At 36.8% G+C, this 144,179-nt stretch overlaps 1 protein-coding gene across 8 annotated transcripts; it reads right to left on the bottom strand.

Moving 5' to 3' along the window:
* Positions 1–51,540: 51,540 nt before the first annotated feature.
* MRTFB (myocardin related transcription factor B) lies at positions 51,541–140,026 on the bottom strand. Of its 8 annotated transcripts, XM_084296248.1 has the most exons (19): positions 139,946–140,026; positions 137,561–137,605; positions 131,690–131,832; positions 121,471–121,590; positions 116,493–116,710; positions 86,323–86,388; positions 82,858–82,913; positions 82,198–82,273; positions 80,984–81,145; positions 80,262–80,446; positions 72,449–72,589; positions 70,647–70,894; positions 68,873–69,026; positions 65,676–66,701; positions 64,081–64,236; positions 61,080–61,238; positions 60,650–60,787; positions 59,495–59,555; positions 51,541–56,938 (listed from the first exon to the last, which is right to left on the bottom strand). In XM_084296248.1, exons 5-19 carry the CDS (start codon positions 116,644–116,646, stop codon positions 56,400–56,402), a joined length of 3,321 nt encoding a protein of 1,106 aa, XP_084152374.1. In that variant the 5' UTR covers positions 116,647–116,710; positions 121,471–121,590; positions 131,690–131,832; positions 137,561–137,605; positions 139,946–140,026; the 3' UTR covers positions 51,541–56,399. The 8 variants fall into 8 exon arrangements, with proteins under 8 accessions (XP_084152374.1, XP_084152373.1, XP_084152375.1 ...); XM_084296247.1 differs by lacking the exon at positions 121,471–121,590; XM_084296249.1 differs by lacking the exon at positions 121,471–121,590 and having other exon boundaries at positions 116,493–116,660.
* Positions 140,027–144,179: the final 4,153 nt, after the last annotated feature.

The following is a 144,179-nucleotide window of genomic DNA, read 5'->3' as shown; positions in this document are numbered from 1 at the left end:
TGATTTTTTTCAGAACACATGGTGCTTTTGACCTTATATATACCTGACAATGCATCTTCCACTGATAATGAAGAACAAAAAGAGGAAAAAAAAAAGTTCTTTAAGATGAAAGGGTAGAGTTTTCCTTTTAAAAAGGTTAAAAGTATAATAATAATCAAATAGCAGACTTGCTGAGGCAAACACATTGAAATCGTTCAGAAAAATAACTGCATAACATCATGTGAGAAAGTTAGAACCAAAAAAGGGCAAATTTCATAGGCCAAATACTTTCTATTCATTCCCAAAGAATTTATTGGGAGAAAGAAATAAACCCTTCATCCTTGAAAGCTCACAGAATAGAAATATGTTGTCCCAGACAGAAAAGGTAAAAAAACAAAACAAAACAAAAGAAAACAAAAAACAAACAAATAAACAACAACAAAAAAATGGTCTTAATCAGGAATGCTTAGAAATACTGGAATGCTGATAAATGCTGACCTACTGCTCAAAAAAGCAGAGCTGAGAGTTACCTCCCTCTTTGTTGTTCCTGTCTTATGCACTGTCTTATGATGGCCAGTTTCCATTACTGTACCTTCCCTCCAGCTGTTAGCAATTTTCACATCATGTATTTCAATCCACTTCGCTTATTAGAAATTTTACTTGTACATGTGCACTATGCATAGAAATTAGTATATTATCAAATTAACATATAAAAGTCCTTGAAACTGATATTTCTGGGAATGTGATTAAACTCACGCTGCATTAGTGATAGCATTCTACTTTTATCTAACAGAATAAAGGAGCTACTCTTGCTGAGACGAAAACAGAACAACAACAAAAAAAAGCGTTGAAAATTTATGAAAGCAGCAAGACTATATCAATAGGAGATAAGCTGTGTTACATGAAAGATGAAAAGGAACTACTTTAAATAACTATAGTTGGACAAAACTGATGCCTATATGTGTCATTACAGTTATTGTTCTCAATCAGCCTGGGCTATTTTCAGAAGGTGGTACATCTTAAATTAGTATTGTCACACAGGAGTGTCATTTCCAGAAATAGTACATAGAGCTTCGGAGGCATGTTGATACTTAAAAACAAATTTGCTGTCTTTCTGGTATATTGATTTTGGTCAGCTTTATTAATCATGACATTATTTCAGATAATTTTAGCTTTGTTATTTAAAACCAAACAACAGTATTCCTGAAGCTAGAAAATACTAGAACAGAAGTGCCATTCATATACGATCCCACTTTGACTCTGAAAATCATTCTTCAGGATTATGTAAGAGTTTAAGGTACCCAGACAGAACCAGAGTAAAAATGTGTCTGCAGTGATGAGCAGTGTCATTTGCATAGGTCACAGTACTAATATGGAAAGTAAAGTGAGATCTCTAAGCTTCTAGGCACAAGCCTGGCACTGTGACAATAAGATATTACTGTTGTCAATAATTTTGGTTCCATTTATTTACGTGAATGTGTGTATTTTAAATCACAATTATACTGTGGTATTCATATATCTTAAGTACCTCCTCTGTATACTCCTAATGAAGATTTTGTATTAAAGACACAAAACTCATGAAGACCATAAGTGTAACCTATTCAGCAATTTTGTTGCAAGACCAGATGCATCCTTCATTTGACTGTTGACTTTCATAACTTACATAAAACTTATAAAAAGAGATGATTTTCTATTTAATATTTTATATATTCTATGAAGGCAGAATCCTCTTTGAAAAGCCCATGTGAAACATTGAAACATGCATATGGGGGAGCAACCAAAAAAAGAACCTACTTTTTTTTTTTTTTTTCATTGTCCAGAACGAATTCCACGTATTTGTTTCTGTAATTCGCTCTAAAAATATAATCGAATGAGCCTGTAGATTTACTTAGTAAATTGTCATCTAAATCCATTGAGCAAAGAAGTGTTTACTGTAACAGTCCAGAAATCTTTATAAATGTAATAGTTAATCCCTATAATTCAAGTCCAAAAAAATGGTGTGCCAGTATTACTTTCTCATAATTAATGCATATTAATCTTTCAGAGCATTTGTCACATTTAACAGGAGATCTAGGGAACAGAACATAGTTTTCTGTCTGAATCTTTTGGAAGGATAAGGGATTTGTAGATAGGGCATAAGAAACACCAAAAGGTTGGGACATCTTTTTTATGCAGACACGAGGACTCCCCCCACACACAAAGGTAACCAAGATCTTTACTAATGAATAGGTTTTGAAAACTTATGTTTTGGATTATTTCAATTGCCATCACTTTAGAGGCTGATTACCAAAATGAGACAAAAATGCATGGAGGATAAATAGAGGAACATTCAGCGTTTTATTTTTTGGCATTATTAGTACATTTTAGATGGCATGCACTGCAAAACTCAGAGCAAAGCATTGAAATTTGGCTCAAATTATATGTTATATTTCTTCCAACAGAGATAAATTAAAATAAATCCTGTGTGAGCTAGTTTGATTTCAGCATTTCACAATGAATGTGGTTAAGTACTCAGTTGAACTAACCTATACACAATGTGTTAAATCTTTTCTTACAAACTAATGCTTTTGAGTTAAGTATATAAAAAGTGCTTCTTACTGCTGCATTCCAAACAGCATATGTGAAAAAAAAAGAGAAAAAAGAGAAAAAAAAAAAAGAGAAAAAAAAAACCTTCAGTCTCAGTAGTTTGTTAATCAAAGTTAAAAAAAAAAGTCCAAAACTCCGTGAGACAAGCAATGAATTTTAACCCAAAAAGACTAATAATGCAATCAGCAGTATGTAACGTGGCTTATAGAAAGAAGATTTAAAATGTCTCCAGCACAATAAAAAAAGTTTGGCATTGCCTTCCGTCTCAAAGACAATTTCACCTGTTGCAAAATTTGTCTGAAGTCCAGATATTTTTGGTTTATCAGAACATGCCTTGAAATCAAATGGTCAAAGCTTTGCATCATTTTTTTTAAGCTGCATGCAGCTGTAAAGTTTTTTTTTTATATCCTTTGAAATAGATAAGTTCTTGTAAACCATGTTACAGCATTATTGCAGTGGATGTCAGATGAACTGCGTGTGTATTCTTTATTTTAAACTCTTTTAAAGATTAGTGAAATGAACAGCAGATTTTAAATAGTAATGCCATTAATGCTGTACTTTTTATTAAAATGGAGATTTTAAAATGGTCATTAGTAATGGGACAATAAGAAATTGGATATCATGGGTATACTCAAACACAAAGGAGATAATGGAAAACAAAGCTGCTACAGAAATTACTAATGATGAAGGTGTAGAGGATACTCAAGTAGCTAAAGATTACTAGTTAAAGATCAGGAAGAAAAATGTAAAGACAAATCTATTTTAAAAGGACTTGATAAAATTAGATCTGTTTTACCATAGCAAGCACAGGTGAATTTTCCTGTAACTGAACTGCAAATATTAATAATATTTATTTTATTCAGGAATGCAACTCGCTCTTTTTTTTTATTTTTTTTTTTTTATTCCTAGGTGTAAGAAGTAACTTGAAGAAAAAAAAATTAGGCAATGCCAATTGTGGAATAAACAACTAAAAATCATCTGCAGTCCACCAGACTGCAGTAGGTGGTGAGCAACAGGATAGTTTTGTGAAGAACAAAGTATGATAAGCAAGTCTGATTTCCTTCTACGCCAGGGTAGCAGCTCTTGTAAATGAGGGAGAGGCAGTAGGAGTTGTATATCTTAATTTTTAATAAGGCTTTTGAAAATGTCTCAAATGGCATTCTCACCAACTATGTAGGGAAATACAAACTAGGTCATGCATTGACAACATTAAGTGCTGTGTGCTAGATTTAATTTCCCCCTCCAAATTAGGTGATTAAAAACTCAGTACAAGCTGAGAAATGCTACAACTCAGACAAGATGCTTCCTATTAGCCACATGTTAACTGTGAAAAATTGGGATTTTCATATATATCCCTACTGTGCCGTGCCTCCTATTGTCAGGGCAGGCACAAGAAAGGAACAATAAAAAGGCGTGATAAATACAGGATGAGAAGGCTGTATCTAAATCTTGTACTCTTTTACTCTTTTTTTTTTTTTTTTTTTTCTTTTTTCTCCTTAACATCTAGAATTGGAAGTTCGAATAAAATTGTTAAAGTCTTACAAGATAGAGAAGATCTCCTAGCACACTGAAAGGCAGGACTAGAAATTGGAATATTCTTTACAAATTCAATAAATAGTCTGAAAAAGATAAGATACAATTTAGGATGGAAGACACAAACCTAAATGTTGAAGTATAAATAGTCAACCACTCAGATACAAGCATGCAGAATTATGGAAAAAAGACAAGGGTTATATAGATAATGGTCCAAATGTTATAAGAGTTTGGAGGTGGACTATGTCATGCTTTATGAAAAAAAAGCAAAATGGGAGCTTTCCCATAGTTTTCCCATTCTTTTCAGCCTTTCAAAACTGCTAATATCATTTGAAATTGGCACCAGCACACTAGTTGTCTTAAAAAAAAAAAAAGGGGGGGCTAGGTTTCATTACACCTGAAAATCAAGCCTTCTGGGAAGCACATTTTTGAAAACTTACATGCTTTTACAGAATGTTGTTTCCACCTCTTACTATGGAGTATTTGAGTGCTGAATTTAGGTTGTGGCTAGGCACACAGCAACTGTGCTGTTCAAACAAGGTTGGAGAGTCCCTGTTTTCCCCTCCTGCTGTTCATCCCCACCCTCATGCACCCTTTTGCTGTGTTGTGCTGGCATAGCTGCCTGTGGGCTAGTGTGGTGCTGAGTCAGGAGCTCAGCCACCTGAAAAGGAGCACAGCAAAATCCAGCTACACAAAAATTAAAGCCCTAGAACAGAAGGTAGGAAAGACTGGGTGGAGATCTTGGGGAACACCTAAGGCACACCACCATCAAAGAGATTTATAGAAGCATTATCTCAGGGAGCCATGTGTTCACAGAATCACAGAATCACAGAATTTTCTAGGTTGGAAGAGACCTCAAGGTCATCGAGTCCAACCTCTGACCTAACGCTAACAGCCCTCCACTAAACCATATCCCTAAGCTCTACATCTAAACGTCTTTTGAAGACTTCCAGGGATGGTGACTCCACCACTTCCCTGGGCAGCCTGTTCCAGTGCCTCACAACCCTTTCAGTGAAGAAGTTTTTCCTAACATCTAACCTAAAACTCCCCTGGCTCAACTTAAGCCCATTCCCCCTCGTCCTGTCACCAGGCACGTGGGAGAACAGGCCAACCCCCACCTCGCTACAGCCTCCCTTGAGGTACCTAAAAAGAGCGATAAGGTCACCCCTGAGCCTCCTCTTCTCCAGGCTGAACAAGCCCAGCTCCCTCAGCCGCTCCTCGTAGGACTTGTTCTCCAGGCCCCTCACCAGCTTTGTTGCCCTTCTCTGGACCCGCTCGAGCACCTCCATGTCCTTCTTGTAGCGAGGGGCCCAAAACTGAACACAGTACTCAAGGTGCGGCCTCACCAGAGCTGAGTACAGGGGGACGATCACCTCCCTAGCCCTGCTGGTCACACCGTTCCTGATACAAGCCAGGATGCCGTTGGCCTTCTTGGCCACCTGAGCACACTGCTGGCTCATATTCAGCCGACTATCCACCATCACTCCCAGGTCCTTCTCTGCCTGGCAGCTCTCCAACCATTCCTCTCCCAGCCTGTAGCTCTGCTTGGGGTTATTGCGCCCCAGGTGCAGGACCCGGCACTTGGCCTTGTTGAACTTCATGCAGTTGACCTCAGCCCATCGGTGCAGCCTATCCAGATCCTCCTGCAGAGCTTTCCTACCCTCAAGCAGATCGACACACGCACCTAACTTGGTGTCATCTGCGAACTTACTGAGGGTGCACTCGATGCCCTCGTCCAGATCATCGATGAAGATATTAAAGAGGACCGGCCCCAGCACCGAGCCCTGGGGGACGCCACTAGTGACTGGCCTCCAACTGGACTTGGCTCCATTCACCACGACTCTTTGGGCCCGGCTATCCAGCCAGTTTCTAACCCAACGAAGCGTGCGCCAGTCCAAGCCAAGAGCAGCCAGTTTCTTGAGGAGAATGCTGTGGGAGACGGTGTCAAAAGCCTTGCTGAAGTCAAGGTAGACCACATCCACAGCCTTTCCCTCATCCACCCAGCGTGTCACTCTGTCGTAGAAGGAGATCAGGTTCGTCAGGCATGACCTGCCTTTCATAAAGCCATGCTGACTGGGCCTGATCGCCTGCTTCCCCTGCAAGTGCTGGGAAGTGCTACACAAAGTGTAGTTTCACAACATTTACTCCTCCGGGCATTCGTCTTGGGAGTTGTTCCAATAAATCTTTGGTAGTAACAAAGGTCAGAATGGGTTATAAAAAAGCAGTTGGTTAGTTAATGAGACATAATGCTATGGATAACTTATTTGCTACTTAGCAAGTGGAACTGCTCAGTGATAAAAATCTGAAGAGTTGCATTTGGAGTTAAGACTGACAGCTTGAGAAATAACAGGTGAGCAGGAATGAATCAGCACCAACAGCTAACTGTTCATTCTCTGCTAAACAAACTGTCAAGAAAGCAAAGCTTGGCTCAGAAGTACAAGAATTAATCAGCTGGTGTCAGGAAGAGAAGCAATGATCATTAATTTGCCACCTGGGCGTATTCACATCCATTGATACCAGTCACTCGCTCATCAGCAACAGAAAACAGGACAACACCAAGCCAGGAAAACAAAAGTGGCCTGGCTCAGCTTCTGAATTTGTTTTGGAGGTAGATTAGTAGCAGAGTTTCTGTGTGGTGAATGACTGATCTGATACTTGTCAACTAAACAAGCCAAAACAGAAGAAAACCAAAGCAACTCACCACCTCCAGATGAAGTGGAGTGTGGGTGCCAGGTATGGGCAGATATTTACTGTCAGCAGTAAACCCACACATTCTGACAGCTGCTGCTGCTCTATATGGGAAGGGATGAAAGAGGAAGATGTTGGAAACAGCACAAGTAAAGTCTCCTAGAGTCTTCAACTCCAAGACTTGTTAATGTGCAAAGATTAAAAAAATCTCTATGAAAGATTGAATAGTACTTCCTCATTCTTTTGCTAAAATGTGCAGCTTCATTTAGTGATTCACAGACCACATCGCGTCCCACATAACTTTAGGTACTGGCATGTAAATTTGGGGTGTAGTCATCTTGAGATCTCATATTATCATCAGAAAGTTATGTTCGGAGTAAATAACTTTTCAGAGTTCAGCCTTCTCAAAGGCTGAGGTGCTCTCTGGAAGTAGCTGTTTTCCTAGCTTGGAGCCACTCCATGGCTGGAGGTCACACTCTCTGCCGCAGATGCTGTTGACATTTACAGAATACTTCTGGCACAAAAAGGTTTCTCAGCTTAGCCCCGAATAAATGCAACAGCATTATTTCCGCTCAAGTTCCTCTCTGTCCCCAAGGTACAGCCAAAAAGAAGGGTGAAGGGATTGAATGCAAAATGCATTATGAGCTGACTATTCTCAGCTATCAGACAAACTTCTGGCTAATACAAGAATTAAAACTTGTATTTGGTTAGGTCACTATCACAGAGCCCCTTAGTCAGTGAGATTTCTTTGTGCTATGACTGGGAGTGTGGTGCTCAACAGACTGTGTTTTCCTTAATGGGCCTGAAGTGAGGATTGCTTATAAACAGCACGAACACAAGTTTGTTTGTACCAGCTAGTGCATGTGAGAGAGGCTGACTTGATCTCACGGGGGCTATCTCTGTTATTTTTTTGTGTTTTGTCTACCAAACCTGCACACACTCTCCCCAGTTGGCCTCCTCAGCGCCTCCTTGCTAATGGTCAGTCTTCAGTCCCTGGGGTGATAGTCAGCAACAATTAACGCTACTCTTCCTCTGAAGCTATCTTTATTTTCCAGATCTCTCTCTCTGACATCATGTGTCCATGTCTAAAATTAATTTAGCATTGCACTCTTAATTACATAGCGTACTTTTTGAATAGGTAAATAACTTCGATTTTCCTGAGAAGTAAAACTGGAAATAGTGGAGTTTGAGTGATATCATATTCTGGGATCTGTTTGCTGCCCCCCAGCCAGCTTCTTTGAAGAAATAGTCCAAGTGGATAATTTTATCAAATTACAGCAAAATGGTTAGAGAATGAACTTATCTTCAAGCAGGCATTTTACTGCTGTTTTTAGACCTCTTTGTACCAAATAAAATATCTGGCTTCTAAATTATAGGTAATACAATTAGTATTGAAGAAATTAATGACTAAACCAAAAAATGATTAATATTTTAGCATTTAGATACAGTAAAAAACAAAATCTGCCTCAACTACACAAATAGCAATTGCACTGAAAATGCTGTTTGTTAGGGAAGTTTTTACTCTTTGCATCTTTAATAAGAAAGTTCACTAACATGGCTTAAAGTCTATAGCAACATGGTTTAAACAGCATAGCTCAAGTCAGACACTGTAAAATGTCTGGTGATGGAAACCACCTTTTGAAATGTAAAATGAAGTGCTCAGATTTTTAAATGCACCGTTTAATTTTTATGAAACTTTCTGGATATTACTGATGTGTATGGAAGTTGTGTGCATTAACTTTGGAAAAATTTCCATGTAAACAATATGTAGATGAAATCCCATTTGCAGACGAAATGTGGAAGTCTGGAATCATTAATAAACAGTGCACTCATCATACCATTGCATATACAGATTATTAAAAGGCACCTGTTTTTTTTTGTTTGTTTGTTTTGTTTTTTTTTTTTAAGTGTTTGCACTTGGCTGAAAGCAAAGCAAAATGCAAAACAAGAGTGCTAATGACATCTCAATAATGTGCTAAAGAGAAGGTTTCTTGGTGTTTGGCTCAATATAATGCTACAAAACCCATGCTACATGATGCAGCAGTGAAGAAAAAAAAATACAATTTTTAGTTTGTATTCCTTCATTCTCTGGATATTTGTGCTGCAGCTGGGCAGTGGAGGCAACCAGCTGGCTGGGGCTCCCAGTGCTGATGAGCCCCATAACTTGCTACAGAAGAGCGAGGGCAGTTGGTGAATATGGTGTAGATTGAATTTGGTGGGCTCTGAGCTCACCAGGATGAGTTGAATGGAGATCAGAGAGACTGTAAAACTTGACAGTGATGTTTCTACTTTGATTGGTTTGATAGGAAGGAATTTTGGATGGGTGCAGAAGGGAACTATTGAGAGTAAAAGGGAAGCTTAGGTGTCCTCCATGGGGATTCCAAATTCCCTCTGCTAAAAATTGGAAACTGTCTTGGAAACAAGGGCTCTCTTGCACTTTAAGGAGGTGATCCAGACTTTTCATGATATCCTAAGGACTATTAGGCCTCAAGTCTGAGAGGGCCACTGTCTGCCTAGCACAGCCAGCCACAACAAAATGAGTTAAAGAAGTAAAGCCACTGCTTCATTAACCTATGAAATGCAAAAATTGTGGGGAATGGAGAAAAGCAATCTTAAGTAAAATAAAGCTTTACAAGAAAATGCCAAAGGACTATAGTAGAAGTGAATTAAATAGTCAGCCCATCCTAAATCTTGGTGACTGAGGGTTGAACAAGATAAAACGTGGGAGGAGAAATACAGAGCTGATGTTTTATTGGTGTACAACTAATGCAAATATCTTGACTAGCATGGGTAATTGTAATAACAAATTAAAAATCCTAGCAAGAAAATATTACAAAACACTAGAATTAAGGGATTGTTTTAAATTTTGTTAAAGAAAACAACCAGAGTCAGCAAGAGTGCAGTCTGATATTATAGTATAAGGTATTTAAAAACAACCATTAAGACTTTTTGCATTAGTCATTTCAGGGATGCAAATAGCAAATTATAGCCCTGTGCTTCCCACCCACAGTCTGTAGGCAACAAGATTTCTCTTTCCAATTGTGTGGTTTTTGTTTGTTTGTTTTTCTTTAAAGGATGCATGTACATGATTAAACCAAGCTTGCCCTTCTATCTACTTTTCTGAGCAAAACCATCTGTTTATTGGTGTATTATAAGAATGAAGGTCCCTCCCCCTTCACAGAAGATGGCACAATTCAGAAAGAGTTGTTTCAGAACATACTCAGTTTAATTACAGGATCAATGAACACAGCAATATTTTCTTGGCAAAAGGTAGAAAAGCTGGCAGTTTCTCTGGAGCAGTTTCTTGGCATTACATCTCTGCATTAGAAGCTTGGATTATATTTCTTATTTTGTTTTTCTGTTCCCCTGGTTCATTTCCTCTATCATTTTTTTTTTCCTAATGGTACATAAAAATAACATGCTGCATTCTTTGTTATGAAGAAAGAAGGAATTAACTCAGTTGCTTTTTGAATTTGTAAAGTGGTGGATTTGCTAAGAATTCTGTGTATAGGCATATATTATCCAATAATAAATAAGGTTGGTGAATGAACAACAGCTCAGAAGGAGAGGAAACAATTTAAAGGGGTAAGTGTTAAGTATTAAACTTCCATAATCACCACTGATGAACTTATATATTACAATGTATTATTGGCATAAGAAAAAAATGAGTTAGCTATACAATGTAATGCTACAAGGATATCAGGCAAGACAAAAACCTTAGAGTAAAGAGACACAGAACACCTGCTACTGGTACTTGAGACTGATCCTGGTGTTTCTTTGCTGTTGCCTTTGCCCAATCCATAAAGTTCTTTTCTATAGATCACTGCATATACTAAGCTGAATTTATTATTGGCAAACAGATATGTTAAGAGCATTATTTTTCAGAGGAGGATTATTCCCCTTCACTTGTTCCTCTAAGAGACTAAACAAAGTGACCAAACAACAGAAATGACTGCTGAATGAAGAGAAAGATCATATAAGCCATGATATGTATCTTCACTTAACACAAGAGTGTAAGTTTCAAAATTTTACAATTCAGATTTCTAGTCTTTTATAATATAATGAAGAATGAATTCATAATCTGCACTGGATTCATGATGGAGCTATCTGAGCAAGAATGAGTCATAAAGAATAAAATGAGTAATAAAAATGGATAGAATTTTTATGAAAATGATTTTTATACCTGAATAGCAGTCAAAATTGCTTCACTTTTGCTCTCTTCTTATCTTTGTTTTTAGTGCTATATGAAAAGGGCTTTATCAGTAACTTGCTTTTCATAAATAAAAGGTATTTTCACTCAGGTACACTATTATTTTTATGTTCATACAGCCATATGGAAGCTGTAGTAGTTTCTTTCCTTCATCTTTTCCACTTGCTTATGCCATTGTGCAAGAGTAACTGGATATGGCTCCCATTACAAATTCACATTAGGTACATTACTGTGTCTGGAAACATCTTCTCATTCTACAGTTCTAGTATAGGATTGGAAGGAGTGTCCAAATGAGACAAGTCTTTCTAAGCCTTTTCCCTTAGGATGTAATTTTGCCTCACTGATGAAGTTAAAGATTGAAAGTCCCATTTCAAGCTCTGCGAATCAGAACCTAGGGTCACTTTAATGGGTTAAGATATTATGCTGTGTCTTGTGAATGCAAAATTATAGATTTTATTTTATTTTTTAATATGATTTTATTGTGGTTTATCCCAGCCAGCAGCTAAACACCACACAGCCATTCGCTCACCCTCCCCCCCTCCCTCTCTGGGATGGGGGAGAGAAACGGGAAAGTGAAGCCTGTGAGTTGAGATAAAGACAGTTTATTAAGACAGGAAAATAATAATAATAATAATAACAATAATGATGATAATAGTACTAAGAATAATGATGTGTACGAAACAAGTGATGCACAATGCAATTGCTCACCACCTGCTGACTGATGCCCAGCCTAACCCCAAGCAGCCAATCACAGCCCCCCCCCCAGCTAGCCACCCCTCTATATTGTTTAGCATGATGCCAGATGGTATGGAATACCCCTTTGGCCACTTTGGGTCACCTGTCCTGGGTCTGTCCCCTCCCAGCTCTTGCTGTACCCCCTGCCTGCCCGCTGGCAGGACAGAGCAAGAAGCTGAAAAGTCCTTGGCTTGGTGTAAGCACTGCTCTGCAACAATTAAAACATCAGCATGTTATCAGCACTCTTCTCATCCTAATCGAAAACATAGCACCCTACCAGCTGCTAGGAGGAAAATTAACTTTGTCCTAACTGAAACCAGGACAGAATTGTAAAACAGGCTTTCTCCACACCTGTACACTTCTTTAAAAATAGGGCAAAGTATTTTGAGAGTTAATTGGACAAAAAGAGTTAACAGCTGGGTAGAATAGCTTCTGGAAAACTTTAACCTCTAAATAGCTATCACAGCAATAGCCTAAATTTTTTGTTTAAATTTTGCATGACATTATAAGTTGTCTGTAAAACTTTATGATATTTTTCACCAAAAGTGTTGCTTAGCTATGTCTAGCTCTTATTTAAATGCCTTAAACTTTTCTGTAATGAATCAAATAACATTTGACTAAGCTAAGTAAGCCTACTGCTGTATGAAATCTTTCTCTTTTTCTTTTTTTTTAAAGAGATGGATGACACAGATCTCCACCCATCCATACCAGATCTGCGTAACTTTTGTAAAACAAGAGGGTTTTCATTCGAAAATATTTCATTTCACATTGATTTTTTTTTCTGCCCACACCCATGTTTCATAGTGGTATTCAAATGAAACTAGCTCCTACAAACTTCAGTGAGCGGCCTTCCGCAGAATATGTTGTTGCTGTGAAGAATGCATTCTTTGGGAAAAGTACTACTGTGATCTAACATCTTTTTAAAACAGCAAAAAACAGGAAAACTATGTTGGTACTGATTTTAAGGCAAATATTAAATTGTTTTCTGGCTTTCTTTAACATTCTTAACTGCTTGGAATGCAAATGTTTTTAGGAGTTAGCTATTGCTACAAATATTAGAAATTAGTTGTTGTGTACACTAGTCTAAATACAATGGTGTTCGCTCACTGAAAACAGGTTTCTATTACATCCAGCCTGCAAAAGTAGAAAAAAATTGTAAATATCTCAATATAGGATCTAAATTTGTTTTCAAAGGATTTTTGTACTTCTCAGAAGCATGTTACGTCACTGTTTTTAGGTCTTTTTGGGAACTATTTCTTTGGAGCAGTCAGGAAAGCATTTTGTATTTAATCTGGACATTTTCAGTAATATTCTTCAAAAATTTGCCCGCTTTGGAAATAATATTAAAAATCTCTTGGATTTGCTCTGTTTGTTTTGCTTCTTCTCTTCCTCCTGGCTGCATTCTTATACTATGATTTGCAGAACCATAAATACAAGAGTAACCACTAGTCATTTTAACTCACTTCTGATGATAAATTTAAGAGTAACTACATGTCATTTTGACTCACTTCTGATTTCTTTGCAGGGCTTTCTGCTTTTATTTTCAGGATTAATCACTGCTATTATATAAATATTTGTTGCCTTCAGAAAAGTTTCCAAGGGATTTTGACTATGGGTGCGTCCATCTTTATTTAGATGTGCTAATCCTGGTAAAAGTTACAAAAATGTCATTTGTAGCTAAACTGAATAGGTTCAGATTTGTTCTACTTTTACTAAATTTAACATCTAAATTTGGTGCATGAATATGAAACCTTTTCTTAATAGCCCAGGATCTTCATGTTTCCAGATGTAAGTGCTTATTGGTGTTCAGGCTCATATCAGCAATTTTTTGTATTCTTAATCTAGAGTGAATATTCTGTTTCCACCTTCACATCTTAAGAAATAATTCTTTTATTTATTTGTTTATTTATTTCTTCACAGAACATTTAATTACATGGCATTTGCTATGACGTCTCAATGGTGTATGATCTGCAGGGACTGTAAATCCTTTGCAGAGTAGAGGCTTACTACTCAGTCTGGCTACATCAAATTTTTCTGATATTAAATGTGAGAAAAAAGCTTTTTCTGAACTGGAGTTATGTGGGCATTTATAGCTTATTTTTGAGCCATCCAGTGTAGAAAGTAACTGATTTTGTTTCCAGTATTTCACATGGATATTTTTCACTCTGATTTGTCTTTTTCATCCTCTTTTCTTATTTTTTTTTCCAGTAAATGAGCTGTATTATTGTCATTTACAGCATCAACCCACATAAGAGTGAGAAAGAGAGAAAATAAAGGAACAGTAAGAATAAACAGTTTATATTCTTAATAATTCTTAATCAGCTACTGCTTTTGATACTTTAAACATGGTGATAATTAATGTGGAAAGCTCTGGAAGCCTTAGTAAGCTAGCTTGATCATCTGAAGAATGCCAGTACTTATTAGGGAAAGTTCATGATTCATACTCAAGAATTAAGCCAAGAGAATCTTGTGACCTAAGCAGCCTGGGTCTCCAGTGGTAAAAATGTGATTTTCTTATCTTCACAAAAATAATAATTGAGACAGAGAGCAGGGATGGAAGCAGACAGTATACATTTGATTTAAGAGCCAGCAATACTCAGACAGTGTAAGGGGAATTGCTGTTTTGGCAAATTGTGAATGTCATGATAGAAATGTAAACTGCAGTATAGGAAATATTCCAGAGAGATGAATCAGAGAATATCTGAGAAACAGCAAAAAGGAGAACTGTAATGTGAAATGATAGGTCTTTCATCTTCAGTGTCTGAGCTATTATGAGGAGATTTCCAGTCAGTCACTTGATATTCAGGAAATCGCTTTTTGCTGGGTATTAATCACTTAAAAATGAACACATGAACATGTATTACAGTATGTTAGGTAGTCACTGCAAGACTGGGTGCAAGATTTGGAGTGATGACATGAAATCTAATCCATTTCTAATAATAACCATTGACTTGACAGAGTCAGTCACCTTCAGCATTTCAGTCTCTCCTGTTCTACAACTTAGATAATAATTTAGCTTTTCATTTATTTGTTTAGGATGTTGCATAAAAAGCCTTTGAAATATGAGCAATAAAGGATACAATGCACAGGAGCACTGCAAACTAACTCCCTGACTAACAAAGTCACATTAACACATACTTATCCTTCTGCAGAGCTCACTGATATAAACAACCCTGCTTATATTTAGATATACGTTCACGTGCCTTGCCACCTCTATCCTTCTCTCTTTATCCTTATTTTAGGATATCTTCTTGTATTTAACAGGTTAATAAGAAAAATGAACAAAACTCTACCTATCATCATTTTTTGATGGGAACCTACATTCACAAGCATAAGAAAAATAAAGCATTATTGGTTCAGTGTGACTTCAGTCTTATATTGCCTTCATTGACTTTGAAGAAAGATGAGCGTTAGCAAGCAAAAATGTAATTGTTGTATAAATCTGATGATCCTGTTGATTTCTTTAAAAACTGCAGTCCAATTCCTTAGCATTCACAATGCAAAAATACCTGGCATGTACTGTGAGAAATTTCAGTGGCAAATTTGGTAGGAACTGCACAGGTGGGTAACAGCCAACTCCTTTATGGGCAGTCTTTTGTACTGGCTTATGTATTGCAAAAATCAGTTATGAGGGGATGGTGCTGTAAGGGACAGTAGTCATTTTAATAACATACTAACAGTGGTTTGATTAGAGTTCTGTTGAGGAAATGGTGCATTTAAAGTTTCTTGAGAGAAGTTGATCTGTAGGGAAAAATTACCATCATTACACTCCTGTGCTCAGTTGCAACATCTCAAATTCATGTTTATTCATACCCGCCTTTGCAATGCTGTTGAGTTGCAGTGGGAATAAAACAAATTATACAATGAAGGTGTATACACTGCTGAAGTGCATAAAGCAAATTCCATCACTGCTGCTAGAAACTGCTTGAATGACAGAGTAATTTATAATCTTTCATAAAACATATTGATGCATTTAAATTTTAATTCTCTTTTGTGTTGTTTGGAGAAAAAGTAGACAGATTGCATTAAGAAAGTCAATTTCTATACAAAAATACTTCAAACTGTTTCAGAATTGCAGTCTAAATCTTTCAGCATTTTTCTTAAATCTCATCAGTGCATCAGCCTTTGGCAAGAAGTGGAAGCAGACCTTCAGATACACGTCCTTGCCTTTCCTCTTGCCCCCTTAGTGAAAGAATGATGGAAAAATGCTTTGTCAGGACAGCAATAGGTTTCTGCAATACAAATCTGAAGTTATAAGATTACTGTTTTAAGTGGAAACAGCATATAGCAGTCTTTGCCCAGCAGAGCTGTTCTTTAGTTGGTTTTACAAATATTGCTACCTTTATAAGCAGGCATTTATAAGCATTTCTTCCATAAGAAATTCTCATTTCTTGTCCTTATAACCACACACACTCACACACACAAAAGTGTGAGTGAGTGTGTAGAATAACAAAAGATTTATTGCTCTTCTGCGTTTGCAATGAATACTTTTATTCATTATTTTTACATTTTCACACGGAAGACTTCTAAAAGCAGAAAGGACGATTAGATCCCAAACTACTACTGGATGTCATGATGATATCATGATGACTAAACTGCATAGCTCCCATTTGTATCTTGGACATATCCAGAGTTTTGTTATCGGATTTGCCAAGTATTAACTACTACATTTTACAAATGGAAAAAAAATCTTTTATATATAAACATAAAAGGCCTATTATCGTACTACCTCTATACAGCCTTCTATATCCTATGATAGGATATTGTAAAAACGAGAACCCAAAACCCAAACCTGTAAAATGTTTTTAGCTAAATGTTGCCTGGAATATAACAATTTAAATTACAAGTTTAACATGAGTGTTCCTGTTGTTAAACTTGTTCTTCTTTCTATGTTCTTTCTATGTCCTTCTTTCTATGTGATCATATGTCAATGATCACTTCATGTATAAATTGAAACTTGGTAGATCTTGGAATCTTGTTCTTTAATGTACATTAAAAAGTACATTTTTTAAAATTTCAAATTAAAAATTTTAATGTGTGTTCTCCAACTGAACTTGTAATTATGACTACCCTGATTCTCATTCTCAATTAATATTTATCATTGACAGCTTCCCATCTATAGCTGCCTAATGTTGTTGCTTTCGGTCCACCTTTTGTTAGTTGCTATTGTGATATATAGGAAAAGACACTTAAAATGTTACACTAAAAAGCATTCATTATTTGCAATTTCACTTTTGCTACTTTTACTTCATTCTTATACCAGGTTAAAGTTAGTTTTCTCATGTGCTTGACATAGAAGCATGATTGAGAATATGAAGAGCTTAACAATGTGCAAGCAGGCAGCGGGTTGCTCCCTTGTCCAGCCCTACCAGTGTTTGCGGGCTGGCTTGCAGAACTAGTCATGGCATTCATTTAGCACGGAAGAAAAAAGATTACTGAGGTACTACAGACTATGCAGTATTTTCAGGTGGGGACCAGCATGTGCCAGTTTGGTAACCATTTTTTTCTTTATGCCATATATGGTAAAAGATTTGAGCCCATACACCAGAATCTATTCAGTCACCTACTCTTTGAGAGTGCCTAATGCTTTCTGTTTGCTTTGGAAAAGTCTATGATGTGTTAGTGCAGTTAAATTGTGGTGAGAGACACATAAAGAAAATGCATCTCTGCTGATTCCTAACACTTTCTTACTGTTTTCTGGAGGAAATGAGTGTTTTACCTACCTATGCTATAAAATGTAAAGAAATAGCTGAAGTTAAGAACAGCAAGGAAATTTCACTGGGTATACAGGAAAAATGTGTAAATATGATAGACTGTAAGAGCGACAGTTGTAAGAAAACAAAAAGCATTTTTAGGTTCAATCTTAGATCTGTTAATTGATGGAAATACTCTTATATTTGTAGCCTGTATTCATATTTTGGTCCATTGCTGATTTCTTCATGCTAGGAATAATACCATTGTATTAAATGTGAGGAAAACAGGGGTTCTTTTAGGAAAAAAGGCAATTGTCTTCATGTTGTCAGTTATATCCTTGGTATTATTAGCTAAAGAAGACTTATTTATTAACATTTGTTCCTGAAATTAAGAGAGGACATGCCGCAGAGACAAGTGGGCCCTATAACATTTGTGAAGTTTAAGTGTTCTTTCAAAAATCTATACAGTTTTTATTATAAAAAAAAAATTGATACACATTTCTTTTTCTTATCAAAGTTATACCCAATGTGGATATGTAAAACTCACATACATAATACTGACATTTGTATGGACATAAATTATTTCAATTTTCAATATAGCTTAGCCTCATTCTAGAATATTTTATACATAAAAAAGCAATAAGGGAAACTAGGATTATGACAAAAATTAGATATTTTAATCCCAAAACATTGTGAAACACTAGCAAAATATATTTATTTTCTGCTGAGCAAAAAGAAACCTCAGCCTTGCGAGGTACTGTATTCAGATGGTGTCTGATTCCTGTATCGAATCCCATCAATTTCATTGTGTTCACTGCAGTTTACAAGTCTGCTTGCAGAATATGAAGCATGGTCTTGAAGCAGAGGGAAGGATAATACATTCATATACTGTAAATGAAAACTACTTCTACAATGTTATACAAATGTAGGACTCAGATTTTGGAAAGCAATCCAAAGCCATCTCTGTACTTATGGTGAGATTTTGACTCTGTAGTGAACACCACCCATGGATATGGAAACCAACGAACATAGATTTACAAATTAGGAATAGAGCTAGATAAGATTAAGCTATTTTAAATACTAGATGTACAGTACAAAGCAATAATATTATTCACAGAATTCTATTATCTGAAATGGGAAAACAGTTTAGTGGGTTTTATTTGAAATAAATAAAATATTTTGGCTGTGACCTGGATCATCTGCATGCAAAAATTCTCACAGCTAAAGACTGACTGGAGGACAAACTTTGGAAGATTGACAAGAACTTACTCTATAAAAATGCAGTAAAGTTTACAACTTTTGTATATAACTTCAAGGAGAAATTAAGTTTATCAGTGGTGAAGTTCCTCCAGTAAGGAAAACTGGTTTTCTTTCCAAAAGAAAGAAGGCATAATATAATATTTAAGAATATTTACTTACCTACAGGTACTTAAATATGTACATGTAGGTAAGTAAATAAATAAGAACATTAATATGTTCTTTTAGCATTCAGGTTCAATACTTAATATCTAAAGGTGCAAGATTCAGCATACATTACTGTAATATACCCATATGTGTTTTCAGTTATCTACATACTGTCAATACAAACCATATTTTCCAATAATATTTCTGTCTTTTAATTTTGCACACCTCACTCTTAGAAATGTATTTTCAAATATATTGACAATTCACAACTTGTTACTGACATTAGCTGCAACTGGAAACTACCAAAGCACAAGAAAATGGCTCATCTTATACTCCAGAGTAAAAGAGAGTAAAGATCTCAGAGCGAATGGGGACAAGAGGTTTTGGGAAAGTTGCTTTGTGCTTTTACAAACAATATTTTTCAAAAACATTTGTAAGAACATATGAGATCTATTGGCATAACACACTAGAAGTTATATTTTAGAATAGTTATCTTATGTCACTTTATTCCCAGCCCCCTTTTTGCTGCTATCCCAAACTCAAAATTATAAGGGATTTCTTCATAATAGGAAATAGACTGCAGAACATAGTTTTATAAATATCTATAATACAGAGATTATTTTAAAAACACTGTTGTATTTTGGTGAGTTTCTACCTTGCGGTGTTTACTTTGGCAATATTTAAAATCTTCATGTAACTGAATCTTGGTCTTTATCAACTTTTTAGGAATGTGCTGTATGCATGGACACTGTAAATTCCACCAGTGCCCTTAAATTCCTCAAAAAGAGTGGTGTTCCACAGTGCTCTGCAGGTAGCGAGCTGCTAGCCTGTATCTGAGAGTAACAGTTTGCAAAATCTTTGTCTCAATATAAATTGGGCTATTCTGTCAGCACAGAAGTAGTTTATTTGAAAATTTCATTGGAGTGTATTTTAAGTAAGAGATACATTTGTTTGATTTTTATTTATTTTGTTTTGTTTTCCAACTATAGGTCATTCTTTAGATATTAACCTAATCCAGGTTTACATAGCTGTGACATAATGCTGAACTGAATTTTTAAGATCATTTTTTCAGCTTGGAGCAAACTGCACTGCTAGCTAAATCAAGCCCTCCCACAAGCAGAACAGAGAACAGAAACACAACTAACACATCCATAGCTACTTCACTAAGAGCTAACGCAGATACAACAATACTTAAAATCCTGGGGTTGTTTAGAAGACTATCATTTCCAGAGTACGAATATTTTTTGTGGTGAAATAAATGCAAACCATCTCTCCAGAAAAGTGTTGCCATGTCAATTTTCTTTAAAAAGTAAGAGAGATTGCTGCAGTATTTATGATTGTATTAGTATTTATTTAGACATGATTGATGGTGTCCATGCTGTGTTTTTTTTATTATCTCTCCTATGGTATTTATGACATAGGAGGATTAATAGTACTAGCCAAATCTAATGCAGAGAGGCACTATGCAGGCATCTCCTATATATTTTAACTGGACCATTGTTCTTCAGGACAGATCCTGCTGGCCTAATGACAGATTCTGCCTAGATTAAAATATACAATGTTGCAAAGCAGGTCAAAAGTCTAATGCCAAGTGGAGTAAAAATCTCATTTGGCAGTCATCTCCACATTCTTCAGGCAGAAGCTTTAGTGAATGCAGATGTTAGCTACCTGTCCATATTTTGTCTCCTGCTGTTGGTGGGGATAGAAAAGACCCTGCTCCATCAGTAAGTGTGCTGCAGTCCATGTGGACCTTCAACACAAAAAAAGAAACTTCTCCAGTAAATTCTTCAGATTTCATACCATATTTTTTCCAAAAAACATATGAAGTGTTGATAGAATTGTGTAAGTATTTAATTTTATGAATAATTGGTTATTGTATTTTAATCAAGTTGGTGAAGGTTTGGCAGATAACTTCAGTATTAAAAGACCCTTTTTAAATGCCAAACAGTAGTAAACTGTAACTTAGTAGTTTTCTGCCACTAGCTTTAGTGATTAATTTAGATTAGTGTTTAAAGTGGCTAGACTCAAAGTGTGTTTTTTACATTATTCTCTCTATAGCAGTCGCTAAGGACATACCTTATGCTACAGAGGAAAATCCACACTTGGGGTTGGGAGTAAGAGTTATATTTTTAATAGGCATGTATGAAGAGCGTACATATTCAGTGAAAATATTTACTTGTATGACTGAAACATTGAGTATGTTGTTGTGCATAATGTGAAATAATGACTATAAGTATTACCCTAGAATGCAAGCTTTAAGGAGAAATTATAGTTGTCCTAGATGGTTTCTTGACTAAGCTGGCCATTTCATCATGTGCCGCAGCTCAAAGCAAGTACCTGGGATGTGTCCCCAGAATGTCTCCAGATACTTCTGTACTGTCAGAGTATCTCTTTATTCAGTCCTAAGGACTGGAATAGTGTAAAAATAATTTTCCAGTTATCTAGCAACATCTTTTATAAGGCAAGTTCCCCACGTTGCCTTAACACACTCATTTTTGTATAATGTTCCCACTGCCAACCCAGCCACTGACCTGTGCAAGGGGCTGTACTATAATTTCCCCTGTTGCAGAATACATGCTGATTAGGCAACTCCTGATGCAGCAAAGGAACTTATTTGAGATGATGAATTAAATGTGCAGCTTAAGGTCAATTCATTATGCTCTCTGTGCCTAAAACAACAAGAGTATTCCTAAAGAATGACTATGAAGGACTTACGAGTTTTATCTGGAAGATCATCATTTTTGTTTATTAAAGAATGTGTTAATCTAACAAAGCCTAAATGTTTCAGAGAGAACCTCCTCTGGGACAGCCAGCACCATTTTTATTTATAGTCTCCAATGTTTAATCACTAGCACTTAGAGTGGGGACCTTGCTTGTTCCTCGCATTTGCATTACCTCTAGAATTTGGGACTTTTGCCTTATGAGTACAGCAAAATCTTTTAGTTTTGGTAAAAAAATGTTGTATTAAAAGGTTAGCATGGATCCTTCTGAACCTCCCGAAGGTTAGCATCCTTCGTTTCTGCACTGGTTTCTCACACCTTGTAGTTATTAATACTCCAGTTTCCATATGAATCTTGGACCAAATCTCTGGAGTTTCATATTATTTCCTGTCATTAGCACTAGCTTTTCACTGTGTTGAAGTGAAACCATAAATCAGCTCAGGCATACTAAATATGTTAAAGGGAATGTGGTCTGCATTTCCAGTTGATTTAAAAGCAAAATCTATGAAGATGCTTTTCCGTAGAATGAGATTTCTTTTTGGGTATTTCACATCCTTCTATGTGGCACTCACCATTTATATAAGTGGTTTTAAGGTAAAATACAGAAATGGAGACTTAGAAGAATGGTTCAGGTCACACAGCTGGGATACTACATGTTTCAGTGATGTTCAGATCCAGCATTTTGCTATGTATCATTAAAAAAAAATCATCTCCTATAAATGTAGTTGTTTGAAGACATGCTAAACTTATTGTTGTTCGCATCAAATTTGAGATTTCAGAAGGGATCTGTACCTCGTGGAGATGTCAAGTGACAAAGACCTGTTGCTGCATTCTTTGATTTTCAGTAGAGCTTCTCTTAATAAGGAAGTTCAATAATTTGATTCTAAACTTATACTCCAAGACTTACTCCACCATAATGTTTCATGCACACTCTTTCACTCTAGAAAGTTATATCAGTATAACTATAATGACATAAAAATACCACTACCAGTAATATTCTTTAAGTAGAAAATTTAAGTAGAAAATTACTAAGCAAATCTGTGGTTCATCATTTGCAACTGTATTTTTTATGTTGGTTCTTTATGTACCAAATGTCTAGTTGCTTTATTTTTTCTTACATCATACTAGACTATTGTTTAGTACAATTAAGAATGCGCTTATATATTGAAATATTTTGTTTTATAAATGCATGTTTTTTTCTGTATTCATGCTTAATTTGATATTTTCATTCAGAGTATCTGTAGGTTGCACAAATACTTTTGGGCTGTTCATAAAGTGGTGCCATAAATAGAATAGGCAGCCACAATCAGACAGTATTAGAGTAGTCCTTTCAGTATTTTTTCTGATCTTTAATTAAGAATAATATGGAATGTAGCCACATTAAGGAGAATTATCATGTCCTTACTTTGGGCATCTAAAACTTAGGCACCATGATGGACAATATCACGTAGGATTACCATGTTATCAGGGAAGATAAGTGTATAGTTGCTGAAGAGCTATACATCCTTTCATATAGTAAGCAGTTCAGTTAGGCAGGACTTGAAAAGAAAGTGCTGAGTTCTGAAAGACTCTACCCTGAATCTGAATTTATTCTATAAATCCAAACTGCCATCTTTAGGGAGATTATAATGTTAAGTCATACTATGGCCATGAAAAGATAGATTTTATAGGAAGGGGGATTTCCCTTGTAACTACTAAAACCATTGGCAGATATAGATATAATAGGTCTTAACTCCTTAAATAATCACTTATTGCAGTGGGACAGCACCAGCTACAATCCGTTACCTGTATACTGAACTGTTTGTTCATTATTTTAATCACTTATTAATTTATACTGTGGGTAAGAACAATCAACATGGTTGTCAACATGTGCAAGTCAAGTAGAAATGGGTATTCCAGCTTTGGAGTATAGATGAGGTACACTTGTATTATCAAAAATTGTTTAATAAGGATTTGCTAAATTTTTAAAATTTGTTCCTTCAATAAGGCTTAAATTAGTTGCGCTCTCTAGAACTTCTTTTCAGTAGTTTGTGTAGTTTCTACTTTTCTGTAGAGAACATATCATTCAGTTCTGTAGTACTGTTCTCCACAGAGCAAGGCTGTATTATTTCAATTCCATTCATCTTTACATTCCATTTGCTGCTTTACTAGGATTAACAAAGCATTCCAAGTATTTTAACAGGAAAGTAACACATTCACAAAAATTCTCATTAAAATCTTTATCTTCAAGTTACAAAAGACTGCTCTTTTTAATGATAAAAACTGCATACTGAACCAGCACATAGTCCATTAGAGAATGATTCTGGTATTACTTTTTTAGCATTGATTTGGGAAGATCTCTCTCTTTGCTGCCATGTTCCTGTATCTTAGACCCTTATTACTACAGTAATAAATACTGAGTTCTAATTCCAGGATGTAATACATGGCTATCAAAGCATGAATTAATAACACAGATGTCTTTTATTACTAAAATAAGGTCCATATGGAAAAATTCAGCTTTAAGTCTAGAGGACCAAATTGTCTTTGGGTTTGTACAAAGAGTGTAAAGCTACAAGCACAACTAAATAGCACCTTTCCAACAAAACTTTATTACCTTGCAAGATTTATTGTCTATCCCCTTAATTTTGTGAAATTTTTGGAGATTTCTTAATTCATACTCAAATTTTGTTAAAACTTCAGAAGAGAATTCTAACTATATAATTACTATCAGTGCTAGAACGCATTATACAAAGAGCAGACTAGGTACATTATATGGTCAAGCGGAGATGAACACCAGAGCTCATTTGGATGAACTGGCAGTGCAGTACTCCCGGTGCACCACTTCTGAGTGTTACTTCAGAACAAGTTCTGAACTTCTAACACATGCCAAGAGAGATCCAGATAAACAGACCTGCCTGTAAGGCATTCTGAAACAAGCTGCTTCAGAACTGGGGCACATTCATGAGATGGGTCATCCCAGAGAAATACTGCTGGCCCTCTCTTTTAAGTGAAGGGTCAGTGAGGTGCCTCAGTAGATCACTTCTGCAGTAATCTGTGAATGGAAGAAGTAATTTCTCAAAGGTAGTATGACATGTTCCACATGTCCCAGATCTTTATTTTGAGCTGCTCTCATTTCTGAAGCAAAGCTCTCGTCAAGTTAGCTGTGCAGTCAGGCCTATGATGTTGCAGTTTCTAAAACACTTCAAAGTATCATTGTATGGACAAGATACAAATATGGCTGATTACTGTGGGAGATATACACGAACTGTAAATGAACAGACAAGAGTGGTTTCCTGAAAAACTGTATGTCATTCTAGCCAATTAGTCACTGTTTTTTCTTCTTCCTCAAGTTTCTGTGGTCACCTTTAACAATGGAAGGTGCTTGACCTGGTAGTTATTATAAAATACTAAATCAGATGATGAAATGAAAATAAGACAACAGCAGGTTGTCTTAAACGCATTAAAATCATTATTTATAACCTTTCAGAATTATATCAAATATTAAAGGGAGGGAAATAAATGTTTGTATTGATTTACTTTAGCTGTGTTTTATTATTATTATTATTATTATTATTATTATTATTATTATCCTGAATATTTAGTTAATCACTCTTAATAATAAATCTACATTATTGTGTAAAAAGACTTGGGTATAATTGCACAATATAGATTTGATGAGACCAAGGAACCTGCTTGTAATACGCCTCAAATATTTTAAAAGACTGAACTATGTTTTAAAATAAATGATAATAACTACAAACCATGTCAGCATTGGGAACAGTGTATGTAAATTCTTAGGTAAGGAAAAACTCTTAACAAACATTCACTAACTGCATTATCTTCTGAGAAAGTCATCTTAGTTTTAAATAAATCTTGTGTTCAAACATCATATATTTGGCTAAATCTAAATATCTCTTAGTTAAAAGCTGTAAAATACTTTCTAGCTACATTCCTGCAGCCTTGTATTTCAACATAAAGCTAACGTGCAGATACAAGTCTGTATGCCCATTCCTTTTTACTATTTCTGGAAAAGGTTCAAACAGATTTAGATTTATCAGATATACCAGATTTATTAGATATACCAGATATTCCAGAATTGGCTTGTTTGATACATTTCTTTGGAAGAGACATTTGCTTCTAAATTGTGCTAAGGTATTTTCCAGGGTCCCAGACAATCTGAGCCAAAACTTCAATGGATATAAACTGGCACAATATCACTTGACTCAATGCCTATGTATACCAGCCAATGTCTGATTCTAATTTTTTACTCTAGACTTGATGTAACAGAATGCAGTATAACAGCATGAGTAACAGGTTCCCCATTAAGATCTCATTTCATTACTCTAAAATTTAACAACACATTTAAGATCATTCAGGTCAAATTTTGTGTCTGAAACAGTCTTCCTCATGAAAGAAGATAGTTGGTTTGGGAGATCTAACCTAACCTAATAGAACCTGATGACAAAAAATAAAATTAAAATCTCCTTTAGGCAGGATAATGAGTCTAAAGTGCTGTATCAGTAGTCTTTTATGATGTATGAACTTTATTTTACCCTGAAAATTAAATCCATCATACCCAATATAAGACAACCATTATTAAACCATATTCACTTCCATTTAAAAGAAGAAACAAATACTAACTTAGAATAGATGAATTATAAGCTCCTCACAGATATTTGTACTTTGCACAAACTAAGGAAATACATTCTTAGACCTCAGAAGAACAATGCCATCTGTGGCTGTGCCTGCCACATGTGATTTGTCTTATGAAATATATGCTGCAAAGATGCTGGTGCTAAGGTGAAAGGCAATCTAGCCTTTCAGCAGTGCATGGCTCCTGTAGGCAGAGAGTCAGCTAACGTGGTGCCTTCCTCCTTGCTTCAGTACTCTGTCTTTATTTATACACAGGCCTACATGAGTTCTGTTGCTCCAGAGCTAAAAACTCTGAGGAATGGTGACCCATTCACATCCTCCTTCCTTTGTGCTGCAGTCAAGACACAGGATTTTCAAGATATGGGCTATCTACTGATTATCACAATATAGAATGTCAGAAAACAGATTATCTGCTTATTTGCACAATACAGAAGTCTGCTGCCATGAAATTACAGGCACTCTGGAGGAATCGCATTGCAGCACAAGAATCTGTTGACCTCACAGAAGACTTAAACTGAAATGTACATCTTATTACCCTCTTGCTAGATTGATCGCGTTCTGAATCTGAGCTATGCTTAGCACCAGTTGCTTACTTGTAGAGTATTCTCCTATATCACGAGACATCTAATTTCAGTGTGTTGTCTTCTGAAGGCCATATCCTGTACCTGAATTTACAAGTGTAGATCTCTATACGAGAGGAAAATCCCAACTTGCTAGGGTTTACTATAGAGACACCACAGGAATTGCTGTAAAAGTTCAGTGTCTGGTCTGTCTAAATTCTAATACTCTAAATTTGTGAATCAGAAAAAAAAACATCAATGACAGAAAAAGCGATAAAAGAAATTAACTTAATAAATAACTAATTGGAATTTACTAATATATTAAGTTACAGAACATATTAATTAATTGAAAATATTTAGCATGCCAACAGCAATACTTCTGTTCTATTAGCCTAGAGTACTCTAGTTTAAAAAATAATTACCTCTAGTAGACTAATATTAATATGGTGAATAAATATGCCACCAAGAAAATTATTTATGTTTTTAAGAAAGCCAAGCATCTGCACACAAACAATTTCTGCCCTACAGCAGGATGTTATTCTGTGTTTGAGAACACAGAGTGAAAAAAGCCTTTGCTCTTTCTCTTTGGAGACAGACAGGAGCATGTTTATTTTTACCAAATAGCCATACATACATGCTGCTATCTTTTGGGAGCATTCAGTTGCTGGAAGAGTAAGACTTTTATTCCTTACAATAAACATCTTGCATGTGCCTCCCATGTGTGTGCAGTAAATAAAGGAGGAAGGAAGTCCTGAAAGACTTCCTATGTATTTGCTTGTGAGCTCCCAGTGGAAAACCAAGGCAAAGGACACAATTCTCATAGAAATGGGCAAAGGTATCCACATTCCACAGTGCCAAGCAACCATGAAATCCAGAAGAAATTCCTGGTCTTCATTCTTGCCCTACTTCAGGCATCTGGGAGTCATTGAAGTCTTGTAAATAATATTAGAGCTCTGGTTACTGATTATCTTGCTAAGGTATATATTTCTTCTATCCATCCTGATTTTCTTTTCACTTTGTCCCATATTGTGAGACAGGATATTAAAACAAGTTCTTCATATTTCTTTGACAGAGTGTAACAACATTTTCCAGGCAAAACACGTCACAATTTTCTCCAGAGTATTGTTATTTCTCTACAGCCATAAAAGCTGGCATACCATAAATGCCAATGGTGCTTAAAAGCCTGTCTTGGTGGAAAAAGGACTGTAGAAATAGTATGGATACTTTTGCAAGGAAAAAACAAACAAACAAACAAAAACTTTTCTAGAATAACCGTTCAATAAAATATGCCAAAATTTAATTAGGGTGTAGGATAAAAGTCTATCCTGCAACATGGGAAGAAACCTTGTTTTCTTTATGCTTTTATTATTTGTAATTAATGTACTCACCTCGAATTTTTACCAGTAGCCCCGATAATGCTTCATTATGTGTTATCCCTCTGTTTCTCCCTGTTTATATCATGCCATGTACCATTACAAAAAGGTAAATAATAGTGGTATTTGGGATATGTATGGGTTTCTAATAATATTTACTTTGGCAAATTTTAGTTCAAATACAGATTTAGTGGCAATATCAAGTCAATCCCAACCTGTTTAAGGCAGGTATGCCTGTATCACAGAAACAATCAGGAAGGAACTGAAGGTGTTCTGCATGGAGGTGTGCAGCAGAACCCATCACAGCACCTATTTTGTACCATATCTAAATACATGGTGTCTAATTTACAGTAACTACAAAAGGCAAAAATGTGGAAACTGGACCCCAATATCCACAGTTAAAGTGAAAAGATAAGCAGGAAATGCTTATTTTTAATCTAATGAAGTCACTAGTCAAATTCTGTTTATCACACCTTTTGCTTAGCGTAGTTGCTTATGCTCATCAATGTAGAACTTGAACTCCTATATCTGTACCAGCTGAAAGCACGTAACCATGATGTAATGGAGGAGGGTGTACAAAGGAGGCAGATACATTGAGGAATTCAGCATAAACAGAAAAAAAAAAAAATATATATATATATATATATATATATATATATATATATATATATATATATCTACAGCAGTGAAAGCTCCAGTTACTAAGAATAGAAAATGTTTTCTTCAGCAGGACAATTTGGGCATTGACCAATTATTTTTCATTTTTTAGCTGCAGAAAACTTTTCAACATGTTCAAGTGTACTAATAAATTCATGATACAACTCCTGATACTGCTTATCAACTTGTCTTGCATGGCAGTTTTTCTTAACTTGCAAAAAAAAAAAAAAAAGTTTATCTTTTTGCTACACTCAAAGCAAGCGGCAGAACTGGAAGTTCCTGTGAGAAGCAGCTGGCAAGAGGCCTGCAGTCAAGAAGGACTTTGGTTTGCAGTATTTTATTTTTCATTCCTATGCCTTTTTTCTACACTCTGATGCTAAAGATTGGTAATGAGTAGCTACAGCACGAAGTACCAAAATAAAACAAAACAAAATAAAATAAAAATACAGGATCTAAAAATTATTATTTATTCTTCCCAGTTTTTGTAACACCTTAGTACCAAACACATAGATTAGGACTAGGAGATGCAGAATCACAGATTGGAAACCAAGTGCCTGTTCCCCCAAATATGTTCCATCTTACTGTTCTAACACTGCTGTATTCTGAGGTGTTAGTGTGAGATAATGAAGGTTTTTTAAAAGTTTTGTAGATAGAACAGGAAAGTACATTTTTCAAGTTCTCTGTGGTGCAGATAAAAGGTGAGAATATGTCCTTGGGATGTGTTTAAACGTGAATGCTATCTAATATTGTGCTGCACTGGAAATGTTAACTTTTAAAATAAGATAAAAATGCTGATAGAGGTATTTTTACATACTCAGCAGAATTTGGCATTCAATATACTGCTCTGCTCATGTTACCACCTAGTGAAATCAATTACAACTACAACTAAAAAGTTTGTCATGAAGGATCAGGGTTGTGGGCTGTTTTTCAATCCCATATAAACAGTGATAAAGGAAATTTTCTTGCATTTAGGTGAGGTGAAGCTCTCTCTAGAGCAGCTCTCCATTTCTTGCTAGCTTGCAGGTCACAGCCAAGAAAAAGCCAACAAAGCCAGACCCTTCAAAAAGCAGTGATGGAAGAGCATGAGCCTCCACTGTGCACATTCCCCAGCTCCTTTCCCTACCTGCCAGGCAAACCACAGTGCTGCGCAGCCCCTGTGAAGGCAGGCTTCTGGCTACCAGCCCTCCACGCTAGATGCACACCTGCATCCGGGATGTGATGCGCTCAGTGTCCTGCTTTACAAGAAAATCAAGAGGCTTGAACTGGCTAATTGGTGTAATTTTTCCATTCACATACCACACTGAGATGTTAGCATGAGGTGCATTATCAGGAAATTGCAGCTGTGGTGCAGTCTTTACTTTCTGGCAGGAGTGTCTTGAAACAGTTACCTTTTTTTTTTTTTTTTTTTTTTTTTTTTTTTTTTTTTTTTTTTGACTTCCTAGAACTTTCTGTTTATTAACTGGATAGCATGCAAAGGAGGAGATAGGAATAAAGCTGGTACAGGAAGATACTATGTTTAAGGCTAGAACTGACTTGTGTTGGCCCACTATTCCAGATTAAACTGCATTCTGAAATGAGTTTGTGGCTGTAACTGTTCCCTCTGATCAGTGAAGCGCATGCAACTGCAGCTCGCCTTGCTTAGGTGCCTTGTGGTGCTGCCTGGGAGTGGCTCAAGGACAAATCAGAGCACAGACCTGGACCCAGGACCTCCTGAATTTTGAACATTCATGTCCTAGTGCTCAGGCTGGAAACAAAACTCCATGATTTCCATTCTGATATGTTTTAAGTAGGGTTTTATTTTCCTTTTTGATTTTAGATGTATCCAGAGTTTTACAATAATATTATAAGATTCTAGTAAAAATTAGAGTGATTTTTATCAGATAAGATGATTTCATGCAAATTATCAAGATATTAACTATTTGCATATGAATCTAGATTATATCACAGAGTCTATGTTTTATTCAAGCTACAATTTAAAAATCTTCTGGACACATTCAATTCTCCTTAATGCCAACTCCATGGCAATGGATAATTTTGTTATGGATTAGTTCAGAACTCCAAAAAAGACTAGCACAGATTCCTTGGCTTTATATATGAATATCTTAGTGCTTCCTCTGCTACAAAATTAACCTGCTGCGATCTAGTTAGATATGCATGCTGTGCTCATCATTGAGGTATCTGGAAGCCTCAGACAGTAGTCATAGCAAGGCTGCAGATTTCTCTTTCAAAGGAATATACAAAATCCAATTTGTCATTGGAAAGGTAAAGAAATTTTTTAAGTAGCTTTTTAAACAAACAAAGAACCAAACAAAACACAGTAACCATTTTGGCAAAAAATTCTAGTAGATTATTTATCAGGTAATAGCACCTGTCAAGTCCAACTACTGGATAAATTAATCATCTCCAGGTACTTCAGTTTCCATTTTAATTGCTTAAGTGTAAAATAGGTCATATTATATTGATGAAAACATGATTATGAAATGTGTGATTTCTTTTAATGACCTTTATTAACTTAACTTTATTAACTTAACTTAATGATTGCTTGTATTTCTGCACTATATACATGCATCTTCCTCCAGCTATAATTAAGATTGTCAGCACTGTACTCCATAACTTACATCTGCACTTGTTTATAACACAACCATAAAAATCCACTTCAGTGAGAATGCTGGCACTGGTGGTGTAAATCTGGGACTAAAAATGTTTATATGCATTTAAAACTTAAGGAAAATGAAAACAAACCCATTTACACATTTAATCAGACATCGATGGTAAAAAAATAACAAAGTTAGAAACATTTTAGCGTGATTGAGAAATGTGGTAGTGATCATTTATTAATGGAGTGTATTTTTGCAAGCATTTCTGCTCCCATAGTTAACCACTTAAAGGAAAGATAAATTGCAGACTCACATTGAATCTAGTCGGCTACCCTAACCCTTACTTCTGGCCGCATTCTCATCCCCTGCTTGGAAAACTAGCTGGATCTTTCTATAGGCTTACTTACAGCGTCTGTGCAGTATTTTATCTCTTGCACTTGACTTGCTGCTCCATTTGCTGTAGTTCTTAGCTTTCCTACATCTTTCTCCAACACGGTGTGAAACTACGTGAAATATCTGAGCTTTTCTGAGCAGCTGTTTTGTGACACAGGTACAGCCCTGCTTCCTGTGTTAAAACTCTGCTTTGATTACCTGTGAAGCCACATGCCCTTCAGGTAGCAGTACAGGGTGCTGCACTTGTATCCTATCCCCTCAGTACTTGCTGAAGCAGAACTGATACTATCATAATTCAGTAAGAAACCAGACCTAATGAATCCAAAGTCCAATAACATAGTAAATAAATATTTTGAAAATGGATGAGCTCAGTGCTGTATTCTGAATACCAAAGAATCGGTACACATAGCATTTGATGTATGTTCAAAACCTGAGATAATAATGGGCTGCTTCAATAAATAAATGAGATGATTGCTTTACTTCATTTAGGTTCTCCATTTAATAATGGCATGTCTTTTTCTGCTTTTTTTGTTTATCTCATGAGGCTGTTGGTAATCACAAAAACTATATATATAATTAAAAACTAAAACGCTGGTAATGCTCTTGCATTCTGTGAAATAAAGTATTCTTGTATTACTCACTTCTTGGCACATAACAAACATTTAATATCTTTTCCACTGTGGAAGTTCTAGCTGAAAAATATTACCTACTTAATACTGTCCTAGCTTTCAGAGCAACACTAAGAAGCTGTTGGTTCATGTTAAATGACTCTTGGTCCTATAACTCAAAGAAATCAAAATCCCTAAGAAGAGTCTAATAGAAATGTTAGTTTTGCTCATATTTGAAAAACAAACAACCAGTAAAACTATCATTTACAGAATATTTCATATCAAAACCTATCCCTAGCATATTCAGTGACAAAGTGCTGTTAGCTGCAGTAGACGTTTCTGCAGATGAGTTTTGCAGTCCTTCCTCTGGGGCTGTATCAGACCCTGAGCTTTTTGTAACATGCTATTTCAAAACAAAATAAGTTAAATACATAAAATAAATAAAATAATATGAAACAATATTTGAATTTGACATTTTAAGAATATATCACAAAACATGTGCTTGGTTAATTATTTTCTAATGATTATTATCCAGTGATTAAAAACATTTTCAAAATGGCAATTGTATGTCAGAGGATTCCTATTAGATATAAAAGGGGCTGCAATATAGTGTTACCAATTTTTATTCCCTTCATTTAATTTATCCTCAGGATTTCTAGATCTAAAGAAGTTTTGTATGACAGCACTGTTATATAACACATTTTACATATGTACAGAGCAAATTTCAGGGAGAAATCTTATTTTTGCTATGGCCTAAAGTCTTTGTACATAAATAGGTGTGCATGTAAGAATCAGCTGTTCAGGTCTACGGGCTATATCTCCAAGAGATTTTACGAAAGATGGCTTATGTTAAAAATAAACAAAAAAAAAACAAACAAACATTTTCTGATATTCTTGAAAGATTACAGGTAGTAAAAGAATGTAATGTAGCACATTACAAAATACAAAAACAGATCAGTTTTAATGCTCAAAACTTTCACAGTGTTCTTTACATAGTATTGTCACAAGCATAGACCCCAAAAGACCTTAAAAATGTAATTAAAATTCCAGTCTGTTCACATTAACAGTGTCTTCTATATAAAGGTGATAAAATTTATAGCTCTAGGTGTGGTCCCTTCACAGATCTTTAATACCACAGAACTCTACAGAATCTGTGCAGCCTCCCATATTTTGAACACATCTTCAATTAGCTGCTGAGTCTTTAGGTAGGATCATTATGTGGAAATAAAAAGTTTGCTGAACAAAAAACTCTACTAATAACATTAATCATTGAATTATTCTAATACTTTGTAAGTGATTTTTATCATTTTAAAAGGCTGTATAATCCTGAAGCCAGGCTGTGTTACAGCACCTTTCATTCACATCAGAAGGCACTAGGAATCATCTTGTGATCAACAGCCCAAACAGAAACACTGAAGTATTGATACAAACATTTAGAATTAATACAATAACTAGTTTTTCTTCTACTTTCTGCCTCTACATATACTTGAAATGCTGTTCCTTGCTGAAATGTGACCTGTGGGTATACTATTGTGCAACACAGTTCATTCAGTCCTTCTAGAAAGTGATTTTCTTGTTATTGTGGTATTTATCTAGGCATCAAAAGTTTTGGGTTCCAGTCATAACAGTAAGCTTCCTTTGTGACCCATAGGACATGACTTAACCTGTAAGATTTTCCTGCCTGAAAAATGAGAAACACTCCTTTAGGAGAAAGATGATAATTTCCTTGGGGATAAAACGTTAGTATAAAATGGGGGGTAGCGTGTGAGTCTCCTGGCTAATTTCTTTCCTATGTTGCCAAGGATTTTGAAGGCTATTTGAAGATACTTGACCCTGTCAGAGGGGCAAAGTTTCATGGTATATTTATTATTTCTTTTAAGCTAGGTAGTGCAACAGTGCATTTTACATAGACCAGCTCCGTGTGTCCTACATACAGCTACTGAAATAAATACTACTGGCACTACACATGTCAAATGATGATATATTGCGTTGTGATACCCAGACAAAAACAAACAATATTTACATTTAGGTGTTCTGCCTTTTCCTGCAAAAAGCTGTGGAAAACTTCAGAATTTGGGTAACCTGCCACCTAGCAAGAACAAACTGTGCCTGGGAAATTGAGCGTGGGCACTGTAGTCCTGAATGTTCCCTACCCAGAGGGGAAGGGAGAGGAGCCGGGCAGCACCCGGGGGACTCTGCTGACTCCTTCTTGAAAAGGCCCAGCAAGGGCCGTGCCCACACAAAAACCCTTTGATTGGAAAAGCACAGAATAGCTGAGAGCCCACTGTGTCTTTCCTAACTTTCATCTCAATTTTCTTTTTTTGGGGACTGTATGAAGATATGATTGTGTGTGTGCATTTAATTTAAATAAAAACAATGGGCAGATCTTTCATTTGATACATAACCTGCTGTATGCTCTTAGAAGCAATTAGCATTCTAAGTGAGATCCACTTTAACAAAGTCATTCAAATTAGCTGCAAAATGAGTCAGACTTTCAGAGACATACACACTGAATTCTTACCTTAAAAACAAGTTAATCATACCAATAGAGTGAAACACTCACCTTATGCCAAAATATATTCCTTTTCCTAAGTACCATGCAGTTATCAGCATGTCCCTTGGATTTATGACTTATGGCATTTGTTTATCAACAGGTGGTTGCATATCTTGCCATTTATATTTTAAGCAACAGTAAACACAACTAAAAATAAGATAAACAAAATAAACTCTGGCTTTTTTAAAGTGCTTTTAGAGAAAAGATGTACTTATAAGCTAGGTCTTCAAGTAGTTCACACCAGGCCCAGAAACACAGAAGAATACTGCAAGAGCAATAAGGATTTTTAGGGGCATTATGATAGTGTAATGGAAACACATCTGCCCCCAAAAGTCCCTCATTTTCCCTGCGGTAAAGAGCCATGCAGGAAGTGGTGAATGCTGTGGAACATCAAGAATGAAACTATAAAGAAAACTTTTTTTTGAGTTAGAGCACTTTTGCAACAATACTTCAGGATTTCATAATTTCCTGTGAGTCCAGTCTGTAGGAAAACTGCAGTTTTCCAAGCAGTTCCTAGCTCATATGTTTTGGCTGTATTACATGGTTCTGTCCATCCACCAGAGTGAATTGTGAAGCCCCTCTCTTAGAAATACTGTTAGTACTGGGAAGCCACGTTATGCAGAAAGCACAGACAGTCCAGGGCAATTTTTGTTCCTTTGCCTACCAAAAAAGTACAAAATAAAGCAGGATAATCATCATTAGCAGTTGACCTGCATCTCTTGTTTTTAAAGATTTACTTCAGTGACAGTCCAAGGTTAAGTTTATGGGAAAAACTAATACATAATAAAATCCTACAGCATTGTTATGTTTCATTTTAAAGGATTTCAAAAAAATAACCATGTGGGTGGTTTTCCATACATAAAGACTGCTCAGAACACAAATGCAAAGAGGAATGCCACTTTAGTAAAGACTGAATACTCCATATTTATAACATCTAAAGCAAAACAGTTAGTGTACTTGAGCTGTTAGTTATGCCTATCCAATTGACATGCCTAAGGAAAAGTTACCCTTTTCAAGTAATCCACACTAATACCACCTAACGGGCATATTCTTCAATGGATTCCTGTAGCATAACATACAAAATATAATATTATTGAAAAAACAATGATCAATTCCTCATATATTATTTAATATGTTGTTCTTTGTAATGCATTTGCTCTTTGTTTTCTCCTGTTTCAGTGCAGCAAGTGAACCCTGTTCTTTCCTCAGGTTCCAGAAATTTTATTGTGATCTCAATTGTTTTTTGTTGTTGTTGTTGTTGATGCAGCTCCAGCGATTTCAGTGGAGATATTGACTTCCACCAGCACCCCGGCACCTCCTGCCAGAGGTGTGTGCAGCTTGTGTTATGTGAGACAGGCCTTTTGTTACAAAAGAAAGCTTTTATGCAAACAGCAGCAACAGCAAAGCAAAAATCTAGATTCATCTGACTTTAAGTCAGATGTCTTCAACAATATTAATAGATAGGAAATAGAAATACTCCTTTGGTAAAATTACTGCATTCCTTTATTTTTACTGACCCTTTTGGGCCAATGCTGGAACATCCTGAAAGGTTTTTTCTTATCCTTTCAACAAACAAATGAACAAACAAACAAAAAAACAAATTTGTATGTGTCTTGTAGATGACAGAACACATTTTGTCTTTCTTTTTTTTCTTGTTTTCTTTTATTTTTATCTTTCTTGTTTTAGTTTAATTCTCCTGATCTACAAAACAAAAGAAAAACTATTACTTTCAAAAGTTGATGTCTAGCCCCTGTGTTATGTCACTTCATATAGAAAATCCATAAATCCCTTAAAAGGATTTGGACTGTCTGACTGAAGCTGAGCTACTTAAAATAGCAAAAGTGCATCAATATTACATTACGCTGGGGAATTGCAGCCTCTCCCATTAACAGCTAAATTAAAATATTACAGAAGTATTAACAGAAAAGATGGAAATAGCTTTGCTTAAAGTTATCAATGTGTATCTGCAAGGTAAAAAATCCACAACCTGAGTTGGCACCTATGCGTTCACAAGTCACCCACATAAACGTCACCCTTCCTCTGAAGCCTTGTAAGCAGAAACTATTTGGGTGTTGTGACAACAGGCAAAGAAAGCTGAATCTTTGTTTCTTTTTTCCATGTTTGTGCCTTAACAAATTCCCTAATATTGACAGAGACAAGCATATGACATTTCAATGAGGTCTGTGTAAGTATTAACTGATTTGCACTGTGGACAGGGCAAGTGTTTGAATTCATTAAAGTCACTGATTTCACCAGGAGGTTTGTATTGTCAAGCTGCATGGTCTGAAGTGTCTTTATGCATGTAATGTAACCACTTTTCTACCACTTCTTCCACTACAGGTATAGGTTCCAAGTCATAGCAATATTTTTTTTTCCTTCCTAACCTGCTAAATATGATTTTTAAGGCAAATAAGGAAGACTTTGGGGATGACACCTTTGAAAGATATGTCTTAAATATGTGTTCACGTTGATTTTCTGTGTGGCATCAGGCACAGCACTGCTGATGTACAATGTTATAATTGGGAGGGAAAAACAAGGCATAATGTAAGACTCTCAGACATCTGTGTTCTTGCCCTGGAAAAACTATGGATAACGTCACAGGAAGGGACAGCTGATCTTGTAGCCTTTAGTAAGGCAAAATTGTAAGTTGTTGCAGATCATGAGTTTCCAACCTTAGGGTCATTATCGTCCTCTCCTTTTCAATGCATGTGTCAGAGAGGAGTCATGAAATTTTTCTGTTGTAACACGAGGTCAGGAAATGCTAAAGGCTGAGGCCCTGCTTTCAGAAGACTCAGACCACAGAGCAATCCCCAAAATGATGCCAGCAGGTTCTGGTGGAGATCTTGATCTCACTACTTTTGGTAAAACGTGTCCACTGGTTTCAAAAGTAAACAGATCAGGCCACTTGATAATCCTCTGCTGATTCAGTATTTATAAGCTGTTTTATAAGCTTTAAGTTTTGCTTTAAATACTGAAAAGTAATTCTAAAAATGTAGATATAAATTATTTTAATCAGAAAACATAGCTAGTAGGGTTTTCAATTTTATAAATGAGGAATGCAATACATAATTAATCTTTCAAAGTATTTTTTCAATAATTCATGACAGTTTTTATCTTGAGGAAAATTAATTTTGACTCCAAACATACTGTCTTTTTTTTGGTCTTCCCCCCCCCCCCCCCCCATTTCAAATAAACTGATCCCAGGCATCAATTATTAATGCTCTGGGTGCACAGTGCACTCCAGGAGTCACATCTCTGAGGCTCTGAGGCTGTCACCCAATCCTGCAAGCAAACTTTGTGGGAAAACCCAGCATGATGGAAAGAGATCACACTCTTACAGCCTAAGTGTGTAGGGGATCAGTCACTATTTTGTCCAATCATCATTAATATTTGGTTAACACACATAAGGTGAACATACATTTAAAGCTTGAGAGATATGTGTGGCATCCATCTGAGCAGAAAACAGTCCATTGAGACAGAAACAGGAACTCTTTCTATAGCCTTAGTAATTGGAAAGAATGTAACTAAAATTTTTGGATGAGAAAGACCTGCAGAACTATAACCACATTCTTAAACAGTGCTTAATAGTCAGTTAAATAGTTAATTCCATGTCTATATTAATTGTGCTCAACTGAATACCTGTGAATTTTATGTATCATCAATAAAGAATCAAAGAGAACCTATCTGAAAGGATTTCTAAACACAGCTGGTTAATGGGATGTACAGCACCTCTTACTGAAGATAGCTGCACAAAATTACATGTTCCAATTTAAGAGCTTTAAAGAAAAAGCTCACAAGTAGCAGAGCAGAGTATTCTCAGAAGACTAGCGAAGAGGCCATAGGAGTCGAACCAGCCCAAATCTGACAGCTTGTAGTACTGGCTATATCTGTAGTGTATTCACAAACTAAGTACTAAAATTAAAAAAAAAAAAAAAAAAAGATATTTCTACAGTTAAATTCGTAGCTCAATTGGTTCCTGAAAATTTAACCTTCTCATAAATGCTGCTTTTGAGCTGCATTATTTCATGCAGAATAGTGGCTAAAAGGCATGTTAGCAGCGCAATTCTGACCTAAGCTCTCCCAAGGTATATCTCACTTTTAAACAAGTGAGTAATTTGTTGCACTGAGGTTTTGGTATGTCCTATTTCATATGTATAGTGATTATATAGCTATAAATTGTAAAAGGCCAGAATTCCATAGAAAAATACTGATAATTCAGCACAATATCCATTTGCCTGTGTACACAGATCCCGCATACAGTCACGTGAGATAGCACATACCAACAAATTTTTTAGCAGAGCACAGCTGTGGAACTCCAGCTGAATTTCCAGGCCTTTTTGAAGTAATCGAATTGATTCAGGTTTGAGTAGATCAGCGCTTAAAATGAATCTGACCGCAAGCATAACATGCGTACGATGTCTAGATATTCATGTGTAACTTAAGCAGGTGATTAGCTAGTATAAATTGTAAAAGCTATTACAGGCACATTTACACCAACCAAGATGATGCTCCTGTGTGTGCTTGCTCTGTATATGAGCCATTATACTCTCTCACAGAATATCACTTAACATGTGTTTCATTCTGCCTTAAATATATGTACGTTATATTTGGAACCTCAAGAAAGCTCAGCTTACCTATAAATGGTAAACATCTATTGGAATCCCATAAAAAAGTAAAACTACATCATTTAGAAGTAAATACTACACTGAGATTCTTCAGGCTATTGATAGCAAAAAATAAATAGTAGCGTGGAATTGAACGGCTTTACCAAGCTCACACTTACTCATAAAAATATATTGCACAACTACTCTCAGCACAGCAATTAGTAATCTTTATATCGATTTATAGATACAGACCATGCACATGTCAGCACACGGGCACACAAGTAAAAAACAAGCAAAACCAAAAATGAAAACAAAACAACAACAAAAAAAAAAAAAAAAAAAAAACAAGCAAACAACAACAACAGAAAACACAAAGCCAGTTGAAGAGAGACATCAAAACTGCAACCTTTTGTAAGCAGAAGACCCGAGGAGGGGACTGACACCATGCATGTTCCCAAGGACTGTATATTGGTTTCAAGGTTTAAGGTACCTCTCTTTCCTAGGAAAGTCTTCTTTTTTCTCCCAATTTATTTACATCAAATAACTACCCTTTGAAACATAACTTTTTCTTTGCCTTTGCTGGGTATTTAAGGGAAAAAAAAAAAAAAGTTTTACAGGCTACAACAACACTTAGAAAACTATTTCTCTTTAACTTTGGGGAATGCTCGTATTTTCTGTTCACTTCTTACTGCTGATGACACCAGTAAAGTTAGGATGTTGCTACTTATTTAAAGCATGCAGTAGTGAGTAGCTTTCTGAGCACAGCGGTAGTTTAGTGCTAAAGTTAGTGTCCCCTGTAAGAGCCATAATGCACTGGTTTCTTTTGCAGAACAAAGTGACCACCAAAAGCGGGACTTTGTGGGCCAGTTGGATAAAACATAAGCTCATCTTGCCCCCAAAACCCCGACTCTGGAACCACAACCTTCAGAGATTCAATTTGTAAGCAAAGTATTTTTGTAAGATATGCCCAATCAACTGAGGGGATCAGTGCTTACAAAGGAGCTGATTTTTGGACTGATAAAAGAGGACGTTGTAGCCAAGTCATGGTATACACTCCTTCAACTAACTGGATAGCAGAAGTTGCTAGCAGTTATTATTTGCTGTTATTCCCATTTTATGATTTGTTTGTTTAGCTAAGCAGCACCTTCTGCAAGTGGCTACAAAATGACACAGAACTCACCCAGAATAGTATAGGGATTTATTAGTCCCAACACTCAAAGTATCTATTAAGATCTTTTCAATGTATCAACTCGTTTGCCTGTTCCTTGGTATTTCAAAGTAAAATTGAAACATTATAGAGATGTGTGACATTATTCTATTGTCGCTATCTGTATAGCACACTACTGTACTTTCGCTTTACCCAAAATGGGTCACTTCCTACTGACGGTGCCAGCTTAGAGTATTCAGCTGGGTGCCCAAATCTGACTATCCCCAGCTTTAAGAATTTTTTATTAAAAAAAAAAAAAAAAAAAAAAGAAAAGCAGAGATCTGCAGCCTAAAGGAACACACTACTAAATCCTTCCTTTACAATCCCTACCGAACTTCTAAATAAACCCGAGTTTTACTCATTATAGACCCACTTGGAGACAAGTAAATGCTGTCAGTCACGCCAAAAACCAATCGCCGCGCTTGAACAACAACAAAAAAAACACTGTTACATTTGTGCTGCTTTCGGTAATCCCGATGAACGCCGTCCGTCCCTGCCGACCCTGCGTGCTCGGAGACACCTCCTGAGGGAACGAGGCAGCGCTGGCGGGCGGGAGAGGGAACGGGAGAAGCAGAAGGAGGAGAAGGAGGAGAAGGCGAAGGAGCAGCCCGGCTTAGTCCCGGCCGCGCTCCCGCCGCTGCCCTGAGGCGGGGCCGCGCCGCGCGGGCTGCAGCCTCCCCTCAGGCCGGGCACGGGGCCGCCGGCACCTGTAGGTGTGGCGGGTCCCGGCGGCCCCCCGGCGGCCCGTGGCAGGTGGGCTGCAACCCCCAGCGGCCGCCCACGTGGCGGGCAGCGGCCCCAGGCCGGCGGCAGGGCGCGGCCCCGGCGGCTCGGCCCCACCTGAGGGCTGAGGGGAGAGCGGGACCCCGCGGGAGGAGCGCGCATCTTACCGCGGGTCTCGGGGGAGCGGGCGGCCCCGGCCCCGGCCCCGGCCCGGCGGGGTGCCGAGCTCGGCAGGGAGGCAGCAGCCCTTCGGTCGGCGGCCGGCTTCTTCCGTTGGCAAAATCCTGACTCATTACATAAAAAAGATCGCCTCTGCCAGGCGCCCAGAAACATTTCTTCATCACGGTCACGCCACGAGCTAAACAAGAGGCCACAGCGAGGGGAGGGGGAGAAACAGACGGGGAAAAAAAAATAATAATAAAAAAATCCAGAAAGTGAGGGGTGGGGGGGTATTTTTTTTTTTCCCCTAAGCACTTCTTCCTTTGAAAAAAAGAAGAAAAGTGCAGGGAAAAAAAAAAAAAAAAAAAAGGCAGACCAAAGGAATAAGTGCAGATGTTCACCACACCTGGCTGCCACAAAGACACCTCTCCCCTTCCCTCCCTCCCGTGCTCGCTCCTGCAGCCCTGCCACAAAGGTGAGCAGCCGAGGGCTCCCCAAATCTGCCGGGCCCGGGCTCCTGAGCTGCGGTGGTGGGGCCGGCACCGGCCGAAAATTGTCTTTTTTTTTTTTTTTTTTTTTTTTCCTAGAAACTACCTCCAAATATAGTAAGAGGGAAGGGGCATTCCTAGAAATTCGGGAGACATCAGAAAGGGAAGATTTGTGAAATTCAGCTTTGCTTCCTGCAGAGGGCTTCCAGCACAGGGAGAAAAAAAATCAAGTGAGCAATAAAGTGCTTTTCATGCTTCTCTGATCAGATAATGCTAAATAAAAGAATGGTAATCAGTCAACTTATATTTCTGCAATAAGATCTAGGAGCTTTATATGGGAAGAAAGCTAATCAGTAACCCCCTTTCCTCGTTTTTGACCAATGTTTATAGAAGTCTATCTCCTGCATTTACTTTCCTTCCTTTCTCCATGTCAGCCCTGTGCACACAGCAAATAAAAGAAACATGGGTATGAGTGAAAAACAGGCCAAATGGTAATAACATCTCCATGTGCCCCAGGAACACTAATTAATGCTCCCGTGTTATTTTAAACAGGCTTTGTGGGTTACATCTTTCAAGCTACGCCAGTGTGAATAATTCATGTGATTGCAGTAGATGTGTATGATATCCCTGATCACATGAACAAGAATTTTGTAGGCTGGCTTTTATTTACAGGCCCCGATACCAAAAACTGCTGAGCACTGTCAGTCCCCATGGCCTTACTGTTGGCTTAGTCTGTTAATTAATTCTGCTCAGCAATTAACAGAATTGGGCCAAGAGTGGCAATGTGGATGTGTACTCGCAGCGGACCTGCATACTGTGCACCAGCCTCTGTTATTCTTTGTATATCTCCTAAAGCTCTGTATTTGCTTTCTGCTTAAGCCTAACACCCAGTCCTTATTTAGTCCTATCAATCATTTCAATAAAAATCAATTTCTTACATTTCATAGGAAGCAGAAATGTAATTAATGTTTGCAAAGCACTAACACAAAAATTTCATTATATGCTATTAATTCTATAAAGACGTCAATGCATTTCTAATAAAGCATTATTTATTCAGCAACCTTTATAGAAAAGGTTGCTATATAAAACACAATAGCCAGCTTTTGGGGAAAGATAATAGATTTCAACGTGTGCACCTCTTGCAGGTTAATTGAATTCCTGTAATGAAATCTCCCTTAGCCACACAAAATGCTTGGTTTTGTTCCTTGAATTTCATTATGACTGGCAAAGTCTTCTCTGCCTCCAAATCAGAAGCAATAAGACCACCTGAGTTTGGCTTTACATCTTTATTTTATAAAAAAAAATAATCAAAACTCGGTGATGGACACCTTGTCCATCTGCAGTTTTGAAGGGGAATTAGCAGGTGTCACCCAGCAGTCCTAAATGCGCTTTGACTCTCGAGGATGTTTTACCCAGTTCCCCAGCGCTCCCTGAAAAACCGCATCAAAACCCAGCCCCAGTGAGCAGAGACATACCCGTGGTGCTTAGGTAGCAGTAAGGCTGGGGTTGAGGTAGATTTATTGGAAGTAATCTCTTGGAATTCAAACCAGCTCCAGTTAATTGCAAAAAGGCCTTTTTAGGCTGGCAGGCTTATTTGTGGCATGCCGCTCTCCTCCTCCAGTCACTCTCATTTCCTGAGTGAAAAGTGAATGGCAGCTTCAAGCTCGGGATCTTTGATCATTGAAAGAAATGGATGTGCTGTCCTCTGTTGGTCATACTGGTTGTCACGTGTAAATTCAATTAACTCAGGCAGCATGAGACTGTTAAAAGAACACGGGTGATGAAATGACACTGAATTTGCTTTGCCTTCTATGTTCACCGATGAGACTGAGCATGCCAATTTGGGTGGTTGGCACCCATGCCACAGTGTGACAGGATGCACACATAATGCCACTCCCCACTCTGCTGCTGGCAGTGTCCTTCTGCGAGTTGCACTGTGTGGAAACATTGCTCTGCTCCCTGTTGGTTCACCATGAGCCCAGAGGAGTGAGCAGAGGCCAACCGTGCAATTGGAGGACCCACAAACCTGGGCTAATGCCCCCAGCCTCACCAGAAGGATGACATTGCTTCAGCGTGGCATGGCTTGTCATCACTGCTATGCTTCCTAGATTAACACATCTCATCATCCTGCCTGGACACCAAGAACACCATTTCTGAGTGACTCCAAGGGTATCTTTAGGATTTTTTAAATTGGGGAGTTTATTAATGTTAGAAACACTACAGATCAATCTGGAAACGGAGGTGATGTCGTCAGTGAACTTGCAGTACAGGGTACAACAAAAGCCACAGATATTGAAGGGAAGCTCATCTTGACATGATGTATCCCCTAGTTTCTACACAGGTGCCCTGTAGTGCAGAACCACAGGCCTCAAGCCATTGTGCTGCAGAGATGCAGCTGCAGCTCTTGTGCGTACCTGGTTTAGTCTCATAAATGTATTTAAAGAAACAAGCAAGTATTGTGTGTGTGGCTCTGCTCTTGGCTTATCCCAGAGGCTGCAGTAACACAAAACAGCATTTATCAGATACGTGTTTTGTCCTTGAGTTTGATTTTCCTGTCTGGATTTGAAAACCCTCCATGAGAGCAGCTTCAGGGACACTCCCTGTCCTTCATATCCATGAGCAGAAATATCTGAGAAAACAGAAACTGATTTAGAACATTCTGGGTTGTAATTTTGCATGTTCTGTGTGCTGGAAGTGTCACTGCTGAAAATTAATAATTTACATTTTTCTTCTCTCCAGGGAGCCTGGGCAGTGTTGTCATTGGTTGCACATGTAGGAAGAGTTCAAAACCAAGCTGGAAGGTGTGCATGAGGATTTCACCTTTGTGGATGCTTCATCACGTGAGGCCCCATTTGCTTGTGGGCTCACGAATATTGGCAGTAAGCTAAGTGTAAAAATTTTAAATTTTAATTACATGTAATGAATATTTGTTTTCTTAACAATAAGTAATTGTTAAGTAATTGTTTTCTTAACAATAAGCCCACACAAAGAAGCCTGAGATGCAATGAATGTTACCACTATTATTTAAATCAAAATACAACCTGAAGTATGATTTTGACCTATGAACAGAATTCACCAAGTGTAAAAGATTTCACAAAATCTCATGTAAATAGTTATCACAACACCTCTGTTCGTCCATAACTGTACACTTTTAATTCCAGACAACAATGCTGCAGAATACATGAGGAAAAAACCCAACCCCAAAAAAAAACCTGTCATACATGCTCAGCGGCATTTAGTGTTCTTGGCTAACGGCAGACGTAGCTGGTCGCCTCAAGGGGGCCTCCTGCCTTTCCACCGGCGGCAGGCGGTCCCCGGCCTTCCAGGGGGCTGAGGCGAGGCCACGCCTCCCCCCGCCATTCATTGTCGGGGCAGCGGCGGTTCCTCAGTGCCTCGCCCGCACCCCCTGCAGCTCACTCGGCTCGGGGCCATTTTGTGTCTGGGGACGGGGGCCCCGCGCCGCCCCCAAAAAGTGCCGGAAGGCGAAATCTCCCCTCCAAGGCGAGCGGACACGCCGAGGCACGGACGGGGTTCGAACCCGTGATCTTCGGTTTACGAGACCGACGCCTTACCACTTGGCCACCGCGCCTGCGTTAAAAAGACCGCCTGACGCCTTTCTATCGCTGGCGCCGCTCCCGTGGCTGTGCGCAGGCACCTGGTGACCATTGAGCGTCGCACGAGGGAGTGTGCGCGACCGGGCCCCTCAGGCGCCGTGAGGGAATGGCCAGGGGCTGCGGGACCTGAGGGGGTGTGAGGGGACCTGAGAGGGCTCCTGGGACGGCCGCACCCGCCGGGGCCGTGCTGCAACTGTTGTTTGTTATTTTTTTTTTGTTTGTTTTTTATTTCCCTCTGTCAGGAGATGGCACTCTTACATTAGAAGCCAGTAGTCGTCCTCGGCCCGAATAGAGGAGCTTGGAGAGGAGGAAGAAAAAGCGGGAGTAAAACGTTCCCCGCCGAGAAAATAAGCATAAATGCGAGCATTAGTATAATTACACGGTAAATGGTGAATTAAGCGCACTTTGTAGAAATACAGTTTAGGTGCCTGGTGCTTCTACAGTGTAAAAATGTAGTGTGCAATGCAGAAAAGATGCATCTGTTCCTCATTGGATGTTTTTCTAACTCCTGGATCTGCATTGGGTATTCCTGGTGTCTGTGGGACACAAAGCTTTCAGTTTTCTTCTACTGTTCATTGTGGAGAATCTTTTAAACCCCCTACAAAGCCTTTGTAGGGCAGCCAGGGAGTGTTGGTCCTTTCTGAATGAAAGGAGCTTTGTTTGCTGTCCTGGGGGGTCGGTTCCAGCCACTGTTGGTCATCCCTGTCTGGGTGAAAGATGTGTGTAAATCTGCTAAAAGAGGCACTTTCTCAACTAAAAAATTGGGATTAGCATTGCTAATCTTATGGTGGCCTAATGCAGGTGTGACACAAGGATCCTCATGCTTGTGGGATGTTCTTTGAACTGCAGTCACCAGGCAAGCCCGCAGCTTAAATGTGCAACTAAACTTCAGTTTGTTTAGGAATTGCCACGTGTCAGCATCTCCATGATTACTCTATGCACACTTATGTTTCAGCAAATACAGAGCAATTTGAACTAGTTTCGCTTGCAGTCAATTAGGTCTAAACTGATTTAATTTAGCTTCCTGGATAATCAGCCCAGGGTGTGCCCAGTGCTGTGCTGAGCAGGCTGTCCCAGGGGTGTTTCATTCTGTTCTTCCAGCCCTTGGGGCAAAGAGCTGATGGTCTGGGCAGCCTGGATGCTGGAGTGTATCTGCTAGTCTGTATGTTGCTAGCCTCAAATGACATCCCCAGCTCTGGACTATGGAAAATTAAGTGCTCATGAAGCTGGGGCAGTACTGTTTTGTCTGGTCACTTGATCACTGCAGTGCTTCACAGTGTGACAATGTGTAGGAATGGATGTGAAGGCTGCTGTGCTCCGCTCTCACAGCTGCTGCTTCAATGATAACGAATGACTATGCAGGGGCAATGGTTTTAGCTGATGAAGATGAATTTTTAATAAATTAAGTCTGACTGATGTCTTTGCTGTTTCTAGCCTATTGGCTTATTTGAAAATGTGGACTTTTATGTGCCAGCTTTAACTTGTCATCACAATTCCTGTGAGGCCCCACATGTGTTTGATTTATTGGTGGTTTTTGTATCTTTCTTGTGAGCTGAGAAGTAATTTGTGTGGGAGGAATCCAAGAGGAATATTTGAATGACTTGTGAAATTCATGGAAGTTTTACCTCTTCAAATACTTTACATTTTTGAAAGTTTATTTAGATGGCATCAGAAATAGCATTTAACTGTAAAGCAACTTCTAATGCTGAAGTTCTTGTGTAACTGTACGGGGAGATGGGACATTCAAGAAGAAATCATAATGATCTTCTCAGTAGACTAAGAAGAAATACTTGATTTGGTTTAAAGAAAGTTCCCGTTCTTCAGGCGCATAACTTCCTCGGTGCTTCTAGAAAGAAGAATGTTAGTATCTAAATAAAGTGCTGCTTAAGGACAATTTTTAGGAACAATAGTTTTGTATGATTTATACCACAGATAATTACACATTTTAAAATCCAGATAAAGTTTTTATGTTGTAGTCTGGGTAGCTCCTAGATATCAATTAAGAAAAGAACACCACCACCCAAAAAAAAAAAAAAAAAAAAAAAAAAAAAAAAAACAAGAAAAACAAGCAAGCAAACAAAACAAAGCAACATCAACAACAACAAAAACAACAGAAAAGCCACAAAAAAAAAACACCAGCCCACTTTATTTTTAAAGAGAACCTAGGGTTTTGTGTGGTACTTTTGATACGGTTGATCTAGATCCCTAACATCACTCCCATGCCTCTTTCTCTATTGGCAGCCTTTCAGTGGTGACAGGACATACAAACAGATGTGGGGTTTGTCTCCTGTCTCGCTCCGGAATGACAGTGTTGCTAAGCTCACCCTGGCAGTTTTGCAGGGGGTTGGTACAGACTTGAGCAAAACACAGGCCACGTATTTCTCCCCCATGGATGGTGATGCCTTAACCAAAACCAGTATGTCTGGAAGCAAGAGTGAGATCTCTCTTTGGGGGAGTCCTTGAGCACAGTTTGTGGGGGAGGGTTATGTGTTTATAGATCTCTGTAACATTATCAAAATACTAAATTGCCACTTGGGACCCAACAAGAGATTTATCACTGATACACTCTAACTATTATACTACTAATTCTGCAATGCACAAAGGAGTAATGAAAAGCTGCTGCTCTTGTTTTCCGATGTTTGTGTTTGGAGTGTGATACCTGAAGGTGAGTTTGTGGCACATATAGCCTAAAAACTTTTAGTGATTTAAGTTCATACAGAACAGGTATTTTACAAAATTTACAGGGCATATTGTTCAGTTTTATGGGTTACTTCCATATTGATAATAGATGTGGTTGTGTAATAAATCCTAATGTCATCAGCATCAAACAGCCTTTAATAAGGAAAGGGTGGGTGATCTATTATGGTGATTGCCTCCACATGGAAATATCATAGCAAAAAATGAAGCAGCTTCATGCTGAAAATAATTGTGTGTAAGTTGAAAAGCTCATAGCACTTTCTCCTGAAGAAATGCATAGGGCTGTTTGTTCTAAAACATAAACTGAGCAGAATACAAAATGCAAATATGAAATCCTGTAATCCAGCACATCTCAAAAACTTTGGAACAATTTAGGAAAGTCATGAATGAAAGTTGGTGTAGTCCTGTCTACATCACAAATCACTTTCTAATCCTTTCTGTGTCTTACCATTTTGAAATATTCTTTATTTTCTCATAGGATAGACTTATGCTTTGTATTACTTGGGTTTTAGAAATTCTTTTCTGTTGTTCAAGAATTACAGGTAGGTCCTAACCAGAAAAACGGTACAAACAGTATTCTGTTCTTGTTTAATCCAATAGTAGTACAATAAAGTGCCTTGTAGCTGATGAGAACACCCCTGTAAACTTACTTGGGCATTATTTCTGTCAGTGACACTGTGACTCAGTTGGGAGCAGAAGTCCGTGCTACAGGTGAAATACAATCCAGTAACCTGCAGTTGTATTTTAACAGCTTTTGACTTAATTCTATGAGGCCTTAAAGGCTCATTTGCATAAGTGAGCAAAATGTTGCAGTAACAGCTGAGGTTACACTAACAGTCAAACACACACAGCAGCCTACCTGGGGAATGTTCATAAGCTTGTCTGGTCTCACAGGCACAGCTTTGTAAGAGATGTAGTGCTGTGGCCTGACCTGAGCAGGTCATTGGAACCAATCCCTCTGCTCCAGGGCAGTGACATGCCCAAGGCAGTAATCATTCACAATAGGAGTGGGTGCCGATCAAATCACTCACAGAATCACAGAATTTCTAGGTTGGAAGAGACCTCAAGATCATCGAGTCCAACCTCTGACCTAACACTAACAGTCCCCACTAAACCATATCCCTAAGCTCTACATCTAAATGTCTTTTAAAGACCTCCAGGGATGGTAACTCAACCACTTCCCTGGGCAGCCCATTCCAATGCCTAACAACCCTCTCGGTAAAGTTCTTCCTAACATCCAACCTAAACCTCCCCTGGCGCAACTTTAGCCCGTTTACCCTCATCCTGTCACCAGGCACGTGGGAGAATAGACCAATCCCCACCTCGCTACAGCCTCCTTTAAGGTACTTATAGAGAGCGATAAGGTGGCTCCTGAGCCTCCTCTTCTGCAGGCTGAACAATCCCAGCTCCCTCAGCTGCTCCTCATAAGACTTGTTCTCCAGACCCCTCACCAGCTTTGGTGCCCTTCTCTGGACTCGCTCGAGCATCTCCATGTCCTTCTTGTAGCGAGGGGCCCAAAACTGAACACAGTACTCAAGGTGCGGCCTCACCAGAGCCGAGTACAGGGGGGCAATCACTTCCCTAGCCCTGCTGGCCACACTGCTTCTTACACAAGTCAGGATGCTGTTGGCCTTCTTGGCCACCTGAGCACACTGCTGGCTCATATTCAGCCAACTATCCACCAATACTCCCAGGTCCTTCCCTGCCAGGCAGTTTTCCAACCACTCATCTCCCAGCCTGTAGCTCTGCTTGGGGTACCCCGGGTGCAGGACCCGGCACTTGGCCTTGTTGAACTTCATGCAGTTGACCTCAGCCCATCGGTGCAGCCTATCCAGATCCTCCTGCAGAGCCTTCCTACTCTCGAGCAGATCGACACATGCACCTAACTTGGTGTCATCTGTGAATTTACTGAGGCTGCACTTGATCCCCTCATCCAGATCATCAATAAAGATATTAAAGAGGACTGGCCCCAGTACCGAGCCCTGGGGGATGCCACTAGTGACCAGCCTCCAACTGGATTTGACTCCATTCACCACAACTCTTTGGGCCCAGCTATCCAGCTAGTTTTTAACCCAGTGAAGTGTATGCCAGTCCAAGACACGAGCAGCCAGTTTCTTGAGAAGAATGCTGTGGGAAATGGTGTCAAAAGCCTTACTGAAGTCAAGGTAGACCACATGCATAGCCTCATCCACCAAGCGCATCACCTTGTCACAGAAGGAGATCAGGTTCGTCAAGCAGGACCTGCCTTTCATAAACCCATACTGACTGGGTCTGATCACCTGCTTGCCCTGTAGGTGTGATGACACTCAAGATCATCTGCTCCATGAGCTTCCCTGGCACTGAGGTCAAACTGACAGTCCTATAGTTTCTATAGTTCCCCAGGTCTACCCTTCTACCCCCCTTGTATTTTTTTTTAAACTTATTTTTTGAAGATTGGATTGAGCCAAAAAAAAGTCATTTTTTAGTGAACTAGTAAGTAGATGAGGTTTGAGGGATGGTGAACCTCAGGAGGTGCACATCATGAAAGTGAGATGACATTAAGTAAGGACCATATGGCTCACAAGCTGTATAAAAGGTCATTGTTTACAGTTGTTTTACTTTTTATGAAGCCACTTCATTTCAAATATACTGAAGAAGAACACAGGTCCAATGTATACATTTCATAAGATAGTTTGGAACTCATACATAAATTGGGATTATTTTTTTTTCATGACAGAAATACTGAATAAAACTTACTGAAGGTAAAAGAAAGCTTTTCCTATTGCTTTTGTCCTGATCTGTTTGAAGGTAGCTAATAGCTCTGTAAATCAGGGTATCTGCATCAGGGTTCTTACCTTATAGTTTATTGAGACAAGAATAAAACAGAGAAGGGGTTAACATACTGGTATTGCTTTTTGAAAATAAAAAGTTTGGAAGTTCAGGACATCTTTATTCTTATAGGTCTGACTCTAACGACAAGCCATCAGGCTTTTGAAGTTTGTTGTCTTAGTCCATATTTCTCATTCCCTTCTGTGAGAAAGGTACTGGGAAGCATAGTCAAAATGTTTTTGACTCACAAGAATCAAAGTTTCAGTAATTATTGAAATGGCATTTTTTGCTTTTAGTAAGTAAGCACAGACAACTAAACACAGTTTTAATTTTTTATTTGAGACACTTAGCAAAAATGCTGAAATATCAAACATTTCCTCAGTAGCTACAATATTGCCACTATGTACAAAATATTTGATAAATGTACTACACATATAAAAATACAGTATGCATTACATATATACAGTACAATGTGCAAAACATATGGCATTCAAACATATGGAATTGATTTTAGGGGTGCAAACAGCAAATACAAAGGCATCATGGTTTCTTATAGAAAGGCAATACATAAACTGACGCCCTGATTGCCATAATTTGCATTTAGTAAAGTAGTGCTTAAATGAAGATGGCCCTAGAAACAGGTATCTATCTTCTTCTTTTCACAAAATGAGATGCTAAGACATAATTATGACTATGAAAATAAGAAGAGAAACACCTACTAGGGTTAGCAATATTACTACTGCAAGCAGTACTGTGAAGAAAATCCTATCTGGAAAAAAAGCCTGTGCTAGTACTTAATACAAATTTCTCAAACAACAAAAACAAATCTGTACTGTTAAACATCAAAAACAGCTTTCAAAATATTTACATCCTTAATTTTAAAAAAGTATCAGTAATACTTCCGGGGATTTACTTTCCTATGCTTCAAAATACAAAGTGCCTCCTTTGGCAATATAAATGGCAATGCTTTGGTTCCTATTTAAATTTTTATATTACTATAATTTAATTTAGACTGTCTTTTGAATATCTGAGCTGTATTTTTTTTTTTTTTTTAATATATAAAAATAGTTTGATTATATAGTTGTTAGCCATTCCCTGCCTCTTAGTGAGAATTTGCTCTCATAGCTAGAATGGCTTTTTTGGCTAGATTTCTAAAAATTCATTCATGCGCTTTTAAGTTAAAAGTCTATATATTCAGTATCAGACACTACAGAATGATGTAGGTGTCTCTTTTTTGCACTTTTTTTTTTATCAAATAAAAGGAGTATTTGAGATTATTTCATGTTTTAATGGATACTCTTTATTGGCCATGTATATACTATATGCAAGTCCATTCCACGTATCTCATGCAAAAGAAAAACCTATAGTGTGGTAAAGGCAATTTAAGAGACCACAAAATAAAGAGATTCAACAAAATGTTTACTAGAGATAAGTGGAAGATCTTTTTTTCCAGTTTTAATAGAATTTGCTGTAAGTTTATAATATACTGAAGGTGCCATCCAAATAATTGTATACATCAGTGAGCTTTATTGTGTTTTGATTACGTAATGCCCTTCCAGTTAAATGTATTCTGTGATTGCATTTTCTCTGCCTTGAAAACAGTTCGACAGCTTGTGCTTGGTTTCCAATTATGGTGCCTACACTTTTCAGGCAACTGGATGTTAGAGATTATGTAACAGAAAAGTTTAACGCTGAAACTTCTGTTTTGATCACCTGCTTCCTTGCAGATCAACCCTGTTGGTGAATTTAGAAATACCTTGAAAAGAAATTTCAGTATTAAGTATTGATTGTTTCTAAAAGCTGTGGCCTCACCTTTTTAACGGGCTGATTCTGTAAACCCACACTGCTGGGATTAGACTCTACATTTCTATAAAGAACAACTGCATAAACTGATTTTATTCTCAGATACAACCGCTAAATTTATGACAATGATTCCTTAACTATTTGTAATGTTAAATAATATTTTGACCGTAAACTTAGTTGCCTTAACTAATGCTGTATGGCACTAAAAGTGCGTAACAAATACCATTTCTGTATTAAATGCAGGATGCTACTCCCCTTGATTAACATTAGCCCTGCAAAACATGGTCAAGCTCTCTCCATGTCTAGAAGTGTAAACACCAACTTTTGAATTTCACACTGATAAAACAGTATTCTTAATTTGTAAGCATTTACTAACAGCACATTTAATATTACATCCTCTGTTAGCATATTGCAGCCATTTTATGGCAAATTTAGTGCCAGTGCATTCCTTTGCAACTGTTCTCTTAATGAGAAATATTCAGTTCTGTACAGTCAAACTGCACAGTCATGATTACATTTCTAAGATGTGTTGTATTTGTGTTACAAAAACTGTCATGTAAAACATGCACACACAAAAATCTAAGCGAAATCTATTTCTGCCATAACTGGCATATATAACTATGGCAAATATATCACATTATAGAACAAAGTCTAAAGCAAACCGTTTTATATAAGGTTTTAATACACATAACCCTGAAATACACAAAAAAGAAAAAAATCACACATTCCCTACACTAAAGTATTTGTACTTTAAAAACTAAAATGATCCCTTATTTTTTTTAATTTTTTTTTCAAATAGACTTTTAGAGTAAGAAAGCTATACTGTACTGGTAACAACACATCTCAGCTGTTTCAGTTTATTTCTGCACATAGATTCCTATGGATTAACATTATACACTGCCAATGAGGATAGTTTTATAGCAAGACGACTTTGCCAGTTTTAAGCAATACTTACATGCACATAAAAAATGACAGTACAGTTGCTCTAGGTTAATTTATCGTCTAGCAACAAATTTACTTGCCTCTTATTTAATCAGGAGGCAGGGTCAAAAAGGGGTCATTCTAACCATACATACGTGTATGATGTGTGGTGAATCACACATACTACATTGACAGCACTGTAGAACAATATAAATTTCATTCAGAGTTGTTCCTATCAGACCAAGAGTCTTTAATTCTTATTTTAGTAACAGCTGAGGGCACTTAGTATCTCAGAGTATTAGCTCCCAAGACAATATGATGAAAAGGAATGCAAAAAGTTGGATCTATTTGTCCAATGTTATTGAAGAATCATATAACATCAAAAATTAAGGCAGACAGTCCACACATGATATTGTACTCAAGTATAGTAGGCACAGCAAGAATGGATGTATGTCTTTCAGCTTTTGTAGTGAAAATCTTGATAGATTGTTTTTCTGTCCTTAAAGTAAATCCTGGCCAGTAAAACTACTGAAGATATATAATGATTTAAAGTGCAGGTGGCTGATGTGATGCCAGTTTAAACCCTCAATCATTGATATAATTCAGTATTTTATCTGAAGTCAATGGAATTTTCTAACATTGGTAAACAGACTGCACTGATTATCTGGAGACACAGAACTTGCAGATAATTCCACAAAATTTTATGACAGAAGTATTTACTTTGATATTAACATGATTTTTTTTTTTTTATGTTATACAGATTACTAAGCAGTTAAAAGGTACTTTTTCTTTTGGTACTGTTTGATACATATTGTTACTCCAAGAAGTAAGCAAAAGCTTCATGCCATTTCTTATTTTGTTCCTACAGAACTTTGAAGTTTGGTGTTGAGGAAGGTGTTCTGAGATAAGATCAGTTTTCACATTGGAATACGTATTTCCTTTCAATTGTTCATGAAATAGGGGACTGTTTCCTTTTCTCTTAATTTAGAGATTCCCTCAATGGAATAATTCAAATTGTATTTGATTATAAGCCTACATCATCCATGACAACATTTAACAGCTACCACCTGAGACACAATTATAGAATTTTGAAGTATTTTGCTTATTTTAGCTTTTTTTTTTTTTTTGCCTGACTACTTTCATAATAGACTGAGAAACAACAACTCAGGGTTTAAAAGTGTATTTTTATGGGCAGTGCTATGAGGTAAGAACTTTATTTCCACTGTCTATACGTATGAAATATGCCTTCTCATCCCCAAACAGTCTATCCTGATACTGCTTATTCACCTTTTGTAGTTTTCTGTAAGTGTGTTTTATTTAGGATTCTCACTGAGCAACTTCTGTTTAGCTTCCCTGATGCTATGTAGTTGTAGACAAGGCTATTCAATAGATACAGATTCTGTTAGAAATGATGGTTGTCCTATCAGTACTGTCCTGCAGCTTGGCCTGATCCTACAAACACCCTTCATTGAGGGCATTGGGACTGTTCTTGCACAGGATCATAACCGCATTTATTAAACTTTTCTACTTCCTCCAAATCTTCTAATATGCTGAGATACTGTATTCAATGAACTAACAAATATCCTCAATGACAAATTAAATTAGGATATTTATTATTTTCATTATGGTACTCTGTTGCTTAAACACCACTGTTCCCCTCTGTTCACAAAAATAAGCTATACAAAGTTTAAAAGAGTATACAAATAACTGTCTGATATACACATTAAAACCTAGCTATTAAATCCAGAGCATCGCAATAGAAAATTCAGTGTTCTCAGTATTACCTGGCCTAGCTACAGTGGATTTCTTGCAGTTACACTTAATATCCCTTTGGATGCAGTTAAATTCTTCCCTCATGATTAAAGAATGGGGGAAGAGTTTTAAAAACCACAAAACCAAAATATAAAAAAAAACTTGAACAAATTTAGAGACCAGAGATATGAAATTTCACTGAACCAGCCAGTGCTTCTACCTGTCTTTGCCCTCACAATTCATTTTGAACCTGGCTCAGGCTATCCACAGGAACAATGAAGTGTAGTGATACGTTACCCTCCCTCAAACAACATCTCACTGGGTGAATACAGACATTTAAGTCTCACTCTTTCTTCTCTAAGATTATCCACATTGTGTTGTTCATTTAAGCATTACAAAGTCAGAGACATAACTTTTCATATATATTTGTGATGCATTTCCCATGGGGTACTTCTAATCAGTAAGCACAATCATCCTTTCTTGACTTGCGAAACACAGCTTTCAGAGGGCCGTGATCTGCATTAGTGATAGGAGCATAAAGTAATTCACCGTTGTAAACGTGAACATCAATAAGGAACTACTTTCACGCATTTGTTCTTCCAAACGTTGCTATCTTAATTATCTTAACTGGAATCAGAATAGTGTAATAATGGACCTCTGCTGTAAAGAGATTTGCAGGTCACGTTCTCATTGGCTATAGCTTAATCCCAGTGCAACTGCAGGTCTTGTGGATCTAGAAAGTCAGTCGAAAACATGCTGGGGGCAGTAGAACTGAGAGGGGTGAGTCCAGATGAGGAGCTGGGCATTGTAATGTCTAGCCATTCCATATTGTCTAAATTTGTATCAGGAAGGTCAAGAGATAGACAAGAATTATTAGTGGTAAACTGTGGGTCAGATGTTTCCATGGGTGAATGAGAATGATCTAAAATACTGGAGTGATTAAGCAGATCATTCTGGAGGTCTTCAATTAAAGAAAACGACTCTCTGTCTTCACTGCTGCTTGTCAATTGAGGAATTTCATTACCTGAGGTTAAAGTTCCATCCAAGAGGGCTTCAAGCTGATTTTCCAGACTTATAGACAAGCTGGTTGTCGGTTCTAAGGACACAGGAGGAGGGGCCATTTGGATTTGGGGTGGGGGGCGGGATATCACTGTGTTCACTGGCATTGTAGTGATGTTGGCTGTTACTGGTCTCATTTTAGAAATGGGAGATGGTTCCTCCTTTATCGGAAGGGAAATCTCTGTAACAAAACAAACAAACCAGAATTCAAAAAAGATAATGACATATATTTTACAACTTCTACACCTTTTTTGACCACTTTGAGATGTACCTACAGTAAACTCGATGGAGTAAGACTCATTTTGCTGTTCTGATAGTACAAATACTACGTATATATCAGACTAATTATGTCAGATACTCTGTGAACAAAATATTTTAAAACAAATTCTGGAGTTCTGCTTTCAAGTAATACTCCAGCTGATGAGAATGCTTGTATCAATGAGAAAAGGAATAGTTCTCTAGATGACATCTTTACCTCCTCCATGTTTATAGTTCTTCTAACTAGGATAATTATAGAACCATCTATTTCCCTACATAGGAAGAGTATCTGAACCAATTTTCAATTCCATACCTGTTTAATACTATGTCCACTGTGATGAATTAGTCTAAGAGATCGTTTAATGTGATTAGGATGCTTTCATAATTGATTCTAGATTTGAAAACTACTCTTCTGTCAAGAGGAGTAACTTAGTGGTAGTAACAGTAAAAGGAGATACAGCAAGGTAAGTTCCAATTAATTCTTACATGTGAATGGAGTCCAAAAATAAGATTAGATCTAGAATGTTTGACAGACAAAAGTATGTGAGTAAATCCTCTAGCACAGATATTGTTTCTGCCAACAGAAATGCAATGACCATGTAATTTGTACCAGTTTTCCAAGGAAAATGTACGTTTTTTATATCTGTGTAAGAGCATCTATAAAATGTTTGCTTAGTAAAGGCCAAACATTAGGAAATTAACTTTCTCAGTCTCCTGAAGTACATTAATAAACTAAACATTTTTCAATGTAGAACTTGCAATGTAAGTGCAATAGCCCTGAATACTTATTTCCTTTTTCATAAAGACAATCAGAAAATGTTTTTGCTTTTTGTGGCAACTTGGCAAATACAGAACAGTTGTTACCTTAAAATCAAATAGATTTAGTAATGCCATATTTGAAGCAAATACTTAAATAAGCATGCTAATGTTTCATACATCTTCTGTTTCAGAGGTGCAGCTTCTTTGAACTACTGATGCAATGTTTTAATAAGAGCACTGAAAGCATTTGTAAACTTAGTATGAGTTGTTCACTGCGCAAGTCACTTATCTTACACTGTCACTGTCTACTCCGTTTTCTTCAGCTGACTTTGCAATTTGCTTTGAAAAAGAGAAAAATACTTGGATGTTTAGAATATGGCTAAAATCTGGTCATAGCCTACAATCAAATCACTTATGTCCTGGCATTCACTGCTGTCAAGACCTTTACAAGACAGTAGTACAAAAAAACCATTAAGTTAACTGAATTGCTTCGCACCAGAACTTTTCCCAGTATTGTAATGGCACCTTAGTCTACAAAGCCTAATTATACCTAAAAGTCTCCTGTATAAACTGCAAAGCTACTTTATATATTGCTTTGGTTATTTCACTTCCTTTCTGATAGCTGTCTTGTTTAAACTAACATAGAAAGCTGTTGCTCATTAATGTCTCTATGTAGTTCATACATAACATTTCATTAAATATAACCCTGTGTTATCAGCTCTAAATATCAAAGATATACTACTGGAAAACAAGTAGTTTCAACTTGCTTTTGCTGTTCCCTTATTCTTTTCATGGTATAATTTCAGTATAATATGGACTTGTGCAAGTTTTTCAATCTTTATAAAGTATGTCTCTGCTAATGTACGGTGCTATTTTAATCACTTGAATACTGTGTGGATTACAGAGAAAGTCTGCCTGGGCTAATATGCAAGAAGAGAATTTCCACAGCTGCTTGACTATATGTGTTTTGGTAAATGTTTTGTTTTATAGGTAATTAACACAAACTTTCAGGAATACTAGCTTCATTCAGACTGGATACCTCCTGTCACTGACAGAATTCTTTCCTTTCAATCTGTTGACTACAGTACTGAGTTTTTATTATGAGGTTTTAAATCTCTCCATCACACAAATGTTACTTGGCTGTCCTGGTTTCAGTTAGGACAGAGTTAATTTTCTTCCTAGTAGCCGGTAGGGTGCTATGTTTTCGATTAGGATGAGAAGAGTGCTGATAACATGCTGATGTTTTAATTGTTGCAGAGCAGTGCTTACACCAAGCCAAGAATGTTTCAGCTTCTCACTCTGTCCTGCTAGCGGGCAGGCAGGGGGTACAGCAAGAGCTGGGAGGGGACAGACCCAGGACAGGTGACCCAAAGTGGCCAAAGGGGCATTCCATACCATCTGATGTCATGCTAAACAATATAGAGGGGTGGCTAGCTGGGGTGGGGGCGGCGGACTGCTCAGGATTAGGCTGGACATCGGTTAGCGGGTGGTTAGCAATTGCACTGTGCATCACTTGTTTCGTACACATCATTATTCTTAGTACTATTATCATCATTATTGTTATTATTATTTTTTTTTTTTTCTGTCTTAATAAACTGTCTTTATCTCAACTCACAGGCTTCACTTTCCCGTTTCTCTCCCCCATCCCAGAGAGGGAGGGGGGAGAGTGAGCTGTGTGGTGTTTAGCTGCCAGCCAGGTTAAACCACAACATTGGCTTACCTCCACTCTTGATGAGAATATCAAAAAGATCATCCATCTGCTGACTGTGTGCACTGGAAATCTGTGGTGCAGGAGAAAAGGGTTATTCTTTTTCATGTAGTGTTTTTCTAAGCATATTGATCCTTGCCTCTCTAAGTAGTACCTAAGTACTAACCTATGATCAAGACCAAAATTCTTCTTATGAAATTGTCAATCTAGATAATAGAGAAAGAGTTTGGAGAGACACTTGTAGAATTCCTCTGGTTGGTTTCAGTACAAAGGAATAGGAAAAAAAATATGAAAAGCAACACAAAGTTTTCATGAAGGCAACCTAAAAGAGAGATGCAGAAAACTAGGGATAAGAAGGGGAATTGCTAGCCCTGTTTTGCAGAAGGGAAATATTCAGAATAGCAACTAGACTATGGGGGTGGACCCTGAAATGCTTTCTCTAAGAGACAACTTGTAAATAACCATCATATGCAATATAGTTTGTTTGTTTGTTTGTTTTTACATGCCAGTAACATATGAAATGGCATTAGATATTCATGCTTCTGTCTGAGTGCCTGCCACCACAAAAATAGCACACAATATGAAGTCAATATGAAATTATCTCTTTTGGGATAATTCTGAAATGCATGAGGTTAGGGATGCTCATTAGCTTTGTTTGCAACTTTCTTCCAATCTGAAGGATATCACAGTAAACTGACAAAGCACCCTGTAGGATTATTCACCAAGCTCACTAAATAAAGCCTCCTTTCAAGCAAGCATGTGTGTTCAAGTGTGTATATATGTTTCTGTACGTGCGTATAAACACACTCATGCACACATTTTCCTCAAGTTTCCTCAGTTTGGGAAAGTACTTTTCAATGTACTTTCTAAGTCTGAAATCTGGGTATCATACATCCTTGAAACAAGTCCACTGAATGACAGTTATTGTTAAGTAGCAATAGCAGTGTTATCCCGATTATATTTATTGTCAGCTGGATAATCTAAGACTTATTTACATGTCTGTTAATTTCATCAAAAAAACATGAAATCTGCAGTTAAATACAGTTATGAGAATATTAAGAGTACATTAGAAAATTTTGATGCCAAAGAAAAACTGTAATAAACAATGACTGATAATTCTGAAGAAACAAAATATTTTTAACAAAATAAACAAGCAAAAATAACTACCTCACGGTGAGATGTCTGAATATTGCGGGTCTGTTTTATAGCCTCTTCGTAACGGGGGGGATCTTTTTTCTTGGACACTGTGTTGTTGAAGAGGGATTGCTGAACGATATAAGGCTGGGCTTGAGAAGGAGAGCCAGGCTGCATGAAATAATAAAAAAAAGTCTGAACATACATTTTAATGAAATTGAAATGTATCATGTTATACGAATGATAGTATTCTGCCATACCAATCTAAATATTTACAAACAATAGTATAATATGAGGTATAAAATAAGTTGTTACTTTCCCACACATGATATATAAATATACGTATCATTAAAATACACAAAACGTTATTCTTCCTTGAGAGAACTGCAATATATAGTCATGCATTATTTAAGATGATTAATATAAAAGTGAACTTCATGGAGTGCAGTTGGACAGATCTTACCTTACTAGGAGTAGCAGGTCCATTCTGCATAGACGGCGCCTGATTGCTGCCAGTGTGAATGTTAGAATTTGATGTTTTATTAATAAAAGACTGTGAAGGTGTTGTAACTGGTGCAGTCTGATAGGAAAACACTGTATTGGATGTGGTAGGTGGAAAAACCTGTAAAGGATTAATATAGCAGTCTTAGTATTTTTAATAATTAATAATATTGGGTAAATGGCATTTAATGAAGACTTTTTTTTTTTTTTTTAAATACTTGCTTGCTTAAATTCCCTGTTAAGGGGATGTTATCTGTACCTGTTCTTCCCTCCAGTGTATTAATGTGTAAATCTAGAGCTATTATTCTTTTAAAGAAACTTTGTGCCGTGTCATGCTTTAGTCATCCCTCATAAGTAAAATATTCTCCTGTGATCCTCCAGGAAGCATGATGTAGTGTTATTTAATTTTTCTGATATACATTCAAAAGAGTATGGAACAGTTTAATACAGTCTGCATAACTTCCCCACCTAGTGGGTAGTCAATACAATGAATCACCTTCTAGCCCGATACAAATGAGAGTAGAGTACTTCAGTCGGAAGGGACCTACAAAGATCACTAAGTCCAACTGCCTGAGCACTTCAGGGCTGACCAAAGGTTGAAGCACGTTCCTGAGGGCATTATCCACAGGGCTTGTGACCACTGATGGCCATGGGGCACCAACCACCTCCTAGGAAGCCCACCCTCCCAGGCAAGAAGTATTTCCTGGTGCCCAGTCTGACCCTCCCCAGGCATAGCTCTGAGCCATGCCCTGCGTCTCATTGCTGGTTCCTAGGAGCAGAGACCAGCATCTCCCTCTGTGCTTTCCCTCCTCAGGGAGCTGAGGAGCCATGAAGCCACCGCTCAGCCTCCTCTCCTCCTGACCGGGCAACCCACGTGCCCTCAGCCTCTCCTCACAGAACATGCCTTCAGCACTTTTGTATGAGGCAATCTGAGTGCATAAGATGCATAAGACTGTTTTAATTCAGTTTTACTCCCAAATACCTTTGTGACAAAGGTGCAACAAATCTGAGATTACGGATGGAGATAAGGCTAGGAAAAGCTCTATGGAGCGCAGCCTAAATACCAAATGAGGTCTGCTCTGAGAGGGATTAATGCAGTTTGTTGGCCATGTGGATCACCTGTGTGAAAACTGTTGCCCTTTCTGTGGAGAGGTATCCTTATTCCTGAATTAATTCAAGAACTAGGGCCACTTGGTAGCTAGAATGCAGAGAGACACCACAAGTATATAGCAGCAACCAAGTGGAGTAATCAGCTGGCTTGCATAAAAAGCTGAGCAGCCTGAGAAAGTCTGGAGGAATTTGAGGGAAACTAATTCTAGAAAACAACTCTTTATGGAGGTGATCGTTATTAGGAAGACTAACTTCACTAAAAAATGTTAATTTAACAAACAGCATTACTCACAGTTCATTAGCTGGAATGGCCCAGTCTGCTTGCTGTAACACCTAAGGCTCAGGAATGCAAACAGCAACCAGGTAGAACTAATGCTGAATGCATATTACAGCTGTCCTTATCTATTGTACTACACTGGCGTTTTCCATTCTGATGTAAAAAATCACGCAATTATACTGGTTTCCTGTGTAAAAGAACTGCAGTAGATGTGAGCAGATCAGCAGGACAGGTCAGCTGCTCAGCTCCAGCACCACCAGATTGCAGGCTGAAGCCTGCTAGAGTGATCCAGCATGGTGTTCTCCATGACAACTGCGCTGAACAGGGAAAAACCAGAGGGTACAAATCCTGGACATCTCCTGCAATCACTTCCACAAAGTCCTTCACAGCAAGGGAAGCAAACTGCCAGTCTCTGGCACAAGTATATGCCTGAGGATGACTGGAAAACTTCTATAGGGGAGCTGTTGAATTACCAAAATAAGGTTAGCCCCTTACCAAATCCCAGACAGGCTGGAGGAAATCTGCTTTTTGGATATGTGTCAGTCAGTTTTGACTTCAGTAGGGTAACCTCATTGCCCATTAAACAGCATTACCCAGCAGCCTGGAGAATGATGATGCTCATTTAGCTGTGTTCTCCTTTACTAGCAAGCTGTCTAGAGAGTGGCAGTTATATAACTTACCATCAAAATTATCCTCTTCATTTTGAAATTTTAATAGTTTCTAAATTATCTTTCTTTGGGGCAGACTGGAAAACCTTGTTCTCCTAAGTCATAGAAGCCATAGAGACCACAGCACTAATAAGGAAGCCAAACCAATCTCTTGGTCTCTGGATGTGGCTCAAAGGAAGAGAAAACTATTTCTTTTGTGGTGGCTGGTGCTGGTATCAGTTACCATATGAATATGACTGGGTTGGCACTCGGAACTGTGCATCTAGTGCTGATAAAACACCCATTTCGGAATGGGAACTTTTAGGGCTGATAGTTTTGGATATAGAGGAAGAGAAGGATCTCTCTCCGCATCGTTCCCTGCATTTCTCTAAGAGAACTGTCTTAGGTATATAGTGGGGTTTTGACTCACTGGACTTGCTGTCCCTAGCATCGGAGTCCATAGCTTTCTTCATCAGTAAGGATAAAATCAACAAAGAAAGGAGGAGTACTGGAAGGAACTCCTGAAAATGAACGAAGGTCTGTAGTTACAGATAAAAGCTTCTTCTGAAGAGATGCCCACCAGAATCTTCCATTTCGAGCTGGTGGCAAATAGGAGAAACTGAATGGAATAGCTGGTATATTGCTTGTGCCAAGCGTAAGTAAGAACGAAGTGAGCATGTGCCATAAGAGTACCATTAAGACCAAAAAAAAAAAAAAAGAAAAAAGTCTTTAGTTTTGTATATTTATTTGAAATTGGAAAAGCAGTCCTACAAGGACTGAAATTTTGGAAAGAGAATGAGTTACATGGTACAGAGATGTTAAGTGACTTGATCATTTGTATGTGACACGACAAAAAAGACTGTAAAAGCACTGCCTAGAATTAGAATACACAACAGTACATTGCTTAATGCTTATCGCTATCCACAAACCTTTCTGATTTGTTGGGTCTGACCAAGTGCATGCTGCGTGATGGTATTTGGTTTTGATTGTGGAGCATGCATCTGAGGTGCTGTCTGGCCCAGGCCAGAGGAAGGAATAGGAACAGGTATTTGTGATGGGGTCTGTACTCCAGCTTGTGATTGAGCCTAAAGGGTGAAGATAAAATATTTGCATTATATGTATCTCACAGTAAATTACATTACGTAAAAAACTATTCTATAGGTTATGCAGAATATCTATAGTATTTGTTCTAAGAGGTATCAATGAGAACTGTGTACAGGAGACAAAATGTTTTTATTCTTTCTGGTACTGGCAAGCTTCCAGCTAGAGTGTAGTGTTTATTTTGGTACCAGAGTTTAAAAAAGATGAAGACAAACTGGAGAGGGTCCAGCCGAGAACAATGAAAATAGCTGGAGATGCAGAGAGCACACCCAGTAAGAAAGAATTAACTGTGTTTCAGCAACCTGAAAGACAAAACTGATGATGCAACATGACAAGACTTCCATCACATATAAAAGTTGTTTTAAGAAGATGATTGTACTTTTAGTGACCACTGCTGTTTTTAAAGGCAAGACATGTCCGACTTTAAGAAAGAGCATTTGAATTGGAAGCTAGGAAAAATTTCTGCAATAGCAGTGAAGTGAAATACCAGAACAAGCTGCTTAAGTTTGTTAGAGAATTCTAGCAGGATTTTAGAACAATTTAGACAAAGATCTGTCTGGGTCGACAGTTACCAGGAGTAGCTCTTACACTGTAGGTGGCAGGGTCCAGCCCCATCAGAACTTTACAGCCCTCACATGTGTTGCTAAATGTGACAGCACACATGCTAACACAAAGCCCTGACTCACAACATGCCAAAACAGCAAGCACACACTGGCACTGAAGAAGTGCTCTGCTGGCACAGTAACTGAGGATTGCAGGGGATTTCAGCCAGCTAGCAGGCAATAATAGTGCCACAAGGAGGTATATCCTTCATTCTACCACAGGTCATGATGTTAAACTGTTTCAACCCGGTCAGATATCTCATAGCTCTGCATTTATATTCTATTTGGGTTTATGTTGTATTTATTCACAGTGATACTACCTTATAATCAGCTTGGTAATAATATTTGTGTAACCATGGTTTCTTTTTATAACTCCACTGGAGTGCTATAATCTAGCATTCCCATTTTTAAATGTAATGAGCCCTCACCACACAAGGAAGTTTGAACACATTTTGAAAACAGGTATATTTCAAAATAAAATGCTGACTTTTAAGCTGTTTCTTTTGGAGGTAAAGTGGTGGAATTTGGAAGTATAAATCTAAAACCACACGCACAGAGGCAGTAGCAGTATACAGTAAGACAAATACTATTCAAGAAAAAGAGTCTGGGAAGCCAAAACTCTTTGCACGATTACAAAGAAAGCAAGTACTAGAAGAAGTTATAAACAGGTTGGCTAATAAATGTTACTAAGCTTTTCTCTAAAGCAAAAACAAGACTGATTTTTACCAGTGCATCTTACAAACAGCACATTTATCTATCTATATTAAATTAAGCAAATATTGACATGTAGTTTGCAGGATGAGAAATGAAAACCCTCATACCTGTAACTTTATATTTCCAACTGGTAGCTGCACTGAAGTGGTAGAATTCGGTCCCTGGATAGAAAGTGGAAGGAGCAGCTGTGCAGTTCCTTGGGTAGTCAGTAAAGCTTGAGGTTGGGCAACAACTGCAGTTTGTGGCTGCCTCTGGGGATTAAAATAAAATTGAGAAATGGCGTTCTGAGGTTCAGCTTTAGCGACAGGTATCTCCTGCTTGATAACAACTGCCTTTTTGGCAACTGGATTCTGGCCACTAGTGTATACTGATTGTCCTAAAGAATGACTAGCTGCAGGTACAGATTGGCTTGTGCTCAAGCAGTCAGTAAGAGCATTTTCATCCTTGACAGCAGCACTGAATTGCTTCTGTTCCAAAGCAGCTGAGTTACCAGAAGTCTGAGAGTGTTGCTGTTGTCCCCTCTTTTCAACCTCAAGTTGCATTTTCAGAACCTCCACAAGTTTTTGCTCTTGTTCCAGTTTCCTTTTGAGCTCTTCAATCTGTTTTTCTTTCTCTTGAAGCTTGCGGTCCTTTTCTGCTACATCAAACTCCATGCTTGAGATGCTTCCACTGCTGCGATTCTGATTATCATCACCTGTATTTGCTCTTAGTGGTGAAGTACTTAAGAACTGAGATGGAGACATCATGGTCATCACTTCTGTGAAAGTATCTGCCATACTTGTATCATCCGTGCTTAGACTAGATTGTTCTGAAGGAGAAGGAGATATAGGCAAAGGAGAGCTAATGTTTTCAGTATTTACTACTTTGCAGCCAGGTCCAGTAGTTGTTTTTTCTGAAGGAAAGCTGGATACTGTATTAGCCACTGTTTTATTTAGTGTTGCAACAGGAAATGCTATAGCCACTTCCCCAGTGTTACCTGTGGCCCCAGTAGAAGTAGTTACTGTAACAGAGCTAGTAGTAGTGACTCCATTGTTATTAAGATCTTGATATGGTTTCAGACGCTCAATAAGATCTGTTTTTGTTCCAGAAACTGGTAATCCCCTCAATTTTAACTCCATTTTAAGCTCTGCTACCTAAGATAAAATAAAGTTTGATAGTAAAATAAATAAAATGTATTTATATATATTTTACCTTATTATATTTTAGTAAGAAAATATATTTTTCAGCATATTCACTAGTTATTCCACCACTGGGTTCTGACAGTGTGCATGATCATGACCACATTTCCACAACCAGTAACTTACTTTCTGTGGTTACCTGGCCAAAACCTTAGTAGTGTTCAGTTGCTGTACAATGAACAGTTGCAGTTACGCTGAATTTTCATACCTATTGCAAATTTGAAAATGAAAGCACAACTTCAATTGTGGGCTAAAAACTTCTGAAGAAAAGCTGCAGAAGGTGGCAGCAGTACAAATAAAAGCTCTGAATACTAGCATTCTGAACCCTTCTATCACCCTACCAAGACAGGTAGATGTGTTTTACCTGAAACTTACTAGGTCATTTGCATGGCTCAGTAGACACATCAAACACAAAAGGCTTTCTTTCTAATTAGCAATTGAACAGTTACAGCTATGTGCTAAATATACATATATATTTATAGCTATAAATATATAGCTATGTGGTTTCTTTCACAGATATAAAAAGCAGAAGCAGTCAAAATTAATCTAATTTCTGATAGAAGAATATCCTCAATCCTTAGAGACAACACAGAGTGCCAATGTGTTGACTGTAAATTAATCCTGTGCTTCAAAATATGTTATAAACACCTCTCTCTAAAAGAAATTAAGGTAGAGTGATCTCAGTAATCTTTCAGTGCTTTGCTGGTCTATAATTTTGAAGTATAGATCTTCATGATTAGGAAACGAAAAGTCATGGAAATATCTGTGCATAACAAGTTTCTAAGAACCACATCAATTTTATATTAAGTACCTGTCCACCTAACAATGATGATCGACTCCCCTCTGGGCTGCCCCCATCTAGTATCCCCTACAGACTTGTTTGAGACAGCATTCCAAGTTTTCAATTTTTCTGCAGTGTATTTCTAAATTCTAAATTATCAGAACTGATTTAGATGACTCAGTGTTAAAAACACTACCAGCAGCAGGTATTGCTTAGGTTACTGTTATCACATCAGCAGGAATACCAATAAATTATGCAGAAATGGTGAGAGAAGAACTTTAATCTCTGCAAATAAAAAATTCAGGCATTAACTGATATGGCTTAATATCTTAATAGTTAATAACTTAAAGATTCCAAAGCTTGTTTCAAATGCCATAGCTTGAATTGCATCTTGTAGACTTATTTAATATGGAATTATTAACTTTATCTTATAAAAATGCATTACTGTCCTGAGAATCTCTTCTTCAGAAACCTCATCTTTTATTCCTTCAAGTTTTTAAAAAATACCCACATCTCAAGAACCCAATTCCTTGTTAAAGGAAGAGAGAAATTAACTGCCCACTAGATGTCCCTGCTCCTCAAGTCTGGCTCATATAAGTACATGCTATTGAAAATACCTGAATCTAACCCCCCCCCCCTCCCACCACCAATTTTCTTCAGATTCATTTTCAGTAGGTCCCTCACAGTATTAATCCCTGTTAAAAGTTCTTCAGAAGGACGAATTGTATGCTGTACATTCATACTAGAATTTAAAAAGAGTCTACAGTTATTTATAACTCTTCTGAAATTTAGTATTCATTTTCAGATGATATGCTGAACTCTGATGAGAAAATCTCTATTTTCTCTTCTCTCTTAGCAGTGTTATTTCCATGTAGACTTTATATCAGTAATCCCTCTGAATATGTATTAGGACATCTTTTCAATTTTATTGCTTAACTAAAATTCTTCACTGATATACCAAAATTATTGTCCCAGTGTTAAAATCCACCAGAGGGAAATTTGACATGAACAGTTTAAAACACACAGTTTAACAAAGCTACCATCAAATTACATACTTATACAATGTCTGAAATTCTTTGTCCTCTTCTAATTCTTTGGGAAAGAGATGTCATTGTCAGAGCATGCGCTTGTGAGGAGGCTAAATCAAAACAAATATTTTAAGTCCAGAAGAAGCGTGTATGAAAACTTGACAGCTCTATTCTAAACAGTTAAAAATACACTTTTCCTTGTTAAATAACATCCAGGCTTATTCTTGACAGTAAAAATTTCCATGAAATGACCTCTACTGATGTTTAAGAATAGACAAATTTAAATTATTATTATTATTTATTTTTTTTTTTTTTACCTTTAAGTCATCCAAACTTGAAGGTAGAGGTCCTGGTTTCCTGCTAGGAATATTACTGTTTTGTCTTGGTGAGTTGGCAGCTGATGTTTGTGTATTGTTGTTCAAAGTATTCAGTGGTGTATTCCCATTGTTATTCTGTTTGTCATTCAGTGGCCTTCAAGTGATAAGAAAAATGGGGACAATAATGTTAGTGGTAAATATATATTACATATATATATATATATTTATATATTGTTTTCAATCAAGAAGCTGTGGTTCTGAATCTAGCATCTATCAACTTAATACATATTTCATACATATTTATTACATATTAAATATTATTCATAAATACACATTGAACATGACTAACATAAAATATTTTTAATAGAACAGCACAGAGAAAAGAAAACATATAGAGAATACATGTATTATGTTGATATTTTATTTGTAGTTAAACATACAAATTTAAGCTTCATAGTTTTTACTTCGTCACAGTATCCCTGAAGGATACCATGGACTGCAAGATCAGTTTATACAAATTCATCATCAACTAGGGCAACCAGTTACTTTTTTTGCTTGATGTCAGTTTAAAAAAAAAAAAAAAGGTTGAACTGTATGTATCAACCCTACATACAGATCCAGTGTCCATGGAGACAGAATAAGGATCAATGTGAAGGCAGTTTCCTCTGAAGATTATGTGTTTTGAGTCAGCTGTACTCATATAAAAAGAATCTCGTACAAGGATCTCAAAAATAATTGTAAAAAAATTAAAAATGCCACCATTTACATTGGATACCATAAATCAGCTCTTTATTTCTTTCAAGTGATGTACGAGGAAACATTTCTGAAATGTCAGTAAATGGAACATAAGAAGCGTGGGTAAGCAGGCAGAAACATCTCAAGTCCAAATGTTAGGATACATTGTAATTATAAATATAACCACAGATGGTGTCTTTTACTTTTCTAGTCTCACTTGCTGAGGAAAAATAACTCGGCAAGAACTCACTTTAAAAAAGTTGAGAGCCACTTGAATTTAAGTTTGTGACTAACTGTAGCATGTTACACTAGAAGCACTTCTAGGAAAAAAAATGCTGGTCTTAGATGGCAAGAATGAAATTCTGCAGACAGTCAGCTTCTCTTTCTGCTAAGAATTATTTTTCTGACTGCTTCTAGCTATAAATCAGAGAGTACACTTCTCAGTGTTGAAAATGCTGAAGATTAACACTGACAGAGTTCATATAAGCATTAGCGATGAGGCTATAGAGAATAGGCAATTTCACCTAATTTAAAGACTCTTTTTACTTGAAAACAGCAAAAATGGCCTATGCAACTGATATAAAAAGACAATAAAAACACCAAAATAGTACGTGTATTTGTAAAAGCCACTGTCTATATGTTTCTCTTCTGCTCTGCAAACTCTATCAAATTTGAATGAAAATGGTGACAAAGTTTTCTGGCTTTCACATAAATGCCTTTGAGCTTCTTTCATATAAGCCTCTGGTTGGAAAACATGCATCTGACAGATAGGAGATTTGGTTTCCACTCAAACTAAAAATAACTAGGACCAGTTATAGGCTTATCAGACTTCGAGAGTATTTTAAGAAGAGAACTACCTCATCTCTTTGTTAAATGAGGTTAAATAATAACCACACTGATGCCATGTAAGTTTTCTTGGATTCCAACTGTCTATTAACATTTGCAAAACACATTTACTTTTAAGACAAAAAGTCTGCAACTGCTATGTATATATCTTAGTTAAAGGACACTTAGAAAATACAAACAGAGCTTCACATACTTCAGTGGTGCAGGTAGAATTGCCTGGTAGTTGTAGTGTTGTTGTTGTTGGCTCAGGATCTGCAGCTGCAAAAACAGTTGCTGCTGTTGTAGCAAACGAGCATAGTTGGAGTCCATCTGTGGCTCGTTCTTCTCACCTTTCTGATCAGGTGGAATATATTGATGATACTTCAATTTTTTCACCCTTGGCTTAGGTTCCTTACATTTCTTGCTCCGATGCTTATCGTTTGGGTTCTTTGGGTGGCTTTGCTATTTATGGATGGAAAAGATTGAAACAACTATCACAGCAGCAAGCAGTTATTCAAAATACAAAGTATACAGCAATGTGTTTGTTGCAAAGGGAGTTGCCAAATACATGTGCAACCCTACTCAAAAGTATTTCTCACCATCCTTGAAAAGTTAATGTACTCAAGCTGTTTTATACTGTGTGCACAAGAAGGGGGCCATCAGAAATTACAGTTGTTCTAATATGAAATATTACAATAATTGGATATATATGTGTTCTAAATATAGTTATCATAATACGTGAACATTCTGTTAATAGATGGCACAAATGAAGCTAAGGGATTCTGCTAATTATGACCTGTCATTATAAAGAGACATTCTTCTTAAAGAGCTAAGTCCAAAGCCGCTTAGCACTTCATACATGTAAACGCTACTACCTTAAACTCCATCTGTAAACAGGATTGCAGGTCAGTACCTACAGGCCTAGATTAAAAGCACAGACAGACAGTCCTAAATATTACAGTGTTACTTTAATGGAACTTTCAGCACCCTTTTATCAGCAATACCTGCACATATGGTAAAACCTTCTTCCTTTAAAGCTCTTTGAAATTATATTGAGTGAAAAGTTAAATGCAGTTACCTAGTCATACAGAAGGTAACAAAGCAGAAATCCTGCGTTGATCCATGCACACTTATTACACAGGTAGCCTGTTTTGGGAATACCTAAATTTGTCATTAAGGTCCTGCAATTAGGTAAGCTGGTACAGGCTTAGATAAATCCAAAGATTCCACTAGGTAACTCCAAATTTATACTACAAATTGCATATTACAAATCATCATAAATTTAACTGAGAATTAGTTCCATATAGTTAGGTAGAAGTCTACATATACATATATATAATCACTTCAGAGCTGAAGACCTTTGGCAAAGTTGCTGAATTGAAATATAAACATTTTTCAACACAAACCATTTTCTAATTGTATTTGAAAAAGTTTTCCATGCTGCTGGCTAAGTCAGTTCAAAAGAAAGAATTAACTGTGCTTTTCTGATCTTCTGATACAAGGATACAATAACTTAATTGGGCTTTATGCTCATACAGTAAATGAACTATGAAAATAGTTGTGGAAAAGGAACAATGCTGTTCCCTAGTTTGGCTACACATAGATTATCAATGTAGTTGCCACTGTTCCTGTTAAATTATTCCCTGTATAAAACTAGATTAGAATATGAATTTCTCCAATAGAAAATAAACATTGCAAAAATCTATTCTTTGTATTTCTCTATGCGTTTTCAAAAACTTCAGTAGTTATGTAGCACATAATTCTGCTTTAAAATTTTGGTCAACTGTACTGTAAGGACCTCCTGAAATAATGAGCCAGTCCTTACACGTGGTTAATAGCTGATCTTAGCATACCAAATCTTTCAGTCAACAGCACAGTATGCTCTCCTGAACACTGACAGCAGTTGTTGGTGGTTATAGGCACTATAACATTATTCACTTTTTTTCAATAAATATAGCATTGGAAAACAAAACAGATAAAGAAAAAACTTCAGATGCCATTATTTTAGATATGTACCTTTACTAACGTTGGCCCAGGCTTTGTTGCAGATACAGTATTTGTGGTCACAGTGGTTGTAGCAGTAGACCGTGTAACCTGTTGTTCAATTGTAGAGGGAGTTTTGAGGAATTCAGGAACTGGAGAGGTTAAAGGTGGATACTAGTATTAAAAAAATATAAGGAAAAAGAGAAACATTAAAAACATCCACCATCTGAATAATCAAAAAAATGTGAAAAGGTTAAGACAATTTACTATCATGTCAAATTTGAAAAATAAATTTAGAAGGAATGGCAAAAATAGGATTCTTTCATGTATATGTACAGAAGTGTGCTATAAATGCACATTTTGGCATACTTCAAATATAGCAAGTAAGAAACTGTTTTCTTACCCTTAATTCTTATTTGCAGTTTAACTGCTTCATCAAAAGGTATCCAAAATCTGCTTTTACTAATACAGGATTTACTTCTCATCTCACCAAAGCAAAATAGTAATTGATTTTAATACCAATTTATGTAGTATATCATAATATTTTACAACAAATATTTTTCTTAATTAGTATTATTTTTTTAAAAGTAAAAAGCATGAAAACCCAAAAGGATTTATAAAACATATCAAAAAAGCCCTCCAAAAAGGCTTTTTCATAACCTATACGTTGTTGTTTGCTTTGCTTTTTCTTCTCGTAACATACATGAAAAACATATAAACAGAAAAGAAACATCATGAGAAAATTTTATTTCAGTAAAAAGATTACTACCCTGTCTCTCATACACATTCATAAAAAAAAAAGAGCTAGAAGGACCTTCAGAAGTAACCTCATCCATTTAAGTCAGGAACATTTTGCCAAAACTACTCCTACCTATTTGTCTCTGGTGGCTAGCCCCAGAATTAAATCAACAAATTGATGCTCCTTCTTAACTTCGTAATTGCAAAATTCTTTGAGAACTGACAACTATAACTGAAGTACCTTTGTTCCTAGCAATGTAATGATAAAAGAAGAAATCATGTCTTTAACTTTGTCAGAATTACAGGAAAAGATGTAAATTTCTTTCCTTAGTAGTGTTACCAAACACTTGTATATGAAGGCTTCTACAACCAGAGAATTACAGAATTTAAGGATGTAAAAAGATCCTATCGTTTTATACAGAACTGTGTAGGAAATTCTATTAATCATGTAATTTTACTAATATAAAAGGAGAGAGAAAAGTTACAGATAACAGAATGAAGGATGGAATGCATTGTTACTAATTGTGACCAGAGCTACCACCATTTGTTACTACTCTGCTTGAAGCAGCATTTATAATACAACATTAAAATTTGACTCTGGGTACACTACACACTGCACTTATAGTGAAGGTGCCTACTGAAGTTAAAAGAAAACACAGTATTTAGAAAAACACTACTTTATTACTTGCACAGTTGAGGCCTTCAAAGTTTTCAATCTGTAAAGTCAGAATTGTGTGCAAGCAAAGAGAATCTTCTCTCCCAAGCTATTATTCTCAGGAAAATCCTTCATGAAAGTCAAACATAAACACAAGAAAATGAACTTCTTGGTTCAGAACAATTGCACAGCAGCTGAGCAGACATGTAATTTGAAGGGATTACTTTCTATAGTAGTTTCACAGCAACTACAGTTCTGACTGTGGTAGGAGGTGCATTTCTTTTGTATTTGACTTCCAACACTATTATGCTATTATGCAGGTATAACCCAGTAGTCTGGACTTTACTGAGTTTGTTCCCTTGCTGTTACAAGTATTAAGCGTATAATTGCTTCTGTAAACTCACTGAATTCCATATAGGCTTAGGATTTTTTAAATTATTATTCTCCTGGCACCACTGCTCCTGCCCGAAAATTCCCAAATGTTTTCTTACATAATAATAAAGTTTCAGTGAGCTTCCCTTTGTTATGTTCTTTCATTCTGTGCTGAAATATTTTTCTAATTTAAAACCTATTTCCCTGGGTAGTGAATATCCATTAGGTGGAATATAGAATCTAAACATAAGCAGATCTCAGACCTTGTTTTTCTAGCTAAACTTAGTTTTATTCTTTTCTCATAAAAGAGATTTTCCATTCTCTGTTCATCCTGTCCTGTTTGTTACAGTTTTCCCGAGTCTCTCTTGGACATTAATAACTGGAAACACATAGAATGTTCCACATTAAGTCTCACTGGATCCTGGTACAGTGGGATTAAAACTTCTACAGGGATCCTCTCTTCCAATGCACTTGCATTTTTACAGAAGAACACTGTAGCTCACAGTCACTCCGCTGTCCCCTAATTTCCTCCTCAGTTTTCTTTAAGTCAGAGTCCCCAGGTTTCCACATTTCTTTTTCAAGGAAAGGAAATGTGATACACATTTCTTTTTATAAAATTATTCCATTTCTATTACCCCTAAAAAACAAATCAAACGGTTCCTTCTGCATAATAACAGTCCAACTCTCTGCTGAACAAGCCTTCTAACTTTTGCTATGTAATATGAAATCAGCCTGTCCCAAAATCAACTCATGCGGACTATCATCAACCTCCTTTCAACCCAGTAGTTTCTCTTTCTGTCTTATTTCTTCTAATCTCCATCTTCTCCGGTGTTTAATATTATTAACACTTCTATTCTACACTTCCATTTTTCTGTTCTAAACACTTCTGCTAGTGTTTAATATTATACTGTGTTTATCCAGACAGATGACATAATTAGTTTCCTTTGGTTAAGAAACTCCAACTGCCAGCTGCAAACAGTCAGCTATATCTATCTTGTCTTAACCTATCTAAACTACATAGTGCTTTTGATTCTTCTTTCCATATTTTTTTAGCTAAATATTTTCTAAAGTCTCAATCAGCTAAACTCCTGGCAATTTTCATTTTGTCCATAAGACAGAACTTTATTTCTGGTAATATTTTTCCCACTTTCTTAACAGCAGTGTCTGTGTGATGTCTGTGATTTCAAAACTTATGTGACTGAAGCACAGACAGCTGCATATGCAGTACAGTGTATTTGCAAGAAACCAGCTCTGTCTCTTACCACTGGGTGAAAAAGCCAAAATGTAGCCGAGCCATCCAGAGGAGTAACTTCTGGTATGGCTTTACTGAATTGCAAGATTCAGTATGCCACGCCTAGTCACTGAAACATTGTATACATGCCTGTCTTGCTACCATGTCAGTTTCTGGTGTCAGGCTAAAGATACAAATGCCTCTATTTTTATAACCAACTTTCAAAGTGTTTGCTCTGGAAAGCATCCCTTATCTACATAGTATCTGTTATTTGCTGGACTTGCGTAAGAATTCGCAGGGGACTTTAGCGGGACTTACCATTTAAAAAAGGTGTGTGGATGCTGTATTCTAACACACAGTATTCCTGTTGCCATCAATTTTTAAAGGCCTATTGAAATTATAGCAGTAATGTTTAAAAAAAACACCTAGTTGGTCTTTGAATCAAAAAGTCACATACGAGATTACCCTAAACAGGAGAATAGCCTACGAGAACAACTGCGTAATGATAATACAATAAAAACACAATAAAAACCTTTAAAATGAAAAAGTTGATGTCTTTCTAAAAACAATCTCTTAAATTCTATTGCTTGAAACTCATGGTGTTAAACAATCTCATTGTCATAGAGTAAATTACTTTTTCCCTACATTGTTCTCTTAAACTACAAAGAATTATTGACTACATGAAACACAAAGCTTTTTACAGTCTTCCCCATTTTACTGCAAGTGCCAGATGAAACAATGAACTACCCGTATCATTTACTTATTTTTAAAAGTTTAATTACATCATAATTTAAATCTTAGTTTAATTAACATCACAAAGTAAAGTAAAGATTACTTCTTATGAACAGATCTTCTATTTCCAATTACAGATTATATTATTTCTAGACATGTTCTTCTAACTGCAGTTTGCAGGTCAATATATTGCTGTCCTTTAGCAGTGAATCTATTACAAAAATAGTTACTACATTCTTTATCATTAAGCAAAATTTTCAGCGGTTTTAAAACTGTTTTGAAGATAACTGTTTAAAGTCTTCAGAATTGTGAACACAAGAATCTAATCTGTTTAGAGTGGTGCGATTAAGCACCTACTCCTTATCAGATGCAAATACATCAGGTGAAATCAAGTTTCAGGTCATCAGTGAATGAGAGCTGAAGGTTCTCAAAGTTATGTTATGTTCTCTGAGGCTTGGAAATGTGTGGAGGAGGAAGCTTTGAAAAGAACACTGTCTGTGCTCCACTATTTCCAAAACATTCCTTGTACTTTCTGTTGCGATAAAATGTAAAATTTGTTAGAGGAAATTAAAAGAATGAAGGATCCATTTCACAGACACATCTCCAGTAGAGACACGCTGTGCTCTTATTCTTTATTTGAAAAGGAACAATAAAGTAAGCATCTGCTTTATTCTGCAGAGGAACAGCTTTGCGTTTTAGATCTGTACACAGAAATGGCTCTAATGCGTTATCAAATCCATAAGCAGAGGATTGTAATTCTATCTGAAGTGCTTTTCCAATCAGTTTCAAGTGCTCCGTTACTTCGTTGCTGTAATCGCATATCTATCTTGTGCTTCCTACTTGAAAAGCTTTTGGCATCTATTGCTTTGAGTATTTTTATTTAACTCTCCATTAGGAACCCAACTCTTTATTTAGGAATCTAATTTCATATGGTTTGTTTTCAGTCTATTTAACACAAATTACATTCTCTTGACATGAAACTCAATTCATGTCTTAATTTGTATGTTAGGGAACAAAGAAATAGAACAGATGTGCCATACTTTGTGTCCAGCATTGTTTTTGAATATGAATTTTGCAATACTTTTTGAATTACTGCAGTAGTAAGAAAACCAAGGAGAGAGTACTGAGTTGTCCATGGCCATTAAAACAACTGCATGATAACGTCCTTGGAGGACAGACAGTATCTATCTCATAGATACTGTTTAATTTAACGTTACTTTGTACAGTAAGAACTCAATATTTAGTTCTAACTTATCTTTTGTTTTTTGTCTTATTTTAAAAATTGCAGCATAGTTCCCTATACAGAGCTGTGACTTTGCTACAAATCCTCTGGCAGTTTAAATACATAAACACATTTTCCAAAAGCATGCTTATTAAAAGGACAAGCATGAAAATAACACGAAGTGCAAAATTATGCTTCTTTTCTCCTTTGTGAAATTAAGAAAGGGATGAAGGAACCCTCTTAGGAAGTCCCCCTGAAAAGAATCCAGTACAGATTACAGTTGACCAGCAGTAACCTAAGAAGATGTACCACTCACCTATTGGTCAAATTATGATACATTCTTAAATTTTTCAAAAATAAAATTTAATACTTGTGCTACACAAGCTAAACCAACTTGTTTTTACTGGGTATAGATGTGCATAAAATGAAGCAAACTTAAGTGCTAAAGCTTTTGAATTTCCATCCTATTCACCCTTTCTATTAAAAAAATACTACTGTATTTAAAGGAAAACATTTTTGCTAATTAAACAAAATTTACAACATTACTAAAATTTCTGTACTTGTATATATACTGTGGGGCATATTGGTATCAAGTACACAAAGCTGAATGCAATATTATTAAACTGATCTGATTTATAAATCACCAAGTGATTATAAATCACTTCATCACTTCACTTCATTTAGAAATCACTTAGGTTTTCATCACCTAAGTTTTTCCATCAAGGAAATTACCAAAGTGTAAATATACTAAAAGACATAAATTTAAAATATAAATAATAATTCTGTGATATTATAGCTGCTCTTTTTTTTATGCATAACAGGAAGATGGGCTTACTGTGAGAAATAGTAGTTCAGGATCAATGAGTTTTTTCTAGCATACGCAGTTGCTCAGCAGATGTGTATTTGATTCAGTAACCAATTAAGCATTGATACAAGGCAAAATTTTTTGTTACTATTAATTTCAGCCCATATACACAAACTTGTGGTTGCTCTAGGCAAGTAGAACTCAAAATATAAACAATTTGTCAGTTGTTTAGCTGTCAGTTTCAAATAACGAGCAAATAAATGATTGGAGACGAATGCTGCTGAATCTTCACATGTGAATCTAGCTCAGAGAAGTCTTAAGAGTGCCTTACAGAAGAGTGCAATTAGAAAATCCACACTTCTGGAGGAATCTCTATCATTATCTAACCTAACAATCCTAAGAAAAGTAGAACTGGCAAAAAAAAAATAGTAGTCTAAAAATATCTTCAAGCACTTCATAAAGGACAGGATGAGTATACACATCCATAGATCTTAACTCTTAATGTCGGTTACTACTCAATGCATATTTACTATACGTAATAATTACCGTAAGAATAACACACACAGATGGCAAGACAATGAATTGAATGCTTAATGTGTTAGTAAGATGGAAAAGAGGGGAACTAAAAATTCAAAAAAGACAGGTGAAACATAGGAGGAGGGACGGTGTTGTGATGTGAATTCATTAGAAAACATTCAGATTCAGTCACAAGTCAACTGGAAGTTTACTTTGGCTTAGTTGTTCCATGTCACCCACAAGAGGCAAGTGCTAGATGCTATCAGACAACATGGAACAGCTCTGCTGCCTTTCCCTTCTCTGAAATCTTAATTTGCATCTCTTTATACAGACAAAAAGTTTTATGAAAGTTGCAGAAATCTAGTTAAAAGCAAAGACTTCACCTCTTTCAAACTGGGGTTAAGTTAGTGAATTTAAAATTATTAGCTGAGGCACGACAGAAAACAGCACAAGCTTCATCTTCTTAAGCTAAACAGTACCCTGTAAATAGATACATCCATCTCTTTATTAATGAATAATCTTAGTGATTTTCTTGAATAATGAATAATCTTACTGATCTTCAAGGTGAAGACAAAGATATGCATGGCAAGTGCCTTGCAAGATATTCAAGAAAGCCTGCAGGTAACTGACTATGCGCATAACCATGTGCTTTCAGTAGTTAACAGAACATTAAAGAAATTCATTTGTAGCACGATGTTCGTTTCACTACTGCTTTGGCTTACTATTTTACATCAGTATTTTTATAATGTGTTTAAGGTAGAGTAGGCAATATTAATGTCCAATTCAGATCACAAAACTAAGTTTGGTTAGAATAGTTCTCTTTCAAAACTCTTTTTTGGAACTCATCTCAGTCAAGTGTTGTTCAACTCAAGATCTCTCTCACTGTTCAGTGGACAGTAAATTTAACTTTAACACATTAAATCAAACTTACGATTCCATGAACATACTGTTTTTAAAAACTTTTTACACTTAAATGCTCTACTATAAAGACAATATTTCATATGCCATGGCACAGTTACTTTCCTTTGCTTGTAAATTACTTAAGAAAATACTAAAAACCTCTTTGAAAAATCAACATGAAGGTTACTTTCATTCATTAAATAGTAAATTCCTTAATAAGTATAGATCATCTATAGGAGAGAACATGTAAGTTATATGGGAAGTTTTATTTTTATGGACTGTCCTGGAGATAATGGAACTGACATCAACTGTTGTTTCAGCTAAGTATGCTTCTAAAGTAAGTTCAAGACCTTGTCCAGAATGAAGACAGACATTAAGTAATCAGTAACAGCTGGAGTAAACCATGGATATAACCTTTTAAGCAATTTCTGGGAAAGCCACAGATGTCCTAATAGCTATACTGAATTTCAGTGAATCTATGGAATGGGAATTTCATCACTGCCAACAACCAAACCCGGACACTAGTTTATAAACATATAATAGAAAAACGGAGTCCCAGACACTCCTTTGCAACAACAAAGGTATTCATTTCATATGAAACTATGCCCCATTTCTATAGTTCAACACCAATAAAATATACCGTGGAGATTTTGCTTCAGTACTTTAAAACTGTACCTGTGTTGAAGTAGTGGCATTTTGTGTTACTGGTGATGGTGAGTCACTTGTTTTTGGCTCACCAGGGGAAGCAGCAGAACCCTGGGATTCTTGGCTGGCTGGCTGATCCGGTGATAAAGCATCACTGCTGTCTTCATCAAATGAATAATCATCCAAACCTTGAGGATAATTCTCTTGTCCAACTGCTAGAATATTTACAAAGAAACAAGCAAAACAATATTTATTTTTTTACTTATACAGATTAAATTTAGACATTGGTGGCAAAATTAGCTAGTTGCTGGAAACTGATCAGTTTTCAGGACAGTCTGAGCATAATGTTTTTAAGTATTAATTGTATTTTTAATAGTATTTACAGCCATATAAATCATATTAAAAGAATCAATAAAACCGAATGCATAGCAGAAGTTCCTTTTAGTAAGAGACATAAAGGTATGTTAAACATATTTGCAGTGCACACAGACAGCTATGACAGATTAATGGCCATGTTCATTCCCTCATTGTTAGAATTTTTATTAAGAAGTATTTTTAGAGTATTATACTCTATTTATTTCTAACTTAGTTTTGAATAAAAATAGTTTTGAATAAAAAAATACTATATTCAATTAAATGATGACAGTCATCATTCATGACAGAAAAACAAGAACTAGTAAACTTTTAAGTATGTTTTCTTCTAGTGAACTTTACTCTCAAGAGTTAATGTAAGCTGTGTCTCTTCTACTTGCCTATAATTGCTTCTTTAACACTGGAATCTACAGGCAGAATATTTTTTTCTACCAGCTCCATAGGGCCAGGCCTCTGAGCGATCTTCTCATTCAGATCATCTGCCAAGCGAGCTCTCTTCAGTTTCATCTGAGTGGCTTGTAGTGAAGGCTCTGCAAAGGTCTCTAAAAGATTTGTTGATTTAAATACTCTGTTCCATTCCTTCTCCAGTTTCAAGACAACCAGCATTGTCTAATCTTTGCAATAACCCTTCTACCTATACCTATATTTTTCTATCTTTGCTACAACCATTGTACTTGTATTAAAAGCATTCAAGAATTATTTTTAAAATTCTCAAACTAATAGTAAGATTATAGATATATATTATGAATAGATGTTTTTCACCCCATTATCATACCCTTTTTTTTTTTAAATAAATATAATCTCTTATTTAGAAGTGGCAATACTTTTGGTAAACATGTCCAAGTGTAAAGCAGGGAATATAAAATAGTAAATGCTAATTATAATCTGAAGATAGCATTTGCTGCTCTAATGTTTACCAGTGTGAGCTATAGTAAAGATTTAACTGATAACTGATTTTTCAATTAGAGAATCTTCAAAATTGTATTTCATGAAAGTATGGAGATAATCTGTCCATACGGAGATTCCTCTCTGGGTTTAGCATCCAAATGCATGTTTTGAAAACTAATTGATATTAAACTGATTTGGCTTGTGTTTATTTGGTAATGCCTGTATTTGGTGAGATTATGGTGAAACAGTAATCCAGCCCCATTCGTAAAAGAGACTATTGTTTCTAATGACCTGAGCAGCAAGGAAAATAACAAGGCAAGCAAAAAGTCAAGTTTATTAAAGACTGGGCGGTAGCTTTTTTTTTTTTTTTTTTTTTTAATGTACAAAACTGCCAGGTTATTTTAGGGTAATGAGTAGAACTTGAAGCAATGTATGTACATACACAATGGTATAATTACCATTATAGAATAAGAACAATTTGCGCTTGCCAACAAATATACAGTTGAGAATACTTTCACTGCCGCAGTTATATCTATTATACTGATAGAGAATACAGTTTACAACAGACACTGTAAAAGCAGAGAAACAGAGCATATAAATATTTAGAAATAATTCACATCAAAGCTTAATTCAGTTAGAAAGCAGAGTGTCTAGCAGAAGTTCCTTCTAACAGCAGCTGAACAGGGCCATACATCTGGATACATACCTTCAAGGATGTGCATTCTGACCAGCTCAGACCGGTCTGGTCTGCTGCGAATTTTGTGCTTCAAAAAATTTTCAGTCTTCAAAGAAATGAAAAAATGTTACTAGTATTTATGAGAAAAAGCACAAAGAAGTTGGTACATTTATAATTCACTGATGTCCAATGATGAATATTTACACTTGTAGTCAGGTGGACATCACTGTTAGAACAGGGATATTAGAGAGGATTTTGCTTTGCCATGTTTTTGTTTCTCAGTCAAGCAGTGTTAATGAATTTCTATCTTTCCAAAGTTGGGAACATTTCTGGATTTGATCCCCTATCCCCTTCTCCCCCCCAATAAATCACAATGCTATGAAATAGACATTTGCTACAGAAATACAACACAAGCATAATTTAACCCAAGGATCCTTTCCTTAGACTACAGGTAGATATGTGTTACAATTTGATCATAGTTTATGCTGCACACCTGCTTAATCCATGCAGGATTAAGAAACTTCCCCTGAGATTTGACAGCAGTATGTTAACAGATTCTTCTGAGATACAAGCACATATTATTACTGTAATGGTAGGATTTATTTTTTTCAAGCAATCTGAGAATTAGTATCCTGTAAACTGACTGTTCATTTTCAGATATTAATAGAAAGTTTACAGAAAGTGATTTACCCTGGCTCGCTCCAGGCTCTTTATCTGCTCATGGAATGCAGCTGGACTTTTCAAAGCTGTGAAGAGAAAGCAAAGGTTAAGTTATCAGGAAGTGATTTCCAAAGGAAATACTGTAGTCAGTAGGACTGTACAGCTGTTTAACACCATCTCAGATCTGTGTTTGCATCTGACCAGGCATACGTTCAACTCATGACAGTTATATTCAATTACATTTAACAGAGAGGAGTATCACTCCTATACAGAACACACGGAATATATGATTTTAACAGAAATCACCACATAACAGTTAACTTCTTCACTCTGTACTGTGGTCTGTTAACCAAAACAGTTCCACAGCAGAAATTTTATGAAGTGGGGTTTAGAGTGCCAACACTGTTTCACTTATTCCACTGTATTACTATCCACCTATACCTCATCCTTGCTGTTGCTAGGGGGAGATGAATTGTCCAACTATTTGTACTGATTTTTATTTTTTTTTAAAGAATTTTGTGTTTGCCTTAAATGTTCAGATTTGAAAACAGAATGATCTTATTTCACATAGCATTTCAAAGCAATATTCAAGAAGACAGGTTGCATTCAGAAAGCCTGTTCCTCTACTATGAAAACCATGCAACAGCAGCAGAAAGCCTTTGTACTACAAATAATATGTATACTTCTGAAATAAGAAGGCAGGTAAATTGCCGGAACAGTACAGCTGGAAAGGACCTCGAGGAATCACCTAGCTCTCTCTGTCCCAGACACACAACCCACTTTGGCAGACACTGCTGACCAACAGCCACCTGTATTGTCTTTTAAAACTTGCAGAGACATTTCCAAGGAAGTTATGGCTGTGTTGTGCAGTTTGACTCCTCCTTGCTATGATTTAAATCCATTGCTTCTTTGCAGCAGACATCTACCTCAGAAACGAAGCAAGAAGAGTAAGTGCTGATTTTTATGATATACAGCCCATTTGTACAGTCCAATTGTAAGAGTATCTGTGCTTTACTACGGGAGATGAGAACATTATCCACAGAGGGCAAACTCTCACTCTTCTTAATGCTTAGCAAAGAAGTTGGAGTGCAGATAGTGCTATTTAATTGCTTTCACCCATAAGGCTGTATATGGAGGAACTATGGGGGAAAGGAGAACCTTTGCAAGGTGCGGACTGTCAGTTACAGCAAATAATCTTTTCCAAGTGGGTAAGCATGTTATAGCAAGTGGTAAATAATCGATAAACCTCTCCAACTAGGAGGAAGATTTCAGTGTCCTTTCTGCAATCAGTGATTTGTACTGGTCAGTGGCACACTGCACCAACCCTCAGCATATTCTGTGTGTTCTGTGCTGGTGTGGCTGGGAGTGCAGGTGGCCACAAACAGCAGCAGCCCTGCCATAGCAACTGAAAGCTCCTCAGCTCTGGCAGACTGTTCTCTTTGTGTATGGTCTGCCTACAGCTCACTATTTGCTTTTACTGCTGCTGCATGCAAAAAGCCCAGATCCTGCATTTCTTAGTGGCGGATACTAACAGTTCAAAAAGAATCTGGGCCAGTCAAAGATTTAGAAAGCCATCCTGACACTGAGTGTAAAGTATGGAGTCTGCCCTAAAAACATGAGGCTTAGAGAAAAAAGATAGCAGGCTTATTTCCTGGTTACAGTGTAATACCAACATCATCTTAGGATAGGTGGAGGACATTATTGGGGAATGATTCATAAATATATACATTTCTCCTTCTCTTGGAGCAGAATTAAAAACAACTAGAAGAGCTACCATCAACGACAAAAGTGAGCAGGAGGCCAGTAGTACCCATATCATGGGATTCAAGTCTCACCACAGATCTAAGTCCCAAAAGGGCATATACTCTGATGGAATCTTCATTAATTGTCATGGAGTTATGTCATGGAGTGTCACTGTTGGAATCTTCATCAACAACAGAGGCTGTTATTTAGGAAAAAAACTGAAAAAGCAATGACTTGAACTTTTAACTGGAGAACAAAGCCTGGTAATTCTTCAGATGAAGCTGGAGCAAGACCGATAGGAGGGCCCCCACTTTTTGAATGAAACTTATCATTCAGTTCCTGAAGATAATAAACACTACAGACCTGAGAAGGTGAAGATGCTTTAGCAAAGCAATCTGAAGCCTTATGAGTACTCAGAAACACTCAACATGAGATTAGCTTTAAGATACTGTACTTTAAAGCTAGAATTCACCAATTCACACTGAGCTATTTATAATTATATTTTTAACAAGAAAAATCACTTTGTGCAGCTGTATGTTTTCTACACTTAGATCTGTTATCTGGAGCCCAGTCCAATCTCCCACTGTCCACTGATAGATTCTCACTGTTCTCTGCGCACCTCTCATTCTGAGGCCAGGCTGCTCTTCAAAACAAGTTAGAAGACATTGTACAAAACAATAAGCATAGTCACCGGGACCCCACATAGAGAAACACCAAAAGATATCTAAGGGAAGGGTTAAATGCAGTTGACTTCTAGGCTACCGGATTTCTTTATTCAGGAGAATATATGATAAGAGAATCATATTCTCTTATGATTCCTAAATTGATTTTAGGTATTGTAGTGCTGCTGAAATGACCACCATCTCTACAGATTGAAAGCAATAAGGGAGAATATAGATTCCGACAATAAAGTGCAATTACATGCACCATGCCAATTACTTTCAAAATACAAGTGCTGTGAGTTCAGACATCTAAATGTAACAAATATCCAGATTTACAAACATTATTTGCTTGTCAAAGTACTATAAACTGCAGTTAAATTCAAATGGTGGAACTGAGAGATAAAAATGGTTTGCTACATGTGGAAAATAGACCAGGAACTTTTGGCAACTGGGAAAAAGGTTCTAAAATGATCTTCTAAAACAATCAAACAAACAAACGAACAAACCCACAAACAAATAGCCTCTTCATGTATTCCTGGAGATGTATTCATGCTCAGTGACAGCAGGAAAGGTGAAGGCAAAAAAAAAAGGCCGATGCACAGCATCTTCTGTATTAAGTCATATGATCCAGAGTACGATACCCAGACAAAGTCACTGCCTCATGTCCTGTAGCATCACAGCTACTGCCATGCAAGATTTAACACAGAAGACGTTTGTTGGCATATAAGTCTTAACTTCTGTGTCTCCTTTGTTTTTGTTTTGGAACCCTTGCCATCCTACTCTTAAAAGACTGCTGGCTTTGATATTGATGTCTACTCATTCATAAAATCCAATTTATTTCAGTAAGATTAGTCACAATTTGAAAAGAGAAAATAAAATGAGATTTCTGCAAATCCTTGCATTTTCATCACAATGGCTGCTTTAACTGAATGCTCATTTAGATTACCAAAAAGATCTCACTGGTCCTTTCAAATGATAAAGCTATTTTTTAGTGATTCTCAGGGAAGTGCTAATCTCCGTTATTTTATATACCGACTTCATAATTAATACAGTATAGTAACAAAATTACTAGAAATAAAGCAAGTCTTACGTGGCATGATGCCCTGGTCCACCAGCTGTTCTCGTGTCCGCCTTTGTTGTAGCCTCAGCTGAAGTACTGAAAAAAGAGAACATTTGTATGTAAGCATACCTTGTAAAGTGTAAAACTAACTTTCAAAAGTTGCCAAGCATTTCAACTTTAGAAATATTTTTGCTATATACATTCAGTAACCTGATAGTAACCTCTAAGACAACTATCATTAAGGATCAAATGCTATTAACATAATTTGGAACAATTGTTTCCAATCCCTATTTATAATGGCTTTTGCTGCTTTTTAGTCACATCTGATAAAGGGACTATCTCATACATATGTCCACTCCTCCTATCACTTAGGTCTCATAACAGCTATTAAGTATTAGATCTTTTTCTTTGTAATGCTATTATTAGATAATAGATTCCAGAAAACATAGTAAGGTATAAAGAGTTCATACCATAAACTGCAATATGCAATGATTATATAGCCTTTGTAAATGTGTTAAACCAATCCTACACAACTGCACTATGCTGAGATAGAGATGATGTTTGCAGGGATTTAAAAAAGAAAAGCTGTATACATTTAGTTGACCCTTACAGATTTTATTTTTAAAACATGAAGGCTTATTGTACATGTAAATCAGTCTTGCTGAAATGCAAGGAACTGAAGCTACATTTCAGCTGACTTATTTAAAAAAAAAAAAAAAAGTAATACAATCGGAAAGAGTCCTTATCTTCTCTCTAAACATCAGAAAATGTTGTTTTCCTGATTCAGAGACATGTTGTTATCATAATGATTTAAGGACCAAATAAACCCAATATTGTCAAATTTGGAAAAACAGGTTACACTTTCAGAGACAATTTATGTTTGTTACATTTAATAAAATCTACAAACGTTGTTTGAATATGTCCAAACATACTCTAAGTATGACCAACACAATACACATTAAATACTAGACCAAGAACCACACAAAAACTGTGGGGAAGGGCAGGAGTGGCCCAAAACTTAGTTCAACCAGTTGAAACAATTTTAAACGTTTGAAATGAGACAAATGGATCTAAACTGATCCAGACTTTTAGTTCAGTAGATAGCATGAATTTCAACATTTAAAATGTTAAGTCCTAAAAGCTGCCCATTAAAAAAAATAAATAAATTAAAAAAAAAACATATCCAGTCATAGACATAATCTTAGAAACTATTATACTGTGTTTTGCTTTTAGAGAATACAAATCCTAGGGTTAAGGCTTATATGAAGTGCCACTTCATGTTGTACCTTATTCAAAACAAGTCTGGTTAAAGCCTCTTAGTGTAAATAATTATGAATTGTACACGCCACAGACAGGAAAGGGAAACAGACTGAGACTTTGCCGATTAGTGTCTCCCCTTAAGCTATATAATTCCAACTATTTAGGGTGAAAACCACACCATAATCTAGAAGACAAAAATTTTCAGTCAAAGATCATTAAATCTGAAAGATTACTTTTGTTAAAAATATTCTTCCTCTTCTTTTCCTCTTTATACTGGCAACATCATCAGAAGTTAATAACATGCAGTGCATTTTTTGAGTCTGACAATACCTATTTTTAGATATGCAAATAGGAAGAGCTACTCCTAACTGAACACAGAAATAACAGGAGTGCAAACTGAGCCCTTCCAGCTACTGCACCTCAGTAGCCTTCTCCAGGATATTACCAACTATTACTTGGGGCATTGTTTATTCTGCCTTTAATTATCCCTGCTTCAGAGACAAACACAGTTTGAAATGAACAGTCTCGCATCTGACAGGCCCAAATTAGGCATTTCTGTGCACGTGAACCACTGAAAAGTTTAAAACATTTTGTTTCTTTGTTGTGTACTCGAATCTGCCACAATACCCATGTATAACTAAAGCTATTTCCAAGTTCTGTACATTCACTAAAAAAAAAAAAAAAAAAAAAAAAAGACTCAACAAGGGCCTAAATTAACACCACTCATTCTATAGGGCTATTGAAGTGAATGATGCCTCACAACACTTTAAGCAAGCCATTGCTGTGGTAAATGATGAGTAGAATGCGTTCAGAAGAGTGCCACAAAAATGATCAAAGTGAAGGCACACTGAGGGAGTTGGGCTTGTTCAGCCTGGAGAACAGAAAGCTCCAGGAAGACCTCAAAGCGGCCTGCCAGTGCCTAAAGGGGGCTGCAGGAAAGCTGGGGAGGGACTCTGTGTCAGGGGTTGTAGAGATAGGACAAGGGGATTTAAACTTAAAGAGGGTAGGTTTAGGTGAGATATAAAGAAAAAGTTCTTTAAAATGAGGGTGCTGAGGCCCTGGCCCAGGCTGCCCAGAGGAGCCAGGGGTACCCCATCCCTGGCAGTGCCCAAGGCCAGGCTGGATGGGATTTGGGCAGCCTGGGCTGGGGAAGGTGTCCCTGCCCACGGCAGGGGGGTTAGTATTAAACAACCTTTAAGGTCCCTTCCAACTCAAACCATTCTATGATATTGCTTAGACATAAAGGCCCCACACTTTCCAAAACTAGAGCATTTTGTTGTAAATCTTCCCCCCCAAAAAAAGTTTGTTTTCTCTACTGTTCACTTCCCCTTGTGTTTGTATTGATTTACACAGGACTTCATGTATAGCTGTTACCCTAATGTGAAATTTCATCTCTTGTTCAAGAGACAGTACAAGATGCTTGGTCAAGAAAAAAATACATGGAATACGCAACATTTACATTCTCAAGTGTTGCCTTGATAATTTATTATGGATGTATGATTATGACATGCTGTTTCCATTGTATTTCACAAGGAAGCAAAACAAACTAATGAGTTGTCCAGAACATCAAAATGAATGTAATTTCTAAAAATTAGGCTAAGGACAAACTTCATTGTTTTCAGAATTTGAAAGGAACCAGCTTATTTCCTGTTCTGCAGTACAGGAAGGATATTCCTCTGCCTTAAGCGCTACTACCAGGAATAGCAAGGTAAATCCTGAAAACAAGGGCATTATTTTCTTATGTGATGCAAACATTGAGAATTTAAATACAAACATTTCAGGGCTGCACCATGGCAGTCATGTTCAGAGTTCACAATGTTGTTACACAAGAATTGCAAAGGACAGAAATGAGAGAACATGAAAGCAACAGCAGTAGAAAGTAAATTGATGGAAAGTTATTCAAAATTATTCAAAATTTCCTGCATTCCCATGGAAACTTAGAAATACCTGCTTTAAGGTTTTGTATTTTCCAAGTAATATTAAAAAGCTATAAGAAGTTAAATGCAGAATTATTTTATAATAGATAGATTGATTTATTTTTGGTATTCCTTAATTCACATGGCTCCATGTAAATTGTGACCTCTTTACATAGTGTCTTTTATTAGGAGAAGCAAACTTGTGCTGCCTGTAGTCTTGAACCAACTGAAGCACTCAAATGGTGCTGGTAACACACTCCTTCCAGGACTGCTTCTTAGGTTGGGCTTGGCAGCATCTTTCTTCACATCTTTCTGCAGAAAGCTGTTTGTGTGTTTTGTTTTGTTTTTTTCTTCAGAAAAGTATAATCTGACTCCAAAAAAACAGGGTATAATCATGTGCAAACATTCTTATGCAGCTGTACACTCAATTTTAGAGGTCCACAAAGTTTATACAAGTACATGTGAATTAAGAAAAATAACGTACATTATTAGCACATTATTAATGTACATCTTATCACATTATTAGAGTAAACTGCAAGAAATGCACATTTTAGTTGGAAATGCATTTTAAGCATGCAGTGTAATGTTGTAATGTCACACTTCTATCCCCTGGGCTACTTCTCTAGCATTTTCATACTGCGTTATCACAAAGCACTGAGAAATCCACTAGCAGTTGTAGTATTTACGGGAAAACAAAAACAAAACACTCCGGTTTTGATTCTCCTGCTTGAAACTGAGAGCTAGTCTTAAGACTAGATGGGCAATCCCTTTAAAACCTTAAATAAGTTTTACCTATGCAAATAAGGCGAGACAATTTATAACCAGCATGCCAAGACTTCTGTATTTCAGACCCAGTATTTGTGGTCTTGAGTAAACTAAAACCTGAGTTTCTTCTTTCTTTGCTCATGGCCATGCTTTCTCTTATACTATGAAGCAGTGAAAAGGGCTGAAAAGCATGTCCTGCTCTGGGCAGAAATCCCATTCAATGCTATGCAGCTGTATTTAGTCCAGATGTACACCATACTTAGATTTAGCTTTCCTGGAACACTAAACATACTACAAACCCAGATCATCTATCAAACCTTTTACCTAGCTAGTTACAAGGTATTTTGAAACACATGCTTCTTTATTGCAGGCTCAAGGTCTTCACGCAAAATTATCTCCTCTACCATAAGTTGTGTTCAGGGTGGAGCTGATACACCTCATCAGACACAGCAAGTAAATCAACTAGTATTTCTTTGAAGAATTCATTACCTACAATGCAGTGAGTCAAGTAGCAAATGCAAGCAGAATTACAACCAGCATGGGAATACTATCATTGATGTGAGTCACCCACCAATACATAATAGGAAAGTCATTTATTAAGAAAAAAAATGCATTTGTGGTATGTAGAATGCATTTTACTTAGCTTGACAGTATTTTTTTTTCCCTAAGAAATTCATTTAACTGTTAAATTGCATAGAATGGAGTGGAGATTTATCAGCATTTTGTTTTTATTTATTAATCCTAGACCTGCCTGCCCCAGATCCAGATATCAACATGAACCTCAGACTAATGCTTTTCCATCTTTCATATGAAAAGGATCAGATTTCTATTTGGCATTCTACTGCACTAACACTGCATTACCACTAGGTCACGTGATTCCATTGCACAGTCTAAACACATCCTACCATCTCAGCATTTAGCAATTATTGCATTTCAATTTTTCACTAGCAAGTTGAAAAGGCCTCACACTGCAGACTGCCAATACAATTAAGCTAATTAACGACTCCAGTGCTTCTAATACATACTTCCTTGTATTCCTTTGAAACACATTTTTAAAAGTTTGCCTGAGGTGCATTCAGCTGCTGAGATTTCTCTGGAAAAAAAAATCAAAAAATCCCACAACATACCAAAGTCTCTGCGTCAAAGTGCTATTTTAAGCCAGCACTAGGAACATGCAAGCTATAGGAAGGTACCACATGGCAGCACTGGTACATTGTCAAGGAGGAACACACTTAGAAAGCTGTAAGCCCACTGCTGTGGGCTGTTGTGACTTGTTAAGTGTGCTGCAGTTCCTGCAGCTTCCTGTTTCTGCTTTCTGCATGGTGGGAGTCAGCAACAAGGAAAGGCTCAGACTCCCTCTTACATGCAACTGCACACAGCCCTACACCACAGAAGCATCAACACAGCAAAGACATACCCAGTGGATGAGTTATTTGTATTTGTGGCTGATGGAATTTGTCAGTTCTTGAAATTAATGTAGCTTGGCCATGGCTATGATTGGCAGCATTCACACAGGAAATGGAGAAAGGAGAGACAAAGTAAATCTACTCAGCAAAAAATAACACTAAGAATGTGTGTAGCTCATCTCTTATTTTCCACCTGATTTCATCCAGTTCTTTAATTTGCTCCAAATGTAAATGATGGGAAATCCTGCTACATAATTTATGAATGTACTGTATCTATGGTTTGTGGCTTCAATTATGATCAGGTATTTGACTTAAGCTTTGCAGAAATAGTGAAAAGTGATCTATATCCTCAACAATGTCTTAGGATATAGTATATAGTGTACTATAGCAGAAGGATGAGAAAAGCTGTAGGTATGTAGCTGCACATAAACTGTATGTGCATAGATGTTAAGTTCTAGCATTTTTTGGCAGAAATGTGTAACAAATATTTATGGTTTCTGATAATACTACTTGCATGCCTGTTAACCTACACTGGACATCACATATGTTTTTGAAATTGTCCCATGTGTATCTGGACCAGTTATAACAACTGTGGATTTTGAAAGCTCTCAAAATTGATGTTACTCACTCACTAAATAAATATCAGGAATGTATGTATTACATAGACAAGAGATGACAGCCTGTAGCATGACTAATAGGGAAGCAATGCGGGCAGAATACTGAAGAAAAGATGACTCAAAGATAGCATTGGAAGATAATCATTGAATATTTTGACTTGATTGGAGCAAGGAGGTTCAACAGAAACAAAGTTGGATGAAAACTAGATGTTTGCTTTTGTTTGCTTCAACTCAAAACTTAAGAAGGAAAAAGAAGTTTGGTGTCAGATTTTTGTTGTTGTTTAAATATTGAATAATTAAATGTGTTACTAAAGAACGAAATGTTTCTAAATAGAAATTCACTGTGAATGAAAAAATGTATTTTTTTAAGAATTGAAAAGCTGAAAAAAAATTTTACTTTTCCAAAGCAAGCAAACCAGGAAAAAAAGCTAGTATTTATACATCAGTAAGATGTAAGGAATTAAAATAACTTTAGCCACAGGGAGACAAAAGTCAGGAAGCAGAGATGTTTCTAAGGAAGAAATTGCAGTATCTTTACAAGAGTTAAATAATTACATCTAGACAAAAGTCCCGTCAAAGAGGATATTTGACTTAGGTCTGAGTGCCAAAGCAGATGGTCATGGTACAGGCAGTAATGACCTTTATACTGTCATTGTAGTTAGACAGACTGAGCCCTACAACTGAGCAGACACACATTTTAGACAGACTAGTATCGTTATAATGGAGATGAGCCTGTAATAGGTATAAAGGAAGGGAACTAAGAATGAAGTTTGTGAAAAGCTATAAAGGAAATGGGAACCCACAAAGCAGCTGAAATAACAGCCAGAACGGTATGGAAAAAGACAGTCATGTAAACTAAATCACAAGTTTTTAATAAGGAAAATGTGATGAAATTATATTCAAAGATGAATGAAAGATGTGAGAATGGAGCTCAGCTTGGCAGTTTTGGCAAAGAATTGCTGATGTATTTCAGTGAGAAACTCTCTATACAATAGATTGCAGGTTGGTTTATATCTAATGTAATTAAATCTAATACAGACCTTGTTTACTATATAGAGACATAGAAATCCATACAGCAAAGGATTTCTATAACAATCAGTAGCACATAACAAGGTAAATCTAACAAAGATGGTTGAGACAAGAGAACAGAGTTTCCAAATAATGTAAAAGCTATTGAGGCATTAGACAAAGTTATTATACTGTATTTTTTGTTCATTTTCAATTTATTATTATTTTTAATAAGCATTTACAGACAAAACAGCGACATCTGGGGAAGGGAGAATTCAAAAGACACAAGGTATTATAAAACAAAGTCCCCCTGGAGTGCTTCTTACTCAAACATAGTATTTAACAAATTGTTCTTATCTGGCTGCACCCATTCAGCTTGTTGCCTGATTGATTGCTTCTCACTTTCATACTTTTAAAATCAGTTACCTACATAACATCTAAAATCATAGATCTCCAAAATAAAGGCCCAGAATTGACAAAGGTTTAAATATGTTAATATGCTGCAAACCTCAGTAATACCATTCCTCATTTTTAAAATGCATAAGAAGGGCTATGTTAACACCACTGAGCAAATATAGTTGCTAAAAGACAGAACAAATATTTTGCACTTTATCTGGCAGGAACGTCCTTTCACACCACTGCCACGCTACAGAATCGTCTTCAAACTGCTTCTGAATAAAAACCATGCACACAGAGGTCAGCCAAACTCCTGTTTTGTCAGGGAAAGGAGGGCATTTTGTTTTATTTTCAAGTCAGTGTATGATTTCAAGTTTAACAGTTTGGCACCAAGCCAAGAGATTCCAAAATGTCTGTATGTTTTCTCTGGGCACTTCAAATAACATTCAAACTTACATAGTTTATTACTTAATGACAGAAAGATGATGCATAATCCTTCCTCAGAGTAAGGAGACCAGGTTATCTGATTCACAAAGTCAGTAGAAGTCTTCTGACTTCACGGGAGCCATAAGTTTTTCACGATCGGAAAAACCATGAGTGCCAGAGGCTGGTGCTCCCAACTCTTACCATTTCTTCCCACATTAGCATACCAGGGAACCACCGGTTCTATATGCATGGGAATGGAGAGGACAGTACGAAAAGGAGAAGTCTTATCTTAAAACATATTTTCATACTGTAGTAAATTTTACCAAGTTAACGGCCTCTACTTTCAAACACTGACTACTCTTCAAGTTCACAAACACTAAGGCCTGAAGGGGCAAACCAAGCAGATCCTCAACACCTTGCTATGCTGGTTTGAATGCAAGAAAGCCAAAGTAAATAGGCACTTAAGTATACATCCTGTTCTGTAAAAGATCCTTTGAAAGGTAAGAAATTTAGAATAGTCCAGTCAGATTTTACTCAGTGTGAACAGCAGAATAAGTGAAAATTAAGTGTATTACTAAAGAGCAAAGTTTGCATATGATTTGCAGCCACCACTTTGTTACAAATCTCTAATTTGTATCCTATAGTAAAGGTGTCTCAAAGTAGTATTATATAATCACAAGCACTGGAATGTAGAGGCCAAAAATAAATTGATAGATGTACAGCAGGAACAACGCTATCTACACTGACTGGCAAGCTTTCACCACTGCCTCTTGTCTTGAAAAAATACCAGAACTCATACTGTGTGCACTAATTCTAGCTCTAATTCCACATCTAACACAATTATGTATCCCATTAATTTCTAATCAAATTTAAATTGTCTTTTTTACAGACGTACTATGAAAGCATTAAAATAATTGTTGACATTTAACAATTAGAGATGAAAGACCAAATCACTGAGGTGTTCATTAGACAGTGTACAGTTCTTTCAAATGACAGCAAGAAGAAAAATCATGTACTGACTTCTCAAAAATGTTCTTTATGCAATCAACTCATTATTTCTTTCAAAGTTAAAGTGCAGCTGATATGAGCTATTTAAGTCCTTAAAACTGCAAGTGAAAACAGGAGAATGCCATCCCCAACATTCCTGTATACTCCCTTGGAAATTTCCAAGAGCGGTAGGAACTCCAGTGCAGGCTGCTAGGCTGGCTGCCATGGAAACAGACAGTGCTGGAAACTGGGCCGTTTCCTTTAAATTAAAGTCTGTTACACAGAAAGCCTCGATTTCTTTTTGCCAACTTAGAACAGCTTTTACGCAACCAAAGTCTCTAACATGTTGGGCTTGAAGCACAGAGCAATAGATATTAACAACAGACGTTCTAGTTGCAGTGAAGGACTGCTGCAGAAGATAATTCTATCTATTGTATTGTGCATATTGTAAAATACAATCCTCAATCAAAAGTTATTTATAATTAGTTATTTGGCACCAGGACTGTAAGATTAATACAAGTATAGGAGTGGCAGGGTGGCAGTACTGTAGGAGAGAGTATTTTATCAGATGGCAGGTGGACTACACAAGCAATCAAAGCATTAGATTTGTATTAAAATTATGGACTGACCTCACAACAGATTACAGAATTGCTAAAATCAAGCATCAACTACTTAACTACATACCTCTTTCAGTTGTTAACATTGCAACCCAAAACAGCATCTGCTTACACTTTAAAGTTTACATGGCATTTTGTAAACTGAATGTAATTTACACTAAGTTAATTTTGCAGAGGCAAATGTTTTGCATTCTCCTAAATCATAAATGTTTCTCCCTGAACTCTATATGGTGCTGTGCTAAGTTTATATTAAATAACTCATTAAATGCTTCATTGAGACAAAGTTAAACTTTTCAACTAATGTTAATTGTTCTGTGAATAAAACTGAAAATGTAATAAACTGAATGTTTTATACACTAAGTAAAATAAAGAAAAGTTACACAGTGTGCACATCCAAGGAAGGTTCAAAATATGGTAACTAGTTTGCACCAAGTATTACTCATTTTGTATGTGTCCAAACCCAAAAATTTGGTTATGTAGTGTTCCTTTCATTTGTATGGCATGTCAAAGAATGAAGGAAGATGAGGGAAAAGCTATGAAAATATTTACTACCTGTAATTTGTTGGAAGTGATTCTAAGTACAGTATTATACACATATGCATTAAAATTGTATATAAAATACATTAAGTTTTTTGTACTCACCTCCCACCAGCCTGAAGATGATAATGTTCAATAATTTTAAATAAATAATTCAAGGAAATCTGACACTACCTAAAACTGTGGATATGCTATTCAGGTTCAAAAACCTTCAGAATCCTCTTGTATGCCAAAGTAACCTTTAAAAAAAAAAGTCTCTTCTGGTTATTTTTACAAAAAAAAAAAAAACTTACTCATTCTTTCATATTTTAATGTATTTTTTCTATTATTTTTTTATGTGAATTTCTGCTAAGACTATATCTTTATGTATAAAGACATAATTTAAGAAAAGTAATACTGTCTCTTGTTCATACTCATTTTAAGCAGTTACTCAGTCATAGTTCATTTCGGCATATAAATTATAGCAGTGAGACTACTGAGGGCCATTTCAGATAATCTCATCAGAGTTCTGGAGGGATTCTGGACCTCCAAATCTTTAAACTATATGGCAATGATTTAAGCTTTGTCTGTGAGCCAGTTATATTGTACAAATAACTGTTTCTAGAACTAACATTATCAGACTGAAAGTAGAAAACAAAAAGCTAGATGGGAAAGATAGCTAGATGTAAAGTTAACATTTAAAACAAAAATATGAAGCATAACTTATTATCATCAGTTGAGAAGCTTAAATGACTAGGAAACAGAACAATCCGTATCATATCTTATTGCCATGTAATATGTTGCTTAGAAACAAGTCAAAACATGCAAAAGCCTCCAAACAAATTACTGGAAGGTCTGATGGGATGAATATAGATAGATTGATCTAAAAAGTAAAACCTGTATTTTCACAATTCTTCAAAAATGAAAAAAAAAATCACTACCACCTTGGGTAGAAAGTCTAAATAAACTGAAGCTTTCATTTCAAGCACTGTGTAAAATTGCATATATTCAGTATATTAACAATAAGTACATATTCTAAATCTGCAATATTCCTCTGATTAGTTTAGTCTTCTGATTTTATTTTATTATTATTTTATTTTTTTAAAACTTATTTGACATTTCCTCCAATGCTTCTGTCAGCCAAGAAATGTACTGTCAAGGGACTCATGAAAGTTGGGTTCAAATTCTACATCTAGTACAGACTTGCTCTGTGGTAGTTTGGAGCATATTACATTGAATAATGACAGATTATTTCCAGGCAAGCCCTCTTGAGAGAAGGTACTACCTCCATTTTCCAGGCTCTTCCGAGGCACAGAAGGGCCAGGAAACAAAACACATACCCAAGCAGATCATCCAGGTCACAAGATTACACATCAATTTAAAAACAATGAAGAAGGTGGGTTTACACTTAAGTGCCCGATCGCAAACTGAGATGTATGCTATGGCATTATGTCAACTCTGCTATGTAGACAACATCATCTGTGGGTGCCTGCTCTGTGGATGACTCAGATCGCTTCCAGTGACAGCAAAGTCACTACATTAAAAAGAACATCGCATTAAAAAGGCTGAGGTGTATAGAAGCGTTGTTGGATGCGTTGTGAAAGGAAAGCAAAAATCCTCCAGCACAGCAACAACACAGACAGTGGTTTCAGAGTGTGGTTTCATATCTTAATGTGATCTAAGACCAGAATGCTGATGAAAAGACAATGAATGGTCTCTTCCTCTCTCCAACCACAGCTGTTCCTCTTGCATCAGTACTGGCAAAGGTGCAGGCTACCAGGTCAGTGCAATCTGGCTGAAAACTAAGACTGCAGAAATAAAGTCTTCAGTGATACCTACTCACTGATCCAGCTCGCTTCCGGGTTGCATAGTCACTAATACCAATACCAACATAAGGAAGAAGCTGGCAGGGATGGATGAGACTATGCCCACTTTTGGCAGCAGCAGTTTTAGGCCTAAATTCTGTGAAAGCTTTAAGAAGTCTTGGCATGACTGGAATTGCCATAGCAAGACTCCTTACAATTCCTGGTTATCCCTCATATCCTCTAATTGTATATAGATTAGATACAAAATCAAACTAATACATTGTGACCTTGGTTTATTAAAGTATTTAAGCATGTATCTATTATAATAGTACTACCATCTACTTACTGTCTGTTCAAGTGTTATACTGAAGGAAAAAAAAAGTGGAATAAGCACTGATTTACTTGTAAGACAACTCTCCCATTGTCATCAAAGAGACTGTTTATGGTAGAAAAAGTTAAGAATTTCAATACAGCCTTACAGGATCAGGATATTTGCTTCCTTTACTAAGTCAACACACATACTATTTTTTCAGCATTTTACTCATCTGTGTCTTGAGAAATACATCTGATAGAATGCCAGTGATGAGCGAGGACAAAACACCTCAAAAAAGCTTTTTTTAAAAAAAAACAAAAACAAAAACAAAACCAAAACAAACAAACAAACAACCAGCAAAATCCTTAAGTATTACATGTTACCGCAGGAGAGCGGTAAAGGTCAAGAGTACCTACCACCAATACGCAACATCAATAGCAGGAAATCTGTTAAAAAACAATTCCCATTCAATATTGATTTGTTTGCATGGGAGGAAGGGAAGAAACCACTCCTACCTAAATGTGGTAATCTATTAACCAGATAGCATAAAGACATTTCCAGCAAGCACCTGAGAAGTCCCTGTGCTTCACTCATTCTACCCTGTATCCTGTTTCTAGCACTTACCAGTCTCCAGTTCCTCCTAAGGCCATAAAATGAAAAAGGAATACAAATACATGAAATAAATTCTGCCTTAAGGTGGAAAAAAAAAAATACTTCCTGGTTAGTTTTTTTCCTTACAGTAACCTGCAGGCTACTAGTAACTCTGAGGCTCAGATTAATATATGAAAGATAGGACCATACTGATTTGTTTCATCAATTTTATAGTCTCTTCAAAAATTTTCCTGCATGGTCATACGCTCTTGCATGAGCTCAGCAATCTCTGTATCAAAACAATTCAGGGTACAAGGTAAAATTGCCAACATTCACTTCACTCCTCAGTTAGAAACCTAATCTGAAGCCAAAACGTATTCCTAATAGACACATTGTTGATGACTACCTCTTTCTTACTAACCATATGCACAAAGATGTCCTGATTTCATCCAAAGCTTTTCACCTGAAATTTCTAAATATTATGTCTGCTCACTTAAGATTAGAAGTCAATGCTTTAGGAATTTCTAAAAGAGTTGTTTAGCTATCATTGTATAGTAAGCCTTACAGAGAAAGTATTTTTTATTCCTTGCTCATGCAAAAGGTAATTTTGAAATAAGAAATCTTATTAAGAAAATCTCATTAAGAAATTAAGAAAATCTTGTTAAGAAATTCTGTTTTCACAGAAACAGACAATATATAAGATTTTTTATTTTTATCTTTTTTTTTTTTTTTACAAGAAAGTAGAATAAGTAGGAGGATTTCTTCCAATGCTATCAGATACTTTAAGGGAGAGGGAAAGGGAGAGAGTTGGGGGGGGGGGGAAGAGAGAGAGAGAGAGAGAGAGAGAGAGAGAGAGAGAGAGAGAGAGAGAGAGAGAGAGAGAGAGGTCATTAGCATAAGCAAAGAAAAAAAATAATCCTTCTAATGTCACCTTCCAATGCATTTAGTATTTATTTGCTAAAGTCAGAGTTGGGATTTGTGTTTCCACCAAAACTCTTCTTCCCTGTAAAGAAATACCAAGCAAAAAAAGGGCTGCACCTAACAATACTAATTGCTGAAATAAGCAAACTATAATCTCAGGATTTTTATATTTACCATATCTGTGCAAAATAGATTAGGAAGCAAAGGTTATGCCACCTTCTGAATTACATAGACCTCTACATATTTCATCCAGGGCTCCTCCCCAAATTTTTTTTTGTTTTTAAAATTTTAACCATACAGATGGTATTTGTATGTATTGTTGTTTCAGAACAAGAAACGGATGATGATTCGGGTGCCACTTTGCTAAAAACAGTCACATCTTAATTTGAATTAAAGAAAAAGAGAGAGAAATTTAAAAAAAAAAAAAGAGAAAGAATTAAAGAAGAAGAGGAAGAATCCCACCATGAGCTAATTTAATATATTCTGTAAAATGAGAAGTGTTTTAAAACTATTTATGCTGTTTTTTTAAAATAATTTATTAAAATTAACTGCAATTGAATTTTTCTAAATTTGCAGAATACCTGAACTACATGTGTATATTATAAACTGAAAAGGTTAAGGTCTGCTTTAGCATTTCGTGTTTAAAACCAGTCACATTTGCTATGCCTTCAATAATTCATTCTACAATAAAGGAAATGCTTGGTTTTGCTCAGCTGTAGAAAGAAGAGCTGGAAGAGGAGATCCTGTAGTCCATTCATACTCTCAAAAAGAGGTTCATTATTTTAATTATTAGGTTGCAAAATTCAGGAAAGATAAAAGAATTAGGAATACTCACTCGCGAAAAGTGAAAGCAGCAAATATGTACTAAAATAGAGAAAATGAAGCAAAAATAGTGATGGTGGAAAACAATCACATTTTTTTATGCACTGGATAAACTCCAGAACAGTCATGAATTTAGACTGTACGAGTATCCCCTAATTGTAGGTTTTTTCCTACTCTGACAGACCATCATTATTGTAATGCATATTCTTTCAGCCACTTGCTATGTAACTGACATACTCAAAAAAGACTGAAGACAAAAATTAATGTGGTTACTTATTAGCCCACCTACACTACCCATTATGCTAGTGAGTTTTTTATTTTACTTATTTCTCCCCTTTTGTCTTGGTAGTTTGCATTTGTTAGCATTTTTTTTTCCAGAATTGTATGCTTATTCCTCTGTCCCTCTCCAAACTTCCTTGCCTTTCTTTGTTCCTGCTGCCCCACACAGCTTCAGAGGTATCAGCAGCAGGTTTGAGTGAACCTGCTTGGGGTCAACAAGGCATCCACCATGAAAAAGAAGCCACTGTTGGCCCTTTCTCTCAATCACTGTCTTTCAGGCAGTACCTTTGTGCTTGTAAGGGAAGCAGAACTGTTCTGCTCTCAGACACAGTTGCATGCATCAGTGCTGTAGCTAAGTAATGCGTTTTTTTTTTCCTGTTTAAACAAACTGTCAGTTACTAAGTTCTGTAAGGAATACACGGTATCTTTTCACTATCTTAATTGTTATTAATTTCCAAATTATGAAAAAAAAACAAACCCTGCACTGAAATTCTGAGAAAGGCATCCTGTGTAGCAGGGATAGGAGGGGAAAGCAGTCTCGTCACAAGAACAAGGAAAAAGTCTCTGCATCACCAGACAACCCAATGATATCTGGAACAAAAGCCAAGGCAGACTCATGGAAAAGGGGTGAAGGAATTTTGTCTGCTACAAAATACAGCTTGGTTTTGGCTCACTACAAAGTTGGAGTTTGAGTTTTGATCTGCAAAGAGCCTGGTATGTTAACATGCACCAGCTAACAGTGTCCTCTGCAGGGCTGGCAGCTGACCTCCAGAGGTCTCTTCCCTCTCCCCCTTAACACAGGCCAGCTAGATAAATACCTTGAGCTAGAAGGAATGAGAAAACTTCCATGTCTCAGCAGTAGTACTGCCACAGCCTAGCAAATACTGTAAATGTACGTTTCGCAGCTTTAAATAAAGCTCCAAGTATCCTCGAACTATTGACATTTTGCAAACTAATGCTTGTGGACAATGTCAATTTCATGCACAACCTAAAAGCCATCATATAAGGAGATATAAATTAATTTGATAAGCAGGTATCTGGAAAGCAGGCTCAAATCAAATGTGTCAGGGGGAGGAGGGTATTCTACAAAAGACAGTAGCTGAAAAGAGCAGTGCAGTGCTGACAATAAGACAGCAATACATGTCTAAAACTAACGGCTTGTGGGGTTTTATTTTTAGTAGTGTTATATTTTATGATCATTGTTTCATTGTATTTATTTCAACAGTGCCATTTTGAAGCATTTTGTGCAATAGTTACAGAAAATTTCAGAGTCCTTCATGAATTTAACACTACATTTTACTCTAAAGAGAGTAATCACTCATTTTTCTTCATACAATTTCTATCAAGCTATTACCATCATTATTTTAACAGTCTCAGATAATTTCTAAATTTAGCTTTTAGAGGGTAAACAATACCTAACTTGATGAACCAAAATAATTCTTGACATACTGTACGACACCACAAATACTTGAACTGAATATGCACAGTATTTCTGCATTTCCCGTCCCCAAGCAGCAAGTGACTAACCTTCCTTGAGACTTTTCTGGCTGTTCACCTCAAGGCATTCCTTCTCCTTCAGTGGCTTAACATCTCCTGCAGGTAAAATCTCGGAAAAGCCCTGTTTCTGCTTCTTGGAGCTATCAATCATGATGAGAATCCTTTAGAATGGCAACATCCAGCATAGGAAAAAATACTAGTAAATCACCAAGCAGTACACTGCTGCCCCAAACGCTGCTTCCAGTTTCTGTCTCCTAGCAAATGAGCAATTGCATCTTCACACAGGCAAAAGCAGCCATCATCCTTCACTTTCGAGGTTGACCTGCAATATGCTCGGTCTGCTTTGGAGCCTGTAACTCCCTCAAACACCAGGCACAAAGCATGTGAAGCATAACTCCCAAATCCCCACCCCTCTTCTCAGACAACCACTCCCCCTTTTCCTTTAGTTATGCTTGCTTCCTCTGCACATTCATGTTTCAATACGCAGCTTGGTCAATCATCTGACAAAGAATGAGTTAAGAAGTTAAAAATAAATCCAGCAGTTGCTGAAGGAGCAGCATTCGCTGATACCTAAGACAAACACTAATGCTGAGGACTCTCTCTCTCCCTTCCCCCGCTGCTCTGCATGCTGCTGCAGGCAGTAGAAATATTTGATCTTTGCCTGACTGGCACATTCATTACTTATTAAGTTTCATTAGAAAACAAAGCTGCCTATTAGCATTTGAAAAAAATTATGTTGAGGAACCTCCTCCCTGCCACCTCCAGCCTTGTTTCAGAGATTTATCTAGCAGACCTAAGTGGGAAAAGCCATTCATGATTCCCATGTGCTTCCTTCCAATCTAAGGAGAGATTCTATTCCTTTTTGTAAATATTGAAAAAAACAAGTATTTTATTATTTTTCTTTCTATATTACAGTTACACTTCTCATTGTTCCCAGCAGTTTTAGGAGTATTTCCTTGCACAGCTTCTGATCTGCCATTCCCTCCAGCATTTTACATTCATCTCACATGAGTCATCAATTTCAATGTCAATCAGGAAGGTTTGGAGAAAGGGATCCCTCAAATTACCTGGCATGAGCCATACAGGAACAGAAGACTAACTCACATTTCACGTACCTAGAGCAAATAAACTATACATCATTTTAAATAGTCGCAGTATGCCAAAATTAACTACAGCAGATGTATTTTCCCTTCCCTTTGGCCTAAAAACATCATTATACAGACTTTCCATATCCCTACTTTATATTTTAAATCCTTCAGCATGAAATTATGAAGGTGATCTCCACTCAGAAAACATGTTTCGCTCTTACAGCATCAGATTTGAACAGACCTACATGCAACAACAAACTCCAGTTTCAGAACTGGAGACTAGAGAAAAATCATTTTGCCTCTTTGGATCTTTCTGCAAGACTAGCATCATTCAACACAGAAGAGTGCAAAGGTTCTTCGCCTGAACAGTGAACTCCCAAGCATTTGTGGTGGAGCTGCACAACAAGTAGCACCACTTGAAAGTCTCTCTTTCACTGTCTTCCTGCTGCTGGGAGGAGGAATGCCAGGACTGCTCCCATCTGGAGATGGGAAAGAGGTGTGAGCTTACAGGCAAAAGAAAAATTCCTGTAGCATAAATGATTTGAGGCAGCTTTCCCAGCCTAAAGATTTGTTGTTTGCAGATTGCATGTTTAAAATTTATCAGCTTAAATTACAGTTTACTTATATACTAATTATAGACAATTCCCATACATCTGCTTTCACAGTGATTTTTTCTCAAACACAAGAAGAAAAATTACTATGGAAGAACTCATCATAAATGAAATGAACTTCCTCACTGCCTCTAGCCAAATATTAAGCATAAGAAACAAAACTACTGTTGAGAAACTCCACATATCCAGAAAATAAATTCTGAGCAAAATATAAAATTAGGGTTCAGATTTTGGTCACTTTTTTTCTTTTCAAATTTTTGTAGTGGATTCTTAACATGTAAGTTGGCTTTAATGCAAGATTTTAGTGGAAATTTGCTTTGTGAACAAAAGGAAAGAAAATACTACATACAAAAGTGAGCGTAGGAAAAAGATTCAAGAAAGCCGCTGACAAATGGCTAGCAATGGCATGGTGAGTAAGGTGGCCATGAGACAAGGCAAATAAATGCCTTTCTCAGGCACACAAAATACTGGTTTCAAAGGAAAATATGCAACAGCTAACGGCTTTATTCATATTTACTCTTCAAAGCAACAGAAGTATGGGAGTTAAAGTGCCATCTTTCACATTCCACACAGTTTGTATTATTACACTAGATTGCCAGTCACATCTTTTCTGAGTGTTGCATTAACAAAGAGTTTGTCATTTTCCAATACTGAAATTACAAACTGAGAATAATTGAAACAAAAGTATCTTAATGTCCAGTAGTTAAAAAGTGTAGTATGTACACAGACTTTCTTTCAATTCTACTTTTAGGACTTAAATCATTAGGCATATTTTAAAGATTGTTCACAGCACTTCTGTGTTTATACACATTTTAATGAAATTGTAATATTTAAATTAAATCTGCTGCAATTTTGCAGTTGTAAATATAACAGTAGTTAATCTAAAGGTTTCTTTCTAGAATGCAAATAAGTACTTTTTTTTGCCTTGGGAAAAAAGAAAATGCTAGCCCTCAGTAATAGTTGAGTACAAAATGAATTTTAAAACTATTAAAATATTAAAAATAATATTAATATTAATATGTTAATATTAAAATATTAACTTTTCATCCAATCCAAAACTAAAAGATTTCCTTAAGAGCAGTGCTATCTTATTCCACAGTGCTATCACCCAAGCCCAGTACTTGAAAAATGTCTCTTGCATTAGGTTAATAAAGGAAAGACCCTACTACTGCAAGTAAAGCTGGACACAGATCCATTGGAATCTGACTTGGAAAACAGTTGAGCTGACAATCAAATCTCTTAATTTAAAGCCCTTTCCTTCAATTTTTATTTATATTGAATGGCACTTTACTACAGGATTTAAAATTTTATTCAATGGCAAAGTACAGACTTCACAAGCAGAAGTGGAGTCTTTCTGCTTCTCTACCACAAGTATGTTTTGTTATTTTTAGTAATACCATGTTACCTGAGAGGAGTGAGTCACACTGCTCTCAAGAAAAGAAACAATACAATCCAATCTACAGTTTGACAGAAAAGTCTTTAAAAAAAAAAAAAAAAAAAAACTAATTTTCCTAGGTGAACAGCATTTGAAGAACTATTTAAGTGTCTTCTGCAATTTTAATAGAGTACCTCTCACTTTAAGACTTTGCGATAGAATCTGTTAAGCAAGAAGTATCGATACCACAGCTGCTAAAGATTCCAGGAGAGTTATCTTGTATAAGAGAAGAACCTCCTCAAACAGCAGAGGAAAAAAAAATAAGCAGAACAAATGAACTGAATCCACAAATTTAAAGAAGTTCTATCTGAAAGAGGTCACATTAAATATGAAATAAATATATATATAGGACTGTGCCACTTGATAATAATACTTTTTTTGAAATCCTAGTAAATTTCAGAGTTCAGAGAATGCAGGATTCACCCACTATCTCTTCCTAATGTCAGTATTTATTTTCCAATATCAGCTGTTTCTTACAAAACAGACTTACTAGTCTTACCAATGAAAAGTTACAAAAATGAAACATAATTAGGCTGTTTTATTAAATATTCACTGAATAACACAACCACCAAATGAAATGTCATATATCTGTTTGAAATTGCCAAATGTTATTTAGTCCTACTGTATACCAAAGAACATTTAAGAAGTGATTAAGGTGATAGTGGTTTCCCATTCATTTTATTAGAAAGACTCAACCTGCACAACTGCAGAGAGAGACATTTTGGAGGATGTCAGTAGACTCCAGATTCACACAACAGCAATACATTAAAAAAAATCTATTCCTATGGCTATAGTCTAACCCCAGATCAGGTACAGATGCAAGTCATGTTTATAGTTGTACAGTCAGTATAGGGGCTGTCAGTGCAGGGGCAGACATCCAGATGAAGCTAGACCAATTTTTTCCTGTGTGCTTGCAAGTGGCATGGATTTAGTGCAGAAAATTCCTGGCTTACAGAGGGATAGAGAAACCTTGAGGCTAAGTAAATAAGAAATCTGAGTAAATAAAAAGAGATTCACAGGCTGAATCTCCATGGTACAATACAGTGCAAAGACGCATGGATTATCTCTGAAAAACATCTTATGTGGATACGCATCTTATGTGTTGTGTTTTATACAGCACAATACTGTGAAAGCTTGAGCGGACTAGAGGGAACAAACGTTAAAGTGGCAAATTCGCCACAAAGGTGGCAAAAGAAGAATAATCTGCTAACAATAGAAAAGAGTGAAGGGGAAAGTGACTGGAAGGAAAAAGGTAACTGGACACTTCATGATACCTTTGTATCGCAGGGAATCATATGAGCAATAACAAAAAAAAAAAAGTGAAGCAGTTTTGCTTGGAAGAACTACTACTATTCCCTGTACATGCTGTATTTTAAGCAAAAAAAAACACCACACTGTTTTAATTTGCATCAAGTTGATTTGTGTTCATGTACATTGGAGAGTCTAATTGGATGATTTCCACAGGTCCAGCTCAACCTTATTATTTTGTATTATTGTATTATTATAACCTAGGACAATATCCAACTTCTTGAGTACAAAAGAGCTAACGACTCATATAGGACCAGTGGATTGTGTCCTAAAAACAACTCACTGCTAGTCTACAGAATGGACATACCACAAACTGTTACTGCTCTATGCTACTCCCTTCATTTCCCTTTTTGATTTTTAAATCATTGCAGATGGCATGTATTTTAAAAAAAAATTCTTCATTACATTGTCATCTCCTAAAGTGACTACTCCTTGGAGTATTTATTGTGTTCTATATGCAAGTGGTAACCCAGCTTTCAAGAATAATGGAAAAGCGTAGCTTCATTCTAAAGCCAAATTACACCTTTGCCACTGCCAAAGGAGATGTTTCCAACTTCTCTCCATTTCTCCCTCTCCCTCTTCTCTGTCTGTGTTCCACTCCCAGCTCTAACCACACAATCCTCTCGCCTCCTTTGTACTGGCTCTGGTCTAATCTCACAGTAACCCAATTCAAATAATTGGCCTGCCAAAAAAACAAAACCAAAAACACATTCATTTTCTTGCTAGGAAATTATGCCATTAACCAGTTGCATTGGCTAATCCTGTAACTGGATGTACACAGGAGCCAATAAAAGAAATGCACTGAACAAATAAGGAGTGGAAAAGAAGGTAAGATTGGGGACCTCCACTTGTTGTGAAACTATCAACTGTTTTTAAGTGTCATTTCAAATGACCATCCTCATATTTCAGTAACAGCAGTAAGGTAGCTTCAAGCTAAATGAGTACTAACACAGATCTTCTTCTGTACTGACATTTCAATAGACAAAACCCCTTTTCAAATAGCTAAATTTTCATCTCATCTTTCTGCTTAAATACAGAATATTTTGTAATATCTGAAAGAGAACTACTCATTTCCAAAGTAAACGTTGGGCGTACCTGTTTCCAAAGAAGTATTTTCAGCAGTACAAATAGCTGGATCACACTGAGGATCACACAAAATCCACGAGCTAGAAACAAAACTGTGGCTAAAACACAGGTTTCTATTAAACACCAAAACACAACCATCTCTTACAGCTAAAAGACAATCATAAGCCACATGCATTGTATCTATCAACTGCAGGTTTAAACTGGGGTACAAATAACATCAGTGGATCAGAAATGGAAGCTGAAGTAAAAGATACATGAGGTGCTTTTTGTTTTGATATAAAATATATCTCTTAGAATTTGCATTATATTCGGAGGGTAGAAATACCTCTCCTTTTAATTTCAATTTAAGTTGCATATATTGCATATAAGTGGGTGAAATGAAGAATAAAAGGCTTCAGAATGGAACATCTCTGTCAGTTAAATGAAAACCAAGCAATATCTAATTTAATAAGAATGTATTGCATAGTGTTTTCATACACGCTTATTTGCTTTTAATCTAAGGAAAGTGGTATTGTTTCTTCCCATCCTCCTGCAACACAGACTTCCAAGTGCTCTGCCAACCTTCAGCCTATAGAAAAAGCATTATTTAGAAAGAGGAATTGCCTGCTTGAGGTTCTCCAAAATCACAAGGTACAGGAAGAAACATCGCAGCTACACCAGGCTCCCCACAGTGCCTGCCTGCCTGCCACTCGGCATAGCCCTAGTACCTTTTTACATCAATAGCCTGGTGAGCCAAGCACTAACAGTGTGCAACTTTAACCTCGTTAAACAAATAACTAAGCAACAACTGCTTTAAAAGTACATTACAAGTCATCACATCATATGGAATTCATTCTTCTGCAATCACATGTAAAGCCCACTACAGATGAATTTAAACTCTAGACAAATAAATAAATAAATAAATAAGAGCAGAGGTAGGCATTTAAGCTGTTTCACTACCACGAGATTTTGAAGTGGACAAAAAAAATAACTTTGGTAATGTTCACTGTCTAAATGAAAGATTCCCCACCATTTTGCACCCATGTATCTGCATCTAGATAAATACATGTATAAAAATGTATATATGTAAAAAATACATAAAAATAACTATTTTTAGATAAATACTATTTATATGCAGTTTTAACTGGACATATACACATTTAACAGCACATAAATTTACATACCTATATAAAAGTATATCATACATAACTTTTTAAGGCCAGTATTCAGTCACCCACCATGCCACCTATGATTTGCTAAGGGCTCATGTAATAAATTCTGCATATCACGTACCAGTTTGTTTGAACCACCTTACCATCTTGTAGTGGCTGTATCACAAGCTAACATTTCAATGATAACATAGGCAGCTAGGATTTAGTTCTAGCAATTTAAAATAATTATACAGTAGAATTTAAAATTAACATTCATTTCTAGCTATGCATGTAGTTATCCACAAGGAATTTCAGGAAAAAAAGAGTCAGAATACATCAGTTTGATCAAGAGATCTCTTTAAAAGAAAGCATACTTTCCGTATCTCCTGTAATCAGTCAAATGCCAAGCTCTCTAACAGGATTTTTTTCATATATACCAGATGACTTAAATTGAGTCAGGCACAGGTCATGTCTCCCATCTTAATCTCTTCACAATAAGCAGACAATTAAAATAAAAATCTATAAATCAAGCTAAAATGACAGATTGTTTGTTTAGAAGTTTACCAAATGGAATGACCCTGCTGGAATTCTTTCATGTAGCCTGTGAAAATGTCAGAATATATTCCATTTAAGAGGTCACAGTCCCTAGAGAGCTCTGAGTTTTGGCCTGTATGTCTTTTCACATGCTTTAATATTTGAAAATTGTTCCTTGTAGACACTGACTGATGCCCTGGGAATGCTAGGATTGTGGGAACAGGCAGTACCAATGACAAAGACAGACTTACTGGGAAATCAGTACCTACTCATTTTGCTCTCTCATCTTATAACAAGATAAGACAACATTCAAATTTTATGGGGGGAGGGGGGAGGCAAAAGAATCCTCACGAAGTAATTTGTTCTTTCTGCTGACATCATGTCTTAAAAAAAAACAAAACAACAAACATACATACAAATATATATTAAATACAACATCGTGTGTTCTTACAATGGATTCTTTAGTTGAATATTCATACTGGATGTTCCGTGGACTATTAAAACTTAAAGGAGAGAGAAATCACAGAACAGCTGAGATCTTGAGATCATCTAATCCAACCTTCCTGTTCTAGCAGGGTCAGCTGAAACAGGTTGCTCAGACTTGTGCCCAGTCAGGTTTTCACAGATCCTACAACCTCCCTGGGCAACCATTCTTCATTTATCACTTACTGTATACATCTATATGGTACATACTAAATACAGAAGTATACACATATGCATATACAACCTATGGTATTACATACATACACCTCTAGAGTGTACTTTCATGAATTGTATATTTCATCTAGGTTTGTATTTTTATAATGCACTTCATTTTTTGTTGTTGTTTACTTTCTTTGCAGGAGGGCTTTGCTGTTAATCATATCTGTATGCTGTTTTCCAGATCTCATTGCTTACAGCTTAGTGACTGTGAAACTTTTAATTTCAGGTGACATTTCCAATTATTTTCTGTGCCACTCTGTTACTTTAATCAGAACTAACTTTTCCATTTGTTGTTCCCACTATTGATTTTTCTCTACTTTTGTCTCTCCAAACTGTCTCAAGAAAGTAACTTCTATGCATGATAGCCTACTCTGTACCATTAGGAGAGAAAAAAACATGCCTAATCAGAGAACTTAAAGTGGGAAAAACTGACGTAGATGAACACAAGGAGAATATCCCAAATTTGACCCGATTCCCTAGCATCAAATTTGCAGCTTGAAATCTATTAAGTGCAGAGAGGATTAAGAATTTGTTCAGAAGCCGTAAAGCTATGCCAAGAATGTATGACACCAATGCTACTTAACAAGGGAGTGAAAGATGAGAGATAACAGGAAAAACAGTATGCCCACAACTCTTAGATGCCGGAAAATTTCCCCTGGTGCATCAAGTTTATCTAAACAATATCATTAGGTTAAGTGTAATATAGATTTCATTTAGTTATTTTGAGAACTGTCTGTATCGCAGCTGGCTCCACTGATCTTTTAGGACTACGCAATACACACCACTTGGATTTTTTATTATCTTCACAGGAATTCACTACAGTTCCCCCAATTCCTATAGGAACTATAGTGGCCCTATAGGAAGCTGTCGTTCTCATCTGACTCAATACCTTAAGGTCTTGGTTGCTGAATGCTCTTGTTCTTATGCAGCCTAAGACACTAATTTCATAAGACTGATTTCTTTTAATAGGGATTTTTCCAGTCTTGCCTTTTATGTAAAGATGTTCAATGTCCATCAAGGTTTTTATCCTGACAAACCATCCAACATTCTTATCTCTTCTAAATTAGCTCAATTCTCCTGTAAAACAGCTGCTGACCATTAAAGATTAATGCACAAGATCTAGCAGGGAGCCACAGTAGGCACATCACCACCTCTTCTACCCTCCTCCAGCACAAACTGGACAGTTCAACACAGAACCAAATGCAACCCTATATGTAGCTACTCCAAGAAGCAGACACCCATGAGCAACACGGGGCAGAACTCTTTTGCCACACAATGCAAAGGACAGAGCATGTGCACATGCACAACCTGTTTACAGCCAAGACCAAGAGCTGAAGTGGGCTGATGAAGTGGTAAAGGACAGTCAATGGCCTGTATAGGATGCAACCAATTACTCATTTTACAAGAACATAACCGAACACTCATCTGCAGATAATGACTGCACAAAAGTAATTTGCTGTCTCTCTTTCAGAAACCAGTAGCCATTGTCACGTGAAGGCAATTCTGGCAGAATAGGATAGGTTAGGAAGCCACTGGAAAGCCAAGAGAATTTGCTATTAAAGGCAGAAGCTAGAAACTTTTGACTCTGCTGGTAACCTTCAAACAACTCCGATTGCACAGCTCCTGACAGTAAGACCTTCACACCTTCCTCTCCCAGTCCAAATGGCATGCTCACCAGTGCTGCGAAAGTACTAATTCAGCATGCAGACGGCTTTGCTCTGGCAGTGCTGCTTCTCTTTAATGGTATCCGCATGTGCAATCCCTTCCCACCCTTTGGCTCTGGAACAGCAGGTTGGAAGGCTGCATACAGCACCATCCCCATCCACCCTCCTGCTGTTAGCAGTAGACAACCTGTCCTTCCCTCCTTTGCCACCTCCTGTCTCTCAGACAGAAGCTTGTGAAAGTGCGGTACAGTGTGTGGGCAGCACATTGTTCTGACTAGTACTTCAGCTGTGCCATGCTGCCTGCCTGCTACTATTGTAATTCTTCTTCCACTGCAGTCCAGCTACACAACACCTAGTCATCAATTTTCTTCCTCCCGCTCCCAAAGAGCCTTATCTGTGTCACTTTTCTCCTCCCCCAGCTGCTGGCCTTCCTAAGGACATAGCAGCCTGACACAGATGAGTCCTTCCAGCTTCAAGCACAGGTGAACTGTACACAACCAAGTATCCTGCAGACAGGAATGCAAACCAGGAGCCTCTTAAGACTACAGCACTCTGCTTCCCAATCTCCATTTACATGAGCAGTCCAACTACCATGCCACAGCCGTGGGCTATACGCCAGTGGCTGCTGTTAAGACTGACAGAATTACAGGTACATCTTCAGTATCCACTCACCAGGGACGAAAATCAGGAGCACTGAAAACGTAACTTTCGCTGCTTTCTGACAAGTTGAACAAGAACTGGCTTCCAGAGAACAGGCACGATAACTCACTGCAATCAACTGAGTACAAGTTTACACAATCAATGCATTGTGCATATTGACTAATTATCCAGAAATAGATGCAGACTAATGAGAAACACAAATTTAATCAGCAATTCAGTATTCCCCACAGCTGTCAACCTGAAAACAGTTTGTCAAATTAAAAGGGAAACTTTAAAATTGTAACAGTCTAGAAGACCACCATATAACATCCTGGAAAGATGATTCTCTGTTATTACACACAAACACATACACTGAGTTATTACACATCAATACATACAATGTTTTATAAACAGTTTATTGTTCTAATCCCCCCAAATTAAAGTAAATGTTTGCTTTAGTGATGACTCTGTTAAAGTATTTCAGCCCTGCAATAAAACTTTTATCTAGCAAATCAGCTTGAAAACTCCTATTACTTGCCTTACAATTAAAATATGTAACATTAATCAGTTAGCATTTCTCTTTCAGAGTCTTTTTGTAATGGAATGAATTAAATTTGAGAGGACAAGAATATTTTGCTGCTCTTCTCTCTCTCTCACACTCCCCAAAGAATCTACCCTTCTGTCTTTATTCAGGGAGTAAACTACTGCATTTAGTAAATGGCTGAAGAAGCTTAAGATGCTCTTTCCCCCCAGCTGCTTGTCATTGGTCCTCTACTAGAAGATACAACCCCTTCAACAGAGCTGGTGGAGCACGTAAATGTTTCTTTGTCAATTCAAAGGACGACAGTTCCAGTGGAGGTTAATCTGCACCATGAGATTTTGAAACAAAAAATATTGAGCTATGCTCACCTGAACCATAATGCTAGTTTTGCTGTATGATTGATTGCTGGAGACAGACTGGGCAGGGGAAGGGAAGTAAACTGTAAAAAAAAGAATGAAGTAGTAACATCTCAAACTCACCAGGCACTTGCCTGCAATTTCATTGCATGTTTCTGTTACCCTGCTGTAATTGCCGCCATGTAAAACCAAACCAAACCATAGACCTCACACACTTGTAGTGTCAATGACAAAGCCTGAAATGCAGTTTTTATACTGACTTGGGGAAGTCAGCTTAACACTATGCAGAACAATACTAGAATAATTCAGCCTTCCACTGGACTACTGCCAAAAGTCTCCCTTAAGTAAACAAAGGTTAAAGGATAACTACCAAAGCTCACAGTAATTATAATGCTTCCTGCATACAATTATTCAACAACAAAAAAAACAACTTATATATTCCATATTTTTCTATTTAATGCCACTGTATTTTTGTGTACTGAAGTCTCATATACTTACAGACTTCATAAAATACTGACATGTTAAAATACTCCAGAAGAAATCCAGTTTTGGATTTTCTTGTCAAAATAGTAAGTATTGAAGCTACTTTTAGTATGAATACATCAAATTCACATTTTATTTCTATGATTTTTCTATTGACTTTCACCATTTCTACTGAATTTTAGTCTGGATTCTCCTGTGAACCAAAGAGACTAAATTTGAAATTACAGGCGGGCAACAGTTTGGGTGCTCTGGAGGATCACAGTGCCCACAACTCCGACTGTTCTTTTAAGAAAATAATCTGAACACAAAATAGACATTTCTTCCAGGAATACAACCAGTATAAAGTCAGATATAGTCCGGTCTTCCCCATAAGGACAGGAAAAGTACTGGGATGCTCCTCTAAGTACACTTCAGAATTTACTGAAAGAGTAAATCCTGAAAAAGAAAAAGAGTATCCTGCACTCTATGGCAGGATGCTTAAACAGTATTAGAAAGATCCATAAAACCGAAAAGGATAGGAAATTGCACTCGTGCCCATCAAACACTTGTTTATTGTGTCTACCAGACTGTATCCCTCCAAAAAAAAAAATGCTCCTACATTATGAATTCTGTCTCTTCTGCAGTTCTATTTCTTGAACTTTTTATTTTTTAAAAATCAATACGCTTATGTTTACTATTGTCTTGAAAACATTTATGAACCAGATGACTTAGTCTTCTAAAAAGACCTAGATGATGTGAGGCCATGGCCCATTACATGAACTTTCTACGATTAAACTTTGTCAGAGAGGACATTAAAATCTTTGTGGGAGGCCTGATACTTACTCCAGACAAATGCCCCAAAGGATCTTAAGTAATAAGAAGAACTAATAAGAAGATCCTAAGCAATAAGAAGAAAAGAAACAACTGTCTGATATGGAAGAACTAAAAATGAAATACTCAACAACAAAATTTAAAAAAATAAACAAATTTCCCAGGGGTATAATTACACACAGGGAATGCATAAACCCACTCCATTCTCTTCTTAATTAGGTTTATGAGTTAAGTGTTGGCATGTTTAGTCTCATTATAGAATAGCTTTCTTTAAACATGTATTTGTGGTGCTTCCTTGACAAAATGGTAAAAGGTTGTGAGCTATCTTATAACAAGCTTTTGGTACAGAAAAACAGTTTATCAGTTGGACATCAAATAATAAGACAACAAAAAGCAATGTCTCCCAAGTTACAGATTTGTTTTCTTACAGAAAATAATTCTTAAAGATACAGAATCAGAATATTAATAAATTAGCTGCAGATCCCTTAGTTTAAAATACTTTATTAATACATTTGTTAACACAGTATTCTGTATTTCATGATCTTCATACACGGACAAAAATAAAGAAGCAATTGTAAAAGACAAGCTCAAGCATTCGAAGTAGCAGTTATTCCACATTTATTTAAGCTAAGTGTAAGTCTCTCCGCTGTCGCATTTTCCCTTAATTACATTTGTCTTTCTTGGAGTACTGAGGGTACACACACAAAGCACCACGGACTTGCATAAACAGAGGCATCTTGATCACAGACACCATTCTGTGCCTTTCTGAAATGGAGAATACTATGACTTGGACCTGTCCCTAGCTATTTTATATACATGCAGCCCACTAACATGTATCCCATTTTTTTCTGCTTTGTGGGGATATTCAGATAGCCGTCCTTCTTATGAACTAATGCTTGTACCATTACAACTAAGTTTATGAATAACTTACTGTAGTTAAACTGATTTAATTTAAAAAAATTACTGCATTTACATATGTTGAACATTCCCAATACTTACTATAAATATTACAAAACATATCTTCGTTATTATGAGACACTAGTCTGAGAAAACAAACACAACAAAAAAGGTTCCTGCCTTCTTCCAAATACAAATGAGCCTACATTTGGATTTAGACCTAATTCTTCCTGGTGCCTACTGTTAACAGTGGAAACGCCTTTTTTAAGTTGCAATGCCAACATCAACAATGAGAACAGATATTGGAAAGATTCCCGAAATGTAAATCTTATTTTTCTTTCATTGTTCAATCTTAAACTATGTGGTGAATTAAGCTTTCTAGGATACAACATGAAACTTCAATTCTGTATTATTTTTTGCAGAAAAATCTGTTCTTGGTAATTTTCCCTTTTTGCCTAGTATTAACACAACTCCTTTCAAAAATATCCTATTAATACATCTCATATACTATCTGTGGCTTAAAAATATAAATTTCTCTATTCTATATGCCTCAGCGAAGTACTCCAGTTGGAGTTTTAAGATCATGACAGGTGAAGCCAATCAGGACAGATTTTATAGCAAACAATCACTGTAGCACTTTACATAACACGGGTTGGGAAAAGCAAGTGAAGGCAGTCAATACCATTATTTGAAGAAAGCAAACAAACTGCATTAATCCCATTGCATACATTTAAGCACCCCAGAGTAAAGGAAAACAGTCACTTTTGCACTCACCATTCTTCCGTTCGTTGAGGGGAGGTAAGTACTGACTGGGCTGCAAAGAGAGTTCCTTGAACTCATGTGCAACTGCTTCGCTGTGAGGACTAGGAGCAAGCCGAGTTAGGGAGCCAGAGTCATCCTCAGCATCCGCTGTCCCCAGGTGATCCATTGTGTTAAAATGGTCTGGAGACAGGGAGAGCAAGTGGTCTCAATCACACTACAGTTGATAAAAACTAATGAAGAAAAAAAAAAAATCATGTAGACATGTTACTGCTGGCTTCTGGTCAGTTCCTCTGCACACAAAATTCTACTTTAAAATGATAAATTCATTATCTAAAATTTTTCAACATAGAGCACAGGTTTGCAAAAATGCAGTTAAGCAACATATTTACATGCAATTTAACAGTCATTTGGTTCTGAGAAGCAGGACAGTTTCTCTGCCAGCTTTACAGAAGACCTACAATGCCAACTTTCAGCATGGATGTCCAGGAGGTCCCATGCACTACCTTCTAGCACGTGACACAGAGTTTGTCAGTGACATTTCTTTTTTTTTTTTTCTGTAGCTTTTATTAGGCAATGCTGAATTAACATATAACATACAGACAACTTTTAATTTTCTTAAACACTCCACAACTTCCCTTAGGTTTAATAATCAACTTTGATATTAATTCAGGACTTGATACCACCAAAGAGCCATATAAGGATTTGTTAATCTTTAATCTCTCTAATAAGGAAGGGTTGTTGCCATGAAATTTTTCACATTAATACTAGCCACTCATTGTAAAATAACCTACAGACTGGAATATAAACCCTAATTTATTATTTATTTTCTTTCTATCATTCATTCAGTGAGAAAATACAGAAGCATGGATTACTCGTACAGGCTTTTCCTAGCTCACAGAACTCTATCAAGTCATTAAAACTTCATTAAAATCACTATGGACTTCAAAGAAGTTCATCACTGGATTCTTGGAAACATAAGCAATACACAATAAGGAAAATTAACAAGGCTACATAAAGCCAAAAAATGTCTTACTATTATTAAATTGTTTAGTTATAGTTATTTTTCTTCAGAAACACCACTGCTGCCTATACTCAGCCTTAAACTTCAAACTTTAGGTCTGCACAGTATAAATACCTTATGTGTTGGGGTGTACATTTAAAAGCCGTTAACATGCAATCCATATTTCAATGACAACAACCAGAATACATCAAGTGACATTTAAAAAAAAATAAAGATGACAAAAAGAATGGTCTATACTACAGAAAGGGATAAAAATCTTTTTTGCTGAAAACACCAATTTGAAAGTAAGCAATATAATCAGTACTGCTTGACATGTACTTCAGTAGAACAATTATGATGGTTAAGTGCATATTTCTCATTATTTTCCATAGTTACCAATTGGTGCTTTCACATTAAATGAAGACACATTAACTTACTGTTATGCAAGATTTTTTCTTTGTTCTTAGCTTTTTAGAAGAGTAATTTACCCAGTTCTCATTTGATTTACTGACATTACACTCTCCTCAAACTCCCACTCATACATACAAATTAAGTACATTATTAACCAAGCAAGTTTCTTCAGAACAGAGTTTAAGTGAAAATTTAGCTGCTTATCTGCTTGTAATCGCGGCATTTTATCCACAGTGTATTGGCTATGAGTTACACATTGGAGTCACTTTTCAAAGAGATCAAACCACATTAGCTGTATTCACTAATTTAAATCCATATGAAAAATAATAAAACACCTTGTATTAAAGGTTTAACATCTGTTATATGCTGCATGTTAACTTTTGACTCTATTCCCTATGACAGATAACTAAATATCTTGCTTTAAGTTAAGCCGATATAACTTTTATCACTTCTACAACATGCAGATAAATTAGCTTTCGTTAATTTTAGTTCCAGGATTGTGTATAAATGTGGCTCAGTTATCCTGATCCAACTGAGCACAAGGCAGGCCTGAACTACAACCCATGTCAAATGATATCCCTCATTGCACTGCATAGTAACTCCAAGCGACTTCTTACACAAAAAACATTTTGAACCTGACTGAATCAGGTGAGAACAGCCCTTTTGGAGGTCACCCTGCCCCAGAGTAGGGGCTACCAGCTGCTCAGTATACCTTGTCTTGGTAAGTTCTGAAAATGAAATTCCACCACCTTCAAAGAACCTCACTGAGAATTCTCCCTCTGCATCCCCCTCTTTGAAAGCAACTTCTGCTGCTACCTATGACTGCTGTTTCTTGCTGCTTTGCTGTAACACGGGACAATACTGCTGTTTGTGCATCTCAAATCTGAGTTATTGCTATGGTTTCATACAGTATCCAAACTCGGTTAGGTTATTAGGAAGCTTCTAAAAACAAAGTTCTCCAATTCAGAACTCTAACCTTAATCTGAAAGTTAAGCAAAGCCTCAGATATTGCAGATTTCTTGCCTTAAAACTTTGGGAAAACCTTAGCAAAGAATATGCACCATTTTAACCACTAAAAGTAAATTTAAAAAAATAATTAAATAAACACTAAGCCTAAACATCAACTATTTATTGGTGTACCATCCTTTAACAGTACAAAATTTCACAGCAACAGGATGCTATGAAACAAAACCAAAAGAGGCTGTAGCGTGCAACAGCAAACACTCCCTGAAGTACCACAGCACATGCAGGAAGATATTGTTTCCTCATGCTGCTCTCTGCGCTGACCGACAGCGCTGGGTGAGGTCACAACACACCATTACACGCAGAAGGTCCTCTTTCAACTTTTGCTGTAAGGGTGCTGTAAGATCATTCACTTTTTGGCTGTTAGAAGTCCAGGTATATTCCCAAGTAGTGTTCTAACACTAGAGCAAAACCCAAACTACATTCTAATGCTTCTAACATTTCTAATACCACTGCTTGGTGATCAGCAACTGAAATGCAAAAACAGGAGGAGAAAATAGTTTACCTTGATTAAAATTAAGCCCTGACCAATGAATACTTTATCCAGACATCACGTGCAGATGTGAGAAACTCTTACCTGATTTACAGTTTAATGTATCATACCATAATACAATTACAATTGTAATACCGTTACAGTCAAAGAAAATACACTTGCCTCCCCTTTCTCGTTTATTTGAACCCTCCTCAGTCTTGAAGCATTTTATATTTGTCGTCTGCATTTACAGATGGTAACATTATCTACGTAGCCATTGACTTTAGGCAGGCCTAGACATAAAAGTCTATTAATGACTTAAAGCTCAAATGCAACAGTAAAAAAAAAGTACATGAAAAAAATTCTTTCTTTCTTTGAAATATCCAGACTGTTAATGGAAGTCTCAATATTCTACTCTGCACAACCTGAGAAAGCACCTACAATGCTAATCTGACAGACAGCAGTCAGTTGTTACTTCCAGGGTTTCCACTCCCTTCAAATTAAGGCATCTGAAAGTTGATTAAGTTGTATGAACCATCATTCTGTTTGGTATGAAAAACATTTCTATTTACAAAATTTTGAAAAACATAATACTCTTTTGTTTGTAGCAATTAAAATAAAACTACTCTGCTCTACCAACTGTCCCAAAGGCTTTCAGGGTTGGGGGATTTTTACACAGGCAAAATGGGTAAGAGTAGTAAAGTGAAAACTAGAACAAAATTATTTCCTACTTAACCTTCAGAATAGATCATCAAAATAGAATATGTACCAACCCTGCACGCAAGGCTTCAGTTCCCATTTATCTGTCAGCCACACATAAGCAATGTGCCAGTGCTGGCAAGGAGCTGCTGTACAGCGTACCCATCTTATGTAAGTGTTCCCGCAGATTGTAGGCGGTTGCTATCTTTCTTAACTGTAGAAGACAAATGCTTCTTTTATTTTTAAACATTTTATCTTCAAAAGACAAAGTATATTTCCTTAGAAAAACCTTCAGAAGGGGGAAAATGCATACTTCTCTGCCACTTGGGACACCAGAGTTGGTATTTTATTCAGCATAACCTGTGAAATCTGGATGGTATTAGGTAGTTAAGTCAGCTTGTGTTATACAAAATTGGCTGTAAAAAACAGCTTAAGAATCACAGTGCATTTTAACTGGCCAAGTCAAATGGCTGGTTTTTAACAGTTTCACTCATTTACACCTATAAGGAACTTAGGTCACTTCCAGTTTCTCCATTTATAAAACTCAAGAAAATTTAAATTTTAAATGATGCAGTTATCTATTTGAAATGCACCAGAATCTTCAATGGGAAAAATACTAGAATTGCAAATGGGTGTGTTTTTTTGTTTGTTTTTTGGTGTTTCAGGAAACACTAAAAATGATTCTTAAAAACTCAAGCACCATATCCAGCAGGTTAGTGTAACAACTGCCAACACAAGTCATTTCCATTAAGCACTTTGATCTCATCTGTGCCTTGGAAGAACCAAAAATCTACATAGTGGGTACAATGGTCTCTAACTCTAGGGTGGTAATAAGCATTTAGAGGACAGCTACAGTTTCAAATATCATTTCAATTTGCCCAGCAAGCATTATCATTTTGTATCTGTGATAATGTGCTCAGTCACAGTATGAGACTAATTTGGCAATTCCTCTTTCCACTCTCATAAGGGCAAGAACTATGCTTTCACAACGCAGCTGGCCCTATCAAGTGCATAGATATGCCTACAATAAATTTCCTCTCTAATCTTCAAATTAGCAGAGTCCCAGCGGTCAGACTCTTGGAAGGCTCTCAGTACCTCCCTTCTTCCACAGAATCAATACAGACAGCACTTGGACATAAATATTCAAAATACAGAGGAGTATTTGTAGCTAACATCTGCCATAGGGTTCAGTAAGCTAAGAGTGATTTCTCAGAAAGAAGAGCTGGGGATTAACTACCCACTTCAAGGAGAGGAAAAGATGCAATATTTTTTTAAAAAAATAACTCCTCTAGGCATGCTACCTTATCAGCAAGGCACCACGTAAGAAAACAAAATTAAGAAAGAAGTAGGACTGGGCTGCTGAAGTCTGTCTCAAGTCAGTTTACCTGTGCAATTTGCTCTCAGGAACCTGCTTTGGCAGGGGGGTTGGACCTGATGATCTCTTGCAGTCCCTTCCAACCACTACCATTCCGTGATTCCGAAGAAATACAAAATCCAGGTGTCTGCTACCAAAACAAATAATGCATTTAGGTGGTGCTGTTCTTCACGCTTCTACATAATGATTTCACTGTGACCTCTAAAACGTTCTATGATGTGTTCTATTTAGAAGACATTAGCACCTTTATGTACAATTTTATTTCAGCTGTGCTTACATGTTTCTGAGATACTAAATTCCTACATGAAAAGCTATTAGGCCTCCGTTTATAGTTATTCTGAATATTTTTTTCTAGCATGTGTATACAGATTTTTTCCCCAAATTCTAAAGACTTACAAAATCAAATGATAGATAATAAAAAAAAAAAAAAAAAAAAAACACTTTGGAAATACTTATAAAGCATCTAAAAGATGTTTAGACCTATTCTGCAAAATCACTAGCCTGTGTCTTTTATAGAAATTCTAATATATTGGTGTTTTAAAAATAGCAAAGATGTAAACCAACCAAAAAAAAAAAAAACTGACAAAAAACAACCAACCCTTTTGCATGTAGCACTGTAATTCTAACAATAAACTGTTACAGAAAAGTTGTCCCCCCTTCTCCCTGTAGGTTTCAAATCCACTTACTGAAATAGCTTTTAGAAGCAGCAAAGCTGAATATACATGAGTATACTGAGTACAAAATGAACATAGACATGGAAAGTACTTGTTATTAATAACCATTATCAGTAAATTAACTGATTAATCAATTTTTGACATTCATACTTTTACTGATTAGAGAAAACATTGTTTCAAATTGAGTTTGCCTCTGTTGCAAGAACAATGCTGACTCTGTTACCTGTTAAGATTTATGTCCCTCATTTCACATAATTCCATAGTGGATGGGAAACTATTGAGATTAATTTTTTATAACTGCCTACTCTACCTATATTAAAACAACTGAATAGACACTACAAGGTGTCCAGAAACTTCATCACTCTTGCATATTACAATGACAATGCTAAATTGAGTTTCTCTTCACAGAAATCTTGAAATCTTAAGTATTATGACCAATTGAAGTCTGAAAAGCAGTGTGCTACAGTAGCTAACTTTGTAAAGAAATTAAAATTACTTGTATCTGGACAGAGGCAGGGAACGAGTCAATAGAACACTGGGGGATGCATTCCTCCCTGAACCATCTCCAGACCAAACAAAGGCACCTGGTACGTAATGGGAGATGTGGCCTACTCTAAGTGTAAATTAATTATCAGGCAGAGAACTTGAGGCTGTGATGGCAGCCTCCCACAGCTCTGCTAAACCCCAAAGCTGGTAACTTACACAGTTGTCACAGAGCAATACAGATGATTTTTCACATTATTCAAAACTCATTTATTTGAATATCATTTGGTAGAACCTTCTAGGTCTCCCATAAACCTTCAGTGGAAAGGATGTAGTTCATGGCAATGCTATGAAGCTTAGTATTTAAATACTTCAAGGTCTCTTTGGAAATTTTTTAAGTAGGTAGGTATATTACAAAAAAATTTCGGTGTTTACTATTAGTAGACTTTAAAATGGTAATTAATAATAAAATTTTCCCAAGATAGTAAACTTCTAAGAAATATTTTAAGTAAAACAAGACAGGGTTCAATATGCATAGCATACAAGTCGCTGAAACCAAATCAATCCCTCAAAATGGAATTAATGCTCGAATTGCTTACTGACAACAGAACTTTTCAGATCTACCAACTTCCTTTAAGAAACAGTTATAAAAATAATGCAGTGTGCACCAAAATCCATGAATAGATGGTCTGAGAGATGAAACAAAAAAGTTAAGTCTAGGATTAGCTGCCTCTCAAAGATAATGTATGGTTAACAACTTTCTTCAAAGAAGGGTATGAACTGCTAGTCTATCACGTGAAAGGGAGATACAGTCACCTAGGCAGTTGTGCAAGCTATTTAAAATTAAGCATCAATGCTAGCATCTATTAACTCCTTCTGATAACCCAGAACATCTTTTAATGTAACTTCTGCTGACGCAGTCCTTTTTAACAAGAAGCTACATTATCCTTAACTTCTAGTACAGTACTATTTGTAGCAGAAATCCAGTAAGTTCATGAAGATTTAACTCATGTCGAACACTCCAGATCAGGATATGAAGATTTGTTATTTAATTTACAACTAGTAAGTCCATCCCTCCTAACAGCTGCTACCTAAGCATTCAGGACTAGCAAGAATTACAGCAACAACACTTTAAAGGCTTGTCATTAGGAAAGGACATCCAGACACAGTCTTCAGCATTTTATTAGTTTATTACTTTTGATCATCTTATGAACAGACATAATTTCATCTTATCATTTTTGTGGATATTCTTAGTATTGTCTCAATATGGGCATTGTTGGCTAAGTCATTCAGCTGAATCAAATTTTTTAATACATGTGAGGCTGTTATAGCACACCTTCACTAGCTCTACAAAAATAAACAGCTTCATAAAAATACCTTAAAATAGACAGGTAAAACATGAAATAGTATCTTGTTTAGATATGATACACAGATGCACACACATACATAGTACAGGGGATGGAAATATGCTCTTTGTAAATGGTCAGAGAAATCCAGATGTGACATTCCTGTTTGTCAGTCTAAGATGTCAATGTTGATCACCATTTTCTTTGCATTTGCTTTAGTACTGTACCAAAATTTAAGATGTCTGTGTTAACGCAAATAGCAAGTAAATTTATACTCAACTTAGAAGTCTACACAAAATCAGTTTTATATTATCTAAACAGAGCAAGAAAATGTAACTGCAAGATCAACTCCAATTTACCTGCCAAAAAGCAAGTTCAGTTCCTCTGGACCATGGCAGAACACTGTGGAAGGACTTAATAAGATAATGTGCCCCATGATTTTCTATGGCTAGGAAACATAAATAGTGTAACTAGCAGAATGTAATTGAAGTTGACAACCTATAAAAATCAAAACACGAATGTCCATTTTGGTATTATAAAAGCACTTCATAATTCAAGTCCAGAGTAAGGGTCAAATATTTATATGAACACATCATATGATTGCTAGATATTTTACTGTCATGTCCTGTCCTAGAAGTGTACATTTATTTAAGAGAGAGAGCGCTTTTTAAAAGAAGAGTTCTGACAGTTCAGAAAGTAACATTTATCAATAAATGGGATCAAACTCTTCAACATGTTTTTTGATAGCCAAAAGGTTGCTTAATTTTAAAAACAAGCGTTGGTAGAACTTCCAAGGCATTTCAGAAAAGGTTAAACAACTCCATGATTTCATTTGTTTGCTTAGCTATTTCAAGATGTTCCCATTTATGACTAAGCTGCAGGTGCTATTCTGTTTACTTTAGTGCCTCTGAACCAAGCCCTTGAATTGAACAAAGCAAGGAAAGCATTATGATTCAAGTCAGAGGAAGGAACTGCAGGACTGTTTCCCGTTAAACATGCTACTTTCTACCTTCCTTCATGGGCATGACTGAACGTCACAAAATGATTTCTGTAAAATGAAATTTCTTGAAAAAGATATACTTTGCTTCTTTTTATTTCTACACAGTGTTACAGAGATTAGCAAAATACTGTATTTTAATACCAAAAGACTAATATTTAACATTTAAAAATACAATAAACTTCTACAGGACGGAACTTCAATTATTATTACATTCAATAACTAACTAAATACTAATTTGACATGAATTCAAAATCATGTTGCATAATTAGGGCTTGTTAGCAACTTCAATATAAGAGATTTTGCAAATATCACAACAAGTATGTCTGAACTGCAACTCAATGCACACAGGCAGATGATGCTGTTAAGCAGTCCCTATTCATAACCTCAAGACAGCACAGAAAATCTCTTGCACAAACCTGTTAACTTGTACCAACACAACTACTTTCAGATATTAACAGTGCATACAATAACTTGAATTAGCTCCACGGAAACGAGTCAATTTGTTATTTTTAATTTCTAAAACTTGTCCAATTCAACCCACTAGTGGACAAAAGAAAGACATAGAAGGTGACAGATTAATGTGTGAAAAAAATCAACATGCCATTAAACCTAAGTAGCAGATATTTACCATGCTTTCTTCATATGATTTATGCTAAGTGCTTAGAGTTCTTCTAAAATAAGGATTGTCTTTTCTGGCCTCCCAAACATGATGCCCATCTACAAGAAGGGGTGGAGGGCAGACCCGGGGAACTATAGGCCTGTCAGTTTGATCTCAGTGCCAGGGAAGCTCATGGAGCAGATTATCTTGAGTGTCATCACACGGCACTTACAGGGCAAGCAGGTGATCAAGCCCAGTCAGCATGGGTTTAGGAAAGGCAGGTCCTGCTTGACGAACCTGATCTCCTTCTGTGACAAAGTGACCCATTTGGTGGATGAGGGAAAGGCTGCGGATGTGGTCTACCTTGACTTCAGTAAGGCTTTTGACACCGTTTCACACAACAGTCTTCTCAAGAAACTGGCTGCTCGTGGCTTGGACTGGCATACACTTTGCTGGGTTAAAAACTGGCTGGATAGCTGGGCCCAAAGAGTTGTGGTGAATGGAGTCACAGCCAGTTGGAGGCCGGTCACTAGTGGCGTCCCCCATGTGACTGGGTCCAGTCCTCTTTAATATCTTCGTCGATGATCTGGATGAGGGGATCAAGTGCAGCCTCAGTAAATTCACAGATGACACCAAGTTAGGTGCATGTGTCGATCTGCTCGAGGGTAGGAAGGCTCTGCAGGAGGATCTGGATAGGCTGCACCGATGGGCTGAGGTCAACTGCATGAAGTTCAACAAGGCCAAGTGCCAGTCCTGCACCTGGGGCACAATAACCCCAAGCAGAGCTACAGGCTGGGAGATGAGTGGTTGGAGAGCTGCCAGGCGGAGAAGGACCTAAGAGTATTGGCTGATAGTCGGCTGCATATGAGCCAGCAGTGTGCTCAGGTGGCCAAGAAGGCCAACTCCATCCTGACTTGTATAAGAAGCAGTGTGGCCAGCAGGGCTAGGGAAGTGATTGTCTCCCTGTACTCGGCTCTGGTGAGGCTGCACCTCGAGTACTGTGTTCAGTTTTGGGCCCCTCGCTACAAGAAGGACATGGAGGTGCTCGAGCGAGTCCAGAGAAGGGCACCAAAGCTGGTGAGGGGTCTGGAGAACAAGTCTTATGAGGAGCAGCTGAGGGAGCTGGGATTGTTCAGCATGGAGAAGAGGAGGCTCAGGAGCCACCTTATCGCTCTCTATAAGTACCTTAAAGGAGGCTGTAGCGAGGTGGGGGTTGGTCTGTTCTCCCACGTGCCTGGTGACAGGATGAGGGGGAACGGGCTAAAGTTGCGCCAGGGGAGGTTTAGGTTGGATATTAAGAAGAACTTTACCGAGAGGGTTGTTAGGCATTGGAACGGGCTGCCCAGGGAAGTGGTTGAGTCAGCATCCCTGGAGGTCTTTAAAATACATTTAGATGTAGAGCTCAGTGATACGGTTTAGTGGAGGACTTGTTAGTGTTAGGTCAGAGGCTGGACTCGATGATCTTGAGGTCTCTTCCAATCTAGAAATTCTGTGATATGATCATATAACCTCCCTGTAAAAAGCATGGCAGAGCATTCTATGTCTTTAATTGTCCCAAACAATTGGGTTTACTTTGAAAGTTATTAGAAGTATTTAATCTCCTCCATTTTGCTTCTTTTAACTAGAAATAAAATAGAGGCCTAGTACCAGAAGATTAACATCTGACTTAGAAGTTCAAGGGATCAGTTCTTCTTTTTAACAACTTAGTTTAGATTGGACAGTGTGATATTTTAAGTAGCAACAAAAGTACAAGCAAATATAAATTAAACTGTAAGTTTTTAGAGAGAATGTTTATAGTGCGGCTGTCCTGATCAGACCAAATCATTTAATGATCCGAAACTGGAAGATTTAAGACCCCAGGGTTTGTTACCCTGGGATAACTGACAATTCCATGCATTATATTACATGTATTCATCACACAAATGCTGTGTGGATATAAATGCCCATTTTTCTCAGCTAACCTGAGGCAGTGACACAGTTTTGGCAGTCCCAGTCCCACTTCATTCCATTGTCTACTCTCCTACTAAATACATGAATTTTATATTCAATACTCTGTTGTATTTATCACTTTTCTAGAGTCAGAATGAGATCAATACACTTCTCGCATTTCCTAGTCCAGTTAGCCAAAACTTTTACTAGAAATGGACAAATATGACTGTTTGGCTAAAGAGTATTAATCAGAGGTTACCAAGTCTACTACAAACTTTAGAACACACTTAAAAAGATAAACAGCACAGTGGTTTCATCGCTTATTTATCAGCTGTTATGTAGACCATGGCTTTAGGACAACTTTTTTCCTCTTCAGTCTTCAACTCCTGTTTTCTCCAAGTTTTATCTACTAATACAGCAGAGCCAAAGAACAATTACTACACCTTACCTAGAAGCAAACAGTACAAAGTGTCATTAACTTTGGTAACAGTGAACCAAAACAGTGAACAGTTTAACAGTGGTTCTACTGCTCACATCCCACATTGTATGAAGTGACCTCATTTTTTATGCAGCAGAGACAAAAGTCAGAATGTGGATGCAATTATATCAGTTGTAGATTGACACCTCACAGCATCCTCCCAAAACCTGAAGTTCTTTTTTTCATAGATACAGTCATGAAGTATACCAAGAGAATGCTAAATCTATCAGAGGCTTTCAGGTAAAAACAAACAAAAAAATAAAACCCCAACTTCCTAAACACTGGAAATTAAGCATGAAAATATATCAGAAACAGAATATTTTGGCTTTAAAAATAAAACAATACTTTTTACAAATCCAGACTTTTTACTTCTCAAATCTATAATGCATCTAAGAAGACCCGCAATACTCCCTGTTACCAAGGCGAGACCACAGGAAGGGAAATCATATCACATTGTTTCTTTATGAGTTCTGAACAATGATTATGAGTAGATCAAACTTAATCCCCAGATCAACACCCATACTCTAAAATAACCAGAAAAAAGTATGTTATTAGTATGGTGCCTGAAAACTCTGATATTCTAAACAGTTTAATGCTATAATCCATAGTCCGTGCCCTCACTGCTTTAAGAAGCAATTTCTCATGATCTCAAAGACTAAAATGAACTGGAATTCCATTTTCCATACTGAAATTAGCTAAAGACCAATAGGGCAGAAACTTTGGGTCAGGAGAGTTTATGTTGCCTAAGGCCACTTTAAAAGAAGTCTCATCTGTTAAACTAGTGTATGTTCCAATATTTCATTCTTTACAAAGCTGCTTGATTAAAATAAATAAATAAAAGATGGTAACAATAAAACTGTTTACTATAGTCTTCTGCACAAATTCTTACACTTAGCAGCTGTAACGCATCTGAATTCTCTATTTCTGAGGATTTTCTCTGATTAGAGCTTCAAATGAGAAAAGCCTTCCCTGTGTAAAACAATTCCCCTTGTAAAGCCTTCAACCTTCCCCTTGAAAAACAATTATCATTCTCATTCCCCTTCATTTTAAATTAAACAGAAAAGGTCCTCCATTTATGCAGAAACGGCTGTATCCAAGAATAAGCTGATACAGAGAGGGACATACCGAACTTTAGAAATACTTCAAAGCCACTCAACAGCAAGTCAATAAACACAGAAAGAACACCTCTTGATTTGAAGATAAGAATTTTACAGGTGTAGTTTGAAAACTGAGAAAGCCTGACTGCAACAAACTATTTCACTCAGTCAATTAAGACTAATTACTTCCAAAGATCTTCTTAAAGGAAAATAATATTTATAAACTTACTAGTTAAAGTGATAACACAAAGAAGCAACTTAACACTCATATGAGTGTGAAAGACAGACTATCTGTAAACTGTTCCCCAGTAAAGAACAGAGTATTTCTAAAATAAAAAGGGAAAACACTGTTAATGAATTCTGTTATACAACAGAAGTGCAACACTGCCTTATTATTACCAAACAGCTTACTAAAGGTCATTCCCTAATGAACACCTACTTCAAATGTTTAAACAATTTAAACTATAGTTATTGACTAAGTAGGCCTGATGACTAAACACAGGTCATTTTTGTTAGAAGCACCAAGTTCATCCACAGTTATGCTGGATGACCAAATTACCCGCTTGTCAGATGACGTGCTATCCTACTTCTGGTTATTATGACCCTGTCTAAACTGCTGGGTCAGCAGAAAAACTCTTAGAACACAGACCAAAAAAATGTTTTTAATATATTTTCCTTGTATCCTTCTGCATGATGCAGAAAAACCTCTTACTGAACATTTCGACAACACATCAAAACTAGGGTAACAAACAATTTACAAACTCTTAAGTCTGAAAAATACTTCAAGCCATAATTTCTCTCCCACACAGTAATTTAAATTTTATTCATGCAATAGACATTGTTGGTCTTCCAACAGCACAACAAAAAACGTACTTGCTTTAATATTTCTTCTAGACATTTCCATCATCTAACAGTCATCAAATGTAATTTATCAGAGTATGTTCTAGAACACTTTGGCTAGTGCAATTTACTAACTCTGAAACAAAGTATTTAATCATGAATATATCAGTCAAAATGGCTGAAAAATGTATCCAGTGCCACTCCTTCCTGAAAGACACATGGTTTTGAACCCCATTAAAACCGCTTTTACAAAAATACTACAAAGTTTTGTTCAAGGCCCTATTCAGAAACTACCGATAATCTGATCAAAACAAGATACTCATCAAGCATTGTCTGTTAAAATATAATCTCAAGACAGTATAATCTCAAAAGCCCCAGGTTTTTTTCTTGCTGCTTTTTTTTCTTGCTGCTTTATTTCATTACTTTTTTCTGGCAACAGATCACAGTTCTTGGCTTCCCTTGATCAATTCAGTAACTGCTTTCCTTCTCAATTCCTCTTCCCGTATTTGCTATTTCTTCTATCCTCCATGTATCACTAAATCAATTCTCATATCACACCTATTTCAGATTCCATTTTACCCATCAAAAGTGCTCTGTGTGTTTCCTGGCCATATTTTTTCTTCTCATGAGCATGTGCCTCAGAGAGAGATTACCTGAAAACCAACTCTCTTGACTACATCCATGTACTGCTACAGAACTCCATCTTTTGTATTATCTTCTGGCCCCACTACTGCCCCCAAATATTTAAGAAACTGTAAATTTAGAACTGTGCCTATGCTCAGAAGTCTCCTTTCAGTTAGTTGATCTGTTTTAGTCTGAAAAAAGGGAAATAATGGTATGTATTGTACAGTGTCTTTTCCATCCTCCGTTTCAGATTTATAGTTTCTCTCCTTATTGTCCTTGTTTACATCTGCTCAAAGCTTCCTCAGGGCACAAAAAGATGCACTGAAGTAGGTTGCTACCACCTGCGTTTCAACCCTTTCCAGAGTCAATCTTTCTGTACTTCCCAGTTTTATGCCATGCTTATATAAGATTAGGCTCATTTTACAGGACCTCATAAGAGAGCAGTCAAATGGTTAAACTGGCAGAACGGAGGAAGGGTGGAACATCTGGCAGAGGAAGGAGGGATTCATTAACCACTCAACTCAGATCTACCGCAGCCAGAACAGTTTGCCTCACCATGCTGATCTGATTCCAGGAGAAATCACCCATTACACTCTGTTATTCATAGAAGCAGAGAAACTTGGTTTAAACTGTCTACAGACATAGAGTGAATTATTTGAAGCTTGTTTTACCTTGGAAGATTTATAATTCCTGTAGCCACAAGGCTGGTTTACATTTTGCACAAACTGCATTTACAAACTGCGTTTTTGCACAAACTACATTTAGCATTTGCTAAAACCTTTATCTCACACCAAGTGAAAGAATGAGTACTGCTATACTGACATCGACACAAAGGAGCATTAATATAAATAACCCATACAAATTCAGAAATAAGAAAGACTATGTAAGCAGCAACTTCTCTTTAATCAAATATTTACTAGAAACCAGGTGACTTGTACCCTCAAACAGGATATTTAATTTTTTCTGCTGTATAGAAACCCCAGATGAAATTGTAGCATGTCATATGTTAACCAGACAAGGTTTTCTGTTATTCTTATAAATTTACTTAATTGTCTGATGTTGTGATTATATTCATTATTTACCTAAACTATATCCTAACTCCAGAAACATTTGAATCGTTCAAAGAAATAACAGGAAGTCTCAAACAAATGACCCATTACCTGATCAATTTTGCTTTTGGTCCTATTCCTCTGTATTCCACGATAGCAAGTATTGCTGTCACTTTCACCACTTGCAGTTGGTATTTATATCTTACTGCAGGATTCTCATGAACACATTCATCAGTACAAATTCAACTACTGTCCTAGAATACAAGCATTAAAACCCACAATTTTACTGAACAATCAAAAACACTTAAAGTGAAGATAAACTTTAAAACAGAGAACTAACATGCAAAGACATCACTTTATTGTCAATTTTGCATTCAGTGGTGCTGTTGCACAAGAGTATTAAGTCAACGAGCATCTGAATTTGTCTGTCCTCAGAACTGTCTTAATGGGTGCGAACACATTTCCTTCTGTTGTTGAACACAAAGCTATAAAATAAGAGCCGAAGTGAGTGCAAGGATAACTAAGAGTGACAGTGTGTGAACAAGCATATTGCTATCCAAGAAAATTATGGTACAGATTTTAAATAATACAAAATCAGACATCACTACTCAATGGTGTCAAGAGCCGCTTCAAAAAGATTTCTAAAATTATATTTTCTAATTCACATAACATATAAATCTTTAACAAAAATCTTACACTGAATATATTTATGTAGAGGATAGCTATACAAAGAGTACAGCTTACATAATGAAAAAAAAAAGCAGAGAATCATTAGGGAATTCCTTTTGGTTACCTGTTTTGAGTTGTATCTGATGTGTTTTTGTGATGCTATTTTTTTTTAAAGAAGCAGCCCTAAAAATATGCTATAAAAGCATCTCCTACCAAGTAACATGAAATGATAATAACCAAATGCTCCAAAATAGCCAGATTTATTAGTCCATTCAAGAACTCCTTAAATAATAAACAAATTGTTCATTTCAACTGTAATCAATGTAAAGATCCCATTCATTTGTCATTTTAGCATATTTAGCAAGCTCCATTTTCAAAATACACACATTCCAAGTCCCTTTTCCACTGCATAAGCACCACATAAATAAAATACAAGCGCACCCCTTTACTCTTTCACATGTACAAAGTTACTTACATATAAAAATCAAACCTAATTCGCTACATACAAAAGTATTTGTAATGTGTACCAGTTATGCAGATAGCATTTTAGAACAAAAAAAGAAAACACACTTCCTTATAGATAATACTTAAGTACACTTACTCAGACCATAATTCACTGCTTGGATTGATGAATATTCAGTGTAAAATAGATCATCTGTACTTAAAATTGACTGCATCTATAATACTGTGATGCAAGAACAAATGCATCCACCACAATTATATTTATGCAGCGATTTCTTCGCTTATGCTAAGGCACAGCTATTATTTTCCTAAAGCTTCACTAGCATCTGGTCCTAAATCCTGAAAAGCGTTAAGTGTGCATTCAACTTTGTATAATGCATGTAGCATCATAAATGAACGCTTAGCTTTGCAGGATTACTTTACCAAAGAATACATTCCCATTTTTTTTTTTTTAAAGTAAATAAAAGAACAAATAAAATAAAACAAAATAAAATAAAAGGATTCTGCCAGCAATGTAATTAGACAGAATGTCAGTAGCTGGCTTTTTTTTTTTTTTCATAGGAAATACTGAGAAACAACAGACATTTATGGGTGTTGGACTTTAGCGGAATACACTAACATGAACTCTATTTTCACAAGTTTCTTTGCTTCTCAATTTTTATGAGCTACCTCTCCTTCACTTAAAATAAGGAATGCCTGACAAACTAATTTTAATGTCTCCAGAATTTTAAAATCAAATTTTCAGCAAACGTTTCCTAGCCCTCCAGTAGACTTCTAACATTAAAAACAAAATCTGGAAATGAGAATGCCATTGCCCACACTTTTCAGGGCTATAATCTAGGGCTGACTACCTTATAAATTCAGTTTAATAAAGGAAGAAAAACAGGGGTGTTGTCTTTATTATTTTTTAAATGTTTGGTTCATTTGTGTTACATTCAGTGTGAAGATCAAAAAGGAGCTGAACTATGACTTCTCCCCCATTTTGTTGCTTTTGGCATCATGCCCAGGTTTAAGCCAGTTTTCAAACATTTAAATAATGACTTTAGCCAAGTACCCAAATATGAAATCTTAAAAGACTGAGTCAACGATCACAGAGATTCAGCTTATTGCACAAGTGCATAACTGTTATATTAACATCTGGATTTAATAAAAAGTAATCTGAACACTGTTTAATAAATTCTGTAATGTGAATTTGCTTTGGAGATTCAGGATGTGGAAGATTTTTGTGGTAGTAGCTTAGACAGAGCCTCAAAAACAATAAAGAGTAGTTTTACAGCAGCTGTCAATCTTTACCACTGAAGAAAAGTTTGAAAAAGCTTTGTTCCAAGGTGAATTATTATGGAATATAGGTTCTCGAACTTCAGATGATGAATACTGCTTACAAATTGATGCCAGGAAGATGGGTTCACTGTGCTTAATGCAGCAGAGAATCATCATTTAAAGATGCAAACATGAAACATTCATGGTTGTGATGTACAAATGGGCTTAATTTTAGCTGTTGATCTTTTTACACGTGTTGCTAAAAAAAAGTAGCAGGTATATTCACTGTAAGAATCAAAGGCTGCAGATACACTAAACCAGAACATGAAGTGAAGTAGTTCACCAAATGTAAGCGAACCAACCTCCTCTTCTACAAGTAGCCTGAATGCATCCCAAAACCACACCTAATCTTCAGATTAAAACAAGTTCCTCCATCTTTAAGTGTTTCCAGTTGCTAATTTTTTTGCCTAACAGTACAGTTGCAGGGTGCTGATTTACAAGTAATTGAACCAACTTAAACTGAGATGTTTTTTCCCCCCACCAATACTGTTTCTGGCTCTGCCCTCTGTTTTACTTCTGGTACTGGCACTCACATACCACTACCAATTTTGAGGGCTAGAATTGCAATATATATATATTTTTTTTTTTTTTTGAGAAACAGGATTTAATTTTCCATCAGATCAGCTCCTTCATCTGACCCACTATGTGGCTCTCACTGTATAGAAAAGAGACCAAAAGATCACAGATACTGCAACGGTTGGACCACTCTTTTTCAGTGGCAAAATAAACCTACAAAGTATGGTATTTACTTTGACAGAGAAAGTCATTGTCATCCTCATTGCCCTTCCCTCATACTGGATAGGCAACAAACATTGGAAACTTACATGAGTCTTGCCTCAGGGGGTTAAAGCAGCTCAGCATTAAGTTCACCCCTTCAACTACACATGCACACAATTACCACCATTGTCAGCAGAATGGAGTACTGACTGTTCCTACGTACCACCTAAGTCTGTATTTTTGGTTATCATAAGAGATGAATAATACATCTATAATGAATGATTAATAATCAACACAGAACAAGATTTGGCACAACTACAAAATTGAGAGGACTTCTCATATTTACCTTTAGTATGCAGATAAACTGCAAATTACTATATTGTGATTAGAGAGAGACGGTAAGTTAACAAACCCAGCAGTGTAATTATAGAATACTGAAGTGGACCATGACTACATTTTCATTTTGACACCTTCCTGTTTACTAAGAACATCATTTATTAATTTCTTATGCTACATTTGCCTTTTTTAATACAATAGTTAAGAGTTTAAGAGTGATTTGACATGATAATGACAACAGCAACTGAAATACTATTTTTAATTAGTCTGTTTCCTCATTTCTTACTGATTTTAGTGCTGAGTTCTTATCACCAAATACAATTAGTCTTTGAAAAACAGCGATTTGTTAACAGTTCAATCTTCCACAATTTTCTTCCAAGTACATGCAATTGAATGATTTTTTTCTCCTGTTTCCTCCAACAGTTTAGACTCCAATCTCATCCATCCCTAACAATTACTCGATCGATTCTCTTGTCACTGACATATACTCACACAGTATATAAAAGTCTTACTGGGAAAAATATCATTACTCTTCATACAATACCAAATAATTGTCAGGACTTTTTTTGAACTCTGAGATGGATGTATTAATGTTTTGTAAGGTCAAACACTGACAAATCTGTTCCAACTACAGTGGAAATTATAAAGTTTAGTTTCCTATAAGCTTATGTTCTCTGTCTTCTAAATATTTATCTGTAACTCCAGCCCCCAGCTGTGCCTCACTTGTGCTATATGGGTAGTCCAGAGTAAATGTATTTTGACTGTCCAGTCAGCTGCTGCCAACCACAGTAAATAACTGCTGAACTCTGTCTGCTAATGAGGCTGCAGGGGGTTTTCTCTACTAACTTCAACTTTGTGAATATTAAGAAATTAGTTGAGATAATTTTCTCAGAAACATGAATAAAGCTACTTGTATAAGACCTGTATAAAAACTACAAGAGAAGGCAATGTATAGCCAAAGGCAGCAGATAGTGCCACCCAATTCAAAACCATCTAGAAGCTACCCAAGTCACATATTTGGTGCTCTTCAAAGGAACAGTTTTTCAATAGTCTTTCACAAGTGATTAGGTATGGCACAGAGAAATGACATGTTGAGCATTTCTAAGTGCATTATTAGTACTGTTCACTGCATCTTAAGACAACGGAATAAATATGAGTCGATGAAGTATCCGATAACGTTTAAAAACCAGGAAAATCAAACTTACCCCATTAGGCAGTATGTTTGCACATATGTAAGTCCGCATGAAGGCTGACCACCACACTCTTAGAGCCATGCTTAACAATTCTTACTAAAAATGGAAATTGTCTTTGTTTTTTAAAGTCAGACTGTACGTGTGCTTATCTTTACTACATCACACTCTCTAGCCAGGATACTCTGGTGGTAGATTCTGGTCTGTTTCAGTTTGTAAGCAGATTTGCTGGAACACATCAGTGCTCCAGATACATCATACCTTCTGCATAGATCCAGAAGGTTTTGTACTTCTTTCTCTTCTTCCAGTCTCTGGAGCAGTTCTTAGCCATTAAACTTGTGTGTAGTGTCTGGCTTTTTCAGTACAGGTGGAGTCAATACTCTGTAACATCTTAGAAGGGCCTCAGTGGAAATAAGCAAGGAAGCTTTAAGCTTGGTGCTCTGCCTTAGTAATCCCTTCCTAGTTCCCCAAAACAAAGCCCTTTCTTCTTCCCATACAAAAACATGGGGAAGGAGGGGACAGGATCAAAGTTTTCACCAATTCTGTAGTAGCTGGACATCAGAAGTACACTGTTTCAAAACTGTAAATATTTAAGTTGATATAACTTACATCCTTATTTTATGAACCTACTTAAGCCCCACGTCTTACTCTAACACTTACTGAAGTTCAATTCTAGCAGCAACCATTAAACATTCTTAGTTACTCCCTTTGAGAAAAGTTTCCTCATCTATAACTGGATGTATTTAATCAAAATGCATCGGTCTAGTGGAACTGTGGAAGTGCTGTACTGTAACGTGTTCTGCTGGTACTAGCCTGAGTTGCTGTAAAATAATTGTTAAAATAAACAAAATGCTGTATTGGTCAAATTTTCAATTACCAATATCAAAGTTAACATTTAGAAAAAGTCTAACAAAATCTGCAAAGGCTTGCAAGCCTGACAGTCCTTTAAAAAAGAGAAAATATGATTTAATCAGCCTAAGAGTATTTAAAGCAAAATTCTAAGAGATGATTAAAAACACTCATACCAAACAACTAAGCAGAAGTATCACAATGATTTGGTTTTAGCTTATATATCATGGGTAATATGTATCCCCAAATTCCTGCTTGTATGAGAACATATCTCTTAGAAAACCTTCCCTTTCTGACAGTAGTATAAAGCCAGCATAATTTAAAGACATACACTGCTCATTAAAAAAATAGCAGCTACACAATAGTTTCATTAAATAAATAAAAAAAATAAATACCACTTAACTTAAAAGTTTTAATAGGTTTAAGATATAGCACTTACCTTGTATTTTTATCCTCCTTTTATTACATCTGTTTCAGCACATTTCTGGTCATTGGGAAAGTAAAGACAAGAAAAACACCAGTTACAAAAAATGCCACAAAGGTTCATTATTTTAAAAATTACATACGCTATTTTGGCTAGGAAATTAATACATTAATACAAGTTGCTCTTTCTTAGCTTTTGCACTTTTGACATTGAAGTATCTTCTTGGGTTAAAAACCCTGAAGGTAAACTAATTTCAATATGCTCTAGACTCATTCTTTAGCACCTTTCACATTACTGCTCAAACTAACACACTAATTTTGTCTTTCTAGTTACCTCTGGCAAGAATAACAGTGCTAGAGATGCATTACCCACCCCTTTTAATTTAAGTGCAGTACAAAAGACAAGTTCTAGCTCCTTCAAGTCCTACTTGCATAATCCCTTACAGCTAGAATGTCTCTACACTTGAAAGTTTAAATGCTCTTTGCACCTATTCACTTGAACTTCATTTACTAAAAGAAATATATTTTAGTTACATATAGATTCCAATATGAAGGAACTTTTATGAAGAAAAAGGAAACTGTTCACAAAGTTTGTCTTTTTGCTATGACAACACAAACATATTTCCTCAATCATCAACCCTTAATTTATTAGTACATTTTAGAATGTCCATACATAGATGATCTTAGAGGTCTTTTCCAAGCTGATTGACTCTGTGATTCTTTACACACACATATGATTATGCCAGCAAAAACCTACTGTGTACTAAATTTAAGAAAGTTCAAAAATCACACTTATCTTTAGAGTTGGCATTTATTAAATGCCGTTTCATACAACATTAATGAGTTCTTCCAATTTTGGCTTTTATCCCATAGGTATCAAAATATTCCAGACAACTCAACCTCACAGATTGGTTCTTGTTCTGAGAGATGAGTTCTATAGATAGGGTTTTACTTCTTGTAAAGGTTTGCAGGCCCAAAGGCTGAAGCTGACGTTATGGTTCCGATATGTATCAATGACAGAGGTTACAACACATAAAAAAACATACATGCAAGAGGAAGGGGTTAAAAGACAAATACCAAAATGGACTACAGGAAGAAATGGTCTAATACTAAGAGGTATCCGATTTTCCTTCCAGTAATTAATTATTCAGTAATCTAAATGTCATCTTATTTTTTAAAAAGCAAATACTACCAACTATATTCCATATCCAACAACACATTAATCCATAATATCATAGTGAATTATCTATGTTGATTTATAGGCTGACAAGCAATGGCTTATATATATAAACATTAAATTTGGCTGAATATCTGTGTATTAGCCTCCACCTTTAGAGCTTTAAAAAAAAAATATCATTCAGCAGAATCACACAAATTAAAAATGGTAAATGTTTTTACATCATTTTCATGTTACTGTGTAACTGCTCCTAAAAATTCACCAAGTCCAGTCTTCTACTTTTCTCCAAATATATTTAAGTTGTGAAAGTTGCCCTGTGCTTCCAGTAACATACTATGAATTTTCAGCTTCCATGAGTTTTTATTTTCTTAGAAAACTGCGTGATTACCAGACAGCACTGATAACTTCAAGTTTTAAACACACGTTATACTGCCAAATCATAATTAGTCCCAGCTAATTACATGGGAAAGAAAGGTTCAGGAAGGAACTAGATAACGAGTCAAACATTAAGAAAATAATTTCATAAAATGCCAGCTGTGCCTTTGAGAGCTCTAAAACACCAGTTAATTCAAAACCCGGGCATTCTTCCACCACAAGGTGAAAGAGGTAGTGTGAGGAAGGGGTGCAATCATTTTCCCATAAAGGTGAACTTTAGAACACAGCAGGCTCACAGGACAGTCAGTCTTGATCTTTTAGACACTGACAGTGAAGTTATGTGCTGTTCGCCAAATATGCACAAAAAGATGATTTTATAACGTTTACTTCCTAATTTAACAAAGTGTTCACTTTAAGTCCTGTAGGTTTTTGTGCTGCAGCCACAAAAGCCCCAGTAGTACCTCTCTGTACTCGGACACAGCACCAACCCCAGGGGGAGAATAAAGGCAGACGTTTATGGCACCCAAGGCACACACAGGTACGCTGCTCCCTCCCTCCTGCGGAGCCTCACCCCGCTCCTTTCCGCCCGTAGCCGTACAGCTGCTGCAGGCAGCTTCCCCTCCAGAGCGACGAGCATACACCCGCCTCCTTCCCGACCCACCAAGCGCCCGTCCCAGCTCGTAGCACCACCGGGCGGTGCAGGCCGGGCCCCGCCGGCTGAGGCAGAAGCGAGGCCCTCACGGCGGCCCGCTCCCCGCCGTGCCGGGCCGCGCTGCGGCGGGCCATACCGTCAGCCCGCACGCCCCGTGCCCACCCCCAGCTCCGCCGGCCCCCCTCAGCCCCGCTCACCCCCGCTCGCCGCCACTGCCATGTCTTCTCGCGAGCTCTGCGGCCGAGACCGCCCTCGGGCGCGCGCCCCGGCCGTTGGCCTGCGGGCGGGGAGGGCGGTGTGCGCGCGCGTGTCGAGGCTGCGCGGCAGCCTTACGCGTGGGGAGGGAGGGGGCGGCGAGTGCCCGGATGGTGCAGTTTCAGAAACAACCTAACAACAGCAGATACTGAACAGTGAGATGTGTGCAGATCTCGTTAAACCCTGTGATTCACTCCAATTTATTTCTGCCACCCTTTGCGTAAAATAGTTCAGATGTGTGGCCGCTCTTAGAAGTAGTGCTGCAAACAACTTCAGCTAAGTGCTCAAAGTGTCGCATTTAATAAATCCAACAAATCTAATCAATCCATTTAATAATTCCAAAGCAATTACGGTGAAATTCAACAAAATCAGTTTGTATCTCAGATTGCATATTTCTCAGAAAACGGGGAAAAGACTGTATAATAGCACAGAGGCTAAGGTCTTACTCATGCTTTGCCATTATGCTATTTGGAGACGATCCTAAAACTTCTAAAACAGAGAAAATGATAAAAGGTATTATTTCAGTGAGTGTCCGTTGTGCCCAAATGTTACCATCTCAAACTGAGACAAATGACAGGCTGAACTCGGGGCTGGTTATAACACCTGGCCAAACAGCTATCGTTGTTAACAGAAACAGCACAAGGTGGTGTGCCTAACAGGGAAGTAGGAAGACTTGTGGTTAAAAAAATCCAGTTCCTTAGTTCAAGGTCTTTTTCTGTGAAAAGATGCTTTTAATGTGGTCAGAAATTTGTAATGATAAAGGAAAGGCATTTACAAACTGACGTTTATTCAACCATATTTGCATTTTAACAAAATCCAGGGATTCAGCTGAACATGGCTACATGTTTAACATTTAGTTGCTATGGATAAATCCAGGAGGCTTCATCAAGTCAACCCAATGACCATGCCTAGAACATGTATATCATCCTTCAAAATGACTAAATATTCAAATCTATTTTTTTTCACTGTTTTGGAGTAAAAGTTTGCTCTAGGGAGTTCTAAGAAAACTGATAATTAAACAACAATTAAAAAATCCCCACCTACATATTCAACAGTGCACACAAAACCTACAAAATAGAGGAAATTGATGTATTTATGTTCTAGTAAAGAAGTTTGGCTGGAACTGGTACTGAAGATGAGTTTAACGCACAAAGGTATCTCTTGAGGGTATTTGGACTTTTTTTAAGCAACCGAGTGACACTAGACAGTGCATGAAAAGGAAAATGCATTTAAACAAGCAAATAACTAATTGAAAACAACTTCTGATTTATAATCACTCCCTCGAAATGTCCAACACAACACAATAGCTCTTCTCTTTGAGCACCATCTTTCCTGTTTTAGGCATGAACTTTTACAAAACTTACTTCTCTCTGCAGAAAAGTTCAATCACAGAACTCAGCACTTGCCTCCAAGAATAACAGTGAGCCCCATGCGCCTTACTTGCAATACTTGTAAACAGAGGTGGAACAATCTGAACAGGTAGAGTAATGCTGTTGAAAGGAAAGGTGGGCCTTTCACTCTGCTGCTCTTGTGTTCTCCTGCTATAAACTGCTAAACACAAAAAGCAGACAAATTATACAATGTCAGTACTTCAAAATCAAAAATATTGCATAAATTCAATATTTGTTATGATTTATAACAAGTATTTATTTCATTGTGAGATTGTAGGCTGTATAGAGGATAGCATTTAAAGAAAAAATGCAAAAAAAAAAATAAATCAGGAACAATATATGCTTTTCAGTTCTAGTACAAGCATTTTGTAAAGAATTTGTTCTAGAAATGTAGACACTGATCAGTTTTATTAATGAGAGAAAATTAAGTAAAGCACTCCATAAACATATTCTGTAATTACTGTTAAATTAGCACAAAATTACCAAATTCACTCCTATAGTTTTGTGTAATTTTACATAGTTCAAAGTCATATCAAACACAATCTGTGCTATTACAATTATCAGCGTATTTGTCTGAGGCGTGCCTGTAAAAACCTTACATGCAACATGGCGCTCAGAGTGCTGTCTTTTCCAATAGCTTCCCAGCAGTTATTTTCTCAAGCATACCAGACAGGAGAGGTTTTATTACAAGTCTTTCAGGCAAGAAATCCATATATGAGTTGATACAGAGAAGAAGCATATTCATTTGTCCAGAAATATTAAGAATGTCTTGCTGTCATTCCTCATCTAAATATGAACGTGGAATTTCACTGCTGCCAGTACAGTAAACAGTGCATCTGATTGACTAATTATAAATAATAACTTCCTACTGCTGTTTATCGAAACACACGGTCCTACCTGCGTCCAGCAGGTCTTCAATTATATTTTTCTGTATCTGACATATAAAGTATTTTTTAAATATACAGAATAATCACATCGACTTTTTGAGAAGGAAATTCACGTGTACCACTCAATAGAGCCACATTCTGTGTAAACTCTACCAAGGAGTTTTTAAAAATGTTAGTGTACATTTTCAAGTAATGTTTTTTTTTTTTTTTTTTTTTCCTTCAGGCATTGTGATGTTCATTTGTAACATCCTTCTCAAGAAAGCACTTGAAGCCTGCATCTCCTAACACAAATAACTGAAGTACTTGGTTTAAAATGTAGCAAAATTTATGCTGCTTTAGAGACAAGCTTTATTCATGGGTTACCTTGCCAACCACAATTAGCACCCACTCAGATGAAGTGTATCATACCTCTTTACAACCTCTTTACAAACAGAAATGCCATAAAATGAATTATGCTAACCATAAAAATAGTTTTCTTATTTTTTCTCATCATAAGAGTATCTTGAAGCTGTTAGGACTTCTTTAAATGCTGTTGCAGAACGTGTTGGAAATATACCTCCACTGAAGCACTGGAAACAATATATCCATATCCATAAAATCAATTTCTGTATGTACGATGAAAATCTATGCATGTCAGAGTGTTTCTGTAAATCTGTCTTCACCCAGGAGCACCACTGAACCACAGCATTTTTATTTTTTTCTGCTTAGGTTTCAGTTAGTACATAGGGTTTGAGATCTTGGCTCAAATTGAATGCTTATTGCATGAAGAGTTTAATTACGTGTTATTAGAATCCATCAGATGAGAAAAACATTTTATAATACTTCTTCATTGCTGCAAGCATTTTTGTCAGAAAGTAAGTCCAGTTTCTCCAGCGTATCTATAGAGCATACTCAGTCCTCAAAGGAAGACCACTGAAGCCCAAGAGTAGTTCAAATACAGGATATGTCTGCAGAAACTACTTGGAAGGAAATCTTGACTGTGTCCAAGCTAGAAGGAAACTTTCTGGTCACGTCACAGATGTAGTTACCTTATTTTCACTTTCCAATGACATAAATCCACATTTCTTTGGCTAGGTCTTTAAGGGGCAGATAATAACTCTGTCTTCTGTCACTCTCAAATGAATAGTAATTATTATATTCCAAAATATTCCTTAAAGGCCTGAGATCAAGAGAAGAATGAAAAAAAAAAAAAAAAAAAAAAAGTACATACATTAGTATAGAATATAGTTTAGAGGAGTTAGTGGAGCTTTTGTAAGAGGTCTAATGCCTTTATGAGTAATCATAGAATCATAGAATATCCCGAGTTAGAAGGGACCCATAAGGATCATCAACAACCCCCCAGCTGCAAGGCTCCATTTTAGGGCCAGTCCTCTTCAATATTTTTATAAATGATTTGAATGTAGGACTAGAAGGAGTTTTGAACAAATTTGCCAATGACACCAAACTTGGAGGAGCTTGGGACTCTGTTGAGGGTGGAAAGGCCTTGCAGAGAGACCTGGACAGATTGGAGAGCTGGGGGATCACCAACCACATGAAGTTTAACAAAGGCAAGTGCCGGGTCCTGCATGTGGGATGGGGCAACTCTGGCTATACGTACAGACTGGGCGATGAGACACTGGAGAGCAGCCCCACAGAGAGGGATCTGGGGATTGTGGCTGACGGCAAGTTGAATATGAGCCAACAGTGTGCCCTGGCAGCCAGGAAGACCAACCATATCCTGGGGTGCATCAAGCATGGCATCGCTAGTCGGTTGAGGGAGGTGATTATCTCGCTCTACTCTGTGCTGGTGTGGCGTCATGTTGAGTACTGTGTGCAGTTCTGGGCACCACAGTACAAAAAGTAGTCCAGACAGTAGTCCAGATGTGCATCTGGTCCAAGCTGCAGCAGCAGTGATATTT

Source organism: Netta rufina, assembly GCF_964035555.1.
Source record: "Netta rufina genome assembly, chromosome: 15".
NCBI lineage: Eukaryota > Metazoa > Chordata > Aves > Anseriformes > Anatidae > Netta > Netta rufina.
This window is presented reverse-complemented; position numbering and strand designations above follow the sequence as displayed.

Excerpts from the sequence above, each read along its gene's own strand:
- MRTFB (XM_084296248.1), bottom strand. The coding sequence starts at position 116,646 with ATGGATCACCTGGGGACAGCGGATGCTGAGGATGACTCTGGCTCCCTA. Across the intron at positions 64,237-65,675 it reads TTGGAAATATAAAGTTACAG|GCTCAATCACAAGCTGGAGT; the intron begins GTATGAGGGTTT and ends TTCACCCTTTAG. Across the intron at positions 60,788-61,079 it reads GACCTGCTACTCCTAGTAAG|CCTGGCTCTCCTTCTCAAGC; the intron begins GTAAGATCTGTC and ends TATTTCATGCAG.